General features: G+C 40.0%; 1 protein-coding gene, 1 long non-coding RNA gene and 4 pseudogenes across 2 annotated transcripts; 5 read left to right on the forward strand and 1 right to left on the reverse strand.

Moving 5' to 3' along the window:
• Positions 1-11,073: 11,073 nt before the first annotated feature.
• Positions 11,074-23,449, forward strand: LOC131270438 (uncharacterized; annotated as a pseudogene).
• A 587-nt stretch (positions 23,450-24,036) lies between these two features.
• On the forward strand, positions 24,037-45,627 carry LOC131270439 (uncharacterized; annotated as a pseudogene).
• Positions 45,628-52,581: 6,954 nt separating this feature from the next.
• Positions 52,582-63,731, reverse strand: LOC131270437 (uncharacterized). The gene is made up of 4 exons (XR_009179521.1): positions 63,611-63,731; positions 62,578-62,651; positions 58,956-59,031; positions 52,582-52,788 (listed from the first exon to the last, which is right to left on the reverse strand). It is a non-coding gene; the product is annotated as an uncharacterized LOC131270437 (long non-coding RNA).
• A 5,947-nt stretch (positions 63,732-69,678) lies between these two features.
• LOC131270440 (transcription initiation factor TFIID subunit 7-like) lies at positions 69,679-78,632 on the forward strand (annotated as a pseudogene).
• A 24,216-nt stretch (positions 78,633-102,848) lies between these two features.
• LOC131270441 (uncharacterized) lies at positions 102,849-111,551 on the forward strand. The gene is made up of 4 exons (XM_058272428.1): positions 102,849-105,846; positions 105,919-106,231; positions 106,778-107,201; positions 111,477-111,551. Exons 1-4 carry the CDS (start codon positions 102,849-102,851, stop codon positions 111,549-111,551), a joined length of 3,810 nt encoding a protein of 1,269 aa, XP_058128411.1.
• A 3,862-nt stretch (positions 111,552-115,413) lies between these two features.
• On the forward strand, positions 115,414-117,846 carry LOC131270442 (uncharacterized; annotated as a pseudogene).
• Positions 117,847-139,014: the final 21,168 nt, after the last annotated feature.

Genomic DNA, 139,014 nt, shown 5'->3' on the forward strand with positions numbered 1-139,014 from the left:
AGATCGATTGGAAAATTTAGTATTTATTCCTTTACTCCATACTTTTAAAACGTAAGTGTTATTAAAGACTTGTAAAATAATTAAACATTGTTTATTTTTATTGCACCTTAATCACAAGATTTGGAATTTGATTATATTGCATATAATCTCTTGATTTAAAAAAGGAAATGAGAAAAGTAGATAGTAGAAAAGGAAATGAGATCATCAAAAACCATCTTTTGTAAACTTGTGAGCTGTAGATTTGATCCTCCCAGTTATTTTTGCCCTTTCGCCTGCATGATGTATTTTTTTTTTTTTAAATAATCACTTACTTCTCGAAGGGTTGGGATGAAAAATTCCGTTTTCCCTAATTCTACAAACAAATCTATTTCATTTTTATATTGCGCAAATCATTTTTTTTCTGCCACACTTGGCCCTTCCTGTCCAGCTGCACTTAGCTAAAAATTGCTTGTCGAAAACGACGTCCAAGGCCTGGTGAATTTGGTAGTACATTTCGCCACACTCAATTAATGATTTAATTCCGCCTGCTGTTTCTCTTCTGTATGCACCACTTTCATCTCCCAAATCTCTTTCTAATTTGTCAAGTTCCTCCACTTCTGTAATTTTTTGGAACACAAAAAGCCTTTCTGCTGTAGGGTTTGCCCTTTCAACTGGTCGTAAGATGTCCAATATATAGTTCAATGTGGTTTGCATGGTGTCGATCTTTTTGCTTAACGTTGAACAACAGCATGGTTGGTTCGTACATCCGTTTGAATTAGCTGCATCTGTATCTACAAAAACAATTGTTCACATATCACGTTGTTTATTCTAAAAGTAATCGTTTTACTTACGTTGCTTCTTTGCAGGTGCGGTGTGGATACTTTGGGACGTCGACAAATGAGTTGATATTTTGGTGGCAGCGGAAGAAATCATATTACTAGAAACCGAAGGAACGACTGCTAGAAGGTGAAACAAAAAGCCACGAATCCATCGTAACGGATACATCAATTGAATCATGACTCGTTATACTTACGTTGTTTCTTTGCAGGTACGGTATGGATGGATGCCGACGGATGAGTTGTTATCTTGGTGGCAATGGAAGGCTTCGTATGACTCGAAAATGAAGGAACGGCTGCTAGAAGGTGTCAAAAGAGTCGTGAATCCACCGACATATGCCAATGCATATTAACAATACTCACCAATAAATGAAGCTGGTGTGCTACCATCTGCTGTAACCAGAAACTCCAAGTGAGGCCCTTGCATGCCAACTAGATAAAATATTAAATTCATTAGGAAACATAAATCAATTGACCATATACGTCACAGTTTACCGCTGGTTGATGTAGCATTACAACGTTTTACATCTCACCTAGCAATCGGGGCAGTGTATATAGAACATCAAGAATGATAGCCTACTGCAGAGTATTTGATGTAGAATAGCAAAACCCACAAGTGGCAACACAAACCAGTAAGTAGAATATCCATCACTTTCTAGGATCTACCAGAATGAAAGTTGTCGCGTGGATGTTCGAAGTAGGCACGACCAGTCGAGGGGTGCAGGTGAAAGTAGGGGAAAATCGCTTTCCGGTCGAAAACAAACTTTTGCGAGGATTTTGTGATTCGCGCTCGTTTTCTGATGCGGAAAAGCGATTTCCCCTACTTTTACCTGCACCCCTCGAATGGTCGTGCCTACTACAAACATCCACGCGACAACTTTCATTCTGGTAGATCCTAGAAAGTGATGATTTTTCTACTAACCCGTTTGTGTTGCCACTTGTGGGTTTTGCTATTCTACATCAAATACTCTGCAGTAGGCTATCATTCTTGATGTTCTACATACACTGCCCCGATTGCTAGGTGAGCTGTAAAACGCTGTATGGGGTTTCTTTCTAAGTTCTACTATTCAAGGTCTATCGGATACATGACTATCGGTCAGGTGTATTTTTCCCATAAACTGACTATCAATCGTCCTTTATCAACGTCCCTAAACAAAACCACACACCTTTTATTCCTTCGTTTGCGGGTTCAAACATTTGTCCCGTGAATGGAATGAAATGGCATGGTTTGTGTAAAAAATACTTCCATCGGAACAGTACTAACGCTTATTTTGTAATGACCAGCGTAAAAAAAAACGCGATATTTAATCGGGCTATCTTCACAGTCAAATAAAAAAGAGCCGCTTCCGTTCGTAGGCTTATGTTTATACTTTTGTTAGGCGTTATTGTTTAGATAATTATAACAGCTTATTAAAATGTGGCTACAAGTCATGATTGTGTACGTTTTGCTACTAAGTTTGTTTACAATTAAACGCCGCGTTTTCTAGCGGACAATGTGCTTTGACATAATGATACTGCTGAGAAACAGTTGGATTGTTTATTTTATTGAACCTTTTTTAAAAAATTGATTGATTGGTTTTAAGTATGCATTTCTGTTAAAAGTTGTATCGCACCGTGCCTTTTAAGCTTATGGTTTGAGTTTTGGGAAAAACAGTTGTTCTTGTTGAGCTTGCTGTTTGCTGGTTTGAAAATTCCAAAACAAATTCTTCCTAAAATGTGGGCAGCCTATCGACAGCATACATCAGTCCGTGAGTAGAAAAGCTGCCAGGAACTTGCACTTGCTCATTATTCTCAGAGGATAACTTTCTCATAGACAGAAAAAAGACGCCTTTGAACAGAATATAACATGGAATCATAACATTCTCGCCGCAACTAGCGGATCTTTCTTCCCTTTAATAACACACTCTTCCAGCTCGGGAGATAACGAAGATGATTTTGATGGTCACGCCAATCGACCGCCAACACTTACAAATGCAGCACTACGTCCTTTTGTGAAATGAGACTTTTTCCCTCAAGTGTAAAAGGTTCTATCGAACATCTACCTGGTCGTTCTCATCCGTTGTCATAAAAAGCGGTCGTCTTCTGTGACTTGTAAGATCCGCCGAACAGTTGACTATTGCGTGAGAACGAGCCCCGCCCCCTTGCAGTGAGGCTTTGCTGATTGTCAGGCTTTACGGTTATGCTGAGATTGAAGCTGTTGGCCGCCATCATGTCCGTTAGCCCGGTAGCTTGAAGAAAAAACCAGGTAGAGCAGAAAAGTCACCGTAGGTCACCGATCGGTTGAGGCAGACGGACAAAAAACGCGATTTGAAGCATATTTTCACCATAAGTAAAATCTTAATGGCTTTTCGCTGCCTTGCACACAAACGGAGCGGTATTGCCTTAGATTGCTCTTCAACCAGCAGGAAACATAACAGGGATCGGTAAGGGAAAGCTAGCAGTGTGTGGACAGCAAACTATTACAAACAGAAAACAAATTCTTCTCAGTTTTAAAATACCAACACACTACTTTTATTGCTTCATTACAGACAATGTGAAAGATTTAATTTTACTCATATCGAACTTTTTTAAACGGATTGGATAGAGATAGACAAAGAAAATACAGCAGAACCTCGATGGTTGGATGTGTTAAACCTTACCCAACGCATTTGCCCCACGAAGTGACAATGATTGAACCTAGAACTTGATTTTGTACTGACTTTTATACCGGATTTGAAATAAAACTATCGTGCTTCATAGTCAATCTTGTTTAAGCAGTGTTCCATACAGTTGTGCCCGATCTTCAATGCCTGCAAAAAACATTTTTTCTTTACGTCAGAAGATTGTCGTGATCAACCGAACTTATAACAACGGGGATCCTCCCTTTGGAAGTGTATGGCACGTTTTTCTAACGGAAAAATAAGTTGTGATTTTATGGGGATTCAGAATAGGGCATACGATATTTAAACCGAAATTGAATGGTTAGTCTTGTCTTGATGTCGCGATTATTTTTTTTATTGTGATTCGGGTTGGGAAATTCTGTTAACCCACCATTAGAACGAAGCTGCAAGCCAATCTGAAGGAAATAGGCTTCAGAAACCTTGGTCAATACATGTGATAATGGCTCAATTAGCTATTTTGTCAATAGCGAATTAGTACTTCGGTCAATTACAGCAACAGACCCCTCAAATGAAAGGTCTTTGCAAGACAATTTTCACAATAACCATAACATCTTTTGAAAGGCTTTGGAGCGGTTTGGCTGTTCACCGGTGGTAGCTTTCGTTGCATATCCTGTTTGGATTTATTGATACAAATTTTGACATGTTCCACGTTTTCCTTGTTGGCAATTTGTAGGTACCGGCTGGCTTTGGTTTTCGTCGTTTGACAAATCGTTCGAAGCTGGTTTATAGTAGCGTGCTTTGTTCTTTACTCATATGGTTCACTGCATTTTGTATGACAGGAGATCCGAACATGGACTCATAAACAAGTTGTAAAGGTTTTCTGTGTCAGACTACTTTGTTGAACAAAAAATATCGTCCAATTGTAGCCCTGAATGTATCATTGTAAACCTACAAGGCATGGAAACCAAAGAAGTAGAATGGAATATAAAACGATTGATGGCCATAAATTTGATGATTAAGTACACAAACTTTGTTTGAGTTTGAGGAAAACCTTCTTGTCAACCACTAAAAATTCAGACGAGAATAATGATCACATCAAACGTTTGTTTTGTGTCAGTCAAGTTTGGAGTAGGTTTTATAAACGTGAGAACTGTAGTCCGCTAGCCTCGGTTTTCGTCGCTGTCCAAGTCCCTTTTGGTGACGTAACCCAGGGCCAGCCTTTGTTCAGTATTGTAATTTGCTGTCACTTGTCGAGTTGATTAATCGCACAAAATTTTGATACAATCCCGGATAAACGAACTCAAACGGAAGCCAAGGAAGATGTTTTATGGTATGTTTTTTTTTAAGGATGTTGCTTCCAGCTTTTGTGCGTTCTTCATTTTAGTGGTATACCCCATACAGATCAATAGAACCGCTCTTCGAACACCATGAACCTTTGGCTGCCCTTTGTGAGGCAATTCAAAATGGTGCAAATAACATGAAGATACGACTGTTTTTCCGTTAACACAAGAATCTTCGTCATTAATAAATCCGGTTCGACCATTCATTGCAAAGAATCGCTGAAAATGGATGATTCGACGAACGTTGAAAAAACTGCCGACATTTTCGAAATGGTAAGCATTGATCGTTTTTAATTCGAAAAATACAAACTTTTTAACAATCGTTCCATCTGAAGATCACCGAATTTGTGGAGGGATCGCCGACAACAACTGCGAAAACAGATCCAAACAAAGTTAATAACAAGTACGTTTTCCGCATGAAATAACACCACCGAGCAAAAACCTATGCAAAAAACAAAGAGATAAAAAGATTGCTGCGGGTGTAAAGAAATGCGATGAACGTCAAGTGGAAGCTCATCAAAACGACAAAGATCCAAATGAACTATCCTTTGGCACGGGAACGAAAAATTAAGCCACGAAGAAGAGCCAAACAAAGGACACGTAAAAGAGGTGTCACAATTAGCAAATGGGCAAGCACTATAGCTTCGGCGATGGAGTGTTCGATTCCGACGGAGAAGACAATCTGGAAAAGAGAAAAAACATACAAATCGACGAAAACAGCCGGTTGTCCGCGAAAGCTGATGGTAGCCGACTGTCGGATTCCAATTTTTACCAGGAAACGGAACAGAGTGAACGGAATACAGCGTCCGAATTACACAAGATCATGTCAAGCAGTGATGTCTCTAGCAGTCTATATCCGACGTATGGACGTCCTGACCTGGGTGCCGAAGGATCGAAATCCATGTCCAACTCCCAGGGGGAGCGCTACCGTATTGATTCCGAAAACGATTCGTTCGACATGCCATAGGGTAGCGGTTTTTAAGGCGGAAGTCAAAACAGCAACGCGAACAGCGCAACTGATAGCGACCAAAAGGCGATACATAAGCGACCTTTCCGCGCAACGAAGCCAGAAGGAGCAGGAAATTTGCACCATTGAAAAACAAACACTACCGCAAAGGAGGAAAGAAGATAATAAGTATCAGATTAGAAATATGGCGTTCATCGAAGGTTCATCATTGAGCAAAATAATATCAAAAGAAGCTAATTTTATTTATACAAATACAAGACCTCAGGCTGGAGATAAACATTCTTTGGTTAAAACATTTGCAAAGACAAATACGGGTAATGCAGCAGATAAGCAATCGTTTCAAAATAGGTATGAATTAGCTTTTGTTTCTAACTAGGTAAATCGGCATAGTTTCAAACTTTTTCGAAAACATCTATTTCTCTAGCTTTAACGTTGAGATTTTACAACAACGTTATTGTTAAAGCAGAACTCTTTTGAAAATAAAAATATAGCCCAACGAAGATAGGGATGGGCGCAATTTTGAGCACTTTTGTAATGGAAATCTGCATAATGAGTGCTTCATACTTTTGTTGTTTATTGTTTATTCATGTAACTCATTGCTAGGCTGTACTATGTTAACGTTGCTTTCGCACAGCACGATTAACTGATTTCAAGTTTCAATGCTCTTTAAAACTTCAATAGCAGCAGAGAGAAAAAAATCTAAAGACGTAATGTCGTGTTTAGACTTCAGGTCAAAATGTGAAGATAAACTGGCAAACATAAATGCGCGGATACATTAATTTCGAATATTTTGGCTCTCAACAGATCTATTGAAACGATTGCTCCAAGTTTTCAATTAACATTTAGAATACTTCATTCAACACAACGTTTTCAGTTTTTCTTTCCATTTTGCATGTTTCTATCCTCATAATGGCAAGACGAACGAAGAAAAGCTCATATGACTTACCCATTCGAATTGTTACCAGCACCAATTACACGATCATTTTTTTGCATGAGATCAACAAATTAAGGATGTCCCGTATTTTCACATGTATCATATCAGCGATCATCTTGCATTATGCGCATTTTGGTAGCACATTCTATAAATCTTTTAATGATTCCATGAAGATGCGCTTAATTCTTAAGTTTAGCGTTCAGACTGGACCCCGTAGTAATTCTATGTGTTATGCTGATTCCTGAGGGTTTATTAGAGCTGGTGATTTCATAGAAGGGAGGGACAACTATTAATAATGTCCTCAGCGTGACCAGTCGTCCATGTGGAAAAGATGCGATGTCTCAAAACAAAACGTTATACACCTAAATCACAAAATAGATTCAATTAGTTATGGATATCGTTCGCAACATTTCTTTTCTGCACACCATAACTAGCCAGAGCACGTTAAATAGCAAATGTTTTGACCACTCAATCATTATTATTTAAAAGAACCTTTATCAGTTTGTCTTTGCCTGCTTGTTTTGGCACAGAAAAGGGTATTCTAAAGCATTTGCTTTCAGTCGACTCAATTCGGTCGTGTTTGAAAATGGTACTAGCGTCATAAGTTTACAGGTCGTATTTTTTCATGTTGTAGCGATTATCCATGTCCTACTATTTTTTCACCAAAATTGTGTCACTACAACAAATGTTTCATATTTTTTTGTTGATTTGTTAAGTCCCGTTTCGTGTAAAAGTACTTTTTGAAGCTATGAATAGAAATGCCATCCAAAAATGATACTAAACAAATGCAAAACTCAATCAACTACATTCATTGGTTTTATTTTTTGTTGATAATTTCAACAATCGAAACCTGGCAACAAAAAACGGGTTGCAACCGAGAGTAAATGACAAAGAGTGCTTATTTTTAACGTCCTATTAGAGTTGTTATTGAGGTTGCAAGAAAACCGTCAGACAGAAGTTTGACTCGAACAAGTTTTCAAAAGAAAAGGACATATTTCCTTTTTCCTCGACCGCTCAGTAACAATTCTTCTTGAGAAACCATTTCTATTTTATTTACGTATTTTGCATTCCTTTTGCACCAACTTTGCGGGCAGTTTATGATGGCAAATCGGCCCGTTCTATCTTTTCCATAGATATCTTTTTTTTGAAGAACGTGTATTTTTTATTTTAGAATTTCAATTCGAACGTTCAGGTATGAAGAATTTTGGCGTTGAAGACAGTTGAATTGGTGGTTAGTCTCTCACATGGTAGCAGCCGAATAGGATGCAAGTACAGATTGGGTAAAATTGTGATCGAACGGGAAAATTAATGTGTAGTGTTTCAAAACCTGTTCTGCATTTTTTAATTCAAAACTAAAGTGTGTCCCATAAAGTATAAGCACGATTTCTAAATTACGTTTCTGGAAAACGGATGACCCCAAACAGTTGATTCTTCGGCTGTTTGATTGTTTACATTCAAACCTACTAGGTAGTGATGCTTTTCCGCATCAGAAAACGAGCGCGAATCACAAAATCCTCGCAAAAGTTTGTTTTCGACCGGAAAGCGATTTCCCCTACTTTTACCTGCACCCCTCGACTGGTCGTGCCTACTACAAACATCCACGCGACAACTTTCATTCTGGTAGATCCTAGAAAGTGATGATTTTTCTACTAACCCGTTTGTGTTGCCACTTGTGGGTTTTGCTATTCTACATCAAATACTCTGCAGTAGGCTATCATTCTTGATGTTCTACATACACTGCCCCGATTGCTAGGTGAGCTGTAAAACGCTGTATGGGGTTTCTTTCTAAGTTCTACTATTCAAGGTCTATCGGATACATGACTATCGGTCAGGTGTATTTTTCCCATAAACTGACTATCAATCGTCCTTTATCAACGTCCCTAAACAAAACCACACACCTTTTATTCCTTCGTTTGCGGGTTCAAACATTTGTCCCGTGAATGGAATGAAATGGCATGGTTTGTGTAAAAAATACTTCCATCGGAACAGTACTAACGCTTATTTTGTAATGACCAGCGTAAAAAAAAACGCGATATTTAATCGGGCTATCTTCACAGTCAAATAAAAAAGAGCCGCTTCCGTTCGTAGGCTTATGTTTATGCTTTTGTTAGGCGTTATTGTTTAGATAATTATAACAGCTTATTAAAATGTGGCTACAAGTCATGATTGTGTACGTTTTGCTACTAAGTTTGTTTACAATTAAACGCCGCGTTTTCTAGCGGACAATGTGCTTTGACATAATGATACTGCTGAGAAACAGTTGGATTGTTTATTTTATTGAACCTTTTTTAAAAAATTGATTGATTGGTTTTAAGTATGCATTTCTGTTAAAAGTTGTATCGCACCGTGCCTTTTAAGCTTATGGTTTGAGTTTTGGGAAAAACAGTTGTTCTTGTTGAGCTTGCTGTTTGCTGGTTTGAAAATTCCAAAACAAATTCTTCCTAAAATGTGGGCAGCCTATCGACAGCATACATCAGTCCGTGAGTAGAAAAGCTGCCAGGAACTTGCACTTGCTCATTATTCTCAGAGGATAACTTTCTCATAGACAGAAAAAAGACGCCTTTGAACAGAATATAACATGTAATCATAACATTCTCGCCGCAACTAGCGGATCTTTCTTCCCTTTAATAACACACTCTTCCAGCTCGGGAGATAACGAAGAGATGATTTTGATGGTCACGCCAATCGACCGCCAACACTTACAAATGCAGCACTACGTCCTTTTGTGAAATGAGACTTTTTTCCTCAAGTGTAAAAGGTTCTATCGAACATCTACCTGGTCGTTCTCATCCGTTGTCATAAAAAGCGGTCGTCTTCTGTGACTTGTAAGATCCGCCGAACAGTTGACTATTGCGTGAGAACGAGCCCCGCCCCCTTGCAGTGAGGCTTTGCTGATTGTCAGGCTTTACGGTTATGCTGAGATTGAAGCTGTTGGCCGCCATCATGTCCGTTAGCCCGGTAGCTTGAAGAAAAAACCAGGTAGAGCAGAAAAGTCACCGTAGGTCACCGATCGGTTGAGGCAGACGGACAAAAAACGCGATTTGAAGCATATTTTCACCATAAGTAAAATCTTAATGGCTTTTCGCTGCCTTGCACACAAACGGAGCGGTATTGCCTTAGATTGTTCTTCAACCAGCAGGAAACATAACAGGGATCGGTAAGGGAAAGCTAGCAGTGTGTGGACAGCAAACTATTACAAACAGAAAACAAATTCTTCTCAGTTTTAAAATACCAACACACTACTTTTATTGCTTCATTACAGACAATGTGAAAGATTTAATTTTACTCATATCGAACTTTTTTAAACGGATTGGATAGAGATAGACAAAGAAAATACAGCAGAACCTCGATGGTTGGATGTGTTAAACCTTACCCAACGCATTTGCCCCACGAAGTGACAATGATTGAACCTAGAACTTGATTTTGTACTGACTTTTATACCGGATTTGAAATAAAACTATCGTGCTACATAGTCAATCTTGTTTAAGCAGTGTTCCATACAGTTGTGCCCGATCTTCAATGCCTGCAAAAAACATTTTTTCTTTACGTCAGAAGATTGTCGTGATCAACCGAATTTATAACAACGGGGATCCTCCCTTTGGAAGTGTATGGCACGTTTTTCTAACGGAAAAATAAGTTGTGATTTTATGGGGATTCAGAATAGGGCATACGATATTTAAACCGAAATTGAATGGTTAGTCTTGTCTTGATGTCGCGATTATTTTTTTATTGTGATTCGGGTTGGGAAATTCTGTTAACCCTCCATTAGAACGAAGCTGCAAGCCAATCTGAAGGAAATAGGCTTCAGAAACCTTGGTCAATACATGTGATAATGGCTCAATTAGCTATTTTGTCAATAGCGAATTAGTACTTCGGTCAATTACAGCAACAGACCCCTCAAATGAAAGGTCTTTGCAAGACAATTTTCACAATAACCATAACATCTTTTGAAAGGCTTTGGAGCGGTAGCTGTTCACCGGTGGTAGCTTTCGTTGCATATCCTGTTTGGATTTATTGATACAAATTTTGACATGTTCCACGTTTTCCTTGTTGGCAATTTGTAGGTACCGGCTGGCTTTGGTTTTCGTCGTTTGACAAATCGTTCGAAGCTGGTTTATAGTAGCGTGCTTTGTTCTTTACTCATATGGTACAATGCATTTTGTATGACAGGAGATCCGAACATGGACTCATAAACAAGTTGTAAAGGTTTTCTGCGTCAGACTACTTTGTTGAACAAAAAATATCGTCCAATTGAAGCCCTGAATGTATCATTGTAAACCTACAAGGCATGGAAACCAAAGAAGTAGAATGGAATATAAAACGATTGATGGCCATAAATTTGATGATTAAGTACACAAACTTTGTTTGAGTTTGAGGAAAACCTTCTTGTCAACCACTAAAAATTCAGACGAGAATAATGATCACATCAAACGTTTGTTTTGTGTCAGTCAAGTTTGGAGTAGGTTTTATAAACGTGAGAACTGTAGTCCGCTAGCCTCGGTTTTCGTCGCTGTCCAAGTCCCTTTTGGTGACGTATACCCCATACAGATCAATAGAACCGCTCTTCGAACACCATGAACCTTTGGCTGCCCTTTGTGAGGCAATTCAAAATGGTGCAAATAACATGAAGATACGACTGTTTTTCCGTTAACACAAGAATCTTCGTCATTAATAAATCCGGTTCGACCATTCATTGCAAAGAATCGCTGAAAATGGATGATTCGACGAACGTTGAAAAAACTGCCGACATTTTCGAAATGGTAAGCATTGATCGTTTTTAATTCGAAAAATACAAACTTTTTAACAATCGTTCCATCTGAAGATCACCGAATTTGTGGAGGGATCGCCGACAACAACTGCGAAAACAGATCCAAACAAAGTTAATAACAAGTACGTTTTCCGCATGAAATAACACCACCGAGCAAAAACCTATGCAAAAAACAAAGAGATAAAAAGATTGCTGCGGGTGTAAAGAAATGCGATGAACGTCAAGTGGAAGCTCATCAAAACGACAAAGATCCAAATGAACTATCCTTTGGCACGGGAACGAAAAATTAAGCCACGAAGAAGAGCCAAACAAAGGACACGTAAAAGAGGTGTCACAATTAGCAAATGGGCAAGCACTATAGCTTCGGCGATGGAGTGTTCGATTCCGACGGAGAAGACAATCTGGAAAAGAGAAAAAACATACAAATCGACGAAAACAGCCGGTTGTCCGCGAAAGCTGATGGTAGCCGACTGTCGGATTCCAATTTTTACCAGGAAACGGAACAGAGTGAACGGAATACAGCGTCCGAATTACACAAGATCATGTCAAGCAGTGATGTCTCTAGCAGTCTATATCCGACGTATGGACGTCCTGACCTGGGTGCCGAAGGATCGAAATCCATGTCCAACTCCCAGGGGGAGCGCTACCGTATTGATTCCGAAAACGATTCGTTCGACATGCCATAGGGTAGCGGTTTTTAAGGCGGAAGTCAAAACAGCAACGCGAACAGCGCAACTGATAGCGACCAAAAGGCGATACATAAGCGACCTTTCCGCGCAACGAAGCCAGAAGGAGCAGGAAATTTGCACCATTGAAAAACAAACACTACCGCAAAGGAGGAAAGAAGATAATAAGTATCAGATTAGAAATATGGCGTTCATCGAAGGTTCATCATTGAGCAAAATAATATCAAAAGAAGCTAATTTTATTTATACAAATACAAGACCTCAGGCTGGAGATAAACATTCTTTGGTTAAAACATTTGCAAAGACAAATACGGGTAATGCAGCAGATAAGCAATCGTTTCAAAATAGGTATGAATTAGCTTTTGTTTCTAACTAGGTAAATCGGCATAGTTTCAAACTTTTTCGAAAACATCTATTTCTCTAGCTTTAACGTTGAGATTTTACAACAACGTTATTGTTAAAGCAGAACTCTTTTGAAAATAAAAATATAGCCCAACGAAGATAGGGATGGGCGCAATTTTGAGCACTTTTGTAATGGAAATCTGCATAATGAGTGCTTCATACTTTTGTTGTTTATTGTTTATTCATGTAACTCATTGCTAGGCTGTACTATGTTAACGTTGCTTTCGCACAGCACGATTAACTGATTTCAAGTTTCAATGCTCTTTAAAACTTCAATAGCAGCAGAGAGAAAAAAATCTAAAGACGTAATGTCGTGTTTAGACTTCAGGTCAAAATGTGAAGATAAACTGGCAAACATAAATGCGCGGATACATTAATTTCGAATATTTTGGCTCTCAACAGATCTATTGAAACGATTGCTCCAAGTTTTCAATTAACATTTAGAATACTTCATTCAACACAACGTTTTCAGTTTTTCTTTCCATTTTGCATGTTTCTATCCTCATAATGGCAAGACGAACGAAGAAAAGCTCATATGACTTACCCATTCGAATTGTTACCAGCACCAATTACACGATCATTTTTTTGCATGAGATCAACAAATTAAGGATGTCCCGTATTTTCACATGTATCATATCAGCGATCATCTTGCATTATGCGCATTTTGATAGCACATTCTATAAATCTTTTAATGATTCCATGAAGATGCGCTTAATTCTTAAGTTTAGCGTTCAGACTGGACCCCGTAGTAATTCTATGTGTTATGCTGATTCCTGAGGGTTTATTAGAGCTGGTGATTTCATAGAAGGGAGGGACAACTATTAATAATGTCCTCAGCGTGACCAGTCGTCCATGTGGAAAAGATGCGATGTCTCAAAACAAAACGTTATACACCTAAATCACAAAATAGATTCAATTAGTTATGGATATCGTTCGCAACATTTCTTTTCTGCACACCATAACTAGCCAGAGCACGTTAAATAGCAAATGTTTTGACCACTCAATCATTATTATTTAAAAGAACCTTTATCAGTTTGTCTTTGCTTGCTTGTTTTGGCACAGAAAAGGGTATTCTAAAGCATTTGCTTTCAGTCGACTCAATTCGGTCGTGTTTGAAAATGGTACTAGCGTCATAAGTTTACAGGTCGTATTTTTTCATGTTGTAGCGATTATCCATGTCCTACTATTTTTTCACCAAAATTGTGTCACTACAACAAATGTTTCATATTTTTTTGTTGATTTGTTAAGTCCCGTTTCGTGTAAAAGTTCTTTTTGAAGCTATGAATAGAAATGCCATCCAAAAATGATACTAAACAAATGCAAAACTCAATCAACTACATTCATTGGTTTTATTTTTTGTTGATAATTTCAACAATCGAAACCTGGCAACAAAAAACGGGTTGCAACCGAGAGTAAATGACAAAGAGTGCTTATTTTTAACGTCCTATTAGAGTTGTTATTGAGGTTGCAAGAAAACCGTCAGACAGGAGTTTGACTCGAACAAGTTTTCAAAAGAAAAGGACATATTTCCTTTTTCCTCGACCGCTCAGTAACAATTCTTCTTGAGAAACCATTTCTATTTTATTTACGTATTTTGCATTCCTTTTGCACCAACTTTGCGGGCAGTTTATGATGGCAAATCGGCCCGTTCTATCTTTTCCATAGATATCTTTTTTTTGAAGAACGTGTATTTTTTATTTTAGAATTTCAATTCGAACGTTCAGGTATGAAGAATTTTGGCGTTGAAGACAGTTGAATTGGTGGTTAGTCTCTCACATGGTAGCAGCCGAATAGGATGCAAGTACAGATTGGGTAAAATTGTGATCGAACGGGAAAATTAATGTGTAGTGTTTCAAAACCTGTTCTGCATTTTTTAATTCAAAACTAAAGTGTGTCCCATAAAGTATAAGCACGATTTCTAAATTACGTTTCTGGAAAACGGATGACCCCAAACAGTTGATTCTTCGGCTGTTTGATTGTTTACATTCAAACCTACTAGGTAGTGATGCTTTTCCGCATCAGAAAACGAGCGCGAATCACAAAATCCTCGCAAAAGTTTGTTTTCGACCGGAAAGCGATTTCCCCTACTTTTACCTGCACCCCTCGACTGGTCGTGCCTACTACAAACATCCACGCGACAACTTTCATTCTGGTAGATCCTAGAAAGTGATGATTTTTCTACTAACCCGTTTGTGTTGCCACTTGTGGGTTTTGCTATTCTACATCAAATACTCTGCAGTAGGCTATCATTCTTGATGTTCTACATACACTGCCCCGATTGCTAGGTGAGCTGTAAAACGCTGTATGGGGTTTCTTTCTAAGTTCTACTATTCAAGGTCTATCGGATACATGACTATCGGTCAGGTGTATTTTTCCCATAAACTGACTATCAATCGTCCTTTATCAACGTCCCTAAACAAAACCACACACCTTTTATTCCTTCGTTTGCGGGTTCAAACATTTGTCCCGTGAATGGAATGAAATGGCATGGTTTGTGTAAAAAATACTTCCATCGGAACAGTACTAACGCTTATTTTGTAATGACCAGCGTAAAAAAAACGCGATATTTAATCGGGCTATCTTCACAGTCAAATAAAAAAGAGCCGCTTCCGTTCGTAGGCTTATGTTTATGCTTTTGTTAGGCGTTATTGTTTAGATAATTATAACAGCTTATTAAAATGTGGCTACAAGTCATGATTGTGTACGTTTTGCTACTAAGTTTGTTTACAATTAAACGCCGCGTTTTCTAGCGGACAATGTGCTTTGACATAATGATACTGCTGAGAAACAGTTGGATTGTTTATTTTATTGAACCTTTTTTAAAAAATTGATTGATTGGTTTTAAGTATGCATTTCTGTTAAAAGTTGTATCGCACCGTGCCTTTTAAGCTTATGGTTTGAGTTTTGGGAAAAACAGTTGTTCTTGTTGAGCTTGCTGTTTGCTGGTTTGAAAATTCCAAAACAAATTCTTCCTAAAATGTGGGCAGCCTATCGACAGCATACATCAGTCCGTGAGTAGAAAAGCTGCCAGGAACTTGCACTTGCTCATTATTCTCAGAGGATAACTTTCTCATAGACAGAAAAAAGACGCCTTTGAACAGAATATAACATGGAATCATAACATTCTCGCCGCAACTAGCGGATCTTTCTTCCCTTTAATAACACACTCTTCCAGCTCGGGAGATAACGAAGAGATGATTTTGATGGTCACGCCAATCGACCGCCAACACTTACAAATGCAGCACTACGTCCTTTTGTGAAATGAGACTTTTTTCCTCAAGTGTAAAAGGTTCTATCGAACATCTACCTGGTCGTTCTCATCCGTTGTCATAAAAAGCGGTCGTCTTCTGTGACTTGTAAGATCCGCCGAACAGTTGACTATTGCGTGAGAACGAGCCCCGCCCCCTTGCAGTGAGGCTTTGCTGATTGTCAGGCTTTACGGTTATGCTGAGATTGAAGCTGTTGGCCGCCATCATGTCCGTTAGCCCGGTAGCTTGAAGAAAAAACCAGGTAGAGCAGAAAAGTCACCGTAGGTCACCGATCGGTTGAGGCAGACGGACAAAAAACGCGATTTGAAGCATATTTTCACCATAAGTAAAATCTTAATGGCTTTTCGCTGCCTTGCACACAAACGGAGCGGTATTGCCTTAGATTGTTCTTCAACCAGCAGGAAACATAACAGGGATCGGTAAGGGAAAGCTAGCAGTGTGTGGACAGCAAACTATTACAAACAGAAAACAAATTCTTCTCAGTTTTAAAATACCAACACACTACTTTTATTGCTTCATTACAGACAATGCGAAAGATTTAATTTTACTCATATCGAACTTTTTTAAACGGATTGGATAGAGATAGACAAAGAAAATACAGCAGAACCTCGATGGTTGGGTGTGTTAAACCTTACCCAACGCATTTGCCCCACGAAGTGACAATGATTGAACCTAGAACTTGATTTTGTACTGACTTTTATACCGGATTTGAAATAAAACTATCGTGCTACATAGTCAATCTTGTTTAAGCAGTGTTCCATACAGTTGTGCCCGATCTTCAATGCCTGCAAAAAACATTTTTTCTTTACGTCAGAAGATTGTCGTGATCAACCGAACTTATAACAACGGGGATCCTCCCTTTGGAAGTGTATGGCACGTTTTTCTAACGGAAAAATAAGTTGTGATTTTATGGGGATTCAGAATAGGGCATACGATATTTAAACCGAAATTGAATGGTTAGTCTTGTCTTGATGTCGCGATTATTTTTTTTATTGTGATTCGGGTTGGGAAATTCTGTTAACCCACCATTAGAACGAAGCTGCAAGCCAATCTGAAGGAAATAGGCTTCAGAAACCTTGGTCAATACATGTGATAATGGCTCAATTAGCTATTTTGTCAATAGCGAATTAGTACTTCGGTCAATTACAGCAACAGACCCCTCAAATGAAAGGTCTTTGCAAGACAATTTTCACAATAACCATAACATCTTTTGAAAGGCTTTGGAGCGGTTTGGCTGTTCACCGGTGGTAGCTTTCGTTGCATATCCTGTTTGGATTTATTGATACAAATTTTGACATGTTCCACGTTTTCCTTGTTGGCAATTTGTAGGTACCGGCTGGCTTTGGTTTTCGTCGTTTGACAAATCGTTCGAAGCTGGTTTATAGTAGCGTGCTTTGTTCTTTACTCATATGGTTCAATGCATTTTGTATGACAGGAGATCCGAACATGGACTCATAAACAAGTTGTAAAGGTTTTCTGCGTCAGACTACTTTGTTGAACAAAAAATATCGTCCAATTGAAGCCCTGAATGTATCATTGTAAACCTACAAGGCATGGAAACCAAAGAAGTAGAATGGAATATAAAACGATTGATGGCCATAAATTTGATGATTAAGTACACAAACTTTGTTTGAGTTTGAGGAAAACCTTCTTGTCAACCACTAAAAATTCAGACGAGAATAATGATCACATCAAACGTTTGTTTTGTGTCAGTCAAGTTTGGAGTAGGTTTTATAAACGTGAGAACTGTAGTCCGCTAGCCTCGGTTTTCGTCGCTGTCCAAGTCCCTTTTGGTAACGTAACCCAGGGCCAGCCTTTGTTCAGTATTGTAATTTGCTGTCACTTGTCGAGTTGATTAATCGCACAAAATTTTGATACAATCCCGGATAAACGAACTCAAACGGAAGCCAAGGAAGATGTTTTATGGTATGTTTTTTTTTAAGGATGATGCTTCCAGCTTTTGTGCGTTCTTCATTTTAGTGGTATACCCCATACAGATCAATAGAACCGCTCTTCGAACACCATGAACCTTTGGCTGCCCTTTGTGAGGCAATTCAAAATGGTGCAAATAACATGAAGATACGACTGTTTTTCCGTTAACACAAGAATCTTCGTCATTAATAAATCCGGTTCGACCATTCATTGCAAAGAATCGCTGAAAATGGATGATTCGACGAACGTTGAAAAAACTGCCGACATTTTCGAAATGGTAAGCATTGATCGTTTTTAATTCGAAAAATACAAACTTTTTAACAATCGTTCCATCTGAAGATCACCGAATTTGTGGAGGGATCGCCGACAACAACTGCGAAAACAGATCCAAACAAAGTTAATAACAAGTACGTTTTCCGCATGAAATAACACCACCGAGCAAAAACCTATGCAAAAAACAAAGAGATAAAAAGATTGCTGCGGGTGTAAAGAAATGCGATGAACGTCAAGTGGAAGCTCATCAAAACGACAAAGATCCAAATGAACTATCCTTTGGCACGGGAACGAAAAATTAAGCCACGAAGAAGAGCCAAACAAAGGACACGTAAAAGAGGTGTCACAATTAGCAAATGGGCAAGCACTATAGCTTCGGCGATGGAGTGTTCGATTCCGACGGAGAAGACAATCTGGAAAAGAGAAAAAACATACAAATCGACGAAAACAGCCGGTTGTCCGCGAAAGCTGATGGTAGCCGACTGTCGGATTCCAATTTTTACCAGGAAACGGAACAGAGTGAACGGAATACAGCGTCCGAATTACACAAGATCATGTCAAGCAGTGATGTCTCTAGCAGTCTATAACCGACGTATGGACGTCCTGACCTGGGTGCCGAAGGATCGAAATCCATGTCCAACTCCCAGGGGGAGCGCTACCGTATTGATTCCGAAAACGATTCGTTCGACATGCCATAGGGTAGCGGTTTTTAAGGCGGAAGTCAAAACAGCAACGCGAACAGCGCAACTGATAGCGACCAAAAGGCGATACATAAGCGACCTTTCCGCGCAACGAAGCCAGAAGGAGCAGGAAATTTGCACCATTGAAAAACAAACACTACCGCAAAGGAGGAAAGAAGATAATAAGTATCAGATTAGAAATATGGCGTTCATCGAAGGTTCATCATTGAGCAAAATAATATCAAAAGAAGCTAATTTTATTTATACAAATACAAGACCTCAGGCTGGAGATAAACATTCTTTGGTTAAAACATTTGCAAAGACAAATACGGGTAATGCAGCAGATAAGCAATCGTTTCAAAATAGGTATGAATTAGCTTTTGTTTCTAACTAGGTAAATCGGCATAGTTTCAAACTTTTTCGAAAACATCTATTTCTCTAGCTTTAACGTTGAGATTTTACAACAACGTTATTGTTAAAGCAGAACTCTTTTGAAAATAAAAATATAGCCCAACGAAGATAGGGATGGGCGCAATTTTGAGCACTTTTGTAATGGAAATCTGCATAATGAGTGCTTCATACTTTTGTTGTTTATTGTTTATTCATGTAACTCATTGCTAGGCTGTACTATGTTAACGTTGCTTTCGCACAGCACGATTAACTGATTTCAAGTTTCAATGCTCTTTAAAACTTCAATAGCAGCAGAGAGAAAAAAATCTAAAGACGTAACGTCGTGTTTAGACTTCAGGTCAAAATGTGAAGATAAACTGGCAAACATAAATGCGCGGATACATTAATTTCGAATATTTTGGCTCTCAACAGATCTATTGAAACGATTGCTCCAAGTTTTCAATTAACATTTAGAATACTTCATTCAACACAACGTTTTCAGTTTTTCTTTCCATTTTGCATGTTTCTATCCTCATAATGGCAAGACGAACGAAGAAAAGCTCATATGACTTACCCATTCGAATTGTTACCAGCACCAATTACACGATCATTTTTTTGCATGAGATCAACAAATTAAGGATGTCCCGTATTTTCACATGTATCATATCAGCGATCATCTTGCATTATGCGCATTTTGATAGCACATTCTATAAATCTTTTAATGATTCCATGAAGATGCGCTTAATTCTTAAGTTTAGCGTTCAGACTGGACCCCGTAGTAATTCTATGTGTTATGCTGATTCCTGAGGGTTTATTAGAGCTGGTGATTTCATAGAAGGGAGGGACAACTATTAATAATGTCCTCAGCGTGACCAGTCGTCCATGTGGAAAAGATGCGATGTCTCAAAACAAAACGTTATACACCTAAATCACAAAATAGATTCAATTAGTTATGGATATCGTTCGCAACATTTCTTTTCTGCACACCATAACTAGCCAGAGCACGTTAAATAGCAAATGTTTTGACCACTCAATCATTATTATTTAAAAGAACCTTTATCAGTTTGTCTTTGCTTGCTTGTTTTGGCACAGAAAAGGGTATTCTAAAGCATTTGCTTTCAGTCGACTCAATTCGGTCGTGTTTGAAAATGGTACTAGCGTCATAAGTTTACAGGTCGTATTTTTTCATGTTGTAGCGATTATCCATGTCCTACTATTTTTTCACCAAAATTGTGTCACTACAACAAATGTTTCATATTTTTTTGTTGATTTGTTAAGTCCCGTTTCGTGTAAAAGTACTTTTTGAAGCTATGAATAGAAATGCCATCCAAAAATGATACTAAACAAATGCAAAACTCAATCAACTACATTCATTGGTTTTATTTTTTGTTGATAATTTCAACAATCGAAACCTGGCAACAAAAAACGGGTTGCAACCGAGAGTAAATGACAAAGAGTGCTTATTTTTAACGTCCTATTAGAGTTGTTATTGAGGTTGCAAGAAAACCGTCAGACAGAAGTTTGACTCGAACAAGTTTTCAAAAGAAAAGGACATATTTCCTTTTTCCTCGACCGCTCAGTAACAATTCTTCTTGAGAAACCATTTCTATTTTATTTACGTATTTTGCATTCCTTTTGCACCAACTTTGCGGGCAGTTTATGATGGCAAATCGGCCCGTTCTATCTTTTCCATAGATATCTTTTTTTTGAAGAACGTGTATTTTTTATTTTAGAATTTCAATTCGAACGTTCAGGTATGAAGAATTTTGGCGTTGAAGACAGTTGAATTGGTGGTTAGTCTCTCACATGGTAGCAGCCGAATAGGATGCAAGTACAGATTGGGTAAAATTGTGATCGAACGGGAAAATTAATGTGTAGTGTTTCAAAACCTGTTCTGCATTTTTTAATTCAAAACTAAAGTGTGTCCCATAAAGTATAAGCACGATTTCTAAATTACGTTTCTGGAAAACGGATGACCCCAAACAGTTGATTCTTCGGCTGTTTGATTGTTTACATTCAAACCTACTAGGTAGTGATGCTTTTCCGCATCAGAAAACGAGCGCGAATCACAAAATCCTCGCAAAAGTTTGTTTTCGACCGGAAAGCGATTTCCCCTACTTTTACCTGCACCCCTCGACTGGTCGTGCCTACTACAAACATCCACGCGACAACTTTCATTCTGGTAGATCCTAGAAAGTGATGATTTTTCTACTAACCCGTTTGTGTTGCCACTTGTGGGTTTTGCTATTCTACATCAAATACTCTGCAGTAGGCTATCATTCTTGATGTTCTACATACACTGCCCCGATTGCTAGGTGAGCTGTAAAACGCTGTATGGGGTTTCTTTCTAAGTTCTACTATTCAAGGTCTATCGGATACATGACTATCGGTCAGGTGTATTTTTCCCATAAACTGACTATCAATCGTCCTTTATCAACGTCCCTAAACAAAACCACACACCTTTTATTCCTTCGTTTGCGGGTTCAAACATTTGTCCCGTGAATGGAATGAAATGGCATGGTTTGTGTAAAAAATACTTCCATCGGAACAGTACTAACGCTTATTTTGTAATGACCAGCGTAAAAAAAAACGCGATATTTAATCGGGCTATCTTCACAGTCAAATAAAAAAGAGCCGCTTCCGTTCGTAGGCTTATGTTTATGCTTTTGTTAGGCGTTATTGTTTAGATAATTATAACAGCTTATTAAAATGTGGCTACAAGTCATGATTGTGTACGTTTTGCTACTAAGTTTGTTTACAATTAAACGCCGCGTTTTCTAGCGGACAATGTGCTTTGACATAATGATACTGCTGAGAAACAGTTGGATTGTTTATTTTATTGAACCTTTTTTAAAAAATTGATTGATTGGTTTTAAGTATGCATTTCTGTTAAAAGTTGTATCGCACCGTGCCTTTTAAGCTTATGGTTTGAGTTTTGGGAAAAACAGTTGTTCTTGTTGAGCTTGCTGTTTGCTGGTTTGAAAATTCCAAAACAAATTCTTCCTAAAATGTGGGCAGCCTATCGACAGCATACATCAGTCCGTGAGTAGAAAAGCTGCCAGGAACTTGCACTTGCTCATTATTCTCAGAGGATAACTTTCTCATAGACAGAAAAAAGACGCCTTTGAACAGAATATAACATGTAATCATAACATTCTCGCCGCAACTAGCGGATCTTTCTTCCCTTTAATAACACACTCTTCCAGCTCGGGAGATAACGAAGAGATGATTTTGATGGTCACGCCAATCGACCGCCAACACTTACAAATGCAGCACTACGTCCTTTTGTGAAATGAGACTTTTTTCCTCAAGTGTAAAAGGTTCTATCGAACATCTACCTGGTCGTTCTCATCCGTTGTCATAAAAAGCGGTCGTCTTCTGTGACTTGTAAGATCCGCCGAACAGTTGACTATTGCGTGAGAACGAGCCCCGCCCCCTTGCAGTGAGGCTTTGCTGATTGTCAGGCTTTACGGTTATGCTGAGATTGAAGCTGTTGGCCGCCATCATGTCCGTTAGCCCGGTAGCTTGAAGAAAAAACCAGGTAGAGCAGAAAAGTCACCGTAGGTCACCGATCGGTTGAGGCAGACGGACAAAAAACGCGATTTGAAGCATATTTTCACCATAAGTAAAATCTTAATGGCTTTTCGCTGCCTTGCACACAAACGGAGCGGTATTGCCTTAGATTGTTCTTCAACCAGCAGGAAACATAACAGGGATCGGTAAGGGAAAGCTAGCAGTGTGTGGACAGCAAACTATTACAAACAGAAAACAAATTCTTCTCAGTTTTAAAATACCAACACACTACTTTTATTGCTTCATTACAGACAATGTGAAAGATTTAATTTTACTCATATCGAACTTTTTTAAACGGATTGGATAGAGATAGACAAAGAAAATACAGCAGAACCTCGATGGTTGGATGTGTTAAACCTTACCCAACGCATTTGCCCCACGAAGTGACAATGATTGAACCTAGAACTTGATTTTGTACTGACTTTTATACCGGATTTGAAATAAAACTATCGTGCTACATAGTCAATCTTGTTTAAGCAGTGTTCCATACAGTTGTGCCCGATCTTCAATGCCTGCAAAAAACATTTTTTCTTTACGTCAGAAGATTGTCGTGATCAACCGAACTTATAACAACGGGGATCCTCCCTTTGGAAGTGTATGGCACGTTTTTCTAACGGAAAAATAAGTTGTGATTTTATGGGGATTCAGAATAGGGCATACGATATTTAAACCGAAATTGAATGGTTAGTCTTGTCTTGATGTCGCGATTATTTTTTTTATTGTGATTCGGGTTGGGAAATTCTGTTAACCCACCATTAGAACGAAGCTGCAAGCCAATCTGAAGGAAATAGGCTTCAGAAACCTTGGTCAATACATGTGATAATGGCTCAATTAGCTATTTTGTCAATAGCGAATTAGTACTTCGGTCAATTACAGCAACAGACCCCTCAAATGAAAGGTCTTTGCAAGACAATTTTCACAATAACCATAACATCTTTTGAAAGGCTTTGGAGCGGTAGCTGTTCACCGGTGGTAGCTTTCGTTGCATATCCTGTTTGGATTTATTGATACAAATTTTGACATGTTCCACGTTTTCCTTGTTGGCAATTTGTAGGTACCGGCTGGCTTTGGTTTTCGTCGTTTGACAAATCGTTCGAAGCTGGTTTATAGTAGCGTGCTTTGTTCTTTATTCATATGGTTCAATGCATTTTGTATGACAGGAGATCCGAACATGGACTCATAAACAAGTTGTAAAGGTTTTCTGCGTCAGACTACTTTGTTGAACAAAAAATATCGTCCAATTGAAGCCCTGAATGTATCATTGTAAACCTACAAGGCATGGAAACCAAAGAAGTAGAATGGAATATAAAACGATTGATGGCCATAAATTTGATGATTAAGTACACAAACTTTGTTTGAGTTTGAGGAAAACCTTCTTGTCAACCACTAAAAATTCAGACGAGAATAATGATCACATCAAACGTTTGTTTTGTGTCAGTCAAGTTTGGAGTAGGTTTTATAAACGTGAGAACTGTAGTCCGCTAGCCTCGGTTTTCGTCGCTGTCCAAGTCCCTTTTGGTGACGTATACCCCATACAGATCAATAGAACCGCTCTTCGAACACCATGAACCTTTGGCTGCCCTTTGTGAGGCAATTCAAAATGGTGCAAATAACATGAAGATACGACTGTTTTTCCGTTAACACAAGAATCTTCGTCATTAATAAATCCGGTTCGACCATTCATTGCAAAGAATCGCTGAAAATGGATGATTCGACGAACGTTGAAAAAACTGCCGACATTTTCGAAATGGTAAGCATTGATCGTTTTTAATTCGAAAAATACAAACTTTTTAACAATCGTTCCATCTGAAGATCACCGAATTTGTGGAGGGATCGCCGACAACAACTGCGAAAACAGATCCAAACAAAGTTAATAACAAGTACGTTTTCCGCATGAAATAACACCACCGAGCAAAAACCTATGCAAAAAACAAAGAGATAAAAAGATTGCTGCGGGTGTAAAGAAATGCGATGAACGTCAAGTGGAAGCTCATCAAAACGACAAAGATCCAAATGAACTATCCTTTGGCACGGGAACGAAAAATTAAGCCACGAAGAAGAGCCAAACAAAGGACACGTAAAAGAGGTGTCACAATTAGCAAATGGGCAAGCACTATAGCTTCGGCGATGGAGTGTTCGATTCCGACGGAGAAGACAATCTGGAAAAGAGAAAAAACATACAAATCGACGAAAACAGCCGGTTGTCCGCGAAAGCTGATGGTAGCCGACTGTCGGATTCCAATTTTTACCAGGAAACGGAACAGAGTGAACGGAATACAGCGTCCGAATTACACAAGATCATGTCAAGCAGTGATGTCTCTAGCAGTCTATATCCGACGTATGGACGTCCTGACCTGGGTGCCGAAGGATCGAAATCCATGTCCAACTCCCAGGGGGAGCGCTACCGTATTGATTCCGAAAACGATTCGTTCGACATGCCATAGGGTAGCGGTTTTTAAGGCGGAAGTCAAAACAGCAACGCGAACAGCGCAACTGATAGCGACCAAAAGGCGATACATAAGCGACCTTTCCGCGCAACGAAGCCAGAAGGAGCAGGAAATTTGCACCATTGAAAAACAAACACTACCGCAAAGGAGGAAAGAAGATAATAAGTATCAGATTAGAAATATGGCGTTCATCGAAGGTTCATCATTGAGCAAAATAATATCAAAAGAAGCTAATTTTATTTATACAAATACAAGACCTCAGGCTGGAGATAAACATTCTTTGGTTAAAACATTTGCAAAGACAAATACGGGTAATGCAGCAGATAAGCAATCGTTTCAAAATAGGTATGAATTAGCTTTTGTTTCTAACTAGGTAAATCGGCATAGTTTCAAACTTTTTCGAAAACATCTATTTCTCTAGCTTTAACGTTGAGATTTTACAACAACGTTATTGTTAAAGCAGAACTCTTTTGAAAATAAAAATATAGCCCAACGAAGATAGGGATGGGCGCAATTTTGAGCACTTTTGTAATGGAAATCTGCATAATGAGTGCTTCATACTTTTGTTGTTTATTGTTTATTCATGTAACTCATTGCTAGGCTGTACTATGTTAACGTTGCTTTCGCACAGCACGATTAACTGATTTCAAGTTTCAATGCTCTTTAAAACTTCAATAGCAGCAGAGAGAAAAAAATCTAAAGACGTAACGTCGTGTTTAGACTTCAGGTCAAAATGTGAAGATAAACTGGCAAACATAAATGCGCGGATACATTAATTTCGAATATTTTGGCTCTCAACAGATCTATTGAAACGATTGCTCCAAGTTTTCAATTAACATTTAGAATACTTCATTCAACACAACGTTTTCAGTTTTTCTTTCCATTTTGCATGTTTCTATCCTCATAATGGCAAGACGAACGAAGAAAAGCTCATATGACTTACCCATTCGAATTGTTACCAGCACCAATTACACGATCATTTTTTTGCATGAGATCAACAAATTAAGGATGTCCCGTATTTTCACATGTATCATATCAGCGATCATCTTGCATTATGCGCATTTTGATAGCACATTCTATAAATCTTTTAATGATTCCATGAAGATGCGCTTAATTCTTAAGTTTAGCGTTCAGACTGGACCCCGTAGTAATTCTATGTGTTATGCTGATTCCTGAGGGTTTATTAGAGCTGGTGATTTCATAGAAGGGAGGGACAACTATTAATAATGTCCTCAGCGTGACCAGTCGTCCATGTGGAAAAGATGCGATGTCTCAAAACAAAACGTTATACACCTAAATCACAAAATAGATTCAATTAGTTATGGATATCGTTCGCAACATTTCTTTTCTGCACACCATAACTAGCCAGAGCACGTTAAATAGCAAATGTTTTGACCACTCAATCATTATTATTTAAAAGAACCTTTATCAGTTTGTCTTTGCTTGCTTGTTTTGGCACAGAAAAGGGTATTCTAAAGCATTTGCTTTCAGTCGACTCAATTCGGTCGTGTTTGAAAATGGTACTAGCGTCATAAGTTTACAGGTCGTATTTTTTCATGTTGTAGCGATTATCCATGTCCTACTATTTTTTCACCAAAATTGTGTCACTACAACAAATGTTTCATATTTTTTTGTTGATTTGTTAAGTCCCGTTTCGTGTAAAAGTTCTTTTTGAAGCTATGAATAGAAATGCCATCCAAAAATGATACTAAACAAATGCAAAACTCAATCAACTACATTCATTGGTTTTATTTTTTGTTGATAATTTCAACAATCGAAACCTGGCAACAAAAAACGGGTTGCAACCGAGAGTAAATGACAAAGAGTGCTTATTTTTAACGTCCTATTAGAGTTGTTATTGAGGTTGCAAGAAAACCGTCAGACAGGAGTTTGACTCGAACAAGTTTTCAAAAGAAAAGGACATATTTCCTTTTTCCTCGACCGCTCAGTAACAATTCTTCTTGAGAAACCATTTCTATTTTATTTACGTATTTTGCATTCCTTTTGCACCAACTTTGCGGGCAGTTTATGATGGCAAATCGGCCCGTTCTATCTTTTCCATAGATATCTTTTTTTTGAAGAACGTGTATTTTTTATTTTAGAATTTCAATTCGAACGTTCAGGTATGAAGAATTTTGGCGTTGAAGACAGTTGAATTGGTGGTTAGTCTCTCACATGGTAGCAGCCGAATAGGATGCAAGTACAGATTGGGTAAAATTGTGATCGAACGGGAAAATTAATGTGTAGTGTGTCAAAACCTGTTCTGCATTTTTTAATTCAAAACTAAAGTGTGTCCCATAAAGTATAAGCACGATTTCTAAATTACGTTTCTGGAAAACGGATGACCCCAAACAGTTGATTCTTCGGCTGTTTGATTGTTTACATTCAAACCTACTAGGTAGTGATGCTTTTCCGCATCAGAAAACGAGCGCGAATCACAAAATCCTCGCAAAAGTTTGTTTTCGACCGGAAAGCGATTTCCCCTACTTTTACCTGCACCCCTCGACTGGTCGTGCCTACTACAAACATCCACGCGACAACTTTCATTCTGGTAGATCCTAGAAAGTGATGATTTTTCTACTAACCCGTTTGTGTTGCCACTTGTGGGTTTTGCTATTCTACATCAAATACTCTGCAGTAGGCTATCATTCTTGATGTTCTACATACACTGCCCCGATTGCTAGGTGAGCTGTAAAACGCTGTATGGGGTTTCTTTCTAAGTTCTACTATTCAAGGTCTATCGGATACATGACTATCGGTCAGGTGTATTTTTCCCATAAACTGACTATCAATCGTCCTTTATCAACGTCCCTAAACAAAACCACACACCTTTTATTCCTTCGTTTGCGGGTTCAAACATTTGTCCCGTGAATGGAATGAAATGGCATGGTTTGTGTAAAAAATACTTCCATCGGAACAGTACTAACGCTTATTTTGTAATGACCAGCGTAAAAAAAAACGCGATATTTAATCGGGCTATCTTCACAGTCAAATAAAAAAGAGCCGCTTCCGTTCGTAGGCTTATGTTTATGCTTTTGTTAGGCGTTATTGTTTAGATAATTATAACAGCTTATTAAAATGTGGCTACAAGTCATGATTGTGTACGTTTTGCTACTAAGTTTGTTTACAATTAAACGCCGCGTTTTCTAGCGGACAATGTGCTTTGACATAATGATACTGCTGAGAAACAGTTGGATTGTTTATTTTATTGAACCTTTTTTAAAAAATTGATTGATTGGTTTTAAGTATGCATTTCTGTTAAAAGTTGTATCGCACCGTGCCTTTTAAGCTTATGGTTTGAGTTTTGGGAAAAACAGTTGTTCTTGTTGAGCTTGCTGTTTGCTGGTTTGAAAATTCCAAAACAAATTCTTCCTAAAATGTGGGCAGCCTATCGACAGCATACATCAGTCCGTGAGTAGAAAAGCTGCCAGGAACTTGCACTTGCTCATTATTCTCAGAGGATAACTTTCTCATAGACAGAAAAAAGACGCCTTTGAACAGAATATAACATGGAATCATAACATTCTCGCCGCAACTAGCGGATCTTTCTTCCCTTTAATAACACACTCTTCCAGCTCGGGAGATAACGAAGAGATGATTTTGATGGTCACGCCAATCGACCGCCAACACTTACAAATGCAGCACTACGTCCTTTTGTGAAATGAGACTTTTTCCCTCAAGTGTAAAAGGTTCTATCGAACATCTACCTGGTCGTTCTCATCCGTTGTCATAAAAAGCGGTCGTCTTCTGTGACTTGTAAGATCCGCCGAACAGTTGACTATTGCGTGAGAACGAGCCCCGCCCCCTTGCAGTGAGGCTTTGCTGATTGTCAGGCTTTACGGTTATGCTGAGATTGAAGCTGTTGGCCGCCATCATGTCCGTTAGCCCGGTAGCTTGAAGAAAAAACCAGGTAGAGCAGAAAAGTCACCGTAGGTCACCGATCGGTTGAGGCAGACGGACAAAAAACGCGATTTGAAGCATATTTTCACCATAAGTAAAATCTTAATGGCTTTTCGCTGCCTTGCACACAAACGGAGCGGTATTGCCTTAGATTGTTCTTCAACCAGCAGGAAACATAACAGGGATCGGTAAGGGAAAGCTAGCAGTGTGTGGACAGCAAACTATTACAAACAGAAAACAAATTCTTCTCAGTTTTAAAATACCAACACACTACTTTTATTGCTTCATTACAGACAATGTGAAAGATTTAATTTTACTCATATCGAACTTTTTTAAACGGATTGGATAGAGATAGACAAAGAAAATACAGCAGAACCTCGATGGTTGGATGTGTTAAACCTTACCCAACGCATTTGCCCCACGAAGTGACAATGATTGAACCTAGAACTTGATTTTGTACTGACTTTTATACCGGATTTGAAATAAAACTATCGTGCTACATAGTCAATCTTGTTTAAGCAGTGTTCCATACAGTTGTGCCCGATCTTCAATGCCTGCAAAAAACATTTTTTCTTTACGTCAGAAGATTGTCGTGATCAACCGAACTTATAACAACGGGGATCCTCCCTTTGGAAGTGTATGGCACGTTTTTCTAACGGAAAAATAAGTTGTGATTTTATGGGGATTCAGAATAGGGCATACGATATTTAAACCGAAATTGAATGGTTAGTCTTGTCTTGATGTCGCGATTATTTTTTTTATTGTGATTCGGGTTGGGAAATTCTGTTAACCCACCATTAGAACGAAGCTGCAAGCCAATCTGAAGGAAATAGGCTTCAGAAACCTTGGTCAATACATGTGATAATGGCTCAATTAGCTATTTTGTCAATAGCGAATTAGTACTTCGGTCAATTACAGCAACAGACCCCTCAAATGAAAGGTCTTTGCAAGACAATTTTCACAATAACCATAACATCTTTTGAAAGGCTTTGGAGCGGTAGCTGTTCACCGGTGGTAGCTTTCGTTGCATATCCTGTTTGGATTTATTGATACAAATTTTGACATGTTCCACGTTTTCCTTGTTGGCAATTTGTAGGTACCGGCTGGCTTTGGTTTTCGTCGTTTGACAAATCGTTCGAAGCTGGTTTATAGTAGCGTGCTTTGTTCTTTATTCATATGGTTCAATGCATTTTGTATGACAGGAGATCCGAACATGGACTCATAAACAAGTTGTAAAGGTTTTCTGCGTCAGACTACTTTGTTGAACAAAAAATATCGTCCAATTGAAGCCCTGAATGTATCATTGTAAACCTACAAGGCATGGAAACCAAAGAAGTAGAATGGAATATAAAACGATTGATGGCCATAAATTTGATGATTAAGTACACAAACTTTGTTTGAGTTTGAGGAAAACCTTCTTGTCAACCACTAAAAATTCAGACGAGAATAATGATCACATCAAACGTTTGTTTTGTGTCAGTCAAGTTTGGAGTAGGTTTTATAAACGTGAGAACTGTAGTCCGCTAGCCTCGGTTTTCGTCGCTGTCCAAGTCCCTTTTGGTAACGTAACCCAGGGCCAGCCTTTGTTCAGTATTGTAATTTGCTGTCACTTGTCGAGTTGATTAATCGCACAAAATTTTGATACAATCCCGGATAAACGAACTCAAACGGAAGCCAAGGAAGATGTTTTATGGTATGTTTTTTTTAAGGATGTTGCTTCCAGCTTTTGTGCGTTCTTCATTTTAGTGGTATACCCCATACAGATCAATAGAACCGCTCTTCGAACACCATGAACCTTTGGCTGCCCTTTGTGAGGCAATTCAAAATGGTGCAAATAACATGAAGATACGACTGTTTTTCCGTTAACACAAGAATCTTCGTCATTAATAAATCCGGTTCGACCATTCATTGCAAAGAATCGCTGAAAATGGATGATTCGAGGAACGTTGAAAAAACTGCCGACATTTTCGAAATGGTAAGCATTGATCGTTTTTAATTCGAAAAATACAAACTTTTTAACAATCGTTCCATCTGAAGATCACCGAATTTGTGGAGGGATCGCCGACAACAACTGCGAAAACAGATCCAAACAAAGTTAATAACAAGTACGTTTTCCGCATGAAATAACACCACCGAGCAAAAACCTATGCAAAAAACAAAGAGATAAAAAGATTGCTGCGGGTGTAAAGAAATGCGATGAACGTCAAGTGGAAGCTCATCAAAACGACAAAGATCCAAATGAACTATCCTTTGGCACGGGAACGAAAAATTAAGCCACGAAGAAGAGCCAAACAAAGGACACGTAAAAGAGGTGTCACAATTAGCAAATGGGCAAGCACTATAGCTTCGGCGATGGAGTGTTCGATTCCGACGGAGAAGACAATCTGGAAAAGAGAAAAAACATACAAATCGACGAAAACAGCCGGTTGTCCGCGAAAGCTGATGGTAGCCGACTGTCGGATTCCAATTTTTACCAGGAAACGGAACAGAGTGAACGGAATACAGCGTCCGAATTACACAAGATCATGTCAAGCAGTGATGTCTCTAGCAGTCTATATCCGACGTATGGACGTCCTGACCTGGGTGCCGAAGGATCGAAATCCATGTCCAACTCCCAGGGGGAGCGCTACCGTATTGATTCCGAAAACGATTCGTTCGACATGCCATAGGGTAGCGGTTTTTAAGGCGGAAGTCAAAACAGCAACGCGAACAGCGCAACTGATAGCGACCAAAAGGCGATACATAAGCGACCTTTCCGCGCAACGAAGCCAGAAGGAGCAGGAAATTTGCACCATTGAAAAACAAACACTACCGCAAAGGAGGAAAGAAGATAATAAGTATCAGATTAGAAATATGGCGTTCATCGAAGGTTCATCATTGAGCAAAATAATATCAAAAGAAGCTAATTTTATTTATACAAATACAAGACCTCAGGCTGGAGATAAACATTCTTTGGTTAAAACATTTGCAAAGACAAATACGGGTAATGCAGCAGATAAGCAATCGTTTCAAAATAGGTATGAATTAGCTTTTGTTTCTAACTAGGTAAATCGGCATAGTTTCAAACTTTTTCGAAAACATCTATTTCTCTAGCTTTAACGTTGAGATTTTACAACAACGTTATTGTTAAAGCAGAACTCTTTTGAAAATAAAAATATAGCCCAACGAAGATAGGGATGGGCGCAATTTTGAGCACTTTTGTAATGGAAATCTGCATAATGAGTGCTTCATACTTTTGTTGTTTATTGTTTATTCATGTAACTCATTGCTAGGCTGTACTATGTTAACGTTGCTTTCGCACAGCACGATTAACTGATTTCAAGTTTCAATTCTCTTTAAAACTTCAATAGCAGCAGAGAGAAAAAAATCTAAAGACGTAATGTCGTGTTTAGACTTCAGGTCAAAATGTGAAGATAAACTGGCAAACATAAATGCGCGGATACATTAATTTCGAATATTTTGGCTCTCAACAGATCTATTGAAACGATTGCTCCAAGTTTTCAATTAACATTTAGAATACTTCATTCAACACAACGTTTTCAGTTTTTCTTTCCATTTTGCATGTTTCTATCCTCATAATGGCAAGACGAACGAAGAAAAGCTCATATGACTTACCCATTCGAATTGTTACCAGCACCAATTACACGATCATTTTTTTGCATGAGATCAACAAATTAAGGATGTCCCGTATTTTCACATGTATCATATCAGCGATCATCTTGCATTATGCGCATTTTGGTAGCACATTCTATAAATCTTTTAATGATTCCATGAAGATGCGCTTAATTCTTAAGTTTAGCGTTCAGACTGGACCCCGTAGTAATTCTATGTGTTATGCTGATTCCTGAGGGTTTATTAGAGCTGGTGATTTCATAGAAGGGAGGGACAACTATTAATAATGTCCTCAGCGTGACCAGTCGTCCATGTGGAAAAGATGCGATGTCTCAAAACAAAACGTTATACACCTAAATCACAAAATAGATTCAATTAGTTATGGATATCGTTCGCAACATTTCTTTTCTGCACACCATAACTAGCCAGAGCACGTTAAATAGCAAATGTTTTGACCACTCAATCATTATTATTTAAAAGAACCTTTATCAGTTTGTCTTTGCTTGCTTGTTTTGGCACAGAAAAGGGTATTCTAAAGCATTTGCTTTCAGTCGACTCAATTCGGTCGTGTTTGAAAATGGTACTAGCGTCATAAGTTTACAGGTCGTATTTTTTCATGTTGTAGCGATTATCCATGTCCTACTATTTTTTCACCAAAATTGTGTCACTACAACAAATGTTTCATATTTTTTTGTTGATTTGTTAAGTCCCGTTTCGTGTAAAAGTACTTTTTGAAGCTATGAATAGAAATGCCATCCAAAAATGATACTAAACAAATGCAAAACTCAATCAACTACATTCATTGGTTTTATTTTTTGTTGATAATTTCAACAATCGAAACCTGGCAACAAAAAACGGGTTGCAACCGAGAGTAAATGACAAAGAGTGCTTATTTTTAACGTCCTATTAGAGTTGTTATTGAGGTTGCAAGAAAACCGTCAGACAGGAGTTTGACTCGAACATGTTTTCAAAAGAAAAGGACATATTTCCTTTTTCCTCGACCGCTCAGTAACAATTCTTCTTGAGAAACCATTTCTATTTTATTTACGTATTTTGCATTCCTTTTGCACCAACTTTGCGGGCAGTTTATGATGGCAAATCGGCCCGTTCTATCTTTTCCATAGATATCTTTTTTTTGAAGAACGTGTATTTTTTATTTTAGAATTTCAATTCGAACGTTCAGGTATGAAGAATTTTGGCGTTGAAGACAGTTGAATTGGTGGTTAGTCTCTCACATGGTAGCAGCCGAATAGGATGCAAGTACAGATTGGGTAAAATTGTGATCGAACGGGAAAATTAATGTGTAGTGTTTCAAAACCTGTTCTGCATTTTTTAATTCAAAACTAAAGTGTGTCCCATAAAGTATAAGCACGATTTCTAAATTACGTTTCTGGAAAACGGATGACCCCAAACAGTTGATTCTTCGGCTGTTTGATTGTTTACATTCAAACCTACTAGGTAGTGATGCTTTTCCGCATCAGAAAACGAGCGCGAATCACAAAATCCTCGCAAAAGTTTGTTTTCGACCGGAAAGCGATTTCCCCTACTTTTACCTGCACCCCTCGACTGGTCGTGCCTACTACAAACATCCACGCGACAACTTTCATTCTGGTAGATCCTAGAAAGTGATGATTTTTCTACTAACCCGTTTGTGTTGCCACTTGTGGGTTTTGCTATTCTACATCAAATACTCTGCAGTAGGCTATCATTCTTGATGTTCTACATACACTGCCCCGATTGCTAGGTGAGCTGTAAAACGCTGTATGGGGTTTCTTTCTAAGTTCTACTATTCAAGGTCTATCGGATACATGACTATCGGTCAGGTGTATTTTTCCCATAAACTGACTATCAATCGTCCTTTATCAACGTCCCTAAACAAAACCACACACCTTTTATTCCTTCGTTTGCGGGTTCAAACATTTGTCCCGTGAATGGAATGAAATGGCATGGTTTGTGTAAAAAATACTTCCATCGGAACAGTACTAACGCTTATTTTGTAATGACCAGCGTAAAAAAAAACGCGATATTTAATCGGGCTATCTTCACAGTCAAATAAAAAAGAGCCGCTTCCGTTCGTAGGCTTATGTTTATGCTTTTGTTAGGCGTTATTGTTTAGATAATTATAACAGCTTATTAAAATGTGGCTACAAGTCATGATTGTGTACGTTTTGCTACTAAGTTTGTTTACAATTAAACGCCGCGTTTTCTAGCGGACAATGTGCTTTGACATAATGATACTGCTGAGAAACAGTTGGATTGTTTATTTTATTGAACCTTTTTTAAAAAATTGATTGATTGGTTTTAAGTATGCATTTCTGTTAAAAGTTGTATCGCACCGTGCCTTTTAAGCTTATGGTTTGAGTTTTGGGAAAAACAGTTGTTCTTGTTGAGCTTGCTGTTTGCTGGTTTGAAAATTCCAAAACAAATTCTTCCTAAAATGTGGGCAGCCTATCGACAGCATACATCAGTCCGTGAGTAGAAAAGCTGCCAGGAACTTGCACTTGCTCATTATTCTCAGAGGATAACTTTCTCATAGACAGAAAAAAGACGCCTTTGAACAGAATATAACATGGAATCATAACATTCTCGCCGCAACTAGCGGATCTTTCTTCCCTTTAATAACACACTCTTCCAGCTCGGGAGATAACGAAGAGATGATTTTGATGGTCACGCCAATCGACCGCCAACACTTACAAATGCAGCACTACGTCCTTTTGTGAAATGAGACTTTTTCCCTCAAGTGTAAAAGGTTCTATCGAACATCTACCTGGTCGTTCTCATCCGTTGTCATAAAAAGCGGTCGTCTTCTGTGACTTGTAAGATCCGCCGAACAGTTGACTATTGCGTGAGAACGAGCCCCGCCCCCTTGCAGTGAGGCTTTGCTGATTGTCAGGCTTTACGGTTATGCTGAGATTGAAGCTGTTGGCCGCCATCATGTCCGTTAGCCCGGTAGCTTGAAGAAAAAACCAGGTAGAGCAGAAAAGTCACCGTAGGTCACCGATCGGTTGAGGCAGACGGACAAAAAACGCGATTTGAAGCATATTTTCACCATAAGTAAAATCTTAATGGCTTTTCGCTGCCTTGCACACAAACGGAGCGGTATTGCCTTAGATTGTTCTTCAACCAGCAGGAAACATAACAGGGATCGGTAAGGGAAAGCTAGCAGTGTGTGGACAGCAAACTATTACAAACAGAAAACAAATTCTTCTCAGTTTTAAAATACCAACACACTACTTTTATTGCTTCATTACAGACAATGCGAAAGATTTAATTTTACTCATATCGAACTTTTTTAAACGGATTGGATAGAGATAGACAAAGAAAATACAGCAGAACCTCGATGGTTGGGTGTGTTAAACCTTACCCAACGCATTTGCCCCACGAAGTGACAATGATTGAACCTAGAACTTGATTTTGTACTGACTTTTATACCGGATTTGAAATAAAACTATCGTGCTACATAGTCAATCTTGTTTAAGCAGTGTTCCATACAGTTGTGCCCGATCTTCAATGCCTGCAAAAAACATTTTTTCTTTACGTCAGAAGATTGTCGTGATCAACCGAACTTATAACAACGGGGATCCTCCCTTTGGAAGTGTATGGCACGTTTTTCTAACGGAAAAATAAGTTGTGATTTTATGGGGATTCAGAATAGGGCATACGATATTTAAACCGAAATTGAATGGTTAGTCTTGTCTTGATGTCGCGATTATTTTTTTTATTGTGATTCGGGTTGGGAAATTCTGTTAACCCACCATTAGAACGAAGCTGCAAGCCAATCTGAAGGAAATAGGCTTCAGAAACCTTGGTCAATACATGTGATAATGGCTCAATTAGCTATTTTGTCAATAGCGAATTAGTACTTCGGTCAATTACAGCAACAGACCCCTCAAATGAAAGGTCTTTGCAAGACAATTTTCACAATAACCATAACATCTTTTGAAAGGCTTTGGAGCGGTAGCTGTTCACCGGTGGTAGCTTTCGTTGCATATCCTGTTTGGATTTATTGATACAAATTTTGACATGTTCCACGTTTTCCTTGTTGGCAATTTGTAGGTACCGGCTGGCTTTGGTTTTCGTCGTTTGACAAATCGTTCGAAGCTGGTTTATAGTAGCGTGCTTTGTTCTTTATTCATATGGTTCAATGCATTTTGTATGACAGGAGATCCGAACATGGACTCATAAACAAGTTGTAAAGGTTTTCTGCGTCAGACTACTTTGTTGAACAAAAAATATCGTCCAATTGAAGCCCTGAATGTATCATTGTAAACCTACAAGGCATGGAAACCAAAGAAGTAGAATGGAATATAAAACGATTGATGGCCATAAATTTGATGATTAAGTACACAAACTTTGTTTGAGTTTGAGGAAAACCTTCTTGTCAACCACTAAAAATTCAGACGAGAATAATGATCACATCAAACGTTTGTTTTGTGTCAGTCAAGTTTGGAGTAGGTTTTATAAACGTGAGAACTGTAGTCCGCTAGCCTCGGTTTTCGTCGCTGTCCAAGTCCCTTTTGGTGACGTAACCCAGGGCCAGCCTTTGTTCAGTATTGTAATTTGCTGTCACTTGTCGAGTTGATTAATCGCACAAAATTTTGATACAATCCCGGATAAACGAACTCAAACGGAAGCCAAGGAAGATGTTTTATGGTATGTTTTTTTTAAGGATGTTGCTTCCAGCTTTTGTGCGTTCTTCATTTTAGTGGTATACCCCATACAGATCAATAGAACCGCTCTTCGAACACCATGAACCTTTGGCTGCCCTTTGTGAGGCAATTCAAAATGGTGCAAATAACATGAAGATACAACTGTTTTTCCGTTAACACAAGAATCTTCGTCATTAATAAATCCGGTTCGACCATTCATTGCAAAGAATCGCTGAAAATGGATGATTCGACGAACGTTGAAAAAACTGCCGACATTTTCGAAATGGTAAGCATTGATCGTTTTTAATTCGAAAAATACAAACTTTTTAACAATCGTTCCATCTGAAGATCACCGAATTTGTGGAGGGATCGCCGACAACAACTGCGAAAACAGATCCAAACAAAGTTAATAACAAGTACGTTTTCCGCATGAAATAACACCACCGAGCAAAAACCTATGCAAAAAACAAAGAGATAAAAAGATTGCTGCGGGTGTAAAGAAATGCGATGAACGTCAAGTGGAAGCTCATCAAAACGACAAAGATCCAAATGAACTATCCTTTGGCACGGGAACGAAAAATTAAGCCACGAAGAAGAGCCAAACAAAGGACACGTAAAAGAGGTGTCACAATTAGCAAATGGGCAAGCACTATAGCTTCGGCGATGGAGTGTTCGATTCCGACGGAGAAGACAATCTGGAAAAGAGAAAAAACATACAAATCGACGAAAACAGCAGGTTGTCCGCGAAAGCTGATGGTAGCCGACTGTCGGATTCCAATTTTTACCAGGAAACGGAACAGAGTGAACGGAATACAGCGTCCGAATTACACAAGATCATGTCAAGCAGTGATGTCTCTAGCAGTCTATATCCGACGTATGGACGTCCTGACCTGGGTGCCGAAGGATCGAAATCCATGTCCAACTCCCAGGGGGAGCGCTACCGTATTGATTCCGAAAACGATTCGTTCGACATGCCATAGGGTAGCGGTTTTTAAGGCGGAAGTCAAAACAGCAACGCGAACAGCGCAACTGATAGCGACCAAAAGGCGATACATAAGCGACCTTTCCGCGCAACGAAGCCAGAAGGAGCAGGAAATTTGCACCATTGAAAAACAAACACTACCGCAAAGGAGGAAAGAAGATAATAAGTATCAGATTAGAAATATGGCGTTCATCGAAGGTTCATCATTGAGCAAAATAATATCAAAAGAAGCTAATTTTATTTATACAAATACAAGACCTCAGGCTGGAGATAAACATTCTTTGGTTAAAACATTTGCAAAGACAAATACGGGTAATGCAGCAGATAAGCAATCGTTTCAAAATAGGTATGAATTAGCTTTTGTTTCTAACTAGGTAAATCGGCATAGTTTCAAACTTTTTCGAAAACATCTATTTCTCTAGCTTTAACGTTGAGATTTTACAACAACGTTATTGTTAAAGCAGAACTCTTTTGAAAATAAAAATATAGCCCAACGAAGATAGGGATGGGCGCAATTTTGAGCACTTTTGTAATGGAAATCTGCATAATGAGTGCTTCATACTTTTGTTGTTTATTGTTTATTCATGTAACTCATTGCTAGGCTGTACTATGTTAACGTTGCTTTCGCACAGCACGATTAACTGATTTCAAGTTTCAATGCTCTTTAAAACTTCAATAGCAGCAGAGAGAAAAAAATCTAAAGACGTAATGTCGTGTTTAGACTTCAGGTCAAAATGTGAAGATAAACTGGCAAACATAAATGCGCGGATACATTAATTTCGAATATTTTGGCTCTCAACAGATCTATTGAAACGATTGCTCCAAGTTTTCAATTAACATTTAGAATACTTCATTCAACACAACGTTTTCAGTTTTTCTTTCCATTTTGCATGTTTCTATCCTCATAATGGCAAGACGAACGAAGAAAAGCTCATATGACTTACCCATTCGAATTGTTACCAGCACCAATTACACGATCATTTTTTTGCATGAGATCAACAAATTAAGGATGTCCCGTATTTTCACATGTATCATATCAGCGATCATCTTGCATTATGCGCATTTTGATAGCACATTCTATAAATCTTTTAATGATTCCATGAAGATGCGCTTAATTCTTAAGTTTAGCGTTCAGACTGGACCCCGTAGTAATTCTATGTGTTATGCTGATTCCTGAGGGTTTATTAGAGCTGGTGATTTCATAGAAGGGAGGGACAACTATTAATAATGTCCTCAGCGTGACCAGTCGTCCATGTGGAAAAGATGCGATGTCTCAAAACAAAACGTTATACACCTAAATCACAAAATAGATTCATTTAGTTATGGATATCGTTCGCAACATTTCTTTTCTGCACACCATAACTAGCCAGAGCACGTTAAATAGCAAATGTTTTGACCACTCAATCATTATTATTTAAAAGAACCTTTATCAGTTTGTCTTTGCTTGCTTGTTTTGGCACAGAAAAGGGTATTCTAAAGCATTTGCTTTCAGTCGACTCAATTCGGTCGTGTTTGAAAATGGTACTAGCGTCATAAGTTTACAGGTCGTATTTTTTCATGTTGTAGCGATTATCCATGTCCTACTATTTTTTCACCAAAATTGTGTCACTACAACAAATGTTTCATATTTTTTTGTTGATTTGTTAAGTCCCGTTTCGTGTAAAAGTACTTTTTGAAGCTATGAATAGAAATGCCATCCAAAAATGATACTAAACAAATGCAAAACTCAATCAACTACATTCATTGGTTTTATTTTTTGTTGATAATTTCAACAATCGAAACCTGGCAACAAAAAACGGGTTGCAACCGAGAGTAAATGACAAAGAGTGCTTATTTTTAACGTCCTATTAGAGTTGTTATTGAGGTTGCAAGAAAACCGTCAGACAGAAGTTTGACTCGAACAAGTTTCAAACGAAAAGGACATATTTCCTTTTTCCTCGACCGCTCAGTAACAATTCTTCTTGAGAAACCATTTCTATTTTATTTACGTATTTTGCATTCCTTTTGCACCAACTTTGCGGGCAGTTTATGATGGCAAATCGGCCCGTTCTATCTTTTCCATAGATATCTTTTTTTTGAAGAACGTGTATTTTTTATTTTAGAATTTCAATTCGAACGTTCAGGTATGAAGAATTTTGGCGTTGAAGACAGTTGAATTGGTGGTTAGTCTCTCACATGGTAGCAGCCGAATAGGATGCAAGTACAGATTGGGTAAAATTGTGATCGAACGGGAAAATTAATGTGTAGTGTTTCAAAACCTGTTCTGCATTTTTTAATTCAAAACTAAAGTGTGTCCCATAAAGTATAAGCACGATTTCTAAATTACGTTTCTGGAAAACGGATGACCCCAAACAGTTGATTCTTCGGCTGTTTGATTGTTTACATTCAAACCTACTAGGTAGTGATGCTTTTCCGCATCAGAAAACGAGCGCGAATCACAAAATCCTCGCAAAAGTTTGTTTTCGACCGGAAAGCGATTTCCCCTACTTTTACCTGCACCCCTCGACTGGTCGTGCCTACTACAAACATCCACGCGACAACTTTCATTCTGGTAGATCCTAGAAAGTGATGATTTTTCTACTAACCCGTTTGTGTTGCCACTTGTGGGTTTTGCTATTCTACATCAAATACTCTGCAGTAGGCTATCATTCTTGATGTTCTACATACACTGCCCCGATTGCTAGGTGAGCTGTAAAACGCTGTATGGGGTTTCTTTCTAAGTTCTACTATTCAAGGTCTATCGGATACATGACTATCGGTCAGGTGTATTTTTCCCATAAACTGACTATCAATCGTCCTTTATCAACGTCCCTAAACAAAACCACACACCTTTTATTCCTTCGTTTGCGGGTTCAAACATTTGTCCCGTGAATGGAATGAAATGGCATGGTTTGTGTAAAAAATACTTCCATCGGAACAGTACTAACGCTTATTTTGTAATGACCAGCGTAAAAAAAAACGCGATATTTAATCGGGCTATCTTCACAGTCAAATAAAAAAGAGCCGCTTCCGTTCGTAGGCTTATGTTTATGCTTTTGTTAGGCGTTATTGTTTAGATAATTATAACAGCTTATTAAAATGTGGCTACAAGTCATGATTGTGTACGTTTTGCTACTAAGTTTGTTTACAATTAAACGCCGCGTTTTCTAGCGGACAATGTGCTTTGACATAATGATACTGCTGAGAAACAGTTGGATTGTTTATTTTATTGAACCTTTTTTAAAAAATTGATTGATTGGTTTTAAGTATGCATTTCTGTTAAAAGTTGTATCGCACCGTGCCTTTTAAGCTTATGGTTTGAGTTTTGGGAAAAACAGTTGTTCTTGTTGAGCTTGCTGTTTGCTGGTTTGAAAATTCCAAAACAAATTCTTCCTAAAATGTGGGCAGCCTATCGACAGCATACATCAGTCCGTGAGTAGAAAAGCTGCCAGGAACTTGCACTTGCTCATTATTCTCAGAGGATAACTTTCTCATAGACAGAAAAAAGACGCCTTTGAACAGAATATAACATGTAATCATAACATTCTCGCCGCAACTAGCGGATCTTTCTTCCCTTTAATAACACACTCTTCCAGCTCGGGAGATAACGAAGATGATTTTGATGGTCACGCCAATCGACCGCCAACACTTACAAATGCAGCACTACGTCCTTTTGTGAAATGAGACTTTTTTCCTCAAGTGTAAAAGGTTCTATCGAACATCTACCTGGTCGTTCTCATCCGTTGTCATAAAAAGCGGTCGTCTTCTGTGACTTGTAAGATCCGCCGAACAGTTGACTATTGCGTGAGAACGAGCCCCGCCCCCTTGCAGTGAGGCTTTGCTGATTGTCAGGCTTTACGGTTATGCTGAGATTGAAGCTGTTGGCCGCCATCATGTCCGTTAGCCCGGTAGCTTGAAGAAAAAACCAGGTAGAGCAGAAAAGTCACCGTAGGTCACCGATCGGTTGAGGCAGACGGACAAAAAACGCGATTTGAAGCATATTTTCACCATAAGTAAAATCTTAATGGCTTTTCGCTGCCTTGCACACAAACGGAGCGGTATTGCCTTAGATTGTTCTTCAACCAGCAGGAAACATAACAGGGATCGGTAAGGGAAAGCTAGCAGTGTGTGGACAGCAAACTATTACAAACAGAAAACAAATTCTTCTCAGTTTTAAAATACCAACACACTACTTTTATTGCTTCATTACAGACAATGCGAAAGATTTAATTTTACTCATATCGAACTTTTTTAAACGGATTGGATAGAGATAGACAAAGAAAATACAGCAGAACCTCGATGGTTGGGTGTGTTAAACCTTACCCAACGCATTTGCCCCACGAAGTGACAATGATTGAACCTAGAACTTGATTTTGTACTGACTTTTATACCGGATTTGAAATAAAACTATCGTGCTACATAGTCAATCTTGTTTAAGCAGTGTTCCATACAGTTGTGCCCGATCTTCAATGCCTGCAAAAAACATTTTTTCTTTACGTCAGAAGATTGTCGTGATCAACCGAACTTATAACAACGGGGATCCTCCCTTTGGAAGTGTATGGCACGTTTTTCTAACGGAAAAATAAGTTGTGATTTTATGGGGATTCAGAATAGGGCATACGATATTTAAACCGAAATTGAATGGTTAGTCTTGTCTTGATGTCGCGATTATTTTTTTTATTGTGATTCGGGTTGGGAAATTCTGTTAACCCACCATTAGAACGAAGCTGCAAGCCAATCTGAAGGAAATAGGCTTCAGAAACCTTGGTCAATACATGTGATAATGGCTCAATTAGCTATTTTGTCAATAGCGAATTAGTACTTCGGTCAATTACAGCAACAGACCCCTCAAATGAAAGGTCTTTGCAAGACAATTTTCACAATAACCATAACATCTTTTGAAAGGCTTTGGAGCGGTTTGGCTGTTCACCGGTGGTAGCTTTCGTTGCATATCCTGTTTGGATTTATTGATACAAATTTTGACATGTTCCACGTTTTCCTTGTTGGCAATTTGTAGGTACCGGCTGGCTTTGGTTTTCGTCGTTTGACAAATCGTTCGAAGCTGGTTTATAGTAGCGTGCTTTGTTCTTTACTCATATGGTTCAATGCATTTTGTATGACAGGAGATCCGAACATGGACTCATAAACAAGTTGTAAAGGTTTTCTGCGTCAGACTACTTTGTTGAACAAAAAATATCGTCCAATTGAAGCCCTGAATGTATCATTGTAAACCTACAAGGCATGGAAACCAAAGAAGTAGAATGGAATATAAAACGATTGATGGCCATAAATTTGATGATTAAGTACACAAACTTTGTTTGAGTTTGAGGAAAACCTTCTTGTCAACCACTAAAAATTCAGACGAGAATAATGATCACATCAAACGTTTGTTTTGTGTCAGTCAAGTTTGGAGTAGGTTTTATAAACGTGAGAACTGTAGTCCGCTAGCCTCGGTTTTCGTCGCTGTCCAAGTCCCTTTTGGTGACGTAACCCAGGGCCAGCCTTTGTTCAGTATTGTAATTTGCTGTCACTTGTCGAGTTGATTAATCGCACAAAATTTTGATACAATCCCGGATAAACGAACTCAAACGGAAGCCAAGGAAGATGTTTTATGGTATGTTTTTTTTAAGGATGTTGCTTCCAGCTTTTGTGCGTTCTTCATTTTAGTGGTATACCCCATACAGATCAATAGAACCGCTCTTCGAACACCATGAACCTTTGGCTGCCCTTTGTGAGGCAATTCAAAATGGTGCAAATAACATGAAGATACGACTGTTTTTCCGTTAACACAAGAATCTTCGTCATTAATAAATCCGGTTCGACCATTCATTGCAAAGAATCGCTGAAAATGGATGATTCGACGAACGTTGAAAAAACTGCCGACATTTTCGAAATGGTAAGCATTGATCGTTTTTAATTCGAAAAATACAAACTTTTTAACAATCGTTCCATCTGAAGATCACCGAATTTGTGGAGGGATCGCCGACAACAACTGCGAAAACAGATCCAAACAAAGTTAATAACAAGTACGTTTTCCGCATGAAATAACACCACCGAGCAAAAACCTATGCAAAAAACAAAGAGATAAAAAGATTGCTGCGGGTGTAAAGAAATGCGATGAACGTCAAGTGGAAGCTCATCAAAACGACAAAGATCCAAATGAACTATCCTTTGGCACGGGAACGAAAAATTAAGCCACGAAGAAGAGCCAAACAAAGGACACGTAAAAGAGGTGTCACAATTAGCAAATGGGCAAGCACTATAGCTTCGGCGATGGAGTGTTCGATTCCGACGGAGAAGACAATCTGGAAAAGAGAAAAAACATACAAATCGACGAAAACAGCCGGTTGTCCGCGAAAGCTGATGGTAGCCGACTGTCGGATTCCAATTTTTACCAGGAAACGGAACAGAGTGAACGGAATACAGCGTCCGAATTACACAAGATCATGTCAAGCAGTGATGTCTCTAGCAGTCTATATCCGACGTATGGACGTCCTGACCTGGGTGCCGAAGGATCGAAATCCATGTCCAACTCCCAGGGGGAGCGCTACCGTATTGATTCCGAAAACGATTCGTTCGACATGCCATAGGGTAGCGGTTTTTAAGGCGGAAGTCAAAACAGCAACGCGAACAGCGCAACTGATAGCGACCAAAAGGCGATACATAAGCGACCTTTCCGCGCAACGAAGCCAGAAGGAGCAGGAAATTTGCACCATTGAAAAACAAACACTACCGCAAAGGAGGAAAGAAGATAATAAGTATCAGATTAGAAATATGGCGTTCATCGAAGGTTCATCATTGAGCAAAATAATATCAAAAGAAGCTAATTTTATTTATACAAATACAAGACCTCAGGCTGGAGATAAACATTCTTTGGTTAAAACATTTGCAAAGACAAATACGGGTAATGCAGCAGATAAGCAATCGTTTCAAAATAGGTATGAATTAGCTTTTGTTTCTAACTAGGTAAATCGGCATAGTTTCAAACTTTTTCGAAAACATCTATTTCTCTAGCTTTAACGTTGAGATTTTACAACAACGTTATTGTTAAAGCAGAACTCTTTTGAAAATAAAAATATAGCCCAACGAAGATAGGGATGGGCGCAATTTTGAGCACTTTTGTAATGGAAATCTGCATAATGAGTGCTTCATACTTTTGTTGTTTATTGTTTATTCATGTAACTCATTGCTAGGCTGTACTATGTTAACGTTGCTTTCGCACAGCACGATTAACTGATTTCAAGTTTCAATGCTCTTTAAAACTTCAATAGCAGCAGAGAGAAAAAAATCTAAAGACGTAATGTCGTGTTTAGACTTCAGGTCAAAATGTGAAGATAAACTGGCAAACATAAATGCGCGGATACATTAATTTCGAATATTTTGGCTCTCAACAGATCTATTGAAACGATTGCTCCAAGTTTTCAATTAACATTTAGAATACTTCATTCAACACAACGTTTTCAGTTTTTCTTTCCATTTTGCATGTTTCTATCCTCATAATGGCAAGACGAACGAAGAAAAGCTCATATGACTTACCCATTCGAATTGTTACCAGCACCAATTACACGATCATTTTTTTGCATGAGATCAACAAATTAAGGATGTCCCGTATTTTCACATGTATCATATCAGCGATCATCTTGCATTATGCGCATTTTGATAGCACATTCTATAAATCTTTTAATGATTCCATGAAGATGCGCTTAATTCTTAAGTTTAGCGTTCAGACTGGACCCCGTAGTAATTCTATGTGTTATGCTGATTCCTGAGGGTTTATTAGAGCTGGTGATTTCATAGAAGGGAGGGACAACTATTAATAATGTCCTCAGCGTGACCAGTCGTCCATGTGGAAAAGATGCGATGTCTCAAAACAAAACGTTATACACCTAAATCACAAAATAGATTCAATTAGTTATGGATATCGTTCGCAACATTTCTTTTCTGCACACCATAACTAGCCAGAGCACGTTAAATAGCAAATGTTTTGACCACTCAATCATTATTATTTAAAAGAACCTTTATCAGTTTGTCTTTGCTTGCTTGTTTTGGCACAGAAAAGGGTATTCTAAAGCATTTGCTTTCAGTCGACTCAATTCGGTCGTGTTTGAAAATGGTACTAGCGTCATAAGTTTACAGGTCGTATTTTTTCATGTTGTAGCGATTATCCATGTCCTACTATTTTTTCACCAAAATTGTGTCACTACAACAAATGTTTCATATTTTTTTGTTGATTTGTTAAGTCCCGTTTCGTGTAAAAGTACTTTTTGAAGCTATGAATAGAAATGCCATCCAAAAATGATACTAAACAAATGCAAAACTCAATCAACTACATTCATTGGTTTTATTTTTTGTTGATAATTTCAACAATCGAAACCTGGCAACAAAAAACGGGTTGCAACCGAGAGTAAATGACAAAGAGTGCTTATTTTTAACGTCCTATTAGAGTTGTTATTGAGGTTGCAAGAAAACCGTCAGACAGGAGTTTGACTCGAACAAGTTTTCAAAAGAAAAGGACATATTTCCTTTTTCCTCGACCGCTCAGTAACAATTCTTCTTGAGAAACCATTTCTATTTTATTTACGTATTTTGCATTCCTTTTGCACCAACTTTGCGGGCAGTTTATGATGGCAAATCGGCCCGTTCTATCTTTTCCATAGATATCTTTTTTTTGAAGAACGTGTATTTTTTATTTTAGAATTTCAATTCGAACGTTCAGGTATGAAGAATTTTGGCGTTGAAGACAGTTGAATTGGTGGTTAGTCTCTCACATGGTAGCAGCCGAATAGGATGCAAGTACAGATTGGGTAAAATTGTGATCGAACGGGAAAATTAATGTGTAGTGTTTCAAAACCTGTTCTGCATTTTTTAATTCAAAACTAAAGTGTGTCCCATAAAGTATAAGCACGATTTCTAAATTACGTTTCTGGAAAACGGATGACCCCAAACAGTTGATTCTTCGGCTGTTTGATTGTTTACATTCAAACCTACTAGGTAGTGCATCCAAACTATTTTTTCAACCGTTTCTGTTAAAACGCGGGGCATTTCCGTCAAAAAGCGCAAAAGCGTTCTGCTCAAATGGTGTTCGACTCCTTACATTTCGCTAAGGAAATTGGCGAAATCGGTAGGTGTATGTATCGGAGCCGTACGAGCCGCCATCCAAAAGTTTTGGGAGGCGTTTAGCTTCGAGGATACGCTTAAAAATGGTTAAAAACCTGGTCCTATCGACCAACAGTAGAACCGGGAAAGAGCAAAAGCAATCAAGCAAAAATAGGAAAGTTCCATTCGCGATGTGGCTCAACAAATGGGTACGTTAAAAAGTAACGTCCAATGAGACAAGGCAAGATTGAATTTCAAATCGTACAAAATCCAGAAGAAATCGAAACGGACTGCAAATTAGGCATGCATTAAACATCGGGCCCGGAAACTGTACGACAAGCTGCTGTGTGGTCAACCCTCATGCATCATGCAGTCGACCAAGACCAGACCATTTGAGATATTTTTTGCGCTAACGAAGGCACACTTGAGAAAACATGTTAAAGCTACGGAAAACATCAACAGATTTCAAAAAAAGTGTAAAACTGTTCAAAAGTGTCGAAAACCGTTCACGACATGTATGTGCTGACCTCCGACAGCCATATCGGCGGCAAAATATTCACAAAAAAAACGGTGAAAAAATAGAGGTGAATATTTTTCAAGTCCAACTGCAATGCCAGTTTTTTCTGATCCATCTCGTAATTTTTTAATGTAGCTTTCCGCTTTCCTCACTTGGTCTGCTGATGCGAGTAATTTAGCTCTGCTTTCACCCACTATTGCGTACAAACCTAACAATGCATGAGATTCATTAATGCTCTCTAATCTGTCTCTCAAAAACTGGGAAGCACTAGATGTTTTAAGGCACGTTCCATCTTTTTCTATACCAACTTTAAGCTTCTGTTTGATAAAATCTTGAACAATGCTAAAAATGGACAATTTACCAGGTTTTGGTACCTGTACCATGATTTCTTGTGTGATTTCATTTATATGGCTGGAAAGTTCAATCTGCAACAGTTCAATACCCATTGCTTACAACAAAGGAATGTTTTGCATGGTTGATAAAATTTTGTTCAGCAAATCAGCATACATTGCGACCATGCCGTGCTGCACAAGTTCTCCGCTATTTTTGAAGTGCTCCGAATTTTCTGTTAGGTTTAACCGAATAAATTTTAAAACTTTGTTATCGTCAAAATCAAGCAAAGAATAGTATATGTTTTGATTTAGTTCCGATTGAAATGTTGTTTTGAAGTCATAAAAACGGCTTGAAAGATAAAGCTTATAAACTCCATCGACTCTACTTAAACTTTTTATAAACTTCAGCACCAAGTTTGTGTAGTCAGGAGCTATTTCATCAAAGCCGTCGAACAATACTAGCAGTTTTTTGTTGTTGAGTTTGCTAAGAAATATTTTGAGCAGTATTGACTCCTCGGCCGTGCAGTTTGAGTTGTAGCTATGAATCTCCCAAGTTTCTGCTGAGAATCGAAGATAATTTGAAATTCTTTTTGCTGCTTTGCAGTACTTAGACATATTTGGATCGAATTTTTGTGTCACGTGCAAATCCACAAAGAATAGCCGGAAAAGCAGATTGATTGCGATAGTTTCGTTCATTTTTGAACAAAGATCCTGCAAATCATCAAAGTTTGAGGAATGTTCTATCAAATTAACTTTAATAACTAAAAACTCTTTAAGAGACTGCATCGTTTGAAGAGAATTCGCGAGCCAAATCATATAAAAAGTTTTACCAGAACCTGCATGATTCAATAAAATCACAGTTTTCGACGTCGCTGGGGCAGACCTTGTAATGAAATGTGTATTATCTTGTGAAAACCTGGTAATTTGCTGCTCTGTTTGGTATACTGATCTTTTCTGAACGAATAGTTTTGAACAAATACTCTCATCTTCCTGCCTTATCCATGGTGAGGGGATTTCGTCAAATCCACAATCTGTCTCGGATGAAATTTCGCTAAATTTTTTAATGTTATAACTACGGTGAACATATGTCTGCTTAATTTTTGAAAACCGCTCAAAGTTTAAGTTACGGTTCAAAAATGACTTCATTGAAGAGCATTCCACTTCAGACACGAGAAACAGCGGATCATCATCGCAGAATAATTCTGCACCGCGGGTTAAGGTTCCGAGAAAGTTTGTGACTATGTTCATTTTTTTACTTCTACATTCATCCGTCAAATCTCGAATTATAAGTTTTTTTTCAGTACTACAAGCTGGAGAAAATTGGCTTATTGTGATGAGCACTTTGTCATATGTTCCTTTAGGCGCATTCCACGTTAAAAACATAGCTTCGGAGTTGGTTTTTTCATTGCCGCTGCAGTCTTTTACCAAGATCAGTGGAAAATCCATATATAAAAATATTTTTTGTACTGTTACGACATGTTTAGAGAATTCCTCTTCGTTCAAAAATAAATAAGCGATATTATCTCCAAGTCTTTTTTGCAAGCACTTTACAAGTTGAAGCACAAACCACGCTGGATATTCGTCTTGCTGAACATAAAACTGTTTTATAAAAACGCTATCAGTAGTAACGTGGGACAGGTAATTTTCGAGGTCTATAAAAAGAGTTTTATTGAGCAATGTGCTTTCTTTGCATTGAAAATCATTTTCAATCAATGATTTGCAATACGAATTTGATATGGCGTCAATTTGCATATATTGAAATGAACGCTGAGGTGTTTCTAAAAAGCTTTTTAGATTGTCTTTTGTTAAAACTGCCCCGTCTCCTTTTCTCATCCACTTTTGCAACCACCTAAAAAGTTTGTCTGATAAAAAGCTTAGTGCTGGTGGACTTTGCGTTGGTGGGATGATATTATTGACACAGGCACAAAAATCTTTTTCATCTACAGGTGTTTTACAAACCAATCTGAAACAGGTAAGAAACTTTTTAATTTTCGTGGCATCTGGCTTTTTCGGTAAACGGTTTGCTAGATCATCTGGAAGGTTTTGTTTTGGAATAACTAGCTTAAAGCGTCTTTTGGAAAGACTTTCCCAAATATTATCAGGACTACACAGGGTTGCATAGGCTTCAAAAAAAGCTTTCTTAAAATCACTCTTGGCCACTTTTTTTTTTTTAAAAATGATTTATCTACCATATAAAATGCAGGGTTTTCAGTGTCAATTGACACCATTTTTTTTATAAGATTTTGAAACTCTGCAAACGGTGAATTATTTAGAAAAATTGTATCGTTTTTAAAAAATTTACTTGCCAAATCGTTTGTCAGTGTTATCAGCAGTGAATGTTTTTCAATATGATCTATTAATGTTTCCGACTTTTCGATATCAAACTGATAAACTTCTTCACTCATTGATCTTAGCAAAGAATCTTCAAGATTCGCGGTTGAACAACGTTTCACAAACGGATTCAAATCTTCCGCCAAACCAGCCATTGTACAAATAACCAACCTACTTCTTTTCTTCATGGCTCCGTAATGTAAATCAAAAGCATTAAAATACATGCTAAGCGAGAAACTACCATTTTTGGGATTAATGATGTCTTTCAAACTGATTACCGCATTTGCGCTATCTTGGCACTTGGCTTGAAAGTAAAGATAAAAACTATTGTTTCCGTGTGTGCAATCGATGACCAAATCATCAAATTTGACTGCTTTCTTATCTTCACTGATGATTTTGAAGTTGAAAGTGGGATTCTCTTGCGACAGCTTGGCCATATGGCATATAACCTTGAATGCCATTTGTAGTTGATAATCAATGCCTTTGAAAAACCTGGCTGTTCCGCTCTGCTGGTTTTGAGCAGAAGCACCAAAGTTTGATGACACGGCTCGTGGTTCAGCCATGCTTAAAGTTGACGCGAAAGTCGATGCACTTTTTTAATTTGATATAGATGGTTGATTCGGTACGGGTTGACTGATGCAACAGTTACATATAAAGAAACATTGTCTTCTGCAGCCGTTTGGATAAATTCGTCGAGGTAGTGTGGTTTTGTACTTAACTGCGTTGGTTTTTTATGTAGATGCAGTGTTGATGAAGAAAGGGCAGGACTAAAAGAATCACTGAAGTTCTGAACGCTGTTATACAACCTCACTCAGATTTGATGTTCGAAACTTCGTTTTCAGCTATTTCCTGTGGAAGATAGAACACATTTCAAAATAGACATACTAGGTGTTCATACAATTTAAATTTTGTCACATCTTTCGTAAAGACAGAGCAGCGAAAAAAGAAGATTTCTAAATATTTACTCCCTGTTTATCTGCTTTACGACACTTTAATTCTTGAAACCCAACAGCTTTGTAAAGACAGTGCAGTGAAAAAAGTAGATTTTACAACATTCAATCTCTTCTAATCTGCTCTACGATGCTTTATTTCCTTGAAACACGAAAGAATGTTGATTATTTTAATGCAACGGTTCTCAACTAACAGGGCTGAGGGCTCACCCATGCCTCAAGGCATCTTTAGTCTAAGCTCCGTAGAGGTGTGCAATTCACAGAAGTACGCATAAACAAAGTAAAAAATTTAGTACAGATTCAAGTTCATTGCCAGATGTAATTAAGTAACCCAGCAGCAAAAATTTATCGAACTGAGAACCGTTGAGCAATTGCATGAATGCAATTGCATCTTGAGTCGTTTTCACGACTGTATAAACCTAAGCAAAGTATTAAAGTCTACACAATCTTGAGTTTGCTAATAAATATCCGCATCGGTATCTTGCGATTTCAACATCAATGACATTGCGTTTTCTGTTCTTTTAAGTATATCCAGACACCGAATATAAACACTTAATTTTGTCTTATCACACAATAACGCCTCGTTCCAAATTAACCTTTCTGCATTGGGTTAAATCAGCAAGTTTTTTTGACAACTGCACATTCATCCGTTTCGACATAAACAAAGTTTAGAGTCATGCACTTTGTCGGAAGTATTTGTTCACATGGTTAAATCACAACGATATGTTTCCAACTGGCAAGGGCAAATAGGCAAGGGTCAGCTTGGATTAAATAAAAATGATCCAGTTGAAGTATCATTATCGATGCGAATCAGGCTCATTCTATGTTCTTTTGCATGTCCCAGTATCAAACTTTTTTAAAATTAAAGTAATTAAAAAACATTGATTTCAAATCAAGTGATTTTCTTCCGAGAACAATGTATTGGTGAGTCAACTGGCGTCGGAGTGAAAGTTTATCACCTTTTCTGAAGAACCACTAGTATCAGTGTGTAAAAAAAAATGTATAAAGAACAACTGCAAGATCAGTCTGACATAAAAAAACGGTATTGATGTGGCATGGTATTTATGCCAAAAAAAAATTTGGTCATCTTTCGCGTCTTTATTTAAAACTTGTTTTTCCAAATATGCCATTTGAAATAAGCATTCTAAGATCACATCACAGGGGATGGTAACATTACTTGGATGGTCTCGGTGACTGTTTTTAAGTGGCGTATTATTGCATCGCCGGTATATTATGGACAAAACAACTTTACTTAAAGATTTCGGCGTGATGCGTTTAGACTGATACCTTACCGTATGAATAACATACCGTTGGAAGAAGAAACGTGTTATGAAGAACTTCAAGAGGGCATCTCACTTCGATAACTGTAAAGACAAAATGCAAAGAATCTTTTTTAGAAACGATAATACAAAAACTAAGCTTTTTTGTACTCAAACGGTTTTAGCCGAAGGTATCGATTGACGCACATGAACACATATTGATTGTTTTAACTCAAAAAGATGTGACTAGTCCTTACGGTTTGCTGGCTTCGGTCGATGTCATGAATTTTCGTCACATTTAGATCACGTTTTGCCATATTTCATTTAATTTCATTTCATTTCATTCCATTTATTAAATATGAAGTTATCTGGCCCTCTGGCCTACATTATCTAGTAAACAGATTTTAAACACCGGGTCCTGAGTACAGAAGACAGCTCGGCGGAACTCCGGCTGTAAAGCGTTTACTTTTCTCAACATCCTCAACGGTGCATAGAGATTAGTTTTTTCCAGGAGATCGGGAGCGACATCCGAAGCTGAGAAAAGTTTCAAAACAAAGTACACTAAGAAACAATGCTAGTATTTTCTAGAGAATTGAGACCCAACAATAAACAGCGAGTCCTATTAGGAGGACGGGACATACAATAAGCCCATGGCAAACGATTGTACAAGACACGTGTTGCCCTCTTCAGAACGTTCTCCAATCTATCAATTCCCCTGGTAGAACTTGTGGCCAGACAGTACACGCAAACTCAAGAATTGGTCTTACCAGCGAACAGTGCAGGTATTTTAAAGTAAAAGCGGACTTAAAGCTCTTAGAAACGCGAAAAATTAAACCTAGTTGACGTGGAACTTTGGCAATTGTTGAGTTGAAGTGGTCAGAAAGCGTCAATTTACTGTTTAGCAGACCACTAAGGTCCGTGACAACCTCCAAACGTGGCATCAAGAAGCCTTCAGCATGATAAATAATACTTCAAGGAGACTGTTTACGAGACAAGCTTATCACAGAACACTTCTTAACATTATTATCGCAACCCATAAGCTGAACACCAAGCGCTGAAACGAGTGAGGCAGTCCTGAAGATGATGCCAGTCGGAGACATCTTTAACAGAGACAAACTTTTTTAAATCATCAGCGTACAGGAGCTTAGCGACCTTTATCAAGTGTAATACGACGTCGTCGATAAAAATCACAAAAGGCAGTGGTCCTAGGACATTCCCTTGGGGAACTCCAGAAGCGTGCCTGAATGGAGCAAAGAGTCTCGAGACAATGTTTACTTGAATGCGTCTACCAGTCAAGAAGCTTCGAATCCACTGGACAAGGCCACCATGAACACCGTACCTTGTCAGTTTATATAGCAGCAGGGTAGGGTTGACTGAGTCGAAGGCAGCGTGGAAGTCCGTATTAATAGCGTCGACCTGGCCGGCGTTGTCGACGTTATAGTTTACTAAGCGAACAATAGTTCAGGAAGCACATAAATTGGTTTCGATAGATCTATTTTTCATGTTTGACGGGAGATATCGATTGTCGAAAACCTGTTGCACGTGGATAAGCCAGTCCTCTCGTACAGGGGAAGTTCCGGTCTTGGTTGAGATTCGAACCCACGCCGTCGTGGTGGTAAGCCCCGGCCGCTCATGGGCCTCCTTACAGTTGAATATTAACGCACTGCGGATCAAGTCAGACCCAGCTGCGTACGAAGGCTTGAAGTTTTTAACAGCAGTGAGTACCTCGTCTTCGATGAAGGAAGGCAGCGAAATGTCAACTTGCTCTTGAACAGCTCCACGAACTGTGGAGTCGAAATAAATCCATGTTGAAGCATTGTCATACAGAGACGAAAAGTACTTGCTAGCCATTGGACATGAAATTTCATTACAGAACAGACCAACGATTATACTATTTGCAATTTGATGTTGTGTCTTTGAAAGGTGTTCAAGGCACGTCGTTTTTCGCGCACTTGTTTTTGACATCGACTCATTAAATTCAGATGGAGCACTTCGTTACGTTTGTGTATGTTTGTTTGCTTAAAATTGCAAAATTTGTTTATCAACTGATGCTTGTTTTATTTTTACCTTTATAACTCGAGTCGTATTTTGTGATTCAAACAATTTTTTTGTTGTCACTTAAGGGTTTAACCATACATTGTCCAATATTCGTAAACGTGCAACCGAAGATTCCGAGTTGCGGTAGTTTTGACATAATATCTTTGAATAAAGTTCTTGTGTCGATTTGAATCCTTTAGTAAAGATACTTTAGGGGATTAATTAAAAAATTTGTTCTGTTGAAGTGTAGCGACAGGAAAGAATAGACCGAGCTTCGACAAAAATATAAGCAACGCAAATTATCTGTGTTCGAGGCCGGAGTTTAAGTCTAGTGTGCAGGTTGTAGCTTATAGCTTAAAAGATTTAGATTTCTAACACTGTGTAGTCTGTTTTGGGTTATTGCGATTTGACGTGACTATTGAATAAAAAAAGAAATTGTTCCGGTAATTTTTTGACAAGAGCAGATGTTAAAATTGACTTTATCGTCGTGGAAGAACATAAAACTCAGCGCGCATACCCGTTCGATTCAACAGATCTTTTAAAATTTGGTTGTTGCATGAACGATACGTGGAAAAACGTTTTAAAGAGTCTCATTGAATACGCTGAAGTAATCTTTCGTGGAAATTAATTGTTTCTGCAATATTCTTTCTCTTAAAACAATTTGTTACACTCAAGCTCATCATAACAGGTTCCTTAGAGGAAAACAATATGGGATTCGAAAATAAAGTTCGTGAATTTCAGCCACCATGTGTGGAGTAAGGGAAAGCAGAAGTAATCACTCTTTTGTTAACAACCATAATAAAGTCATTTCTGCAATTCACAACGGTTCATGAAGCATTGCACGATGAAAATTACACGCTTCATTTCGTTTAATGCGGACCTCTAAGGTAAGTTCTTAAAAGCTAGCAAAAAGACTCTATCGCCAGGTTCTGCTTCCGCAAGTAACAGAAGGCAACACAAGTTTGATTAGCATAGCGGTGCTCTAGAATCAAACCGTTCTAGATAAATTTGTTCCGCAATAAAAACGTTTCAACAAGTTCACGCATATTGCTTACGAATTCAAAATGAACGAAACAAAAAAGGTTGGTTTACTGCATAGTTGGCAAGCAATGAAGAAATTGACGATTTGTATTTTGAATCCGTAGCATCATATCCTATCATGACATCTGCAAATTAAATAGAAAAAATTTCGAAATAGTACGGTGCCGTTATGGTCGAAAATGGAGGAAATAAGAATATCATCGAAAAGGGCAGCATTCATTAAAAGCATACAAGTTGTTTAAATAAACTAGCCTTTCCTGTTAAAAAAACTTCAAAAAGTGCTGGAATTTTCGATGTATTTGCTTTCAGTGAATCCATTCGTAAATCGAGAACTTAATGAAACGTTTGAGAAGGAAAAAAAACACGGTTTAACATTCAATGGGAAACTAACTGCTACTGGAACTAGACAAAACGCTTTTGTTCAAATTGAACCTGCAGACATTTTCACACGCTCTGTGAACCTGATCAAAGGCAAGTGTAGACTTGTGCCATCGCAGATTGGGTCATATCAACTTTGACAGTCTGCAGAAGTCGATTCTGGGTTTAGTTTCTGCCAACGATTAATAAGTGGCACCAAACACCAGCTTAAAATGCGTGATATTGGAGAGCAAACTCGTTTGCCTTTAAGTGTACCTGGGTCACGAGCGTCAGACGTTCTGGAGGTTGTAAATCTTGATCTTTTTGTAAAAATGAAATAAAAATCCTGAGATGGCAGTCGTAACTACGTAACATTAACAAGCGAAAAGTGATGGTATGTTAGAAAATATTTCATTCAAGACAATTCAGCAGACAGCTGGTGAATGCTAAGCGTTTGGTTTCTACAGTAACACTTCAACGTGGGAACGAAAATCGATTCACGGTTTATTTTTTAAAACGAAATTAAAAGAGATGCTTGAAGATGTTATTTGAAACAAAAACAAAAATTCAACCCCATTGTGAACCCCATTCAATCCTGGCTACCTTATCAACGGTAGGAGAAGAAAGAACTAAAACGTTCTAGCAATATGCTTTACTTGAAATTAATTTCTGGCCTGCTTTAAGCCGCTTGCACTACAGGCTGAACTGAGCTGCCAGGATATCTATCGTTGCTCAAAAGTCTAGCAATCAAGCATATATTTAAATAGATTTTGGGATATTTGCTGAATAAAAAGAATTGCAAATTGATGTTAGGATCGAAAAATTCAGAATTAAAATATTTGTGTATTTTGCGGAGCAGTTTTTGACAAAAACCATCGGGACATGAAGTCGAGTTCTGGATTCTTAATTCGGTTTGGAGGTGCGATAACCGGTTATACATCACGAAAACAAACTTATGTGGCACTTTCACCTACAGCCGCAGAGTTGATTGCAATGAGTGACGCTTGCTTTCAATTGCAATGGAAAATTTTAGTGATGGAATGGTTCAACGAAACAAAATAATGCGGAATACTTATTTAGTAATTGTGGAAATTCTAAGTTGCGTTCGAATTGAAGGTAATGAAATAGTCGAAACACAATCGAAACATATCGAAAAAAAATATTTTTAGCCTGCACGACTTGTAACAGAAAAATTAAATTCAAATTATATTTGAGGTTCCATGCAATTTCAAACTTCATATCTACAACCATGTAACTAAAAATTCATGCATTTTACATTGGATTTGTCATGTGATGTATTTCAGTGCTTATTCCTCTGGTCATAGCTTTTCAAAACCTTTAAATTTTTGTGAAAGGTACAAAGTTAAGTAAAACACTGTTAAAAGTTAAAGATCATTTGCTTCATGCTTGCTTAGCGATAAATTATACTTCAACTAGGGACAGCGCTCTTTTCGTTACTTAAGTCCCTTTACATCGGAAATATTAGTCCTTGCTATTCACTATTGTGTCTTTTTGGTTCTATCTATCTTAAGGATTGCGCTCGTGAAACCTCCTTTTTGCTGTCGTTTTTGTTTTACCTCTGAACAAGAAAAAAACTCCTTAATATATAAATGAATTAAATATTGCTTGGCTAACATTTTCTGAATAAAACTAAGTGCCGCGTATGTAAATCGTATGGCATATTTGCTTTATGGAAAGGATTCGTGAAACCGAATGAAACTTTTCTATTGGAAATGTTACCATTTGAAAAACATGTTTTTAAAAAATTAATAAATTTCAGAATTTTTATAGTTATTTAGTTCAAGGACCACAACTGTTGCTGGAATACAAAAAAATTGAACTTCTATAGGACTACATATTTTTGTGTTGTTCCATAGATGTGCAAGGTAAATTTTTTTGGAATCTCATATAAAAATTCTGTGTTTTTTAAATATTTATTTAATTTTAAATATTATTTATGTTAAAATATTTGTGAAGGCACGCTCAAGAATCTTCCAAGAAATTTTCATATGGACACGACAAAGAACTAAATAAATAGTAAAGCGAAACGAAATCTCATGATTTAAGTGGTAAGCTTTACTTGATTGTTGTGTTTTATAACACGAACCCCACTGGTGTAAACAGACAACCCTTGCCATCGATATCAAAACAATTGCCGAAAACCTGTTGAAAGAAAGGATTGGTACTTACAAAATTGTGGATAAGCAAACTGATGACAAGTTAGCATGCAAAATCAAAGATAGCATTTGTTTAAGGAAATAAACTCATTTGAATCGCAACGGCCTTGTGCGTCACGCCTGCTATTCTTTAGAAGACTGGGCATTGCGTGTCACTGAACTTCAACCCCTGTAGCCTAAAGCGCCGTTTTGTCACCTGAGACCTAACCTACTACCACTTTTGAATGAACTCATTCCTATCCCCGTGGTTCGGAGCGAGACGCAGCGACTGACTCATACTGCTTCGCATTCGCGCTGCAGCGCCGAAAATTTTCAACCCACTCTTTACTGAAACTTTGCTTGAAGAATAAAACAAAGCGACGGATGGAAAGCATAAACCGTTACAGTTTGAACGGAGAGCTGTCTTATGAACTCTGGATGGCACCGGCGCTGCCCTCAACGCAGTAGCCTTGAAGTACTGAAATCCATTTGAAATATTCACGTATGACGTATACCAACGAACACGTATGTGTTTGAGTCACCCATTGAAGGAAATTCTTACTTAGTACATGAACCAGCAGGACCAAATCAATTTTTTGCACGACAACACTTGGCCGCATATGGCGACTCCAAAACGTTCTTACCAGCTGGCAATAAATTCTGATGTTTAACTAAACTTACCATCTTATCCAGATGTTGCGCTCTCCGACTACTGGAGGATAACTCGACCGCACAGCACTTTCACGATTTCGTCGATCTGAAATAAGATTGAAAGAAGATGTTCAGATAGTAAAAAGACTAGTATCGGTTTTTTCTGCTGAGCCTTTGGATGGGTCTCTTGATACTAATTTGGCTTACCTTTTGAACTGCCTTTACATAAGATTTAAAAGAAAGTTCAAAGAAAACAAATGAAATGACCTTTACTGCAGGTACTTCTCTTATGACCAATAAATTTGTGTCAAATTTATGAACCTTTTAAAAATGGATGTATCAAGCAACAGGTGTACCTGTGATCAATGGTTCAGCAATAGGTGTACCTGTGTGTCACTTTAAGTACCAATTCAACATAACAAAAATAACAGATTTCAACTGAACTAAGATGGTTTGCACGAAACATGTTGAGTCCCTTCAAGTTTTCTCGTTGTAGATCACTTTAAAACCCAAGTTTATATTGCCATATAGAGTTTTTGGCTGCTTGTTTCAGAAAGGGAAAGTTTAGTTTTTGCTTCGTTTACCGTCGTGAGTCCGTTTTAAATCACTTTTATTCGACGCAGTCGCAATGCTCACATGGATGTTCACCAAGTTCCAAGGTGTTGAAAATAAAGTAAAACAATGAAGATTTTTATGCAGCATACTTTTTGATGCATCAATTGTAGGCATCCACTTTTTCTGCTTTGCACGGTCGATCTCGCCCAGCATTCAAAGTCTGTTAAAAAACTGACGCTTCTGCTTTCGCGCTGCTCTGGACTTAGCGATAATCTTGTTTTGCCGCCCTTCTTTGTTTTTTGCCAGTGTAAGGACTTCTTTTAACACCGTTTTGTTGCTGCTGTCTTTGGTTTGCTCCCTGAAAGAAGACGAGCTTGTGAGACATGCAAACACTCCTTTTTTTGACATTTTCCCGAATGAATTTGACTGTTGCCACGGAGTGGTTTTAAACGGATTTGGTAAAGATTGTTAAACAATGATTGCATATCGCACTTCCATACAGCTTGAAAGCCATCGGACATACAAATTTAGTTTAAGTAAATCCTATGAACAAAAGTTTAAATTTTATTCTATTTTTGATAAATATTTAAATCACAAGAAGTTACATTTTTTGTAAAATGATTATTTGTCCTGACCTCACTTAAATCGATTTAAAATGATTTTGTGGACCAGTCAATAATCAGACATATTCTTCCAACGAGACAGCTTAATTCAAATGCATCACTGCATGCACGTTTATCGTTGCACGTCAGATGTTGAGACAAAGTTTTAAATTTCAGTAAGGTCAAAAGGTCTGGGTTGCTCCTCTATGAAATCGTAAATGTGTTTTAACATTGTCATTGCTAACGCATTTGAAAGAAAAACTAAAACTTCTGACCGGTTAAATTTTAAAGCGGATGGATCTCACACAAGTCATGAAACATAAGAACTATTTTTTCCCTAGTACAAAGATCACAAGACGTGTACAGGATGTAGGCACATTTCTCATCGGGCAGGTATTTACCTAATCAGGTACAAAACTGGCGCCTTTACGCTTAGCTCAGACTACCAGGACCAATTCGAAGCCTACTTTATAACAATTACACCTCCTCTTTTTCAATAAATTTCATAGAGCACGATAATTTTGCATTTTAAAATAAGCGTAATATTTTCCTATTCGCCTCATTATGTGATGTTTTCAGCAGTTCGATGCACTACGTCCAGTGTAGGTTTACATTCAAGGCCGTTTGTTGGAAAACTGGGTAGTTTTGTGCCCAGGTAAAGTTCGCTCTGCTAAGCGCTTAAAGAGGTTACCTGAATCAATCGTAGTTTTCTTGTAAACAGATTAGTTAGTTTTTCGAAGAAAACTTTCAGAGAGCAAAACAGATACGCTTTTAAGCAGGTATAACATTTCTGGCTTATAATGTACCAAAGGACTTATTAGCGTCTATGATCAAACATCGTAGGCGTTGTGAGGGTTTTTCCATCGTTTGCAGTATGGGTAGAAAAGGTGAAAAAATTCTACAAGATTGCGGTGTATCGAAAAATGGCATTTTAAGGTTTTTCTAAAAGCAAGCTTACCTTTAGTATCAAGACGATGCACTTTAACACGTTGACTGCCATGGCTATCATTTTTGATAGCCAGTGATGTTTCCTGGGGGGCCATGGCTATCATTTTTGATAGCCACCTACCATGATTTTTGAAGTACTATATCTTCTTAATGACAACTCCTACCTACAAATCCTTTGGTAGTTACATAGTTTCATCTCCTGTCTAGCTTAATTTGTGGTTGGTTTTACAATAACTGTGGTAAGAAAAAAGTTACAAGCTGTTTTAGTGGAAGGTTTTTGTTTATTGAATCACATGTGAATCGCTTTGTCTCTTTCGCTAAATGTCGTTGCGTGTCTATTGGGTGAACGAGACGGATGCAGTCACGCTGCTAATACGTAAGCCGTTTATTGGAGAAATCATGAGGCGCTATATATTTAATAATAACGCCAATAGAAATAAACAATAAGGTGTTAAAGGCAAAAAACCAGAAAAATATCAATTGCCGAGCTGTGTGTGTGCGCTTCGAGCACCTGTGCACTTCCCAGCAGGCCATGGCTATCAAAAATGATAGCCAGCGATATTGTATGAAGAAAAAGTTTGGCCTGCAGGGAAACATGACCAAAATAAGCGTGGCAGTCAACGTGTTAAAAAGCGTTGAGTATTGAAGGAACCAGCTGATTTAAAATAAGTTTGGATGCGATGTTTGTCACAGATTGAGTTTCTCGAACTTTCCTGGTGGTGGATAACTTTGAAAAGAAATTAAAATGATTAAGCAGGTCGTTCTGCAGCTTTTCACAGTATTCGAGAATTAACAAATTGTGAAATTTGTCATCGTCCGTTTTAAATTGGATTTGTTACACACGGTGGTTCGTCATTCAATTCAATTTAACGCACAAAACGGCTGACTCGTTTTGTTCATCGAAAACTAGGCTTCTTTGTAATTTTTTACAAAAAATTTTACCTAGACTGTTTGCTGCAATGCTTTACCATTACAAGACAGACTGGACTTTTTTTCAACGATGCAAAGAACAATTATAGGGAGACCCATCGTGTTTTGTACCATCCTACGTTTTTATTACTTTTGAGCTTTTAAATTAAACAGATTGATTTCGATTAAAGAGCAGAGTAAATCTCATCTTAAAACATTGGGCATGCAGTATTAGTTTTTGTTCGTCGATAAAATCGCACATTTTTCTCTTTTTGAAGTCTCTGTAGAATGATTTGCAACAAACTTCATCGTCTCTCGAGGTTCCTAGATTTTCAAGATTGCATTTGACGACTGACGGTTGTATTTTATTAAATTTGCTTTAAACGATCCAAAAATGATCAAACAAACGACGTTAGAGGGACTTTTACTTTCATGATTAACATCACAAATGATTTGAAACGTTATGAATTTATCAAGTCACATAAGGTTTAATTTCGTAACATGCGAACGAAATTGTACATGCACATTTAGCTAGGGCAAATAAAATCAGATCGTAGCTTCTTCATTGAACAAAATTGTTCTACTGCCAATTTTAGTTAAACACGCGGTTTTTTAATCAAATTTCATTGATTACTTACCGACAGTTAAAAAATATTAGTGATCTGCCAAGTTGTTTGAAATTTCTCTTTGAAGAAAGTACTCTCTGCCAACTCTGGAAATAAAAAAATGTGAATTGTGACAACAATAGACATATTACAATTCATGCTTTACTACACATTTTTTTTTATTTTTCAGAAGGAACGGCCTGGCCGTATTGCCGTACAAATTATTTCATGCATGGTTAAAATAATCTAGCCACCGTTTTAAAAAGATGACAAAGATTTATTTGCATTCCTTAAAAATCTGTGTTTGCGTTTAGAGCACATGTGGCTAAAGAAACTATTTGCCGTTGCTTCCTCCAACGGTTAAAACACCGAGATGCGCAAATTGCCAATTACTGTTCAGGAAAGCCATAACGAGGCCAGGTTTAGTCTTTTCTCCGTGTGTTAAGCGAGATCGCCAATAACCATATTAGGTTTTCTTGGAAACGGTTTGAGCATTAAAGCTAACACAGCTTCTTTTGTCAAAAGTGAAAGTACTTTTGCCTTGCAAGCTTCTGTAGATTTGTTCTTGTAATTCGTACTTCCTATTTTTTATTAGAATCACTTAGCATATTGATCGAGCAAGACCACTCGTACGGGTCTTCATTTGAGATAATTTCGCAATACATGATTGGTTCTTTTCATGGCGATTAACAAATCCTGTGCAATATGTAAGACACGATCTTGTTTTTAGGTTACTGGCTGCACATCAACACTTTTGGCGTTTTATTTGTAAAGTGCGTCAAAAGTATCGCTAAATTTTATTTGGCATAGGTGAACCTCTCGCCAGCTTTTCGTGTGTTAACAATTCTGGCTGTTTTATTCAACTGTAAACTTGCCGCTATCAAACAAATCAACATAACCTAACACTTTAAATTTTACTTCTCACGAAGTTTCACTATTTTGATACCAGCATTCCTTCCAGAATAGTCGACGTCGAGAAGAAATTTGAACAAATTAACATATTATCACACAAAACAATTTTCCTTAATGTAAACGTGAAGAAAAAGGCAAATAACATTTATTTTACCAAAGCCGATTACGCATAAGCTTATATTACCAAGCCGCACTGACACACACACACACACATACACATTTGCAGAACAACAGAAGACCCCAGTATGACACGTCTGGTTCGCTCAGAGGTCAGCTTGAAAAGGCAATCCACCTCGTGGTTTCTCAGATTTTCTTGCTCACGGTGCTCAAAACTCTGGGCAGCTTTAATAAAGGGTGTTTACAGTAAAGGTCAGCGCTATGCCAAGGTGTCTTAATGACAAAATCTACATGATTTATTTATGTTTAGTGAATTACACATCATTGCGTTGATGCCATCGAAATGAAACACATATTTTACCAAAACTACACATCCAGTTTTGCTCAACGAGGCACGCATGCTTTTTCGAATCATTTTTGATCAGGCGTTACATCACCGAACAATCATACGCACCGAGTGCAGTTGATTAAAAACGCCACGATAGGGTTGCTCGTCAGCTTGTTTCTATTATTTTTTTCCTATTTCATTTAAAATGCTGTATTTTCATTGTTCAAATAAATTTGACTTACTCTTCTTTAAGCTTGAACTTGAACAAACGTAATTTGTGGTCAAGACTGCAGCGTGACGTCCCATAAAGTATCGCGACGTCGCCTGTCAGGTTGCCTCTTTATGAAAAATATGTCGCCCAAACCATGCTTAACAATGCCAGGTGTAGTAACAGTGAAAAATGTGACATTGCGCTTGCTGTTATAAAATTTCAATTCAATATGTTACAATAATCGACAACTTCATAACACGTTAACACATTCTATAAGAAAAATCGCATTTAGCGTTATTCTGCTTATTTCAAGCCTTCATAAAAGTAATTTCTTATGAAACTCAGTTTTCATCGATATTTTAAATAAAGTTTTTTCTGGTGGTTACACGCAAATAAACTGCTCTTCCACAAGTAGGAGATGCCGGAAAAATATACACCTTGTTCGGTGAAGTGAAATATCCCCGTTGTTTGGGTTATTTGTTTTTTTAATTTTAAGCATAAATGGAGACCTCTTTCAAATTATTCTAGCATGGATGTAAAGCACGCTATCCAACCCGCTAGGCATTTCGAAATAAAAGTCTTGAAACAACCTACATGTGAACAAAGGTGCTTATTTTTTGTATGAAGATGAAACAAATATAGGATGTTTTTCGAGCAGTCGTCCCACTCACATTACTAAACCTCTCGAAGTTGCATGTTTTCTAGGACGATTCACTCGAAATCGCCTAGCGGGTACTAGCTTCGAAGCACAATGGTTTGTGATACGAAGGTGACTTTGTACAAAGCGAAAAGCCACTTTGGAGCAATCTTGTCTACGGCCTCGTTAAATTGTCAAATCGACTTTACCTACTAGCAAAGCGATGTGACTGAGCAAATTTTTTTTTTTTGGCAAAGAAATCCGTTTATTTCTTCTGCATGAAGAAGATATTCGTAACAAATATGTAAGATCGATAGATTATATTTTTCTACGCATCGTCAATACGTTTAAGCTTTTTGAACGATAAAGTAGATGGGAAAGTGCTTTAAAGTAGATCTGAAAAAAGCTATTTAAAAATAACCATCCAGGATTGAATGCGCTAGCTCACGATTTTCGTGGTGCAGTTGAGTACGGACTAGCTTACTTTTTTCTGACGCAAGACCAGTGCTTTTCGTAAGCATTCTGCAAGACTGCACGAAAGTATATATAAATACATAACTTTATAGTGTTTTTGTCGAATTGTGCTTAAGAAGGAATTTTGAAAGAAGTTTTCCATTTATAAAGGGTGTCAAAAAGCAATGAAAACAAAACATCGCTTGGGTCTCAGTACAGTCCTATCTTTGTCGGTCCAACATATTTTTTGCTCCATAAAACTGACAACATAGAATGAAACAATGTGAAGATGTTAACGCTTCTGTGTTTTACTTGCAGCTACACAAAAAAAAAGCAATTTGTGCTTGTAAGAGAGAAGTATATTATAAGAGAGAAGTTAATTTATTATGCTTTCATTGCTTTCATAGCTTAAGTAAATTATGACTTGCTATTTGTTTATGTTGGTGGTGCCCATAGTGCAGCGGTAGCACGAGAAAACACCATACCACAGGTGTGCAATCGAATTTCGAGTCTGGCACCGTCCGATATCATGAACGGCTGACCAACGATCAATAATATACCGCCTTTCGGTAACACAAACTCTCTTCGAAGAGAGGCCTTGTCCCACAAGCTTATGTCGTTTCACATAAAAAAAACTTTGTTTATCTTAAATAAAACTTAACAAAAAAGTTAACATGTTTTGACCAATCGCTGAGCTTTGAAAATAGGCGTTTTAAGACTGCTGCATTGTTTTTTTTTCTAGCGTACTAATCGCTGATTAGAAGAAATCGTTAACAAAAATTTCTAATATATGTGATTTTACAATAACAGAAACATTGGAGTAATCCGAGTGCTTCTAACGATGCCAAAGAGTTATCTGCTTCGGTTTTAACAATAATCAGTTTCTTTTCTCGCCTACACGACACGGTTTCTGACATGAAACAACTTGCAACTGACGCGTCTGCCATGGCTTCTCAGTAAAAGGCCACCAGGTTTGATCATTCTTTTTCAATCTTCTTGAGAAATTATCTACGGACAGCAACGCACTCTTAGAAATTTGTTTACTTTCCATTCGATATATGTTTGCATCTTGCAGTCTGTAAAGCATTCCTGGAGCAAACGCTGACAGCAAAAAAAAAATGATGTGATCGGATGCAAACTACATTGCACCAACTGTACATATCTTACGCAAAAAAAGCACACGATTGCCTTATGTCGAGGAAAGGAAGTGGTGTTAATTATAGGTAAACAACAATGTTTAGACTTTCCTTGTTTATTGAAAACTTTTTCTCGTTAGAACTTGTCTATCTGGGGCTAAAACTTAAAGTAGGAGGTAAGTTTGGTTCGCAGCGATTCTCTGATAGATGTAACATCAACCATCTTGGCGTAGAGCAACCAATGTTCGAATCAGACCTCTCTATAAAAAAGATCGTTGTTCAACGGACCAAAGATCGGTGCTTCAAGTTTTTTGCACCACTTTTAATCGCCTCAAGTGGAGCAGCAGAAAGTTTCAGGTAGTCCAAGGGAGGTAATGTAAGTAAAATTTAGCAATGCACTTAAACTGGAGACACAAGAAAGGTGTAAGCCACGGCCTTTAACAACATACGATACAACATTTTCTCGGCTTTCGTTTCAGTTGGTTTATCAGGCATTGTATAAAAATTATGTGTAGACAATCAATTCGACAAGTGACAAAAAATTACAAGACTAAAAAGCAACAAAATATCATTAAAAATATAGTAAATACAAAGAATTGTATAAGGAAATTCATTTATTATATGCCACACTGACCAAGACCAACTATTCTCAAGAACTACCGATTCAAAGGCCTTCAAAAACAGATCTGGCCATTGTTTCAATTGTCTTGAAAAGTTCTTTTATGTGAGGGATCTGTTTCTCAAATTGATCAAGTAATAGTAAAGTAAAGTTTTTGACAAATAAGATTTTATACCCATCATCCCTAGTTGTGGCAAGGATTTTGAATCTGGTTGATGCCAGTTTTGCGTGCAGCTTCGTTCTAGTGGTAAATATGCCGAATCCCCAGATACGAACCTAAATTACAGAAAACGTCACGACTTTGAGACGATATTATCCATTCAATGTTGATCTAGTAATCGTTCAACCGCATCTAAATCCCCAACAATAAACAACTTACTATTCTCTTATCAAAACGTGTAACACACTTCCAATGTGAGGGTCACCGTTGTTATAATTTCAGTATATCAAGAAAATTATCTTACAAAAGAAAACAATGCTTTTTGCAGGCAATAAATATCGAAAACAATCTTATTATAAAACATCCTTAAAGTAACGCTGCAAAACCTAACGCTGCACGGGTGACGCTCCTACTTGGATAAAGTGACGCACTAAAATCGAAGCAAAACCACATCTTTGTATGGACATTTTGGAAACGCTCATCCCATTGCATTGCATTGATCACCATAGCAATCAGCATCCTTGGCGAAAATGGCAGGATCGCTATAGAAATCACAGTTGACCTGGGGAAACCAACTCGATTGGAAAAAAGTAGAACGGGATTTTCAAAATGGTTCTAAATTTTGTAAAATGCCGTTCACGGGCACTATGTGTTTGATTCATCAGATAATTCTAAAAAATGTGCACCAAATCCGTGTTTAAAGGGCGCGGGCAGGCTGGCTCAGATCAATTGAATCACTTTTGCTGTGTATTTTCTAACACTGCAAATGCACAAAAAAATATTCGAAAGGTTCAAACACAAAAAAGTAGAAAAAAAAACACTTAAAAACAAGCACATATGACACCGTTTTCGACACAAATCACTATCACCGAAACAAAAACACAATCACAAAAAACCTGTTACAGAAACGCACTACAGGTCAGTTCCCAAAACACAAATTTCTGAGCCGTCTCTCACACGAAACCACACACACGCGCCTCTAAGAAAAACAAATACAAAATTTGGTAAACAATAAACAGTCAATTTTGTAGAACCTGAAGCGTTATCTTACAGAGTCTATGACAGTCTACCTACAGAGCCTGTCGTCTACGTTTCTCTGTACTTTGATCGCCTTGGCAATCAGCTCGCTTGAGTTAAACAAAAGGATACTTGGATGACGAAATTCATAAAACGAACACTCGAAACTCTCCGAACACTAATCCTATTGCATTATATTTTTGAATTTAACGGTTTTTAAATTGAGATCGTAAAAAGAGCCAATGCTCTTCCAACCGGGATAAGGTTTTGAGTAGATGCAGCTTTTCATCTATTGACTCTACGTGTTCACTTTATTAGATCTTCTAAATTATGCGAAATTTAAAATGTTCTTTTGCAATTAGCCAGTATTTCCCGGAGACTCCATTTAGTGAGACGATAAGACCGGGAATATTTGTCGACACATTAGTCAATTAGTGGTGCTTGGCAAATAACGGGTATTGGCCCCGTTATTTTTCTTTGACAACAATTCTTTCGTTTGGCCCGATAAATGTTTCATTACTATTCAGCCATCATAAGGCAGTCAGTGAGCCGGGATTCTACTTTTGCCTCCCACAGTTTGATACAGGCTAAATCTTCTAATTGGGCTGAGCCTTTGATTTACAGAATTTGCCACAATTTTACTAGATGCTATTGCAAATTATTTCATCAACATGGGCCCGTGTAACTGGGCCGTTATACCTAGTTGTAGGTAAAACTGTCTTAGCGTGATTATCAAAGTAGAGCGACAGTTTTATTTTAACTCCAGTTAAAATGTCAGTGCAAACTTAGGTTCTGGTTTCAATCGTTGTAGCTTCGTGCTCTCAATGGGGTTGGGTTAGGTAGATTGCATCCGACAAAAGAGGTGCTGCTATATTTTTGTTGTCAAGCTCTATCCCATCCATTTAAAAAAATGTTCGATTTGGGTAAAATGGAATCAATTCCATTGTCACTAGATCGACTCATTACGTGACAAATTTGACTCGCATTAAAGTCAAATAGTTACTGGTAAAGGCAGAACAGATTTTAAAGAAGTCACGAAAACTCAAATATTCTTAGAAAAACCATGAAATCAAATCCTAATTTAGTCACATTCGAATCAATTCTTGAGAATTCGGGATTCAATAGTCCGATGTATTGAGTCAGACGGGATTCGATTGTTTGATATCCGTCTAGGGAAGAAATCGTTGCATTTTCTGAATCCTGCTTCTGCCACCACCAGTTGTGTGTAAAGAAGCAATAAAAATAGTGTGTTGTTATTTATCATCTGCGAAGAATTTGTTTTCTGTTTGCAAAAGTTTGCTGTCCGCACACTGCTGGCTTTCCCTTTTCGATCCCGTTATGTTTCCTGCTGTTTGAAGAGCAATCTAAGATAAAACGTCTTCGTTTGTGTGCAAGGCAGCAAAAAGCTGTTTAGATTTCACTTATAGTAAATTTATGCTTCAAATCGTGTTTTTTGTCCGTCAGCCTAAACTGATCGATGACCTTCGATGGCTTTTCTGTTCTCTACCTGGCTTTTTCTCTAAGCTACCGGGCTAACGGACATGATGAAGGCCAACAGCTTCAATCTCAGCATCACCGTAAAGCCAGACAATCAGCAAAGCCTCGCTGCAAGGCGGCGGGGCTCGTTCTCGCGCAATAGTCAACTGTACGGCGGATCTTACAAGTCACAGCAGACGACCGGTTTTTATGACAACGGATGAGAACGACCAGGTAGATGTTCGATAGAACCGTTTTCACTTTTGGAAAGTAGTCTTATTTCACAAAATTACGTAGTGCTGCATTTGTAAGTGTTGGCGATCTTGACCCCTTATTTACAAATTTAATTCAGCAACCATTTCTTTTTCATTAACTTATTTTGCATTCCTTTTGCAAAAACTTCGCGGGCAGTTTATGATGGCAAATTGGCCCGTACTATCTTTTTCGCAGATATCTTTTTTTTGAAGACCGTGTATTTTTTATTTTTGTACTTCAATTCAAACGTTCAGGTATTACGAACTTTGGGGTTAAAGACAGTTGAATTGGTGGTTAGTCTTTCACACGGTAGCAGCCGAATAGGATGCGAGTAAGGTTGGGTAAAATTGTGATAGAAAGGGAAAATGTATGAGTTGTGTTTCAAAATCTGTTCTGCATTTTTTTATTCAAAACTGTGTGACTATGCGGTGTCTGACAAATTGTCGTTAGGGGTCGAGATTTATCGACAAAAAAAGGTTCGATTAGCTTTGTTTCCAGGTTTGCACTCCAATACTGTTTTGATTGTGCGACAGAGATCATTATCTAATAACAACATGAAGTGCCCGATTTTTTTTCAATCACTGGTTTAAGTTTAAAATCAAACTTTTGGACCACCTCAAACACTCTTTTTCGGTCATCTGGATGAAAATGAAAAAATTGCGAAGTATATTTTTGTATCTATAAAACCACCAACAATGTGAACCTGTACCATTTTTTTATTTTCTTGTAGTTTTATAATTCCTGTTATAGTTTCAGCAATGACAATGGGCAAAAGGATCTTTTTGCAACCATGAGTAAAAATTAGTTTTTATACGATCGGCCTAGTCGTAGTATTTTTTTTTAAAGATATAAGATAGCGTAGAGGGTTGTGAAAAACCTTGTCAGGCAGGGTGTTTAGTTTAGTTATGGGTCAAATTTAAAAAAGTCGAAATATTCATGTTGAATATCTTTTCTTGAGATGAATGTCATTAGAAGATAGTGCTTGACTTTGCCAAACAATTTTATCAAGCATACTCCTTTTTCTTAGCGTAAAGATCTTGTTGTTCATGCCTGCCCGTTAAAGGCTTACAAGGCTTGTTTCCTTGTCGCACGTGGGAGGTCAGTCCTCGCGTACAGTGTAGAGACCGGTTTCAGTTGGGTTTCGAACCTTCGCCATCAGTTGGTGAGCCCTGGAGCTCATGGGCCGATTTTATAACCGGCGCTACTGATCGGCTGTCGCGTACCTCCGTCCGCAAGCATTCAAATTTTTTTTTAGACTATGAGTCTTCACCTTGGAAAATCCTGCGACCAGAGTGCAAACTTCTATAGACATTTTATTCTAACTAGGTTAAACGGCCCGGTTACACAGGTCCATGTTGATGAAAGAATTTGCACTCAAATCTAGTGAAGTTTCGGCAGGTCCAAAAAAAAAGCTTTACTCTAAGCATCAGCCAGGTTAGAAGATTTAAGCTGTATTTAACTGTGTATGGATTTCCCGAATCCCGGTTATTCTGATATGATATTGGCTCAATGGTTGTCGTATGACATGATATTAATCACCAGGTTATGATTATTACCTAAATATTTATATCGAACCAAAAAGAATAGCTATTGGCAATTGCGGGTAGTGTATCAGAAATGCGTTTTACAGAGCTAGTAAAATTCTTAGTCCGGTTAGATTGGTCGATGTTTCGTATAGAATCATTATTTAAATCGAGTAAGTCTAATGCGCAGGGTAATATTCTATCTCATTATATGCCTTTTCCCGGATAGATAAAGTTTCTCTAACAAACTGTGAGAGCCTATATCATATACCGGTTATTCTGATATGACATCGGCTCACTGGTTGGATTATGACATGCTCATGGCCCAATGGTAATAAAACAATCCAGGTTCAAAATATTGACGAAATTATTGGGTCAAAACGATTAACTTTTAATTAAGAAGACTTTCACCTGATCAAATTAAAATATCTCCTCAATCATATTTGTCTATTTCTACTCGCAATCTTGATTTTCATTTTCTTCACTACAGGCCTGAGTATATGGGTCCATGTTTAAGGTGTAATCTGCATTAAAATGTAGTGAAGAGAATGCAGTTGATTCAATGGATATAAAGCTACTCCAACTCTAAACCTCATCTCGGTTTGAGGAACCTTAACTCAATAGGAAGCATCTATGTGTCATGGTTATCATGAGCGAAAAATATTGGTCGGTTATAGATTGCTTTTGAATCGGTCTATTTCAAAACGGGTTATTATGGACACCGAATTACAAACAAAGGTTGGGAATGGCCAATTACCAATTGCTATGGTTAGGAATAGGACAATCGCCTCCATTCATCTTTCCTGGTTTAATTCGCCTGTGTGAGATGATCTGCAGGCACATCGTATAACATATCCTACTTTCTTTTATGGATACGCTTTCCATTCCTTCTGATTTCGCCAGTGTTCTACATGCATTATGAGTGCGATAATCTGCGGGCCACTGCATATTTTAAATACCGGACCTATGATGTTCTGCTGTGATTTTCTTTATTTGTAATTTGTGTGCAACTATGTTTCGTGTTTTGTGCATATGTTTTAATTTTTTTTTGTTTCAATCTGTCCGTAACACCTTGTGTTTTGCGTATCTACCGGTGTCCTATTTCATTTAGTAAAGGATTTTTTCTATCTTTGTTTATATATGTTTTCCTTTTATTGTTTGCGTGTTGATTTTTATGAAACCATGCTGAGCCATACATTTCTGGTAATCCTGGAATGCATGTTCAATTGAACGCGATTAATATTTTTCGTGACTGGAGCAGCGCAATTGTAATTTTTGCACCTTTCAAATTTTTAATCGGTTTTCCCTTTCTCCAGGCCTGCAGGTTTAGCCAGATGGAAGAAGATCTTATTTCCCCAGGCGAGATAGTTTCCCCAGTTAAGCTGGTTGATATAGCGATCCTTAACTTTAGCCCATGCGCACTCGTTGGCAGTATGACGATCCTTAAATTTCTCCATGCGAGTTGATTGGTTTCTATAGTGATCCTTCGATTTTACCTCAAGCGAGGTCCCATAGAAAAGTAAGGTTTTGCGTCACTTTTGGTGCGTCACTTCATTCAAGTAATGGAGTGACCCCAAAGCATCACCCCGAAAACCTTACCTTTACGATTATTTAATACATAACTAGGTATAACGGCCCGGTTACACGGGCCCATGTTGATGAAAGAATTTACATTAATATTTAGCGAAGTTTCGGTAGATAAAAAAAAACGATGCTTTACTCTAAGCATCAGCCCGATCAGAAGATTTAAGCTGTATCTAACTGTGTGTGGCTAACCCTAATCCCGGTTATTTTTTTAAAATATTAATTCACCAGGTTCTAATTATTTTGTTATGATTCATACCGAACCAAAATGGTATAAGTATTGGTAATTACGGGTTGTGTCTGAGAAATGCGTTCTACAGAGATCATAAAATACTTAACCCGGTTAAACGGCCAACTGTTATAGTGCGAATCTTCATTTAAATCGAGTTAAACTTAATAGAAAGGATAATATAAGGCTTTTTTATAGCCTTAGCCCGGTTGAAAAATTCAGACGCTCTATCATCCTGTGAGAGACTAATTCAAAACTCGGTTATTCTGATATGATATTGGGTCTCTGGCTAGCTTGCGACATGCTCATGGCTGAATAATAATTAGATTACTAATTATTATTTAAGTTATAAGGATAAAAAGAGAAGCTGTTCATCACTAAAGGCCTTACCTGAGGGATGTGTTTTACATTGACTGCGTATAATAATTTCCTGATTATCAGCAGCCAAAATCCAGCCAGAGAAAAATAACAGGGACAATAATCGTCATATGTCAACCACCACTAATTGATTAATGTGTCCACAAATACTCCCTGTTTTATACACCTACCAAATGCAGTGCCTGGGTAATACAGGTTAATTGCAAAGAAACATGATGAGTTTCTCATAGTTAAGAACCTAAGTACCCATCAAAATAGGATAAAACGCTGCATCTACTCAAAACCTCATCCCGGTTTAAAGGCCAATGTCTCAATAGGAAGTTTTGTTCCATGGCTTATGACATTAGGAGCTTGGCCAAAAAACCGCGTTGTATCACGGCCAAAACTCAATAACTGTCACCAAGCCATACGTAACAGTCCAATGTAAGCCATTTCAATGAAGTATAAGATCCCCGTCTATTAATGAAGGATTCCTATTGGTTTCGCCCATGTTCAAAATGCGGTGTGAGTCAGAAAGTCGGCAGGCCATTTCGTATTTTAAATACCGTGCCTATTTTTGTTTGTAAAAAATGTATGCTCAGTCATTTAAAGGAAAAATGTGGTCGACTTTAGAATCACGCGAGAAATATGATGTTCTCTTGTGATTTTCTGAATCCCGTCGTTAATGAAATGGTACTAATCAAGGCATAGTTACTGTATGGTTGCCTCACTGCTATATTAAACCCAACTTAATTTAAAAAAATATATTCGCTTCAAAATGCCTACCAAATACCTTCTTTCTTTCGTTCGTTCGTGTGAAGTTCCAGGCCAGGTTCCGTGACTGGATCTGCGCAATTGTGCTCTTTTCAACAATTCAATTCAAAACCCGTTTAAATTAGTGTTCGGTGTTCAGATATTAGTATGTGTTGCCACTTGTGGGTTTTGCTATTCTACATCAAATACTCTGCAGTAGGCTATCATTCTTGATGTTCTACATACACTGCCCCGATTGCTAGGTGAGCTGTAAAACGCTGTATGGGGTTTCTTTCTAAGTTCTACTATTCAAGGTCTATCGGATACATGACTATCGGTCAGGTGTATTTTTCCCATAAACTGACTATCAATCGTCCTTTATCAACGTCCCTAAACAAAACCACACACCTTTTATTCCTTCGTTTGCGGGTTCAAACATTTGTCCCGTGAATGGAATGAAATGGCATGGTTTGTGTAAAAAATACTTCCATCGGAACAGTACTAACGCTTATTTTGTAATGACCAGCGTAAAAAAAAACGTGATATTTAATCGGGCTATCTTCACAGTCAAATAAAAAAGAGCCGCTTCCGTTCGTAGGCTTATGTTTATACTTTTGTTAGGCGTTATTGTTTAGATAATTATAACAGCTTATTAAAATGTGGCTACAAGTCATGATTGTGTACGTTTTGCTACTAAGTTTGTTTACAATTAAACGCCGCGTTTTCTAGCGGACAATGTGCTTTGACATAATGATACTGCTGAGAAACAGTTGGATTGTTTATTTTATTGAACCTTTTTTAAAAAATTGATTGATTGGTTTTAAGTATGCATTTCTGTTAAAAGTTGTAACGCACCGTGCCTTTTAAGCTTATGGTTTGAGTTTTGGGAAAAACAGTTGTTCTTGTTGAGCTTGCTGTTTGCTGGTTTGAAAATTCCAAAATAAATTCTTCCTAAAATGTGGGCAGCCTATCGACAGCATACATCAGTCCGTGAGTAGAAAAGCTGCCAGGAACTTGCACTTGCTCATTATTCTCAGAGGATAACTTTCTCATAGACAGAAAAAAGACGCCTTTGAACAGAATATAACATGGAATCATAACATTCTCGCCGCAACTAGCGGATCTTTCTTCCCTTTAATAACACACTCTTCCAGCTCGGGAGATAACGAAGAGATGATTTTGATGGTCACGCCAATCGACCGCCAACACTTACAAATGCAGCACTACGTCCTTTTGTGAAATGAGACTTTTTTCCTCAAGTGTAAAAGGTTCTATCGAACATCTACCTGGTCGTTCTCATCCGTTGTCATAAAAAGCGGTCGTCTTCTGTGACTTGTAAGATCCGCCGAACAGTTGACTATTGCGTGAGAACGAGCCCCGCCCCCTTGCAGTGAGGCTTTGCTGATTGTCAGGCTTTACGGTTATGCTGAGATTGAAGCTGTTGGCCGCCATCATGTCCGTTAGCCCGGTAGCTTGAAGAAAAAACCAGGTAGAGCAGAAAAGTCACCGTAGGTCACCGATCGGTTGAGGCAGACGGACAAAAAACGCGATTTGAAGCATATTTTCACCATAAGTAAAATCTTAATGGCTTTTCGCTGCCTTGCACACAAACGGAGCGGTATTGCCTTAGATTGTTCTTCAACCAGCAGGAAACATAACAGGGATCGGTAAGGGAAAGCTAGCAGTGTGTGGACAGCAAACTATTACAAACAGAAAACAAATTCTTCTCAGTTTTAAAATACCAACACACTACTTTTATTGCTTCATTACAGACAATGTGAAAGATTTAATTTTACTCATATCGAACTTTTTTAAACGGATTGGATAGAGATAGACAAAGAAAATACAGCAGAACCTCGATGGTTGGATGTGTTAAACCTTACCCAACGCATTTGCCCCACGAAGTGACAATGATTGAACCTAGAACTTGATTTTGTACTGACTTTTATACCGGATTTGAAATAAAACTATCGTGCTTCATAGTCAATCTTGTTTAAGCAGTGTTCCATACAGTTGTGCCCGATCTTCAATGCCTGCAAAAAACATTTTTTCTTTACGTCAGAAGATTGTCGTGATCAACCGAACTTATAACAACGGGGATCCTCCCTTTGGAAGTGTATGGCACGTTTTTCTAACGGAAAAATAAGTTGTGATTTTATGGGGATTCAGAATAGGGCATACGATATTTAAACCGAAATTGAATGGTTAGTCTTGTCTTGATGTCGCGATTATTTTTTTTATTGTGATTCGGGTTGGGAAATTCTGTTAACCCACCATTAGAACGAAGCTGCAAGCCAATCTGAAGGAAATAGGCTTCAGAAACCTTGGTCAATACATGTGATAATGGCTCAATTAGCTATTTTGTCAATAGCGAATTAGTACTTCGGTCAATTACAGCAACAGACCCCTCAAATGAAAGGTCTTTGCAAGACAATTTTCACAATAACCATAACATCTTTTGAAAGGCTTTGGAGCGGTAGCTGTTCACCGGTGGTAGCTTTCGTTGCATATCCTGTTTGGATTTATTGATACAAATTTTGACATGTTCCACGTTTTCCTTGTTGGCAATTTGTAGGTACCGGCTGGCTTTGGTTTTCGTCGTTTGACAAATCGTTCGAAGCTGGTTTATAGTAGCGTGCTTTGTTCTTTACTCATATGGTTCACTGCATTTTGTATGACAGGAGATCCGAACATGGACTCATAAACAAGTTGTAAAGGTTTTCTGCGTCAGACTACTTTGTTGAACAAAAAATATCGTCCAATTGTAGCCCTGAATGTATCATTGTAAACCTACAAGGCATGGAAACCAAAGAAGTAGAATGGAATATAAAACGATTGATGGCCATAAATTTGATGATTAAGTACACAAACTTTGTTTGAGTTTGAGGAAAACCTTCTTGTCAACCACTAAAAATTCAGACGAGAATAATGATCACATCAAACGTTTGTTTTGTGTCAGTCAAGTTTGGAGTAGGTTTTATAAACGTGAGAACTGTAGTCCGCTAGCCTCGGTTTTCGTCGCTGTCCAAGTCCCTTTTGGTGACGTAACCCAGGGCCAGCCTTTGTTCAGTATTGTAATTTGCTGTCACTTGTCGAGTTGATTAATCGCACAAAATTTTGATACAATCCCGGATAAACGAACTCAAACGGAAGCCAAGGAAGATGTTTTATGGTATGTTTTTTTTTAAGGATGTTGCTTCCAGCTTTTGTGCGTTCTTCATTTTAGTGGTATACCCCATACAGATCAATAGAACCGCTCTTCGAACACCATGAACCTTTGGCTGCCCTTTGTGAGGCAATTCAAAATGGTGCAAATAACATGAAGATACGACTGTTTTTCCGTTAACACAACAATCTTCGTCATTAATAAATCCGGTTCGACCATTCATTGCAAAGAATCGCTGAAAATGGATGATTCGAGGAACGTTGAAAAAACTGCCGACATTTTCGAAATGGTAAGCATTGATCGTTTTTAATTCGAAAAATACAAACTTTTTAACAATCGTTCCATCTGAAGATCACCGAATTTGTGGAGGGATCGCCGACAACAACTGCGAAAACAGATCCAAACAAAGTTAATAACAAGTACGTTTTCCGCATGAAATAACACCACCGAGCAAAAACCTATGCAAAAAACAAAGAGATAAAAAGATTGCTGCGGGTGTAAAGAAATGCGATGAACGTCAAGTGGAAGCTCATCAAAACGACAAAGATCCAAATGAACTATCCTTTGGCACGGGAACGAAAAATTAAGCCACGAAGAAGAGCCAAACAAAGGACACGTAAAAGAGGTGTCACAATTAGCAAATGGGCAAGCACTATAGCTTCGGCGATGGAGTGTTCGATTCCGACGGAGAAGACAATCTGGAAAAGAGAAAAAACATACAAATCGACGAAAACAGCCGGTTGTCCGCGAAAGCTGATGGTAGCCGACTGTCGGATTCCAATTTTTACCAGGAAACGGAACAGAGTGAACGGAATACAGCGTCCGAATTACACAAGATCATGTCAAGCAGTGATGTCTCTAGCAGTCTATATCCGACGTATGGACGTCCTGACCTGGGTGCCGAAGGATCGAAATCCATGTCCAACTCCCAGGGGGAGCGCTACCGTATTGATTCCGAAAACGATTCGTTCGACATGCCATAGGGTAGCGGTTTTTAAGGCGGAAGTCAAAACAGCAACGCGAACAGCGCAACTGATAGCGACCAAAAGGCGATACATAAGCGACCTTTCCGCGCAACGAAGCCAGAAGGAGCAGGAAATTTGCACCATTGAAAAACAAACACTACCGCAAAGGAGGAAAGAAGTATCAGATTAGAAATATGGCGTTCATCGAAGGTTCATCATTGAGCAAAATAATATCAAAAGAAGCTAATTTTATTTATACAAATACAAGACCTCAGGCTGGAGATAAACATTCTTTGGTTAAAACATTTGCAAAGACAAATACGGGTAATGCAGCAGATAAGCAATCGTTTCAAAATAGGTATGAATTAGCTTTTGTATCTAACTAGGTAAATCGGCATAGTTTCAAACTTTTTCGAAAACATCTATTTCTCTAGCTTTAACGTTGAGATTTTACAACAACGTTATTGTTAAAGCAGAACTCTTTTGAAAATAAAAATATAGCCCAACGTAGATAGGGATGGGCGCAATTTTGAGCACTTTTGTAATGGAAATCTGCATAATGAGTGCTTCATACTTTTGTTGTTTATTGTTTATTCATGTAACTCATTGCTAGGCTGTACTATGTTAACGTTGCTTTCGCACAGCACGATTAACTGATTTCAAGTTTCAATGCTCTTTAAAACTTCAATAGCAGCAGAGAGAAAAAAATCTACAGACGTAATGTCGTGTTTAGACTTCAGGTCAAAATGTGAAGATAAACTGGCAAACATAAATGCGCGGATACATTAATTTCGAATATTTTGGCTCTCAACAGATCTATTGAAACGATTGCTCCAAGTTTTCAATTAACATTTAGAATACTTCATTCAACACAACGTTTTCAGTTTTTCTTTCCATTTTGCATGTTTCTATCCTCATAATGGCAAGACGAACGAAGAAAAGCTCATATGACTTACCCATTCGAATTGTTACCAGCACCAATTACACGATCATTTTTTTGCATGAGATCAACAAATTAAGGATGTCCCGTATTTTCACATGTATCATATCAGCGATCATCTTGCATTATGCGCATTTTGATAGCACATTCTATAAATCTTTTAATGATTCCATGAAGATGCGCTTAATTCTTAAGTTTAGCGTTCAGACTGGACCCCGTAGTAATTCTATGTGTTATGCTGATTCCTGAGGGTTTATTAGAGCTGGTGATTTCATAGAAGGGAGGGACAACTATTAATAATGTCCTCAGCGTGACCAGTCGTCCATGTGGAAAAGATGCGATGTCTCAAAACAAAACGTTATACACCTAAATCACAAAATAGATTCAATTAGTTATGGATATCGTTCGCAACATTTCTTTTCTGCACACCATAACTAGCCAGAGCACGTTAAATAGCAAATGTTTTGACCACTCAATCATTATTATTTAAAAGAACCTTTATCAGTTTGTCTTTGCTTGCTTGTTTTGGCACAGAAAAGGGTATTCTAAAGCATTTGCTTTCAGTCGACTCAATTCGGTCGTGTTTGAAAATGGTACTAGCGTCATAAGTTTACAGGTCGTATTTTTTCATGTTGAAGCGATTATCCATGTCCTACTATTTTTTCACCAAAATTGTGTCACTACAACAAATGTTTCATATTTTTTTGTTGATTTGTTAAGTCCCGTTTCGTGTAAAAGTACTTTTTGAAGCTATGAATAGAAATGCCATCCAAAAATGATACTAAACAAATGCAAAACTCAATCAACTACATTCATTGGTTTTATTTTTTGTTGATAATTTCAACAATCGAAACCTGGCAACAAAAAACGGGTTGCAACCGAGAGTAAATGACAAAGAGTGCTTATTTTTAACGTCCTATTAGAGTTGTTATTGAGGTTGCAAGAAAACCGTCAGACAGGAGTTTGACTCGAACAAGTTTTCAAAAGAAAAGGACATATTTCCTTTTTCCTCGACCGCTCAGTAACAATTCTTCTTGAGAAACCATTTCTATTTTATTTACGTATTTTGCATTCCTTTTGCACCAACTTTGCGGGCAGTTTATGATGGCAAATCGGCCCGTTCTATCTTTTCCATAGATATCTTTTTTTTGAAGAACGTGTATTTTTTATTTTAGAATTTCAATTCGAACGTTCAGGTATGAAGAATTTTGGCGTTGAAGACAGTTGAATTGGTGGTTAGTCTCTCACATGGTAGCAGCCGAATAGGATGCAAGTACAGATTGGGTAAAATTGTGATCGAACGGGAAAATTAATGTGTAGTGTTTCAAAACCTGTTCTGCATTTTTTAATTCAAAACTAAAGTGTGTCCCATAAAGTATAAGCACGATTTCTAAATTACGTTTCTGGAAAACGGATGACCCCAAACAGTTGATTCTTCGGCTGTTTGATTGTTTACATTCAAACCTACTAGGTAGTGCATCCAAACTATTTTTTCAACCGTTTCTGTTAAAACGCGGGGCATTTCCGTCAAAAAGCGCAAAAGCGTTCTGCCCAAATGGTGTTCGACTCCTTACATTTCGCTAAGGAAATTGGCGAAATCGGTAGGTGTATGTATCGGAGCCGTACGAGCCGCCATCCAAAAGTTTTGGGAGGCGTTTAGCTTCGGGGATACGCTTAAAAATGGTTAAAAACCTGGTCCTATCGACCAACAGTAGAACCGGGAAAGAGCAAAAGCAATCAAGCAAAAATAGGAAAGTTCCATTCGCGATGTGGCTCAACAAATGGGTACGTTAAAAAGTAACGTCCAATGAGACAAGGCAAGATTGAATTTAAAATCGTACAAAATCCAGAAGAAATCGAAACGGACTGCAAATTAGGCATGCATTAAACATCGGGCCCGGAAACTGTACGACAAGCTGCTGTGTGGTCAACCCTCATGCATCATGCAGTCGACCAAGACCAGACCATTTGAGATATTTTTTGCGCTAACGAAGGCACACTTGAGAAAACATGTTAAAGCTACGGAAAACATCAACAGATTTCAAAAAAAGTGTAAAACTGTTCAAAAGTGTCGAAAACCGTTCACGACATGTATGTGCTGACCTCCGACAGCCATATCGGAGGCGACAGATCAAAAGTGCGGTCATTAGAATACGGTTAAAATTTTAAAAATTTTATCTTACGCAAAAAGTCCAGATCAGAACCCAAACACAATTTACGAAACAAAAATTCAGTTTCTGGAACAGGTTTTATTTTTTTCCTAATTTTGAAATCGTGCTTATACTTTCTGGGACACCCTTTATGTGACTATGCGGTGTCTGACAAATTGTCGTTTGCGATCGAGATTTATCGACAAAAAAAGGTTCGATTAGCTTTGTTACCAGGTTTGCACTCCAATACTGTTTTGATTGTGCGACAAAGATCATTATCCAATAACAACATGAAGTGCCTGATTTTTTTTCAATCACTGGTTTAAGTTTAAAATCAATCTTTTGGACCACCTCAAACAATATTTTTCGGTCATCTGGATGAAAATGAAAAAAACTGCGAAGTATTTTTTTGTATCTATAAAAGCAAACGCAATGTGAACCTGTACCATTTTTTTATTTTCTTGTAGTTTTATAATTCCCGTTATAGTTTCAGCAATGACAATGGGCAAAAGGATCATTTTGCAACTCTGAGTAAAAACAAGTTTTTATATGTTCGGCCCAGTCGAAGTATTTTATTTAAAAGGTATAAGATAGCGTAGAGGGTTGTGAAAAACATTGTCAGGCAGAGTGTTTAGTTGAGTTATGGGTCAAATTTAAAAAAATAGAAATATTCATGTTGAATATCTTTTCTTGAGATGAATCTCATTAGAAGATAGTGCTTGACTTTGCCAAACAGTTTTATCAAGCATACTCCTTTTTCTTAGCGTAAATATCTTGTAGTTCATGCCTGCCCGTTAAATGCTTACAAGGCTTGTTTCCTTGTCGCACGTGGGAAATCAGCCCTCTCGTACTGGGTAGAGACCGGTATCGGTTGTGTTTCGAACCTTCGCCATCAGTTGGTGAGCCCTGGCGCTCATGGGCCGATTTTATAACCGGCGCTACTGATCGGCTGTCGCGTACCTCCGTCCGCAAGCATTCAAATTTTTTTTTAGACTATGAGTCTTCACCTTGGAAAATCCTGCGACCAGAGTGCAAACTTCTATAGACGTTTTATTCTAACTAGGTTAAACGGCCCGGTTACACAGGTCCATGTTGATGAAAGAATTTGCACTCAAATCTAGTGAAGTTTCGGCAGGTCCAAAAAAAAAGCTTTACTCTAAGCATCAGCCAGGTTAGAAGATTTAAGCTGTATCTAACTGTGTATGGATTTCCCGAATCCCGGTTATTCTGATATGATATTGGCTCAATGGTTGTCGTATGACATGATATTAATCACCAGGTTATGATTATTATCTGATTATTTATATCGAACCAAAAAGAATAGCTATTGGCAATTGCGGGTAGTGTATCAGAAATGCGTTTTACAGAGCTAGTAAAATTCTTAGTCCGGTTAGATTGGTCGATGTTTCGTATAGAATCTTTATTTAAATCGAGTAATTCTAATGCGCAGGATAATATTCTATCTCATTAAATGCCTTTTCCCGGATAGATAAAGTTTCTCTAACAAACTGTGAGAGCCTATATCATATACCGGTTATTCTGATATGACATCGGCTCACTGGTTGGATTATGACATGCTCATGGCCCAATGGTAATAAAACAATCCAGGTTCAAAATATTGACGAAACTATCGGATCAAAACGATTACCTTTAATTAACAAGGCTTTCACCTGGTCAAATTAAAATTTCTCCTTAATCATATTTGTTTAATTCTACTCGCAATCTTGATTTTCACTTTCTTCTCTACAGGCCTGAGTATATGGGTCGAGGTTTAAGGTGTAATCTGCATTAAAATGTAGTGAAGAGAATGCAATTGATTCAGTGGATATAAAGCTACTCCAACTCTAAACCTTATCTCGGTTTGAAGAACCTTAACTCAATAGGAAGCATGTGTCATGGTAATCATGAGTGAAAAATATTGGTCGGTTATAGATTGCTTTTGAATCGGTCTACTTCCAAACAGGTTATTATGGACACCGAATTACAAACAAAGGTTGGGAATGGCCAATTACCAATTGCTATGGATAGGAATAGGACAATCGTCTCCATTCATCTTTCCCGGTTTAATTCGCCTGTGTGAGATGATCTGCAGGCACATCGTATAACATATCCTACTTTCTATTATGGATACGTTTTCCATTCCTTCTGATTTCGCCAGTGTTCTACATGCATTATGAGTGCGATAATCTGCGGGCCCCTGCATATTTTAAATACCGGACCTATGATGTTCTGCTGTGATTTTCTTTATTTGTAATTTGTGTGCAACTATGTTTCGTGTTTTGTGCATATGTTTTAATTTTTTTTGTTACAATCTGTCCGTAACACCTTGTGTTTTGCGTATCTACCGGTTTCCTATTTCATTTAGTAAAGGATTTTTTCTATCTTTGTTTTTATATGTTTTCCTTTTACTAGCTAAGGCCCGGTAGAACCTACCGGTTGTACGTGAATTCTGAATTTCCTGCAACTTCCAAGAGTATTTTTTGTGTTATGTTTTCAGACCATACGTTTTTGTGCCAGTGTGGCTCCTTGGCATTATTATAATTGTTTGTTAAATAAGTCAAGCGGTTTTGCCAGGATTTGCTTACTTTAAACGGCCAGGCCACATGGGTTCATGTACATATAGTCAAAAATCTGTTTTACAATTGACGGATATTTGTTTAAATGTCGTTAACCCTTTCTCGGTAGTTTCGAACCAACCGATCGTTGTTTTGATATGTGCATGGTTAAACTGTCGACGATACACAGCCTCTAGCGTGAAAATGATCGACATTAACCAATACTGTATAGAAAATACAGTTGTTCGATAGTCCTAAAATTCTGGACAAATCTTGTAAATCTCATCTTTACTTTATTTCATGCTCATCTTTTGTAAGGGACGGACCACTAAATGGACTATTTTTTTATGTGATCGTTCTCGAAGGCGACCTCTTTGACCCTTTGTCCCCATCCCGCATGTGCACCAATAAGCTAGGGCTAGGATGGGAGGGTTTCGGAAGGACAAAAATCTCCTTTTACGGACGTTGTGGCACGCGACGATCATCTGAAGGGGGAAAGCGAATGTCACCGAGAGGCTTCTAGACAACCTTTGGATCAACAGACCTAACTAAATGGACTATTGTTCAACCGAAGTGATTGTTAAACGTCCAAGACTTTAGCCAGTCGATAGTTGACTTCGAATACTACTGCTCGATTATGTTATCACGAAAAACTGTACTTTAAAAGATAATACTTCCTGTTTCATTCACATGCTTCCGTTTTTGTCTTCTATTGCTTTAATTCAATATTGTGTATGACTGGTCTTTTACTTTAGTTGGCAAATGTATTTACTATGCTTCCGTTAAAAGAAATCTTCTAATCAACACGCCGTGGAGGATGACCTAAGCATACATTCTAAAGTTTATTCCGTTGGTTGAGGATTTACCCTCAAAATCTGAGCTCTGAACACTGAAAAATGAAAAGTTCATACCTTTTTTCGATAAAACCTTTTTTCGAAAATAAACAGATTATTTCCCATGTCCTTGATGCTGCCCAAGTGCTTGATTGTGAAGACGAAAATACGTTCAGTCGTGGGGTATCTAGTGTTTGGATCAATACAACTTGTACTATATACAATGTTTTTGTTTGATAATGTCCGCCATAACCACCAACCAAATCATTCATGTTTTCAGTTCTTCTTTTGACCACACACGATCAACTGTTGTTCCATTTTTTTCCATTTATATTGGGCTTTTAAAAATTCTCTAGAAGTGGTTGATTGAAAAAAGAGTTGATTGACCTTCGGAGTAATGTTACAACATGCAGGATAATCGCATCTACTGGATTTTCCGTGAGTACATAAGAGCGCCAGAATACCAAAGCTATGAGCTGTTTCGGGTATTTTACATCGATCTCCAACACTATACCTTTCCTTAAAAATACCCAACTATTTGGCCAGTTCCAGTGACCTTCCAGCAAAAAAAAAAAAACAGGACTTTTAAGCCTAGTTGTCTAATGTTTTTTGTGTCGACTTCTGTTACATCTGGCGTTTCCACAGCACTGTCTATGGCAGTAACCAAGCAATCCATTGCTGCTTGTGCTTTTTGCTATGAATTGTCCAAGAACGCACAGCAGACATTATTCATCACCGAACTATTTTCAATTGTAACTATTTTGAATAAAAGAGTTTCGTTATACCTTCCTATATCCTCTTGATCCCCCAAAATAATAAATCATTTCGAAAAGTAACATACGAACAGTTCTTCTTTTTGTGATTAAGCATGCGTGTTGCCCTGATTCGCTGGTTGGTGATGATCAGTGTAAAATGGTTAGTGTTAAGCGCGATTCCGTACAACGGAAGGGTTTTGCTGTATTCACAAATGCAGCAATAGCACTACGCACACGCGTAGTGATAGAGATTCTGTTCTTGGGACTTCCGCTACTGCGGTTTTTCATAAAACAAAAACTAAAGAAAGACGTTACTTGCACGAAGTAGTTTGTCTTAAAGAGATGTTTAGTCTGAAAGGTCATTTGTAAAAATCCCAACATCAGGTGTGAGGTTACATAGGTGCATGTGGAGTCGAAAACTGTCTTACTATTGGCGAGGATGCAGAACTACTCGTGTGAATATGATCAATATTAATCTATACCGTATGAGACATTTATATACATTTTCAAATACCCGGACCACTTATGATGATACATAATACAGGAATGAGATTATTAGATAATTGACCTGGGATACTAATGTATGCAATAAACCTGCAGACCTACCATCGGCCAGTTAAGACACTACGCAAGATCATTACTGAATTGCATGATGCAAATTTTATTGCAAATATTTTCACTCCAAAATACATCTATTAACGGTTTGTCAGCCAACCTTACCATTGTTGGTCAAAGCCTTAGCCAAAGCCGGCAAAACCATGGTTTTGGATATCTGTTTGAATTCTTTTATTGATAGAACGATCAACTGCTTCTCCGTTTTTGGCATAATTCTTGGGATATGTTGTGCTTTTCAGTATGACTTTCGGCTTTCGGATAGAACACCGATGCTTTGAGCTGTTTCGGGCAGCCGACTTAGATCGACGCTTTCCCTTTACTAAATTTCTCTTATTTTGTCCGTTTTTTTTTAAACTATTTGAACAGTTCAAGCTGGCTTCCGACCCAAAAAAGGAACGTTTAAGCTTCTTTGCCTCCTATCTTTTACGTACCCGCAGCACTTCGCGGTCAAGCTTTCCATTGACACTTTTGATGTAGAATACATAATAGGCCGTACCAGCTGATTGAAGGTTGGTCAGATTCTTGCTATTTTAATGTTACAGTATGTTTAATGTATCAGTGAACGGTACATCACTGGTTTCAATTTTTTTGTAAATTAAACTCAATGAAATCAAACTCATTTTGTTTAGATATTAACATTTCTAGAAACCTGTACAGCATGGTAGAAACGTTGTCTTCAAAATAACAAAAACCAAAATAACACACAGGGGAACACATAAGGAACAGAAAGAGTTCTTCACTGCTTTCATGGAGAAAAGCACACTATTTTCCAATGCCCTTATACTGCGCAAATGATTTGGCTTGATATGATGAGTCCCACCGCTTACCCCTACATAGGTTTGAGAGGGACGAAAGTATCTTGCGATATTGAATATAAATTATCAAACGAGAGGGGGCATTGGGGCATTACTCTCCAGAACAATCGCATCCATCTCTGCTCCATTCATACAACGGTCGCCATCAATTGCACAAAGAGGTACATCTTAGATTTCCCAACTAGCAAAAGGGGACCACTTTCCGGAGTAGGGCAGGTATTTTCGCACAGTTTTGGTTAACACCGCCAGCTATCAATGGTTGATAGTGTGGTGAAACCCACCAGTACTACTTAAGGGACCTGATCTTGTTCCTTGCGTACAACGGTCCCGAGCAATCACCTCGAAAGGCAAATCGCCGAGTCCCCCAAGGTTAACGAGGCACCACCTTCCGGAGTGTAAAAGGGTATTTCTGCTCTGTTTGTAGTTCACACCGCCAATTACCATTGGTTGATAATGTGGTGCCACTATCAAGAACAGAAAGGGACCCAACTACAGCGAGATGTGTAGATACTACTAGTTCTTTTCGTACAGCCATGTCCACCAATTGTCCTCATTCACGCGCGCGTGTCTCAAAACTATGTAGACTCATTCATTCTATTAAGTTAAATTAAATAATAAAAATAAAAAGTCCCTGTTCATTTTTTTACTCATCATCACCATAGTCAAAGACCGTGTTGACAAATGCAATAACACGGGGCTCAAAAACTACAACATTTACTAAATACATTACAAGCACAGCGTCAGACCACCTGCTTCACGTATACGGCGCATAGGCGTTTGAACTCCCTTAGATTTCGCGCTTGTTTAATCTCTCTCGGCATCCTGTTGTACCATTGTACTCCTTTAAAAAACAACGAATTTCGGGCGTTTCCAGACAGATAGCTGGGAAGTCTCGGCTCACCGGCACTACGAGTGTTATACCGATGCACGTCAGACCCAACCACTATCCTTTCCCCCAAATACGTTGGTACCAGGCCTTTCAAAATTTTGTACACAAAGACTGCAGTTTGGAACACTATCCGCTGCTTGACCGACATCCACTGTAAGACGTCGAGCATAACAACCGAAGGAGTATACCAGCCGCAACACAAAATCATTCGCATGACTCTGTTTTGCAACCTCTGCAGTCTCTGTAACTGTGTTTGATTGCCGAGAAATAAAATTGATGCACAGAAATCAAAGTGCGGTGCTATTAACGATTTGTAGAGCTGAACTTTTCCGAAAAAATTCAGATTGTTGCCCAATCTACTAATCACACCACACTTTTTTGCCACTTTTGAGGTGACATTGTCAATATGAGGCCCAAAAGACAGTTTTTCGTCTAATATAACTCCCAGATACTTTATCTGGGAGACTCTGTCGATTGGTTCCTGATTGATGACAATAGCTGATTGGTCAGTAATTTGTCTCGAAGACAATACCATGAATTTGGTCTTCTTGATGTTTAAGGCCAATTTCTTGTATTTTAACCAACCATCTAAGGCATCTAAATCGACATTCAAAAGCTCCTTGGTCTGTTTTAAATCTTTCCGCGAGACAAACAAGACTGTATCGTCCGCAAAAAGATTGATTTCACATGACTGTAAAACCTTTTTCATGTCGTTTATATACATAATAAACAACACTGGACCAAGAACACTTCCTTGTGGAACCCCAAGGGTGTTTTCGACAGGGTTTGAACAACAGTTCATGAAAATTGTTCGTTGCGTTCTTCCACTGAGATAAGATGCGAACCATTCGAACTCAACTCCATCGATACCGAACCTTTTGATTGTTTCCAATAACAAAGGTCGCGATATCGTTTCAAACGCCCGTTTCAAATCCAAGAACACTGCAACAATCGGTTGTTTTCGCTCCATTAACTCCTTCCACTTAGCTAATAAAAGGTTCAGCGCAGATTCACAAGAATGTCCTTCTCTATAGCCCGACTGTTCCTCCACCAGCAAGTTATTCCTGTCAAGATACTGGACAAGTTGTTGTTTGACAACAAGTTCCAACACCTTTTCAAGTATATGAAGCATGTTAATCGGACGAAACTCCTCCGCATTGGTGGCTCCTGACACTTTAGGAATTGGCACTACTAGAGACTCCCTCCACGAGTCAGGGAAAATTCCCTCCTCCAATGATTGGTTGATCAGTGAAAGAAGGACCCCCCCAACTACATGGAAACAGTCACGCAGTACCTGAGCATTCACTTTGCTAATTCCAGCCTTGTTCTCTAAGCTAAAACAAATCGATTTGAGCTTTTCAATCGATATTGGTTCGAACTTGAATTGTTGTCTTGGGTTACTATTTGGTCTCAATGCCAAAGGTTCAGCCACGGAAGGAATACTTTGATGAATAGAGTTGACACTATCAACAAAAAAAGTGTTAAATCTTTCAGCAATTGTGTTTTCCTCAAAAATGGCGCATCCTTCAAATGTTACACTTAAACCAGGCTTATCCTCTGGCTTCAGCATAGACTTGAGGATTTTCCACAGTTCCCTGCTATTACCTTGGTGGTCCCTAATCTGGTTGCTAAAAAACTGTTGCCTTGTTTCTTTCAGACGCTGTGTATATTCATTCCTCAAAGCGGTGTATTCCCACCACTGTTGAGAAATGTTTGTCCTTAAGAACTTGGCATAGGCACAGTCCCTTCTGCTCTTAAGCCTTGCTAGATCTGTGTTATACCACTTGTTTGAATCCCTACAGGCAATAGTTCGGTCCACTGTGAAGGCTTTCATGGCATTTTCCAGAGTATCCCACAATATTTTAGCCGTTTCGTTAAAACCAGAAATTGTACTCTGCAAACCCTCTCTAACGAAATTGCAAAGAGATGGTTTGGAGTATCCGGTCAAACAAGAAATACGTTTTTGGACTATGTTGGAATGCTCATTACGAAGGCTCAACCCTAGAGTCTCGTGGTCAGTTATCTTGAGAGCCGACACCGTAGCAACTGACAAAGACTCGAAATTGCAATATACATGATCAATCAGGGTTCTACTCAGCCTCGTGATGCGAGTCGGCTGGTTAACCAGTTGTTTCAAGTTGACTGCTTCCATTGCTCTTTTTAAGGGAACCGACTTTTCAGTGTTCAACCAATCGATATTAAAGTCACCAACCACAATATTACGTTTATTGAAATCGATGAATCTGTCCAGCCACCCCTCCAAAACACCCACGAACCCAGAGTCACTAGAACTAGGTGAATGATAAACAACTCCATAGTTCGCCGCTGTCACACCGCGAGCAACCGCAATACCCAAAAACCAGTTGCCCTCTTTCATTTCATTTAATAAAACTTTGAAAACAACCGAATCTCTGGCATATATTGCAACTCCTCCAGTATGTCGCGAGTTAGACAAACAAGATTCGACACGGTATCCTGGTATGTGAAACTGATCAAAAGCTTCAACTTCCGTGATATGTGTCTCGGCAACTAGAACCATCAATGGTTTAACTTTTTCTACTGTCGTACGCAACATTGCATAGTTGGTTGGCAGCCCAGCAATATTAATATACAATATTTCATACTGCCGAACAATATCCCAACCGTCTTGCTATTGCGTAGACTTCTTTTTTTTGTTCAACTCTTGTTGATAGACGAAAAGACATGCTTAAATATTTTCGGTTTTATAAAGTAATTTTCAAATCCAGTTGCAAATAGAACGTTGCTATTGGAATTGCTTCAAACGTCTTTTCCCTATAAGTTATCGTGCAGTAGACGACAGTTCGGGGTTGTGTTTTGTGCTGTGTGTCGGAGGTAGTATAGAAACTTGTCCTATAGTACCTGTTCTACAGTACAATTTCAATTCCAAATTCCTCCTTTTGTATTGTTTTGTATCAAGTTTCGTTCAATATGTTATGTGTTTTGAATTTTTTGTTTAGGCTGTTTCTGACTCAAACATGCCGAAGAATGTATTTAGCTTACCATGAATTGATGAGGATCGCACATCGCAATGTTAATTTATTTTGTTCAACTCCCAAAATCTTCAAAACGCACGTGAACTTTATTTTATTTTGTGAAACATTATGGTTCTACAAACTACAAAACTTGCTTGGTCTCCGGGTGTGCTGGTGTTATGGTGAATAACGTAGAGGAGATGACGCTGGTGGTGAAAGCGTAAGTGTTTCCATGGAACACCAACTATATCCGAGAGCGCCTTATCCTTTGTTTTTCATTGAAAATGCACAACATACTCGAAACATTCACATGTACCATCACACACGGTACTGATAACAATCTGTTCTGGTCGGTCAGCTACATCTTTTCGCTGCGGTTGCTCTGAAACTAAAAGCCATCTATAGTTGTTTTCTGGACCATCCGAGATACCTTGAAGAGATTTTTCATTTGAAATGTCGTCTGCAAAAATCGTCCAAAGTTTATCCCTTTGACAAACAATTGATTGAAATTGTATCTCGTAATCTTGCAACTTTTGAACCGATTGACAGATTTTCGCAAACAACATTTCAAATGAAAGGGCACTTCAATACAAACAACTTTGTTGAAGAAACCATCTTTCTATAACTTTTAGTTTATGCGAAACCGCAACGAAAAGTTAGGGCATTTAGCATTGAGCAGAAAGCCAGGTGCGCCAGTGTGTGTCTGTCGTGCATGCGAAAGCGATTGCACCACTATGGGGTAACTGGTAGAAAACCGCCGAAATGAAATTAAATGCGTATTTAGCTTGCTTTGAATACAGTTCGTTTATCGTACGTGATGCAATTATGTGTAACATTTTACACCGATTTGTTTGTTTTGTAGTCCCGTTTAAAACAACAAATTTATTTTCCAACGAATACCAAGTTTTAGTTCGGACTTTTATCCTAATACCGTTCCACTGTGTGTGTACCTGAGTGGAGTTTCCAACGTTTCGGTTCGCACGCTCGTTCGGCTCGTGCGGTGTCTCGCTCGCGCACGCCCGTTCAGGCGGCGGTAAAAAAAACAGTGCGAGAGCGGAGGCAGTGCTCGTGCACCGTTTTTGCACCATAGCCGCGTTGTTTGCTTGTACCCGATGTGTGAAGCTCGGGTTGCGCGCCTCTGAGTTTTTATTCTCTTGTGCACCGTTCGCATGACGCACTCCCCATCTCGGTTGTGCGGGCGCGAGGCCGTATTTTGTTCCTGCTTTCGCTCGTAGGATAGCCCAGGGCGCGTCACGCGTTACACTCCCCATCCCGGTTGTGCGGGCGCGATGCGCTATCTTGCATCCTACTTGCGGTTAACGATTTTATATTATAGGACTAGCTAAGGCCCGGTAGAACCTACCGGTTGAACCGGTGAATTCTGAATTTCCTGCAACTTCCAAGAGTAATTTTTTGTGGCCAGGCTACATGGGTTCATGTATAGCCAAAAATCTGCTTTGCTATTGGTGGTAAGCTAAAGAAAATGTTAGTAAAGTAAAAATTTCGAAAACCCTTTCTCGATAGGTTCGATCCAAACGATCGTTGTTTTAATCTGTGGATGGTTGAACTGTCGACGATACACAGCCTAACGTGAAAATGATCGACATTAACCAATGCTGTATAGACAATGCAGCGGTTCGATAGTCCAAAAATTCTGGAAAAATCTTGTAAATCTCATCTTTACATTGTTTCATGCTCAACTATTTTAAATGCACGGACCACTAAATGGACTATTGTTCAACCAAAGTCATTGTTAAAGGTGCAAGACTTTAGTCATTTGATAGTTGACTTCGAATAGTATTGCTCAATTGTGTTATTACGAAAAACTACAGTTTAAAAGTTAAAATTTCACGTTTCATTCAACTGATTCCGTTTCTGTCTTCTATTGCTTTCATTCAATATAGTGTATGACTTATCTTTTATTTTAGTTTACCAATGCACTAACTATGCTTCCATTAATAAAAATCTAAGCATACATTTTAAATTTGGTTCCGTTGGTTGAGTGTTTGTCCTAAAAATCTGAGCCTTATCGCTTAAATAGGCACATTATTTCCCACGCCCTTGATGCTGCCCGAGTCTGTGATTGTGAAGATGAAAATAAGATCAGTTTTTGGGGTGTCTAATGTTTGGATAAATACAACTTACCACTATGTTCAATGTTTTTGTTTGATCATGTTTGCCATATCCGATCAAATCATCAAAGTTCTGTTTTTGACCACACACAATCAACTGCTGTGTTTTTTCCGGCGTCAAAATTATCGGAATATATAGCGCCTTCAAAGATTTTATAGAAGTGATTGGCAGAAAAAAGTGTTGATTGACCTTCGGAGTAATATTACAACATGCAGGATAATCGCGTCTACTGGATTTTTCGTGAGTACATAAAAGCATCAGAACACCAAAGCTATGAGCTGTTTCGGGTATTTGATGTCGACCTCCAAAACTATACCATTTCTTAAATATTCTCAACTATTTGGCCAGTTCCAGCGACCTTCCAGCACAAAGAAATGAACTATTAAGCCATTTTGTGTAATGTTTTTTGCACTGTCATAGCACTGTCTATGGCTGTAACCAAGTTCTGTTATATTTCATCTTCTTGATCCCCCAAAATAATACATCATTTCGAAAAGCTAATTTTACTTTGTGAAAGTTATTGGTTATGCGAATATGCGTGTTGCTCTGATTCGCTGGTTGGTGGTGATCAATGTAAAATGGTTAGAGTTAAGCGTGATTCCTTACAACGGGAGGGTTTTACATCATTTCCGAGCTTCAGTCGTAAGTGCCACTTTTAAATTATCCTTCGTTTTTCATTGAAGAACGACACACTCCTGGTATGTTGCATAGCATTCACATATACTATTGCGCACGCGTAGTGATAGACATTCTGTTCTTGGGGCTTAGCTACATCGTTTAGTTCCGGTTTCTCATAAACTAAAAGTTAGAGAAAAACGATAGTTGCGCGAAGAAACTTGCCTTGAGGAGATGTTTTGTTGGAAATATCATTTGTAAAAATCCCAAGATCTGGTGTGAGGTTACATGAGTGCAAGTGGAGTCGAAAACTGTCTTACTATTGTCGCTGATACAGAGCTACTCGTGTGAATTTGATCGATATTAACCAATACCGTATGAAAAATGGTAGAGAATATAAACAATACCCGAACAAACTTGTAGCAAACATGTTGACTGTGTTTCATGTCAATCATTTTTTAATACCCAGTTTAATACAGGACTTCGTTCACTCGATAATTGACTTGGGATACGAATGTATGCATTAAGAGTAATAGACCTACTTTCTTAATGGATTGAATGCAGCAAATTTTATTGCAAACATTTTCACTGCAACATAACTTTGTTAATGGTTTGTTAGCCAACCATTCCGGAGTTGGTCAGAACTTTAGCCATGACCGAATAAAATATGGTTTTTGACATGTGCTTCAGTTCTGCCATGGAAAACACGATCAATTGTTTTTAGCTTAATTCTCGGAATATATTGTGTTTTTAAGTATGACCTTCGGATTCGGAGATTGAACAGAGCATGTGCGCTGCTTCGGGCAGATGACCTTGATCGACACTTCCCCTTTACTATATCTTCTTATTTTTTCCGTTTTTATGAACTATTCGCCAGTTCAAGCGACCTTCCGGTCCAGAAAAAGGTCCAGAAAAGGAACGGTTTGACGTGAAAGACGAAAAGACACGCCTAAAACTTTCTGTTTTTTAAAGTGATTTTCTTTTTTTCACGTTGCAAAAAGAACGGTAGTTTTCGAATTGTTGCAAACGTCTTTTCCCTATGAGTTATCGCGCAGTAGACGACATTTCAGGGCTTATTCTCTAGTAACTGATCTACAGTACAACTTAAGTTCTTAATCTTCCTTTTGTTTTGTTTTGTATGCGGTTTTATACACATATTAATTTTGTGTTTTCTGTTTTTTTTTTGTTTAGGCTGTTTCTGTCTCAAACTCGCCGTATAATGTATTTACTTACTTACTTATGTGGCGCCACAACCACTGAGCGGTACTTGGCCTGGCGAAGCTCCATCCGAAACCGCGCACGGTCGCTGGAAGCACTGGTCCAATTCCGTATCCCGGCTTTACTGCGGCTTCGTCTACGCCAACCTTCCACCTCATTTTAGGCCTACCACGCCTCCTCTGTCCTTGGGAACAGTCTAAAAGGACTTTACGGGCTGGGTCGTTCGGTGCCATTCGCATGGCACAGAGCCTGGCGCTCGTCATTATATCGGCTCCTCCATTGTCCCTCCCCTCATGCGGGGCCAAAAATCCTCCTGAGCATCTTCCTCTCGAACATGGCTAAGGAACATGACGACACCCTGTCAGATTTGGACAGGGTCCATGGCGAGTCTCGGAGGCGTATGTGAGCACTGGTACTATGTATGTCACGTATAGTCCCAGCCTCGACTGTCTAGACTCTAGACAGGTATCATGAGTGGAAGAGTTTTCTCAGACTGTACCGCGAATATAACCGCGCGAATTTCATCTTCAATGTTGTTGTCGGTGCTGACCTTTGACCCAAGATAGGTGAAATTTTGGACGACTTTAAAAGTGCGTTCACCTATGTGTACGTCAACCCCGCGTAGGCTTTCGGCAATTGCTGGCAGGGCCGCTGATGGTGCCACTATCATCTTGGTTTTTCCCTCGTTAATCTGCAGTTCGAGGTTATTCGCCGCTTGCTCGATCCTTTGGTATGCTGCAATATTATCAGCGTATGCCAGGATCTGGATTGACTTATAGAAGATGGTCACCGAAGTTTTCACCTCCGAGTCTCGGATGGCCCTCTCTAACGCTAAGTTGAAGAGTATGCAGGCATGAATGAATGTAGAATGCATTTAGCTTACCATGTATTTAGGAAGAGCGCCCATCCCAGGATCATCCCCGTGCCGCGTAAATTTATTTTGTTCATCTTCCAAAATCTTCAAAATTATCGTGAACCTTATTTTATTTTGTGAAACATTTTGGTTCTACAAAAAAACTTGCTTGATCCTCTGGTGTGCTGGTGTTTATGGTGAATAACGTGAAGGAGGTGGAGCTGGTGGATAAAGCGTAAGTGTTTCCATGCAACACCAACTTTACCCGTAAGCGCCAGGTCCTTTGTTTTTCCTTGAAAATGTGCAACATACTCAAAACATTCCATGTACCATCACACACGGTACTGATAACAATCTGTTCTGGTCGGTAAGCTACATCTTTTCGCTGCGGTTGCTCTGAAACTAAAAGTCATCTATAGTTGTTTTCTGGACCATCCGAGATACCTTGAAGAGATCTTTCATTTGAAATGTAGTCTGCAAAAATCGTCCAAAGGGTTAAAAAATGACAAAAAATTGATTGAAATTGTACCCATAATCTTGCAACTTTTGAACCGATTGACTGATTTTCGCAAACAACATTTCAAATGAAAGGGCACTTCAATACAAACAACTTTGTGCAAGAAACCATCTTTCTATAACTTTTAGTTTATGCGAAACCGCAACGAAAAGTTATAGCCTTTAGCATTGAGAAGAAAGCCAGGTGGGCCAGTGTGTGTCTACCGTGCATGCGATCACGATGGCACTTGCTACCACAGATGCACAATTGGGCAACTGGTGGATAACCGCCAAAAAGAAATGAAATGCGTATTTTGCTTGCTTTGAATACAGTTCGTTGATCGTACGTGATGCAATTATGTGTAACATTTTAGACCGATTCGTTTGTTTTGTAGTCTAGTTTAAAACAACAAATTTATTTTCAAACGAATACCAAGTTTTAGTTCGGACTTTTATCCCAATACGGTTCCACAGTGTTTGTACCTGAGTGGAGTTTCCAACGTTTCTGTTCGCACTCCCGTTCGGCTCGCGCGGTGTCTCGCTCGCGTACGCCCGTTCAGGCGGCGGAAAAAAAACAGTGCGAGAGCGGAAGCAGTGTTCGTGCACCGTTTCTGCACCATAGCCGCGTTGTTTGCTTGTACCCGATGTGTGAAGCACGGGTTGCGCGCCTCTGAGTTTTTATTCTCTTGTGCACCGTTCGCATGACGCACTCCCCATCTCGGTTGTGCGGGCGCGAGGCCGTATTTTGTTCCTGCTTTCGCTCGTAGGATAGCCCAGGGCGCGTCACGCGTTACACTCCCCATCCCGGTTGTGCGGGCGCGATGCGCTATCTTGCATCCTACTTGCGGTTAACGATTTTATATTATAGGATTGTTTGCGTGTTGATTTTTATGAAACCATGCAAAACGATACATTTCTGGTAATCCTGGAATGCATGTTCAATTGAACGTGATTAATAATTTTCGTGACTGGAGCAGCCCAATTGTAATTTTTGCGCCCTTCAAATTTTAAATCGGTTTTCCCTTTCTCCAGGCCTGCAGGTTTCGCCAGATGGAAGAAGATCTCATTTCCCCAGGCGAGTTAGTTTCCCCAGTTAAGCTGGTTGATATAGCGATCCTTAACTTTAGCCTATGCGCACTCGTTGGTTGTTATGATGATCCTTAAATTTCTCCATGCGAGTTGATTGGTTTCTATAGCGATGCTTCGATTTCCCCTCAAACGAGCCTGTTTCTAAGGCAATCAATGCAATGCAATGGGATGAGCGTTCGGTGCGGTCCCATAGAAAAGTAAGGTTTTGCATCACTTTTGGTGTGTCACTTCATCCAAGTAGTGCAGTAATTACGGTGAAAACCTTACTTTTACGATTATTTAATATATAATGTAAAACTGCGTCAGTTGCGCGAGCATTAAATTTTCACGGTTATTTCTCTCAGCGTTATTTAGTGGATACCCGCAGAATCAACAGTAAATGGGATCGACGGATAAGTTGTATTATGACCGCTATGGCACACGTAAGAAGAAAAATCTTTCAAGTCTAAAACAAACAAAAGAACTTGTAATTATTTCATGGTAACAACAATCTATATGCTTAGCACTCTTTTGATTCGTGCAGGTTACATAGAGGAGCGGCGCTATGATTTGAGAAAAGAGAAACATTGTTCCTGGCATCATAAACATGGGTGGGTATTATATGTACACTGGGTCCAAAGTTAATCCGGACGCTCAAAAAATGAGCATGCGTCCGACTTTGTGGTCGATTTTAGAGTACTTAGAATTGATAACAATGATTTTTGTTCATTGCATCTTCTTGTTGCACCTTCTTACGAACTACGTGCAAAAAGAACGGTGAAAAAATCGTACCCAAACGGCGCAATAAACAAAAGAGTGGAAAAAGTCAGAATTTTGACGGCCAATGGCAAAGTCGGACAGTTATATTTCATCGTATTTTTGTTAGCTAAAGTGGTGTGTAAGTTAGTTTCGACACTTGATATTTGTTAATATCGATGCAGAAGACTCTTGGGCATCGTTAGAAGCACTCGGATAATTCGATTTATTATATTATTGAAGTTTTTATTGAAATATGCGTCACACTACTTTGTTGGAACAAAACGTCATCATTTATCCGTCATAACGATGGAAAAAGATTTCAAAGCATATGAAATTAGACTTACATTAGCAAACTAACAGATTCAGACATCATTAAAAAGTATTACACTTCAAAAAGAATCCTAAAACCTCCAAAGAACTGCTCTTTGCAGTACACAATTCGGGAAAAGGGAGGTAGAATGATTCAAAAAACCATTTGATGTAACCCAGTTACTATTGCCCGTCTACTAATTCTCAACTACTCCCCTAATATTATGTAATTTTCCAACTCCTTTAGCTTACATGCACTCTCATATTATTTAGGAACCTTCAAAAACTCGGACAATTTTGGTGAAACCCTTTCCCTCGAACGCACCATATGTATCGCCTTCTATCTGAGAAAAAAATGCGAATTTTTGTGTCAACTGTAAACAGGACATGCACAAAATATCATGATTGTTTAACTTTAACTATCTTTTCGACGTAGAATGATATAATTTGTTCCTAAAATCATTATATTTATCGATATCAGTTCTAGCAACAGAATCGTAGTTTTCAATTTTTCTCCGATATTTATAATTTCTCTCCCGGGGTTCTGGCATGCAGCCCATTCCAGTGTAAATAGTTCCTTATAGTTAGAGCACTTAACAAACACTTTTAGTAAAATTTCTTTTAAGTAGTAAAGTAGTAAAAGGGATGAATCGATTGGTTCTTCCTCCCCTTTCCCGAATTGTGTGCTGCAAAGAGCAGTTCTTTGGTGATTTTACGATACTTTTTGAAGTGTTATACTTTTTAATGATGTCTGAATTTGTTAGTTTGCTATTGTAAGTCTAATTTCATATGCTTTGAAATCTTTTTCCATCGTTATGATGGATAAATGATGACGTTTCGTTCCAACAAAGTAGTGTGACGCATATTTCAATAAAAACTTCAATAATATAATAAATCGAATTATCCGAGTGCTTCTAACGATGCCCAAGAGTCTTCTGCATCGATATTAACAAATATCAAGTGTCGAAACTAACTTACACACCACTTTAGCTAACAAAAATACGATGAAATATAACTGTCCGACTTTGCGATTGGCCGTCAAAATTCTGACTTTTTCCACTCTTTTGTTTATTGCGCCGTTTGGGTACGATTTTTTTCACCGTTCTTTTTGCACGTACTTCGTAAGAAGGTGCACCAAGAAGATGCAATGAACAAAAATCATTGTTATCAATTCTAAGTACTCTAAAATCGACCACAAAGTCGGACGCATGCTCATTTTTTGAGCGTCCGGATTAACTTTGGGCCCAGTGTATGTTTATTCAGAAAAAATAAAAAGTAAAGCAAAGCCTAGCGCTATATAGTTGAAAATGTGGTAGAAAACTCAGTTTTTTGAACCATGACCAACTCAGACTTAAACCATGCTGTCCTATGCAGGACCACGTAATCCTACAGTACCATCACATTTAGCCTGCAATGTGAATGAAGTGCTGCAAAGCAGTCGGCACAAAAGAATTTTCACAACGCATTAGAGAATTGGTATCAATCCCTTTCTTCTAAATTCTTTGAATGAAAGAACCTGTGTGGCACGTTAACGCTTTGCTGTTTTATATGTATATATTCTACCATCCAGCATCCATAGTATCCTTGGCAAAATCACAGCGGGTGGGGAAACCGTTAAGTGCATGGGGTAACGGGAACGTCGAAATTGTGCAGCTCACTTTCGCGCTCGCTTCGCTCGTTCAGCTGTGCTATTGCTATCGAAGCTCAAGGTCAAAATTTTCGAAATTGTCTGCATCTCTCTTTCGCACTCCCTTTGCTCACTTTCCACAGTATTGTAATCTAAGCGTAACTGAAGAGGCGATATGTTCTACCATCCTGCGTCCATGGTTTCCTTAGCAAAAGCACAGCTGGTGTCGACACCGTAAAGTGCGTGAGAAAATGGGTGTGTCGAAATTGTGCATCTCTTTTTCGCGCCCGTGCAACTGTGCTATAGCTAGCTAAGCTCAAGACCGAAATTGTCGAAATTGAGCATCTCGCTAAGATGCTCGCTTCGCTCGATCGTCTGTCTAATCGAACCAACACTTTACTGTTAGTTGTAAATTAGATATAAACTTAATAGAAAATAAATCGGTACAGCGAAACAAATGCAAATAACAATTTTTTTTTTGCATGCAAAATGTACGCAAGTACTTTACAAACCGTTGAAAAATAACAACATAGATTTACTTTTGTTTAATTTATTTTTTGAAACAGGCACATGCCCTTAAAGTTTTTAAACAAAATTTAAATGGTTTTGACACTCTAGAAACTTGTTTTGAATTATTGAAAACAATATCCCTGTGAAATTTGTACGTAGGCATAACTTGTTGAAACAAAACTTTAGTTTCTTCTAAAGTTAGACATATGACTACGATTAAAAGTGCGGTGGTTTTCGATGAACGTTTAGAAAAACCCGTAAAGCATTAACTTTGTGTAAAAACTAAATTAAACTTCCCTTTGTTTTCACTGCATATGGCGATCGTTTGCTTTTGCTGATTGAAATATGTATGTAACGTACCTTTGGTTCCTTGGCGTGTTTGAGTAAGTGGTTTATATTTGCAATACTGAATACATAACACGTGTATTGGGTCATTTTCGGGGTTAAAAACTTACCTATATGTCTTGCCTGTTGAATATAAAGAACAGGCTAGAACATTAGGAAAGGGGTCAACTTTGCAACAATGCTCACATGCGGTTGATGGCCGCTTTTCTCTTCCTATGCGTTATCTCATGATGTGCTTCCTAACCTGCTGCTTTGATAACGTATAGACTGTGTCTTTTCTCTGTGCTCTTTTCCCGAGATAATCGCAATCCGTCTTGTATTTCTGAAGCTTAAAGCCGTTTCAAAACCGTTCAGTACAATTGAACAGAAAACAATGCTTCAGCTCTCCTTAGTTTTTTAGGTTTTGGTTATGAGCGTTATGCGTGTGTACATATCTCTTTTTGCTGCTGAAAAAAGGTTGGTCATCATGTCATTTGCTTGCAATTGTAAAAACTCAGTCAAGTCACTTTTGTGAATTAAATGAAACAAACAAACCCGGTGATGTTCCGCTTTTTTTTCGAGTAGTCCTTGACCAGTAGCATATCTTTCCTCAAGCAACTCTGCAGGTCAACTCAAAAGTGACAGCTTCATCTTGATATGCCTATATATCTATTAAAACATATTTACAGCGTTTTACATCTCACCTAGCAATCGGGGCAGTGTATATAGAACATCAAGAATGATAGCCTACTGCAGAGTATTTGATGTAGAATAGCAAAACCCACAAGTGGCAACACAAACCAGTAAGTAGAATATCCATCACTTTCTAGGATCTACCAGAATGAAAGTTGTCGCGTGGATGTTCGAAGTAGGCACGACCAGTCGAGGGGTGCAGGTAAAAGTAGGGGAAAATCGCTTTCCGGTCGAAAACAAACTTTTGCGAGGATTTTGTGATTCGCGCTCGTTTTCTGATGCGGAAAAGCGATTTCCCCTACTTTTACCTGCACCCCTCGACTGGTCGTGCCTACTACAAACATCCACGCGACAACTTTCATTCTGGTAGATCCTAGAAAGTGATGATTTTTCTACTAACCCGTTTGTGTTGCCACTTGTGGGTTTTGCTATTCTACATCAAATACTCTGCAGTAGGCTATCATTCTTGATGTTCTACATACACTGCCCCGATTGCTAGGTGAGCTGTAAAACGCTGTATTCACATTAGTCTGTTTTGCTGCAGAATTAACATACGGAGAAGCAGATGAAACTTGGGCCGATGAAGGAACGGATGCTGGAATAACCAAAAGAGATTAATGTACCTTTTCCCACTGATTACCTGGGTAAGTCATAAAAGTAAGGATCATTTACGGTTGGTTATTAATGAAACCGCAATAACACTTTCTTTTCTGATTTATCCGTCATATTTTAGCTACTTGGACGAGGTGCACCACTTTTCGAGGACTTCAACGGCGGGATCTGTCCGTTTTCTTTCAACACCCGAGAATTCATCGTTTTTATTATTCACTTTTTTAAAACACAGCCACTTGAGTAAGAATTTTAGTCCGAATGATTTAACCCGGCTCGTTGGTTTTTCTACCCGCCTCATGCCGGTACTGTACGCGTACGCTTACTTGCTCTGTCTGACTGTATGTTTATTGCTGAAATAAACGAGACGTTTCCACTAACACAACCAAACATTGTCTTGAATGAGAATTGTACACAACTTTAACGAAACATCGCATACCACACAAAAACACCGCGCATTGTATAAAAAACATCGCGTCACGTCGTTTTTGTCACGCAACCTACATATTTCACGGGTTCCATCAACTCTGATGGTACCATGAAAAGCACTCTCCGAGTAACAAGAATATCCATGTTGCGCTATGAAAAGGGCGTTTTTCATGGTATCATCAGGATCCTCGGTACGCCAAGCGTGAGCTAGCGGCCGTGATGAAGGAGCTTGGCGACATCGTCATTGACTCAGCGTCGTCTATCGCAGATGAGCTCGACGACGAATACAGAGCGATGGACGTTGAATGTAAAGATGCAAGCGCGCGAAGCGCGCCAGGCGAGCATGGCGGCATACTGGAGAAAGTGCGCCATCACGAACAGATCCGCCATCGCGGTTTAAGTGCTCCAGCCGCACACTCCGATGCAGCGCTGGAAGCGGAATTCAAACGGATCGGCGAGCAGTGTGAGCAACGAATGCTCGAAGAAAAATTGCGCGTCATTGAGGAGTGCGAAAAGCGTCGGCAGGAGGAAAAACGACGCCTACTTCACGCCTCACTCCGGCAGCCTACGCGCGTCACTGCAAGGCAGCCAGAACCAGCAGTGAACGGAAGCCACTCCGAAAGCTTCGAGCTGCTGAACCAAAGCCAACTTTCGGCAAGAAAGTGCACGAGCCGAGAGTTGCCAACGTTCTCCGGGGATCCGCAGGAGTGGTCGGTGTTTATTGCCAATTATAAACACTCTACGGCCATCTGCGGGTACACCAACGAGGAGAACTTACTTCGACTTCAGCAGTGCCTTAAGGGGAAGGCACGGGACGCCGTGGAAAGTTGCTTATACCATCCGTCAAGCGTACCGGAGGCAATCGACATCCTGACAGAGTGCTATGGCCGCCCGGAGCTCATTGTGGAGTCGTTGATGACCAAAATTCGACGGATGCCACCACCAAAGGACGACCGATTTGACACCCTGGTCGATTACGGTGTCGCGGTCAGGAACCTGTGTGCGGCGATGAAGAGCTGCGGTCTACAGGAGTATCTCAGCGGAGGATCGCTGTTGAACGAGCTGGTGGAGAAGCTGCCACCGACGGTGAGGCTGAACTGCTTTTACCAACGGAACATCAACGGGGGGGCAACATTGTTGGCCTTCAACGATTGGATGAAGGAGCTAGTCAGCGCAGCTTGCCAGGTTGTTAAGCCAATCTCCCGGGACTTACAACGCGAAGGTGGTGGTCGCTCAGGCCACCCGCGTAAGTACGCTAACGTAAACGTCCATGACTCAGGTCAGTCTGCAGAGTCCGTCACCGTGAATCATGGGGAACCCTGTTCCGTGTGTTCAGGGAAATGTTCCAGTCTGGCAGAGTGCGGCAAATTTCTCGGCATGGACGTCAATTCGAGATGGCGGTACATCAAGACCCACGCCGTGTGCAGAACCTGCCTGAAGAAACATCCGCGTTTCTGTCGTGTGGATGTGTTGTGCGGTGTGAACGGGTGTAACCGACGGCACAACAAGCTGCTCCACGACGAGGATTTTGTACGAGAACGCCAGTCAGGAAGAGCCGCCGAGAAAACGATGAGCTGCAACCTCCACGTTGGTCCGTATGATGGTGTGCTCCTCAAATACATCCCGGTGACGCTACACGGAAAGGGCAGAACCATCAATACGCTCGCACTGTTGGATGACGGTTCGACGGCGACCTTTATGGACCACTCGTTGGTGGAAGAGCTGGGTCTTGTCGGACAACCCCGTCCGCTCTGTATCTCCTGGACGGGAAACCAGGGACGTCGAGAGGAGCAATCGGTTGAAGTGTCACTGAAAATCTCCGGAGTTGAAAGTTCCGCAATTTTCGACCTTCACTCAGTACACACCGTTGCCAGCTTAAGTCTGAGGAAGCAGTCGGTTGCGCCCTCGGTCATAAGCGAGGAGTACGAGTACCTCAAGGGACTTCCGCTGCGTGGAACCGCCAAGGCTCCACGAATCCTTATTGGGGTCGACAACATTTTCGTTGGACAGGCGCTGAGAACCGTGGAACGAGAGCCGAACGAACCAGCCGCTTCAAAAACTCGTCTCGGTTGGGTGTTGTATGGGCCATACAAACAGCCCGGCTCTAAAGAGGTAAAGATGGCATCGGTAAATGCCCACATCTGTCCGTGCAACAAAGAAAGAGATGATATAATAAACATGGCATTGAAACACTACTTTACGCTAGAGTCACTTGGGATATATCGACCGACTACAAGTTTACGTTCGCGGGATGAGGAACGCGCGCTGATGTTGCTTGGAACCAGCGTTCACTTAAAGGATAATCGCTACGAGGCTGGTCTGCTGTGGAAGTACGAGGATGTTAAGTTGCCTGATAGCCGAGCAATGGCCCTAAAGCGACACGAGTGTCTCGAAAGAAAATTGCGAAGAGATCCCGACCTGGCTAAAGCAATGCAAAACAAGATCGTGGAGTACGAGCAGAAAGGGTACGTCAGAAAGCTCACTCCCGAAGAGCAGGTTACTCGAACGCCAAACGACTGGTACCTGCCGATCTTCCCGGTGACCAATCCGAATAAGCCTGGGAAGATTCGAGTAGTGTTCGATGCGGTGGCAAAGGCGAACGGAGTAAGCCTAAACTCCATGCTACTCACCGGCCCGGACCAATTGGTGAGTCTACTCATGGTCCTGTTTAAGTTCAGAGAGTACAAGGTGGCAGTGACGGGAGATATCCGCGAGATGTTCTTCCAGGTAGACATGAACCCTCGCGACCAGCGCAGTCAAATGTTCTTATGGAACGACGGGAAACTCGGTAGCGACCCACAGCATTACGTACTACAAGTGATGACATTCGGTGCCGCGTGTTCACCCAGCACCGCGCACTACGTCAAGAACGTAAATGCGGAAAGGTTCGAGGCTACACTACCCAAAGCTGTGGAGTGTATAAAGTACGAGCATTACGTGGACGACATGCTCGCGAGCGTAGAAACAGAGCAAGAAGCCATAAATCTAGCCCGTGACGTCCAGTATATACACTCCCAAGGCGGGTTTGAGATACGGAATTGGCTGTCCAATTCCACCACGGTGAAAATGTTATTGAATGGCAACGAGAACAACGGAGTGGACATTCCTGTCGAGAGCGAAATGTCAACGGAAAAGGATCTTGGAATGTGGTGGAACACAGCGACGGACGTGTTCACGTTTAAAATATCCCCGAGATGCGATCCACGAGTGCTGCTTGGTGAGCGAGCACCTACGAAGAGGATCGTACTATAAACGCTTATGGCAATTTATGATCCCTTGGGGCTAATAGGAAACTTCCTCATGTATCTGAAGATACTTCTACAGGAGTTTTGGCGCGCTAAGAGCCCATGGGATGACGAGGCTATCGGACACCTCGCCGTTAAGTGGCAAATCTGGGTAACCGCGTTGCCCAATGTTCAAAGAGTCAGCGTCCCAAGGTGTTATCGGAGTAAGACGACGGCCAACTCAGAAAGAGTAGAGCTCCACATGTTCTGCGACGCCAGTGAAAATGGGGCATCAGCCGTCGCCTACCTACGATTCGAGGAAAACGGTGTGATCGAGTGCGCCCTAGTAGGCTCAAAGACGAAGGTGGCCCCTATTACGTTCGTTTCCATCCCACGACTCGAACTTCAGGCCGCAGTCATAGGTGCCCGCTTAGCAGAGACGATACATTTGGTGGCTCCAGAGAGGAACGAACTCACGACCTTCGCGTTATCAGCACGAATTGCTATAACTCACCGATTCCTCTGGACGGATTCGCGCACCGTTATGAGTTGGTTGCTATCCGACCATCGCCGATACAGCCAGTTCGTGGCAGTTAGGGTCAGTGAGCTACTAGATACTACAAACCCGGAAGAGTGGAACTGGCTATCTACACGGCTCAACGTAGCGGATGAAGGAACAAAATGGCAAAAGCCACCAGACCTCAGCCCATCGAGTAGGTGGTTCCGTGGGCCTGATTTCCTATGGGAACCAAAGGATCAGTGGCCCATAGTCGAACAAAAACTCGGAGAGACAAGCGAGGAGATTCGACATAGCCTGCTACATCACACGGTCACGACGCCAAATATCGAGTTCACCAGATTCTCAAAGTGGCAACGGCTACTAAGGGCGGTAGCTTATGTATACCGCTTTTTGGGAAATTGCAGGAAGGGCATAGCCAAAGAGCATAAACAACTTGATAGCCTGACGCATGAAGAGCTGGAGCGTGCAGAAAACGCAATTTATCGAGATGTACAAAGATCTGAGTATGCCGACGACATACATGTACTCAGCAGTAAAGAATGTGTGAAGCACCCTTGGAAGCGACCACTGCAGAAATCGAGCCCGCTGTATAAGCTAAGCCCGATGCTGGATGTGAATGGAGTGCTACGCATCAAAGGCAGGATCGAGAAATGTGTATGGGTCGGCGAGGATACCAAGCGCCCCATAATTCTCCCCCGACGGCACTACGTCACTGAACTGCTGATTAACAGTTACCACAGCAAGTACAAGCACGCCAATCACCAAACAGTCGTCAATGAGGTCCGCCTTAAGTATCACATCCCGCAGCTCAAGGCCACGTACAACCAGGTAAGGCACCGATGCCAATACTGCAAGGTAAGGTGTGCGCTCCCTCAAAACCCCGCAATGGGAAATCTGCCGCCCCAGCGACTAGCAGCATTTCAGCGACCGTTCTCGTACACCGGAATTGACTACTTCGGTCCGATGCTAGTCTCAGTGGGGAGAAGAGCTGAAAAACGGTGGGGAGTCATATTTACGTGCCTGACAACGCGAGGGATCCACATCGAAATCGCACATAGCCTCTCTACAGATTCCTGCATATTTGCGATCCGCAACTTTATCACGAGGAAGGGAATGCCTCGAGTTCATCAGTGATCGAGGCACAAACTTCGTAGGAGCCTCACGCGAGCTACGGGAAGCGATGGCAGCAGTGGATCAAGAGCGCCTGATGACAGAATTCGTCCAACCTACAACGAAATGGATTTTTAATCCACCTGCTGCGCCACATTTCGGAGGATCATGGGAACGACTGGTACAATCTATTAAGAAAACGCTTACCAAACTGGCCCTTCCACATAACCCGTCCGACGAGCTGCTACGAGCTAGTTTGAGTGAAGTGGAGTTGATTGTTAACTCGCGACCGTTGACAGACGTACCAGTTGAGGATGAAGCCGAAGCCCCACTAACTCCCAATCACTTCATTTTAGGGAGCTCCAACGGTAGTAAACCAGCAGTGCCATTTGACGACTCACCGCCGTCGCTCCGGAGGTCATGGAAGTCAGCACAACAATTCGCAGATCTTTTCTGGAAAAGATGGGTCACCGAGTACTTACCCCATCTGACGAGGAGGACTAAATGGCACAAATCCACTAAACCAATTGAGGAGGGAGACTTGGTCCTCGTAGCGGATACAAACAACCCTCGGAACTGCTGGCCACGGGGGCACGTGATAAAAACATACCGATCCGCGGATGGGCAAGTACGACGCGTGCAAGTTAAAACTTTGAGCGGAATAATCGAACGGCCGGCCGTCAATATCGCGGTGTTAGATGTCGGCCAGAAACAGGGGTAGGCCACTTCACGTGACATACCGGTGGGGAGAATGTTACAAAGTAACACTGGCCGACAACTCTGTAACTAAAACTAGATGCGGCTGTAACTAAAACTAGATAGGAATCCACGCGGTAGTGTTATTAGTAAACAACAACAGATAGTGACAGGCAGGGTTTAGAAAGTAAGCGAGGCCAATTAAGAAAATATTAAGAACCTTGGATGGGCGAAATTTCGCCCGATCAAGATGCGCGCATGATGGCCCCGATGGGCATTTTGAAAATAAACCAGCCATCGCGAAACGGCCATCGCGATACAGGAGAGGATAAAAGCAAGCGCGCCAACGAAAGCGGCCTTTCTACTCAGTGATCATACGCCAATAAAGTACCGCGTTTTTTAAAACGTTTCCAACAGAAAGATAGCGTTGTTAATACTCGGTAGGGCGTATCGCTCACACTGACAGTTAAGAAAACTGATTTCACTGGTATTTAATATAACTCATTTTTTAAGAGCCTTCATCGTAGCCATGGTTAAATTTTGATATGAATCAATTCTCCGATTCAACTTCAGGGTTTTTATGGTTTGAAATGTTTAACGTCATTTACCAAACCTACCCTGTTTAACACGCCTTGGTCCGAACCTGTCCGTGTTGCAGTTCTATCTGCAAGTATGGGTCCATCAGGGGTGGGATGGGGAAATTCCTCCTGATGCATCGCTTCGTCGCGGTGTTTTGTTCGCGATGTTGTGCTACCGCTTGCAAGTATAGACTCGCGGAGAGGAGCACTGGGGTAGCACTTTCATCACCCGGGCGTTTTGTATGGAAAAAGTTGCACCTAAACCCGTCGTCGCGCAACTTTGTTTGTCGGGTCTTTTGATAGTGCAACATGCGTATTTTTGTTACTCGGGATGCTACCCAACTGACTGCGACATGCAACATTGCCCCGTTTCCGCAGATTCCTACCCCCGCGAGTCCAGAACTGTCAGCTTTCTCTTGCACACTTTGTCTTCCTTCTCGTTCTAATGATGAACCGGTGTGCTAGGGGAGAAGTCACATCTGCCCTTTCACATCTTCCCTTTCAGGCTGACACATTGCAATAGCGGAACCGATCGTGTACCATTCCCACACTGCACAGCGACACACAAATGTGTTCGTGCACTTTATGTCGGTCAATCATGTACAGAATAAAAAGTACGTTTGTATGAATGCCATCACGCACCAACTGCCAATAGCGACGCGGTGAAGTTTTCAGTCTTCGAAACATCCAGCGCCAGAACAGTCGTGTTGAAAAGTGTAAAGTGTTTTTCCAAAGTTCATGGTGCCCAATGGGAAACTTATAGAAGAAAAAGTGCATCCATCAACAAGTCCGCGACGGCGTCAGCTCATGAACGATCTGGTCCGTAAAACGGATGAGAAGTTTGATCGTTTAGAAGCATCATGGAATCGGTAAGTAAACAGTGTGATAGAGCAACATCATGACCGTTTATAACAGCGATTCGTTAATTCATTTCCTTTGTTTGTTTCGTTCAACAGAAATAACACCGGAGGAAGAAGCCGCATTTAGTGTTCCGGGAGAGCAGAGTGTAGAAGTGGAGTCCAAATTTAATGAAGAATATAAATTTCCGCGTCGACGGATTGCGCAGAACACAACACTGTTTTCTCATTTGATATCCGAAACGAATTATATAAATGTGTGCATGCCAATCTGGTGAAATAACACGCACACCATCATAACCCCCTGTTTGGCACTAACACCACCACAAAATAACCGGTTTAATGTTGCTCCCCCACCCCTTTTTTGGTGCAACACTTTGTCTTGTTATCCGCCCCGAAAATTAACTAACAACATGGTAACAATATGATAACAAGACAAAATCTGCCAGTTGGGTACGCACACTTTGACGCTGCTACGTGTTGCATCGTCCTGCGTCTCCGTTACGTGCACGTTCACAAACGCGTTCGTCCGTCGCGTCGAGTGTTGTTCTGCGCGGGGTCGGTCGGGTCGCGTCGTGTTTGGGGCCGATGGTGTGTATGCGACGGGCAGGGCTCCTATGCTGTCCGCAAGCTCCCCGATCCAGTGACCGAAATCTCGTAGTGTTGTGTTGTGTGAGTTTCGGGTGTACCAAGCCCATTGGTAAAATGTGGAAGGCGGCAACTTCCCGACAAGCTCCTGCAGCCCCTGCGGGCAGCGGTAACTCAAAATTCCATGTCACGTCTACGTCTCTCCCGTCTCCACCCGTTTCCACCCCTCATTGGCCCACACTTTTCAAACGATGTGCAACATCGTCAACGGTCAATTGCTACAATCAGCAGGCCATCCTACTCCCACCTTCGACCCCGAATTTTCGTACTCGCTCTTTTGGGACTTAGTCAATTTTTCAAACCGTTTTCATTTTTGCAAAACTTAAATAAATAACGTCGATTTGATTAATGATCAACAAATTTGTCAAATTCCAAACGTATTTGTACTTTTGTACGTAACTATACAGAATAAAAAAGTTAAAAAGCATGTCCATAATGCACGTCAAATGATTTCAGCACATTTTACAGCGGAAATAAACATAGAAAAGAGATTATGCGTTCGATTCCATCATTTTTCAATATGATTTATGTCCATGTATTTGAAAATAACAATGAAAATCAAATTCACACTTCGACCAGATTTTCAATCACTCAATGCCAAGCGAAACCGCCTACATTATTGTGGGATTTGGTTGTCCTGTGGACAAAGTTTATTGCGGGTGGATAAATTATTTTTATCACCGATTTTTCATGCAATTGTTGAATAGGCGGAACCTCAACCCCGTACAAAAAAAACATTATCAAATTAAAACAATTTTAGGACCGATAAACTTTCGCCACACGCGATTTTTGTTCAACGATCACACTTATTTTTGACCACCATAGTCTCAAACCCACGCTCACAGTCAAGCTGTCAGGGGAGCGTTCAGTGATGGCAGCCGCCGGGACCGGCTTGGAGTGCGCCGAGCGCAGTGTAAATAAAGTGCGTAAATTAGTGGTGTTTTCCGTGTTATTTGGTGATCTTTATCGATAAGAGTGAAGAAATTGTGCGTGGGCTTGCTTTGCGGCTCATATTCAGCCCGAACACGACGTATTTGCTCGATTTTACATCGTGTTGTTTACATCGTTACTCTTCCGCATGGAGGTACTGCTGCTGTTCTCGTGCGATCCGATCTCGCAGAATTCCTCGTTAAAAAACCAAAGAAGATAAGTATTTTATCATATGGCGTGCATGAATATCAATAAAAAGTGTTTCTATCAACTTTTATTTGCAGATTATCTTTATTCAGGAGTTTCTTTGGAATGCCGCTTGTCCGATGTGGGTCCGGAGGCGTACCGTGGAAACGTGAATAAGTAGTGCGGATAAGGTTTATTGTTTAAGTATAGGACTATTACAAGACAAGGTAATTTTTAATGTTAATGAAAGTGTATAGAGCCATCGGTAATTTGTAATAAAGATAAAAAATTGCGAATGCAAATGTTTTGTGGAACTGGGGGACTTATTTTTGCATGATGACCACCACTATGCAGGGTACTCGGGGGCCGCCATTACTGACCCATGCGCATGCGCAAACCGCCCACGAGGGTAACTCAGACGGTCTTCTGGTCCGATCGGATCCGGTCAGGGAAGATACAAGTACGGGCTAGTGAAGACCGCCGCACTACACTTTTCACGCGATGCTACACATTTCTGCCGCTAGGGGCAGTGCAATGTTGCACATGTAGTCGAGCAGGCCGCTCACCTCGATGGTGGCACACATGTTCCTCACCACCACGCCGAAGTTCGTCAGGAGGTCGGGGCGGTTTTATTTCGGCGTGGGCATGTTGCGTATTTTTGTGATCATCGATTCGATGATCATCGCCGGTCGGCCGAACTCCCAGCGGGCATTGTTGCACAACATTCTCTAAAAATTCACTCAAAAAATGAATTTTCCTCAATGCACCCCCGCTGGAGTCCACAATTGTGCACTACAGCGTCGAGTAGCGCAACGTCATGACGTCATCACCCCACTTCCCAATCGCAAAAATCGGATACTGTTCGGACCTCTCACTCCAAATCTGCACTTTCTCTCTTGCTTCCACTCGCACAAGGGTATGCAACCACTTTCTGCCGCGGCACCGAGCTGCGAGTGTATGCGTGAGCCATGCATGAATTTACTCCCCGCATCACGCATCTCCCCTTTGGGTCCCACGAACTTGCATGGTTCGTTTCCTCCATTCTTCATGCCCCGCGGTCGTTGCCCTGCGTCTGTCGTTTTAAATCGCTTTCTGTCTTTTTTGCGCTTATTTTCTCTTTTGCTCATCATTTGGCTTCGCGCCAAAACTATGAAGTGACGTCACATTGCATTTGTTTACTACGATTTTAGTTATCACTTGCGGTAGAATTAAATCATAGTTGCGTTGATTACAAGTGAACAAAGTTTTCCAGTGTTTATAAAGTGCAAAATTATACGTTGAATTGTGCCAACATGTCCGATCTTGATAGAATGAAAAAAACTGGCAATTTCACTAAAGATGGATTTACCAGTCGATGAAGAAGCAGGATCAAGTGGATTGAATGAATGAAAATAATGATTTAGTAATATTGAATTAGTGTTAAAGCTTTATTTTCCAGTGTCACAACAATTAAATGCCGTTAATCCTTCGGATAGCACCGATATGCCATCTGAACCACAAGAGCATCAAGCAGAGAGATCCATTCATTCCGAAGATCCGAAATTAACGGATTATTTAGAATCGAGTTCTATTAGTATGACATGATGTCCTCTTGTTATCTTTTATATGCACTCTGGCTGCAGCATGTTGCAGTTTCTTCATCAAAGAGCTACCAACATGTTTGTCAGCTACTATTTTAATGCTCGTTACTGCCTATTTCCTTAAAAATACTCTACCTCTTTAAAATTAATTAAACCTGTCGTTGCTTGCCCAGGTGTCCTACTGATACCCGACCAATTAAAACTGGCAAAAAATGGCTTAGCAAAAATAATATCAATAGAATCGTGCATACGATTGGAAGGTTCTGCGCGCGTGACTTGACTTTGCAACCAAGCCAAAAGTTTTCTTTTGTATTGAACGTTTTTTAGGTCACCTTCAAGCTTCAAAAGTTCTCCTGTGCTAGATACAGGAGAAAATTCAAAATCCGTATCCTTACGGATGAGGCCTTCTCTAGGCTGACTTACTGCCACCATCGTGTCCAAAGTGACATTCGTAGTCGCAAAGTTGCGCAGAACTAAATCCAGTTTGGCTTCGAGCCTCTCATTTTGAAGTCGAAGTTCTCTATTGTGATTTTCTAGTTTAGTGAACTTCTCTAGTGTAGAGCACAAGGTGTAGGTAGCTAAAGCAAATGATTTGTAATTCTGCTTAACAATGACATTCTGCTCATTAATTTACACGGCTGTAAAACAAACAAATATTAAAAAGAAACACAAATAACTCCATTGCTTTTGGATCCATTGCTTCAGCATAGTTTGATGGTGATGATGATGGAAATGAAGAGCAAGGTTTGAATAAATAAATAATAATGAAAACCTAATAATGTAACTTAATCGATCTTGGATGCTGCTAGATCGATCACGAATGGTTCGATGGCAGTTGACCAGTCGAACAAATTGCCGCTAGAGGGAAACTCCTGATAAGGATGAGAGAGTAAGGAGCAGTCGTTCTCACTCTACTATCTGGTATCTAGACAAGTTATTGAGGATGCATCAGGATGCACTGGTATCAGCTGATACAAGTCAACGACCTGAGACAAATCCGAATTGGTTGATGGATTTGAGAACGACCGTTCTTTCGTTCTGCATAGCGAAAATTTTTAAACTTTGGCTCTAGTAAAATTATTGTCAATTTAAATGTGGAGAACTTTTTACACAAAGCGGAAAAGAAAACACGAATCGATGTAATGGCACTAGATTCGAAAAATTATTAGATAGTAGATTGCGTAGCACTTTAAGGTGTAAACTGAATTATACTTACATTCAAACATTTCGTTATTTATATTGAATCACCAACTGGTCATGCAGAAGAGCAGCCGATAGCACAACTGGAAAACACTTCGTTCCATGGGTAAATATAAACCATCAAATAACGATAATCAATTCTTACTTGCCTTCTTTCAGGAACAATTGCACCGTAAAAAGTTAGCTCTTCAATTAGAATAATATGATATGACGCTTCCTTTCACGCCACCGCCACAGGCCCACAGGCACGATATACCCGCGCGTGTAAAAGCAAACGAGAAGCAGACAGCTGTCTACACTCTCTGAGTCAGCACGGAGCACGGAGCTAAAGAACAAAGCAGGAGAAATAATAGAAGAGAGAAAGAACACGGGCAAAACAAATACGACACCGATTTTTTTTTTATGCAACGCGTTTGTGACGTCATCAATCCGGCATCACCCTAAACACACCGCAACACCGCAAAAATCGGGTGATGGCAAGTGCTCATGTGTGTGTATAACGCGGCGCGCTTCGACCGCGACACCCAAAAATCTTGAATTTGGCGATTGTTTAGGGGCTCAATTGGATATCCAATTTTTCTATGTGTAATATCCAATTTAGTATCCAAAACCCGCGTGTTCAAGTGACTGGGTTCGTTTGCCCATTGCACGTACAGTTCTCATACGCCTTCCTTCTCATACACCTTCCTTCTCGTATGCCTTGATCAAAACCAACGATAAAAAAAACCGCAAGAACGTTTCGGTGGGTCATGAACGGTGGGTCATGAAGTTCTTCCTTCTCTCACACCTTCCTTCTCATATGCCTTGATCAAACTCAACGCTAAAAAAACCGCAAGAACGGTGGGTCATGAAGTTCTTGCTTTGTTTTCTTATCAACCGAGCAGTATTTTTTTTTTATGAAATCCGCGTGGATGGCTTGTTTTGATGTGTCAACTTTGTTTTGATAAGGATTTATCGCTTTTCTTGAGCAGTGTCGATTGTTTTTTTAAATTGTTTGCTGTTAATCGTTGTGATTTAAAGTGATGGATCGTGAAATAGAAATGGAGTGGGAGGCATTCAAGCAAAGTGGATCAAGTACTATACCGTGGGCAGATCTAGGCGTTGGTAAGTGAAAGTGAAAATACAAATTATATTACCGAAACATTGGTAATGTTTCGGGTAATAGCATATGTGGTGTACTCTTGCTGCTGGTTACGTATAAATATACGATCGGGATCTGGATGCAGTTTTAATAATTAGTAATATTGTTTTAGATATGACTCCTGAAGAGGAAGCGATGGAATTAGGTAGAGCTTCGTCAAGCAAAAGAAAGAACGGTGATGAAGTTTCTAGTGGTCCTAGCCATCGACCTCGAATGGACGACACTGAAATAGAATGGGCTGAATGGCAACGAATAAGTGCGTCTGAAATAAAATGGCCTGATCTAGGAGTTGGTAAGTAAAAGATAAAAATATTAAAATGTATTATAGTGCTTTAAAGCCTCCGGGCAGCTGGGATGGGTTATGTAATATTTCATTCTATACTTCAACTGTTTTAGGTATAACCCGAGATGAAGATGCTTTTTTACAAGCGGCATCTACAAGCGGCATTGTTGAAGCCAACCCCCAGATAAGTTTTGAAAACAGGGTGGAGGTTATTGGTAGTGGAAGCTTAATTTTACCCACGGAGGAACCTGAAACAATTTCGAGCCATGAGGACACATCTATTGACGGATCTGATGATGATGATGATGACATCAGAGTGGATTGCACTAGGTTGGCTAGATATGTAGATAGCTATAGCCGACATGAGGCGTTGAGACGGTGGGCAATCTTGGAACTCGTATCACGTTCGTCTCGAGGAAAACTTCTGGCGATCTTGAGGAAGGATTATAAATTGCAACTTCCTAAAGATGCACGGACACTTACCAAATCATCCTCTCCAGTCGTGGTAAAAGTAAAATCGATCTTGGGAGGACGATTTTGGTATCAGGGGGTAGAGACGGTCCTAAAAAATTATTTTAAAGATGTCATACCCAAAGATGACCTTCTTTCCATACAAGTGTCGATCGATGGGCTTCCCCTTTTTAAAAGTTCAAACACACAACTGTGGCCAATACTTATAAAGGTGGAAGAATTGGTAGATGCTCCGGTAATGCTTGTCGGTGTTTTTGGGGGACAAGCAAAGCCGGAGAACATCGAACAATATCTTCGGCCGCTAGTGTTGGAGGTGAACGATCTCCAGCAAAGAGGCTTGCAGTTCGGTGACAAGCAGGTGCATTTTAAACTTCGCGCCATTGTTGCCGATTCTCCGGCGCGGGCGTATCTAAAAGCTGTCACCAGTTATACTGGTAAGCATGGATGCTTAAAGTGTTCCTGTGTTGGGGAATACATCAAACCGGAGAATAAAGTCATTTTACTCCGTGAACTCTGCACCGCGCACGGACGCGGGCTTTCGAGCTAAGGTAGACAAGGACCATCGTAAGAGTTGGCGGACACCACTAGAAGATATAAATAATTTCCATTTAATAGAAGACGTCGTTGTTGGCGATCGGCTCCATTTAATTGATTTGGGGGTGACCAGAAAAATTCTTCGAGGGATGCTGGATGGCAAATTTGCAACCCTTGGTCGATGGTCAGACCCCCAGAAGGAAGCTGTGTCTAAGTTCATGGAAAATACACGGCTTCCTTCTGAGGTGCATCGCCCCATGAGGCACCTCAATGGAGTCCGCAATTGGAAGGGAACCGAATATCGGTCCTTCCTGCATTACATTAGTGTTGTGGTCTTGAAAGATTGCATGAACGAACAGGCTTACAATCATTTCTTGCTCTACTTCTGCGGTGTGACCTGTTTTGCATCCACGGCACATCAGCGACATTGGCCGCTTGCGAAAAAGCTCCTAGAAAAGTTTGTAAAGGAGTTCGGCACGATGTATGGTCGTTACCACTTGACAAGTAATGTTCATAATCTCCAGCACGTGTATGGAGAAGTTTTAAAATTTGGACAACTTGAAAATTTTGCGGCTTATTGTTTTGAAAACCACTTGCAGTTTATCAAACGCTGTATTAAATCGGGCACGAAGTGTGTGGAGCAAGTGGCAGCCAGGGTGCAAGCCAGAGATTCTATCCAGACGGCTGCCAGTTATAGTGCTCCAAACTATCCAATGTTGATGGTAAATCGGGTTGGATTACACGTAACAGCCGATTTTACCTTGCTGCCCGAATTTAGAGATCAATGGTTTTTGACCCACCAGGGCAGCGTCATCAAATTTTTGGAGGCAAAGAAAAGTTCTTTGCCTTCGTTCATCTTGATTGGGATCCAGATTGACCATAAGACGGAGCTTTTCGAAGGAAAGTGGGCAGACGGCAATTCGCAAATAGAATTGTCGTCTGCCGATTTGTTTATCTATAAAATAAAGGAAAATGCTCCGTCAAGAAGGGTGGAAGTTCCGTGTGAATCCATAAAATGTAAACTATCAGCAATATATTTACCGAAACGATCTCTCTCAAGACCACCAATAGATCCTCCTGTTACTATTGCTCTTGATACCATAGCCCTTTTCCCGTTGCTTCATACACTCCGTTGAGAAGAGAGTTTTATGGATTCCATGGTTGCTTCCACGTCAACAAGAGATCATCGTGCTCGATAATGTTCGTGGAATGACCTTTTTAACCGCTTTTATGGCTACTGATAGAGCATTGCTAGTTGATATAGTTGTAAATAAATATTTATTCAACGAGAATAACGTTGAATTTAAATTTTCACGGTCGTTAAATTATTGTCGAAAGAATTGACGTAACGAATGTGGGGAATGAAAGAAAGGAGGAAGGGGGTGAGGGGCGAATGAACACCCGCTGTAGTGACGTCACAATGCTGAACCGTCATTGTGACGTCACGAAACGTTCATTCATATTTGGCTAATCTTTGGCTAATCTTTTTCGAGGATTAGCTAAAGATTAGCCAAAATGTGTAGCGTTGCAAGCTAATGATGCGCAACAATGCCCGCTGGGCTGAGATCGTAGGGTTGCCCGCCAGGCCGGGAACAGAATTAAATGTTGCACGGCTTCGCGAGCCTTGCCCTTGAGTGCCTTTTGCAGTCGCAGCAAGTTTTCCTCGTCGGAATAGCCGCAAATGGCCGTTGAGCTTTCGTAGCTGGCGATAAATATCGGCCATAATTCGGCGGTACCGGAAAAACTAGGTAGTTCCCTGCTGGCTACTTTGCGCGCGGCGAGTTGACTTTCTTCTAGCGGGGTCGTGGTGAAATTTGCCTTCGGTGTCGCGGAAGTGCCATTAGGTGTGTTGTGTGTGAGATGTTCTCCCCCCTGCGCACCGTATCTCCGAAACAGCTGTTCGCGTTCCGTCGCGAACTTGTCCTCCAGCTTGTGCTTTTCTTCCAAAAGCTCTAGGTTTCGCCTAAGGGTATTCTGTGCTGTAGGCGGGCTCAAATATGGCGGCAGTGGAGTGGTGTTAGTGAACGGTGCATGTTCACTCGTCAGCTGTGCGATACGGCTGATCGATGCATCGGCGTCGTGTAGCTCGGTCATCGCCCTGAGTTGCGCCGTCCGTTGCAGCCAGTCCTCCGCCTTTTCGATCTCGGTTGGTGAACCTTGACCGTGTTCGCTGCGTTTAGGATGCAGCATCCTTTTTTGAAGCTCTAGCTCGCGCTTCGCTAGCTCGATGCTTTTGCGCTCGAGTTCGAGCTCCCTCCTCTCCAGCGCGATGATTTGCCGTTCCAAGTAGATTGGCGCAGGCGCGATTCCAGCTGGTTCGACGGTGGTCGAGTCGTCTTCGGTGGACAGGTTTGCCTCCGTCGAATTTACCCGCTGAGCATCATACGTCCTAAACGCCCCATTATCGTCGTCCGCACCGGTTGCACTCAAGGCGTCGTTGTGACCTTTGGTCAGTCCCGCTAATGCTTCGGTCGTTGACATCTTGACGAAAACGGAGTGGTGTCGGCTCGTGCTGTGAGTTGGTGGTGTAAACTTGTGAAGTTTTTAAAAAATGTTGCGAACGCAACCTGCTTCTTTCCTGTTGGGGTTTAAGAAATAAAAACGGTGATTTTCGTTAACGGCCTTGTGGCACGTTTTAAAAACTTCACTCTATTTATTCTGGGTACAGGAAAAAGGCCTTCAAATGATCGCGCTTTCGCTTTTATAGTGGCCGAACGCACGTTGGCCCCCACCCCCGGCTTAGCCCGAAGTTGAATGCAGGCCCGAAGATAACAAAATATTTCCTGTCTGTGGGACGGAGCGTTACGAGCGTTACGCGTTCGTAACAGTGACACCTTATGAACGCTGGCATAGTATGAAACCGGATTTAAAACATATTCGGCCGTTTGGTGTCGATGTGTATTGCCATATACCCAGTCAAAAGCGTGAAAAATTGGATCAAAAGGCAAAGAAACTTAAGCTGATGGGCTATAGCGAGAAATCTAAGGCGTATAGATTGATCGATGTGACGACTAAAAAGATAATAATCAGTCGGTATGTGAAATTTCTTAACAGTTTTGGTGCGGTGCCATGTGAAGAAACCCGATCGTCATCGAGTGAAGTATTAATATCGTTAGAAAGGCGTGTGATGGACAATGTTGTGCGCGAAGAATCTGAACTTCCTGCAGTCGTTGATGATAACCAAGGCCTTGCGGCAAACGACGAATCTGTTGGTGAACAGGATTCTGAGGAAGATTATTGGGAAGATGCAATTCCTGATGAAGGCGTTACGAGAAGGTCAACCCGAACTACTGAAGGCAAGCTGCCAGCTAGGTTTGCTTGTTTAGTAGATGCAGCAGTTCAGGAGGAGCACACTACAGTTGAAGAAGTTTTTGAATCAGCGGATTCGAAAGCATGGAAGGCTGCTATGGACGACGAACTCAAGTCGCATAACAAGAATGGCATATGGGATTTGGTGGAACTACCGGTTGGTAAGAAAGTTATTGGAAGCCGCTGGGTTTTTAAGCGGAAAATAAATGAAAAAGGAGAAGTAATTCGTTTCAAAGCGCGGTTAGTAGCGCAGGGTTTTAGCCAGGTTCACGGTACCGATTATGATGAAACTTTTGCCCCTGTGACGCGATACATTACGGTGCGTACACTGCTAGCAATTGCTGGAAGAGATAAATTGTACGCAAAACATCTTGATGTAGCTACAGCGTATCTACACGGTAATATAGATGAGGAAATATATATGCGTCAACCAGTTGGTTATGAAATAGTTGGTCAAGAAGGAAAAGTTTCCCGTCTAAGATAAAGCATATATGGTCTGAAGCAGTCGGCAAGATGTTGGAATATAGCTCTTTGCAATGTAGTTGAAAAACTAGGGTTTATTGCAAGTGAAGCAGATCCATGTCTTTTTATACGTGAAAACAAGGCCGTAATAACATATTTGGTGGTATATGTAGACGATTTGCTAATTGTTTGTAAAGACGAAAGTGAAATAACGAGTATCTACAAGGAATTGAAAGTCCATTTTGATATCAATATGTTAGGTGAAGTTAAAAACTTTCTAGGGCTTAAGGTATCACGAAATATTGAGGATTTTTTTATTCTTGGCGCTCAAAATCATATCGATGGATTGATTGTAAAACTTGGACTAACAGACGCTTAAGTGGCAAAGACACCAATGGATCAAGGTTATTTCCGAGATAAAAAACCTAGTACGACCTTGAAAGGTACGCAGTATAGGAGCATTGTAGGCAGCCTAATGTATATTGCAAATTGCGCTAGACCTGATATTGAGGCATGTGTTGGAATACTCGGAAGAAAGTTCAGCGAACCATCCGAAAAGGATTATGTAGCGGCAAAGCGAGTTGTAAGGTACTTGAAAGGTACAAGGACTTTTACATCTCGGAGGCAAATCGCATCAAACACTTGAAGGATTTTCGGATACAGATTGGGCAGGAGATGTTAATAGTAGGAAATCTACTACAGGGTTTATGATCCTTTACGCAGGAGGAGTAGTATCATGGACAAGTAGACGTCAGAGTTGCATAAGTCTATCATCCATGGAGGCTGAATATTGCGCACTTACTGAGGCATGTCCGGAAATAGTATGGCAAAGGCGTCTCCTAGAAGATATGCGAGAAAATGTAAGTGGACCGACAATAATACATGAAGACAATCAATCATGTATAAGTTTTGCAGGAACAGGAAAGACTACTAGAAGATCAAAACATATAGAAACGAAACAAAGTTATGTAAAGCATTTGATAGACAGGAATGTAGTGACCCTGCGGCATTGTCCTACTGAAGATATGACTGCGGATATCTTAACCAAGCCGTTAGGAACGGTGAAACATTCAAAGTTTAGTGAAAATTTGAACCTTTGGTAGTGTGTGTAAACGTTGAGGAGGAGTGTTAGAGATAAGCAACGTTTGGCACACCTTAGTCTTAAACGGACAACCATAGAATAAACGTGTGTAAACCTAAACTGTGTCTTTCGTGTCTAATTCTAACTTTAACAGTTAGGACCGCGGGGAATTCCATCCGTCGACACATTAACCAACTACGTCGACGCACAAGCAACGATACGCCTAGGAACACTACACAGGCCCATCCACCGTTACCCTTGGATATACTGCTCGATACTAGGCAATTGGAACCGTCATCAGTATCTGCGTCATCGGATTCCACCATCTTCCGAAATATCGCCCTCACCGCAGGAACCTGTACCAACCCATATTTTAACATCTGAGACTATTGCGAGCAGCCATCCTATACTAAGAAGTCAACACAGGAGAGCTACATCCCGTATACCGGACCAACCAATCTGTTCGGTACAACAACTATGACGCTCTTCTCGCAATAGAAGACCGCCTAGTCAGTTCGACGCGTACCGAACGTTTTAAAGGAGGGAGATGTTATGGGCGTTTAAGATTTTAATAAGCGTGTCTGGCAACGCTGGACTCGATGCTGTCAGTTGTGCGACAGCATACGAGGACAGAGACGGCACGAGCGTTGCGGCCTGGAGGGCATCGGCCTTTTGCGAGGCAGACACAGCTTCGGGGCTTCTATCGTCCCGGCAAGATGTATTTTTATAATTCAATAAAGTCCCGTTACTCACAACCTACAGAACATAACACTATGTATACCTCTGCGAGAATAAATAAAATCGGTAGATACCCCATAAGCTCGGGCCCCCCCGCGGCCGCTCAGTCCGCTAATAGGTAGATCCGCCTCTGCTGGTGATGATATGACATTCGCATAAACATTACTGTCTTCTCACGATAATGCTCGTGCACATTTTTTGTAGGAAAACTTTACGCTATCCCTTGCCAAAATGTCATGTTTTTCGATCTACTCGTAATAGCTAGTCTAGAATATTTACTGCACTGCATGTATAAATATATTCGCACTGAATATAGATTGATCATCATTTAATCTCATCTGTTGTACAACTGCATACAGTTGCGCGAGCCAATTGGGTGGCAAAACCCTGTATGCGCTGCTTCCAAAACAAACGATACTGACAGAAGGAATAAAAGAAATGTCAGTCGTGTAACCGCCCAATCGCAAAAATCGGATACTGTTCGGACCTCTCACTCTAAATCTGCACTTTCTCTCTTGCTTCCACTCGCACAAGGGTATGCAACCACTTTCTGCCGCGGCACCGAGCTGCGAGTGTATGCGTGAGCCATGCATGAATTTACTCCCCGCATCACGCATCCCCCCCTTGGGTCCCACGAACTTGCATGGTTCGTTTCCTCCATTCTTCATGCCCCGCGGTCGTTGCCCTGCGTCTGTCGTTTTAAATCGCTTTCTGTCGTTTTTGCGCTTATTTTCTCTTTTGCTCATCATTTGGCTTCGCGCCAAAACTATGAAGTGACGTCACATTGCACTTGTTTAAAGCAAGCCGTAGACGTTACATATTAATCTGCACAGATGTTTGACGTCTACAGCCTTTCCTTAGCTATTTCCAACATCCCTCGAGATATTCGGGATATCTGGAGGGATGTTTGACAGACGATGGGTACGAGAGAACAAAGGAAACCTGTAGACGTCAAAGATCTGCACAGATTAATATGTGACGTCTACAGCCAGCTTAATACGATTTTAGTTATCACTTGCGGTAGAATTAAATCATAGTTGCGTTGATTACAAGTGAACAAAATTTTCCAATGTTTATAAAATGCAAAATTTTACTTTGTATTGTACCAAAATGTCCGATCTTGAGAGAATGAAAAAAACTTGCATTTTCAGTCGTAGGGTCGCAAAGTACCTGAAGATGGATTTACCAGTCGATGAAGAAGCAGGATCAAGTGGATTGAATGAGTGAAAATAATGATTTAGTAATATTGAATTAGTGTTAAAGCTTTATTTTCCAGTGTCACAACAATTACACGCCGTTAATCCTTCGGATAGCACCGATATGCCATCTGAACCACAAGAGCATCAAGCAGAGAGATGAGCAGTCATTCCGAAGATCCGAAATTAACGGATGATTTAGACATGATGTCCTCTTGTTATCTTTTATATGCACTCTGGCTGCAGCATGTTGCAGTTTCTTCATCAAAAAGTTACCAACATGTTTGTCAGCTACTATTTTAATGCTCGTTACTGCCTATTTCCTTAAAAATACTCACCCCTTCTTTAAAATTAATCAAACCTGTCGTTGCTTGCCCAGGTGTCCTACTGATACCCGACCAATTAAAACTGGCAAAAAATGGCTTAGCAAAAATAATATCAATAGAATCGTGCATACGATTGGAAGGTTCTGCGCGCGTGACTTGAGTTTGCAACCAAGCCAACAGTTTTCTTTTGTATTGAACGTTTTTTAGGTCATGTTCAAGCTTCAAACGTTCTTCTGTGCTAGATACAGGAGAAAATTCAAAATCCGTCTCCTTACGGATGAGGCCTTCTCTAGGCTGACTTACTGCCACCATCGTGTCCAAAGTGACATTCGTAGTCGCAGTGTTGTGCAGAACTAAATCCAGTTTGGCTTCGAGCCTCTCATTTTGAAGTCAAAGTTCTCTATTCTGACTTTCTAGTTTAGTGAACTTCTCTTCAAATTTTTCAGACATAGACAAGATTTATTAGAGTTTGCATTGTTGTATTGTTGTCCATTCTAAATGGATTTTGTGTAGAGCACAAGGTGTAGGTAGCTAAAGCAAATGAATTGTAATCCTGCTTAACAATAACATTCTGCTCATTAATTTACACGGCTGTAAAACAAACAAATATTAAAAAGAAACACAAATAACTCCATTGCTTTTGGATCCATTGCTTCAGGATACTTTGATGGTGATGATGATGGAAATGAAGAGCAAGGTTTGAATAAATAAATAATAATGAAAACCTAATAATGTAACTTAATCGATATTGGATGCTGCTTGATCGATCACGAATGGTTCGATGACAGTTGACCAGTCGAACAAATTGCCGCTAGAGGGAAACTCCTGATAAGGATGAGAGAGTAAGGAGCAGTCGTTCTCACTCTACAATCTGGTATCTAGACAAGTTATTGAGGATGCATCAGGATGCACTGGTATCAGCTGATACAAGTCAACGACCTGCGACAAATCCGAATTGGTTGGTGGATTTGAGAACGACCGTTTTTCGTTCTGCATAGCGAAAATTTTTAAACTTTGGCTCTAGTAAAATTATGCGGAGAACTTTCTACACAAAGCGGAAAAGAAAACACGAATCGATGTAATGGCACTAGATTCGAAAAATTATTAGATAGTAGATTGCGTAGCACTTTGAGGTGTAAACTGAATTATGCTTACATTCAAACATTTCGTTATTTATATTGAATCACCAACTGGTCATGCAAAAGAGCAGCCGATAGCACAACTGGAAAACACTTCATTCCATGGGTAAATATAAAGTTATAGGATAACTTTCCTTTCGGATTTTTTAAAAAATGAACTATTTATTTTACGATGTTGGTCCGAGCTTGGACGACTAAAGACTGAAGACTGCTTTATTGGAAATAGTACGGCTACGTTGGCCGCGCCGATTGCGCTGACGATGCGTCTGGCTGCTGGTGTCCGGAAGCGTCCGTTCCCACGATTCCATGCTGGTGTCCAGTTGCTCGCGCGTGGTGTTGTGGCCGCTGGCTCGCGCGTGGCGTTGTGGCCGCTAGTTCGCACGTGGCGCATTGCCTTCTTGTGTTTCACATAACTTCCCCCCCCTTAAGATTGGAGCGCCTCGATCCAATTGATGGGAATTTTTCCTGTTCTTCCAGAATGTGGTACACGAGTATGCCAAAATTGCAGCTAACAGCAAAATTGCACTTGTTGCTGTTATGATTGTGTGTTTCTGATTTTTGTTGAAGTGTTGCTCAGCTAGTTTCTCTAGGTTGTTTATTTTAATCAACACAACGTCTTCTTCGGATTCCTCTGCTTTCTCTGGGTATTTTCCGTAGGTTGGGATTAGGTATTCGTGTGTGATTATTTCTCTGCTGTTGAATGTGAGGTTCTTTAGCTGAATTGTGCAGTTCTCCGCTTCTATGATTGTTGGTGTGCTGATATTCTTTGCAACACCACATGAGTCGTATACCGTTATTGGCCTCTGTGTATCCAGTAAAATTATCCCTGGAAGGATTTCTTTGGCTGCCCACTTTTGAAGTGCAGTTTTTATAGGGCATATTGGGGTTTTGTGAACTAGGATGTTGAAGATACATTGGTCTTCAACTGGCCAAGTTGGTTCGCATATTTCGCATATGTTATTTTGTATGAATATGCGGTTGGCGTTCTTTGCAACATATTGGACATGTGTGTCGATTTTACTTCCGTTTCTGTTCAGAGTATGGAGTTCTAGGAGTTCGAACGTTTCTTTTTCAAGCATGGGTATCTTGACTAACATGACGGCTTGATTATAGGAGAAGGCGATGTTCCCGCTGCAGTATTTGAAGACTTCGTCTAGCTGGTTCATGCTGATCATCTGATTTTTTAACAAATTGTACAATTTTTCTTTTTCTCCTAGAGTAAAGAGGTCCTTGTGAACAATGTTTAATTTTGCAAATTCGATCTGTTCTCCTATTATTCTTAGTATTTGAATAATTTCATCTACTTCGAAAATCATGCTAACAACTTCCAAATCACTTGGTGTTTTCGAAACTTGTAGAATATTTTGCGTGACTTTATGTAGTGTTTTTGTTATGTTGTTTAATTTTTCCTCAAAAATTGAGTTTATTTTGTACTGTCTATTACTGTTGGTTATTAGTCCATTTTCTTTTTGTTCAATAAGGAAAAGAAGTTCCTGAATATTTTTCAAGTCATCACTGTCTGGATTTCCTGCTATGAATTTAATAGCTGTTCCTAATGCGTCTATAAGACCTCTTTTCTGTCTTATTGGCTTAAGACCACTTAGTTGGTTTCTTGCATGTTGCAGTTTGTATTTAAGTGTTCTACCTAGATGATGTTCGATTGGCTTTACAGAATTAGCTGTTGTTTCTATGTAATCAAGATTTGTTTCAATTATTTTCAAATCAATTTTATGTATTAATCGAGTGTATCCAGCTCGAATCCTTACTAAACCTAACTTAGTAACGATTATTCCGTTATCGTTGGTAATTTCTTTATAGTTAGTAGCTTTTAGCTTGCTTATTGCTAATAAGAAAAAAATAAAAAAAATTATCATAATGTTTAGATGCTGTAAAGAAAGAATAATTTGAAAGTATTTTTTATTTTTTTCGTTTTCTTTTTAGCTTCGTTTTGTGGAGCTTTCTCTGGTTTTGATCGATGATATTTGTTTCCTTATTTTCTTTAACTTTTGTTTCTTTGTACCGTTCTTGGTGTTTCAAGTTATTACGTTTCTTTTCATAAACTGTATCGTTTTCTTCGAATATTTCGTATTCTTCTCTGTTTTTGTTTAGCCTGTTGAGGGTTTGTTGTTTTGTTCCTATGGATTTTTGATATATTTCATTGTAGAGTTTTTCTTTTTGAGCAATTCTCTCTTCGATGTTTTCTGAGATTGGTGTATCATATTTTATTCCATAGAATAACTCTCTAGGAGTCATATTGATCTGGGAGTGAATCGAATCGTTGTAAATGGCTACGGCTAAATTCATTTTGGTAGATTCTGGATAATTTTTAGTTGTTTCCTTATTGGAGAGAATGTTATGAAGTTCTCTAAGCGTTCTATGTACTATTTCAACAGTTCCGTTTGAAGAAGATTGTCCTACACTTGTGTAATGGTATTCTATCGTGTTTTCTTCTAAAAATGAACGTATCACTGTTGAAGTGAATGTTGGTTCGTTATCCATTACTAAAAGATTCGGTTTTCCAAGAGCTGCTATAAACCTTGTGAGTGATTTCAAAATATGTACCGTGTTACGTGTTTTAGTTGGTATAGCCATTGCTAATCTAGAAAACTTGTCGCAAAAAGTTAGATAATTTTTATCATGTATGATGAAAATGTCCATGTGCACTATTTGCAATGGTTTTGTGGGTGTTTCCGTGAATTTATATTTTTGTTTATATGGATGTCGTTCATATTTTGACCTCAAGCACAATTTACACAAGTTAATGAATTTGGTCACTTTGGACTTGATATTAGGGAAAAAATACGATCTTGCAATGTGTTTGGATGTTTCAACGATGCCTCGATGGTTTGCTTCATGTTGCACTTGAATGATTTGATTCTGCTCTATTTCGTCGGTAATATCAGTGATCGTTTTTGGGGTCCAAAATATTCTGAATGATTTCACTCTTGAGAAATAGTTTTTGTACACAATCTGTAGAGTCGCTAATATTTTTTCTGAGCAATTGATTCCATTTGCACATCTAGTGGATGTATATTCTTTCAGGATGTTTATTAGGATTGCTGGGGTAAAAACGTGTCGTTTAATAACTACTCGATGATAGTTTGTGAAAAGTGTAGAGGCTGTCGTACTGTCCTCGTTGCTTGTCTCAAGAATTATTTGGTTTTTGAATACATTTAATGGTCTTTCAGTTGCAGGAATGTACTCATTATCGTCAGTGTCAGCCGAATGCTGAGTCATGTCATTGCTATTAGTGTTAACGTTAATTTCGATTCTTGATAGGGCATCTGCATTATTGTTAAGGGTTCCTTTTTTATATTTTATATCAAATTCAAATGCTTCTAGTTCGAGTTTCCATCGCAGTAATTTACTGTTCAAATCTTTTTTTTGTCTCAACCAAACCAGTGGTTTATGATCTGTACGAATTTCAAATTTTTTTCCAAATAGGTATGGTCTGAAGTGTTTGATTGCAAAAATTATTGCGAGTAACTCTTTTTCTGTAGCCGAATACTTACATTCAGTGTCGTTTAATGTACGAGATGCGTAGGCTATTGGGTGCTCTTTGTTATCTTCAAACTTTTGAGAAAGTACTGCGCCTAATGCAAAGTCGCTGGCGTCTGTTTCCAGTATAAATTTGTTGTTGAAGTCCGGATATTTCAGTATCGGGTCGGATGTAAGAAGCTGCTTGCATTCACTAAAACATGAAATAAATTCTTCGGTATGAATTATTTTAGCATCTTTTTTTAAACATTTTGTTAGTGGTTTTGTTAGTTTGGCAAAATCTTTAATGAACTTACGGTAGTATCCGAGAATTCCAAGAAATCCTTTTATTTGTTTGGTGGTTTTTGGGATTGGCCAATCTAATATTTTTTCTATTTTGTTAGGATTAGGTTTGATACCGTCTTGGGTTACGATGTGTCCCAAAAATTCACAATCCTTTTTTAAAAATTCACATTTGTCAAGTTGAATTTTTAAATTGGCTTTTGCGAGTTTTGTCAAGACTTTGTTAAGGTTTTCCATGTGTTGCTGTAATGAACTTCCGAAAATTATGATGTCGTCTAGATAAACAAGACAGCATTTACCAATGAGCTCGTTCAGAATACTATTCATTGCTCTTTGGAAGGTAGATGGAGCATTTTTTAACCCAAATGGCATCCGAATAAATTCGAAATGTCCTTTTTCTGTGCTAAAAGCGGTTTTTGGACGATCTTTTGGTTCTACTTCGATCTGATGGAAGCCTGATTTTAGATCAAGAGTTGTAAAATAACAACTACGGCCAAGTCTATCCAAAATTTTTTCTATATTTGGAATAGGGTATTTGTCATCTATGGTTTTGTCATTTAATTTGCGGTAATCAATTACAATCCGCCATTTTTGTTTTTTGCTAGCATCTGATTTTTTTGGAACTATCCAAATTGGGGATGTCCAAGGAGAAATTGAGTGCTGAATTATTCCTTGGGCAAGCATTTCGTTGATTTGTTTCTCAACTTCTTGCCTATGAACGTAGGGATATCTGTATGTTTTTGTGTGGATAGGGATTTCATCTGTTGTGTTAATACAATGTTTAATAGAGGATGTGCATGAAAGTTTATTTTTTTCATTGTGTATTATTTGAGAGTTTTTCTGCAAAATCTGTAAAAGTTTGGTTTTTTCCTCCGAATTTAGATGTTCTGTGCGAATCAGTGTTTCTATTGTTTTAATAGGAATCGAACTTGTTTCGGTTTCGTTTGAAATGCTACAATTTAATTCGATTGTGTCTGAAATTGGTTGAACTTCAGCAGGACGTGTCCATACAAATTTGACTTCATTGCCAAAATTGGTTACAAGTGCTGTAATAAATCCGTTTTGAGATTTATAAAGACCAGGTGAAATTTCAGAGTCTAGGATTTTGATTTTTTTTTCCAGGAAGACGTCACCGTTTTCATGAGTTACCGGAATTTTCACTTTTTGTACGGTGTGAGCGTTCAGAGTTACATCTGGAAGTCCTAAATGTTTTATGGATAATGGTACTGTATTGTTTGGAAAGATTAGTTTGTGTTCACGTGTGTCAATGTGACATTGTAAACTTGATAGAGTTTCGTATCCGAGGATTCCATCGAAGAACTTATGAAACTTAAAAACGTAAAATTTCACATTCTTTTTACCAAATATGTCAGAGTAGTAACATTCGTTGATTTTATGTTTTCCTTTGCTGTTTGTAACTGTGGTTATTGGGCACTTTTTTCTTAAGGTCGATGGCACAAGTTCTGGAGATATGAAATTTTTGTTTGAACCACTGTCAATAAGGATTTTTGCAGTTTTTCCTTCTATTGTTTGGCAAAGATAGGGTAAGCCATTTGTTGCTAAATCGGAAAGTTTTCGTGACTTAAGATTTGAAAATTTACTTCCTCCTGTTCTGGGGTTTCTTGTTCGACTTCCTCAGCTGAATCTGAGTCTTCATCGTTATTGGTTGTGTGTGCGAAAATTTTGTTTCTATTGCTTACCCTGAGGGTAGGATCAATATCCATGGGGGTTGGCTTTTGTCTATCTGATTGCGGTTTCGGAGAGTATGAGTTAAATTTTTTCTCCGAAGTTTTGTCTTTTTTGTTATCGAATGCTTTTCCGGATTGGTTCTGTTCAAATACGGCCTGAGTTTGGGTTTTTGTTTTTTCAGCGTTTTGGAATCTGCACAAAAATGCATATGCTGATTCCAAGTCATTTGGTTGTGCGGTTTGTGCATAACCAAAGTAGGGCTTGCTCAGTCCATTAATGAATGCGGCTAAGCATTCCTGTTCAAGGAAGTGATTTATAGCCTGCCAATGTTTGGCATATAAGTCGTTCTCTCTTGCGACCGACTTCATGCTAATCATAATTTCCTTTACTTTTTTATAATGAATGTTCAGCGACTCGTTCATCTTCATAGACCAGAGTTGCGTTTGGTAAGTGGCAATGGTGTTCCTATCGCCCTACACTGACTGTAAAATTTCAGCCGCCTCCTCAAAGGTTGAGGGATTCCCGTTCACACAAATTGTGTCACGTGCCCTGCCTTCGATTTTGTTGATTATTGTTTGCTCGTAAATAGCAAGCAATTCAGGTGGGGTTGTATTGTTCGTAAATAGGCTCAGTGTCCTACGAACAGTAGTTAACCATGCTGTCAACTGTTTTTTGTTACCATCAAATGAAGGTATGATCCTAATTGGATCGGGAATGCGAAAGAGCGAGCTAGCCGATTGGCTTTGGCTCTGCAACTTCAGCGCGTTGTTTTCCGATTGGAGAGCACTAATGCGTGCTTCCAATTGTCGGATGGAGTCACATACCGCTTGGTAATTGTGTTCCTCCATAGTAGTAAAGGTGCGTGCTTTCACTTTTGGAAAAGGGGAAAATTTTGGCATAGGCAACTTTTTTCCACACGATTGTCACGCGTTGGACAATACGTATTTTTCTTCTTTTTCACTAGTTATGCACTTGTATGTTTAAGCGTTTTGTGATAGAGTTTCAATCACTTCACTCACTACACTTAAAACTTACTAACTCACCTTTCGTGTTTAATCGAAAATTCGATTGGTACCTGGGTTCCACGTGTTGGGTTGAGTCCAGTCGATGTCCAGCTTCGGTTGGTAATTTTGAAGAGTAGATCTGAGTCCTTTTCTCTGAATTGATATTCAAACGTCGGGAACCGCCACTAATCGTCCTCGTGTCGGGAGATGGTGTTTAACCGGATGATTCCACAGCGAAAAGGCCCGTACGGCTGCGCCAGTTATAGGATAACTTTCCTTTCGGATTTTTTAAAAAATGAACTATTTATTTTACGATGTTGGTCCGAGCTTGGACGACTAAAGACTGAAGACTGCTTTATTGGAAATAGTACGGCTACGTTGGCCGCGCCGATTGCGCTGACGATGCGTCTGGCTGCTGGTGTCCGGAAGCGTCCGTTCCCACGATTCCATGCTGGTGTCCAGTTGCTCGCGCGTGGTGTTGTGGCCGCTGGCTCGCGCATGGCGTTGTGGCCGCTAGTTCGCACGTGGCGCATTGCCTTCTTGTGTTTCACATAACTATAAACCATCAAATAACGATAATCAATTCTTACTTGCCTTCTTTCAGGAACAATTGCACCGTAAAAAGTTAGCTCTTCAATTAGAATAATATGATATGACGCTTCCTTTCACGCCACCGCCACAGGCCCACAGGCACGATATACCCGCGCGTGTAAGAGCAAACGAGAAGCAGACAGCTGTCTAGACTCTCTGAGTCAGCACGGAGCACGGAGCTAAAGTACAAAGCAGGAGAAATAATCGAAGAGAGGGAGAACACGGGCAAAACAAATACGACATAGTTTTTTTTTTATACAACGCGTTTGTGACGTCATCAATCCGGCATCACCCTAAACACACCGCAACACCGCAAAAATCGGGTGATGGCAAATGCTCATGTGTGTGTATAACGCGGCGCGCTTCGACCGCGACACCCAAAAATCTTGAATTTGGCGATTGTTTAGGGGCTCAATTGGATATCCAATTTTTCTATGTGTAATATCCAATTTAGTATCCAAAACCCGCGTGTTCCAGTGACTGGGCGTATTGCATAACGACGTTGGTAATTACGCCACGTAGAAAAACGTGTCAGTTAGAAAAAACGGAAGTCCTTCATCGACTGAAATTCGCTGAGTGAACCGCGAACGCCAAACAAATTCCACTTTTGTTGCGCAGCCGTCTGAGTAAGCAGATGGCAAATTGAACATGATTTGAAAAATAGTAGCGGGCAGATATAACACATTGGCGATCCTGCCAGGCTTCTGCTTTTCGCAGCAGAATAATTCATCAAATTGCTTCTTCATTTTCGGCCAGTGGGAAACACCCGATGCCGGTTTGTTCTTTTTTCCTCGATCTTTCTCGATCAATCAATCGATATCGGGGAAGGAAATAGCATGTACCAGCAACGGGACGGAGGCATGAGCATAGAGTAGTAGTGTCGTGACGTGCTTGCATGGGGTTATACAAAATGTAAGGGCAATGTATCGCTCGAGACGATCGCGTAGAAGCACTCCTTTTGGATCAAAAATTGAAAAATATAAATCGTAGCTCGGGACGAGCACGGGAAAGAGTAGCTCGGGACGAGCACTCGAAAGCGCAGCTCGAACGAGCAAATTAGCTCATGCTCAGGAGGAGCAGGAAGGAAAGTAAATCGTAGCTCGGGATGAGCACGGAAAAGAGTAGCTCGGGACGAGCAAATCGAGCAGAACGAAAAATGAATCGTAGCTCGGGATGATCATGGACAAGCGAAGCTCGGGACGAGCAAATTGTCGCGAACTCAGGAGGACCAGAGAAGGAGTGGATTATCTCATTTCGCTCGGGGTAAGCAGAGGTACCGAGTATACCTCGAATTTCTCGGGAAGCGTGTTTTTATTTTTGTTAACCGTTGAATGTTTGGTATTGAGGAAACGTGTCGACGACTTACTGGAAGAAGTGACTGAGCAAGACTCTTTATTCTTTTATTCTTTATTATATTATTTATTAACTCGCTAGGGTAGTTTTTCCTGTGGAGTGCTAAACAGAGTTTTTATTGTTTTTTCTTGCTTTTTTTTCCTCTCATATTGAGTGATTACAGACATTTTGAAGAATTTTTTTTCCAACATTCGAAACCAACCTACCGCAAACATGTCCAGTATCAGCAAATTCGTCCGTGCCCCGGAACATGACAGCGTAGACGGGAGCGATGAGGAGAATAACAAGGATTTGGGGAAGTTTGTAAGTCCAATTGACTCGGGTTCGGATCAGGAAAACCAGGAGCTGCGTCGCAAGGTTCAAGAGCTGGAGAAAACCATTGCCGGCCTTGTAGGCTCTCGGGCATCTGCCCCAACGACTTTGCCTTGCGAGAGCAACCCGCCAAGCATCCGATGGTACAGTATCAAGCTGTTTCCCAAAGGGATACCGGCTAACAAAATGTGGGAAGCATGGACAAAGTTTTTTGATAACTTCGAGATCGCGGCGTCGCTTTCGAACGCGAATGATCCGGTGCGACGGTACCAGCTCCTGTACCTCTCCATCGGAGACGAACTGCAGGGGATAGTCCGTGCGGCAAAGGCCTACCTCTGATGCCGCCGATTGCTACTCGGAGTTCATGCACAACATCGAAGGGTACCTCAAGACTCTAACGGACACCTCGGCCGAACACGACTCATTCTCGTCAATGCAGCAGGAGAGAGGGGAATCAGCCCTCAGTTTTCACGCAAGGTTGAGGGAAAAGGTCTGGCTCTGAGGGTAAAGTCCGTCTGATCAAGACCGGTTCGTTCGAACGCAACTCCTGAAGGGCCTGAGGAACCGGGAGCTTGCGAGAGCAGCTAGGACATATGGGCACGACACAAATTTTATAGTCCAGTCAGCGACGCGTGATGAAGCGCAACAACCCGACCCTTTACCAGTGGAAGACCTTAATATCATGGCTGTATCGCGTAGCTCGCCTCGCTACCCTAGAGGGAGCCATAAGAATAACTTCGGACGGGATAATGAAGTGGAATCAAAGCGTTTCCGGAGCAATGCAATGTTTTCGAAAAGTCGACCCGAGAGATGCTCGAGATGCGACCGAACAGAACATATTGGCCGTCTGTGTCCAGCGTTGAACAAGACGTGCAACTCCTGTGGAGTGCGTGGACACTTCGCTGCAACTTGCCGCAGGAAGCGGATCAATGCTGTGGAGGAAAACGGCTCCGGATCAAGATTTTCCCAGTCCGAATTCCCCCGTTCGCCTACAGGGGCTGTAGATCAAAAGCCTCAGCAGGTGTACGCCCTCTCATTTGAGGAGGTCTTGGTTGACTGTGCAATCAACACATCGGAACCAATTAGGTTCCTTATTGATTCCGGAGCGATTCCGTCAATGGTTTCACGACTTGCGTAGTCGTGATACAGGAGATTTTCTTAAAAAGTTTAAGAAACATATAAACCTTACCTTCCACAAAATTGTCTGAAAAACCAAACTCATCAATTTGCATAAATCGGTCAGAGATACATGCGATTTGACCATTGCAGTCCATGGTTTCCCTGTCTCTTTCTCGCACTGTCAATTTCTTCTCACTTTTCCGATGTTGTTGTTATTGTCTCTGCTTTCTGATGTGCGTAGGATTCACACGTTCGTTAGTCGAGTCGCTTCTTTCAACCCGTTGTGTCGTGTTTCTCGGTCGGTCGTGAATTGCTACAGCGTTGCTTTCTTTCTGCAGCTGACTCCGAGAAAAATCAGTGAAATTAATGAATGGCGCATTGTTCGTGCAATCGATGAGGTTTGTGTGTGCTCATCAGTTGCACTTTCCATGTTTTCATGGAGTATCATTACCTTGCCGACGGTATTTTGCGTGGGACGGTGTCTTCGAAGGGCTCTTCGTACATACCGAAACAACGGTGACTGAAGCGCATAGTGGTAGTGGTGTCGTGCTCGTCGCAGTTATGAAGATGAAAAATCAACCAATGTTGTCACAGCACCGTGCATCTGCGATGGCGGGTGCAAGACGCTGACGGAGTGCTGAAAATGCACAAAGGATCGTGCAGGGATTCCAAGTCGTGCGGCAGGGACGGATGTACGACGAAGCATCATAGATCGCTGCATGAAGGCACTCGACAACCTAACCAGCAGACAACTGAACCAGCAGCGCTTGTCGAAGGTGATGGTGTGCCCTATCCCGTACCCAGAGAGCGTAAGTTTACCAATCTGCACTCGACGGATACGTCCTCTGTGCTTTTACGATACGTCCCGGTAACGCTCCACGGGAACGGCAAGAAAGTTGACGTCCTGGCCTGCCTCGACGAGGGCTCATCAGTAACCCTGATGGATCCCACGCTGGTCGAGAAACTCGGACTAAAAGGCTCCCCGAAACCACTTCACCTCTCCTGGACCGGCGGACAAACAAGAGAGGAGGAAAGTTCAGCCGAACTTTCCATTCTCGTGGCCGGCTCCGCAGGCCAGCGCCACGAGTTAGCAGCGGTGCGCACGGTATGTAGTCTGGCCTTACCACCACAGTCGTTCAACGAAAGGGAGATCGTAGCACGGTACCAGCATCTTAGGAAAGTACCGCTGCAATCGTACCAACGGGAGTCTCCTCGGCTGCTTATCGGCATGGACAACTACCGTCTGTCCGCTGAAAACGGTAGAAGGAGCGCCTAACGAGCCAGTAGCCACTAAAACCCGACTCGGCTGGGTGGTTTCTGGCAATTGTACACCCGAGGCACGCGGCAGCGGCGCCGAATTACTGATCCCTCACCGCGTCCTATGTACTGGCCACGATCGCAAAGCCGGACACGCTAATACCCAGCAATGGCAGCGCATGTACGGAGTCAACGAACCAACGAACCGCCAACGGCTACCACTAGTGGCAAAAACAAATAGAAGGCCGGTGCTGGCAAAAGCACCTACACAGCAGCCGGTGGTGGGATTGGAACAGGAGGCCACAGTTGCGCCGGCCACCTGTACCGTCCAAAGACACCAAACACAGCCAACGCCAACACCAACAGCGGCTCCCCGAACGCTCCACGAGGACGCTGACTGCAAATCTGCGACATCGGGCCAGATCAAAGGAGTATAATCGGAAGCGGCTTTGGCATTGCCAGCAGCATCAACGGTCAACACCAAAAACGACGCAGCAGTACGTCTACCAGCAGACGAAGCGGCCATCCTACCCTGGGGAAGCTGACCAAGGACACAAGTCACACGCGCAAGGACACCACCATCAGGGCGACGGGTATACGTTCAACATGCGTTCGGTGGAAACACTGAGGCGCACAGCCGTGCGAGCCGTGCATATTGAGGTGGCCTACACAATATCCACGAGCTCGTGCATTCTGGCCATCCGGAACTTCGGAGGGGCCAATCGGGAGTTGCTGAAAGCAGTAAACTCTGTTAATAAGGAACAGCTGGTAGAAGGCGCAAATACAGTCGACTCTCGATAATTCAAACGTTCGATAATTCGAAACTCTCGATAATTCGAAGTATATCAGTAGTCCCTTGGAAAACTCTCACTATTTCGAATAAAAACAATACGATTTGGTACACTCGATAATTCGAAGTAAAATTCAAAGCTAGGTTGCTCTTTTCACGCGGTAATTCGAAGCTGTACCCACTCAACTCGCAACAATTCGAAGTTGAGCAAGTTGAAACGTGATAGAACGCGTCACATTGCGGGTGCCCCGTAACACTCTGTTGAACGGGGACGAAGATTTTCGTCCGAATTAGACTACATGGTGTAGACGGGCGGACGGACATATTTGGGGCACAACTGCTTTGTAGGAAGGTGCACAAAGAAAAGTGAAGAAAAAACAGTTAGCGAAAACGGTGGGTAAAGGCATAGCGTAAATCAATACACGCATACTTATTTCCAGTTCATAACTCAGCAACCATAGCTGCTTATTTCCTACCACTCTTGATAATTCGAACTCTCGATAAATCGAACTTTTTCCTGGGTCCCTCCAACTTCGAATTATCGAGAGTCGACTGTATTCCAAACAAAACCTGCAACTTTAACCCACCAGCCGCGATCCGGATCGCTTGGAAGACGTCGCAGCGCCAAACGGACCAGTTCTGGCGAGCGTGGGTAGCCACCTACTTACCCACCCTAACCCAAAGGACCGAATGGCACCAACCGGTGCTCCCTCTTGCGAAGGAGACGTGATCGTCATCGCCGACGACAACTTACCTGACGGTAGCTGGCAGAAAGGACGAATTACACGGGCAATAACATCCTGGGACCTCATCGAACCACAAAGGTACTGACCTGGCTGTCACACGCGGGCCGGTGTTGATTGATCGTGGTTTTGTTGTGATATCAAAAACTGACGCTGAATTGAAAATGCACAGCAGAGATAACGATCAAGTAACGGTTCGATGATAAGCTGGGTCCCGCAAAATCCCGGTAGATGGCACGAAATCGAAGAAAGAGGGAAGGCGATCGTTCGCACTGTACCGTTCGGTTGACCACAGGTCATTGCTACCGACTTGCACCGGGAACCAGCAGATTCGGGTAAACGACCGGTGGCGAAACCAAAATGTTCGGTTGCAGCAGGGGCGATCGTTCTTTCGCTATCAGAACGCCAACAAGTGCAGTGCAAATTGTTTAACCCGTGAATAAAATAACGAGTTTAAGAAATTACTGGTTTTATCTTTTTGGCGGGAGAAAGAAAGCGCCTTGCCGCACCAGGTGCAGCAATAAGGAGTATTTTCGGAAGCATCATATGTCTGCCCCCACGTATCAGGTTGGTGATTACGTAGCCAAACGGAATGTAGATAGCTCTCTTGCTAATAAGAAATTTGTAGCCAGATTTAAGGGACCTTACGTCATTCATAAAGTTTTGTCAAATGACCTGTACGTCGTTAGGGATATTGAGGGCGGTACGATCACGCAGATACCCTACGACGGGGTTCTTGAGGCCAATAAGCTTAAGAAGTGGGCAGAATCGAAAGTATCTGACCACTCTGAGGACTCTAGACTCTAGAGCAGGGATGTCAAACATGCGGCCCGCGGGCCACATGCGGCCCGCAAGAACATTGGGTGCGGCCCGCGACCCCTTTGAAACATTACATCGAAAGTTTGGATCCTTGAGTATTGGCTTATAGCAAATAGCAAAATATTTAATGTAATTTTTTTCACGAACTGCGAATTGCAAGAGAGCTGAACGAATGTCATAGATTTTTCTAGACAAGTGGATAATTAGTGTTTATAGAAAACAAACGTGATGAACTACAATACCATTCAAAAAAAAAAAAAAAAAAAACACATGCGGAGCAAAAAGTTAGCTATTGTAATTATATACCTTTACTTTTCTAAAATCCTTACCAAAATACACAATAGTGTTGAACTGCAACATATATTTCAATAAACTTGATTTGAATTCGTTAAAATTTGGAAAACGACTGAGCAACAAACCCTCTCTTTTACTCAAAATTTGTAAATTTTATAAGAAGTAATATAATATGAAAAAATGTGAAAATGTAAAACATGATTGACTGTTAAGATAAAACCACATTGATAAGAACATATTTTCATTACTCCAATCAATTATATGGTTTGGCCCGCGAGCCTATTTTGGGAGAAAATGCGGCCCGCGAACCTATTTTGGGAGGAAATGCGGCCCGCAAGGTGAAACGAGTTTGACATCACTGCTCTAGAGGACTCTCTGAGGATTTACTATTGCGGTATGCGGTGTGATGAGGTGCGTCGGTTTTA

Source organism: Anopheles coustani, assembly GCF_943734705.1.
Source record: "Anopheles coustani chromosome X unlocalized genomic scaffold, idAnoCousDA_361_x.2 X_unloc_3, whole genome shotgun sequence".
Classification (NCBI taxonomy): domain Eukaryota; kingdom Metazoa; phylum Arthropoda; class Insecta; order Diptera; family Culicidae; genus Anopheles; species Anopheles coustani.

Bases quoted from the DNA above. Each gene is read 5' to 3' on its own strand.
- LOC131270441 (XM_058272428.1), top strand. From the start codon at position 102,849: ATGAAGGAGCTTGGCGACATCGTCATTGACTCAGCGTCGTCTATCGCA. The intron at 106,232-106,777 runs GTTCGTTTCCAT...GGGAAATTGCAG, and splicing joins ACGAAGGTGGCCCCTATTAC to GAAGGGCATAGCCAAAGAGC. The intron at 107,202-111,476 runs GTAAGGCACCGA...TTTTATTTGCAG, and splicing joins TCAAGGCCACGTACAACCAG to ATTATCTTTATTCAGGAGTT.